We start from the raw sequence: 144,179 nt of genomic DNA on the forward strand, positions 1-144,179 counted from the left end.
GTGTGTAAGATACTGCTCCTTTCAGTTATGAACAGTTCAATTGCTAAAAGGCAGAAAAATATTTGTGTTAATAAAAAGGATAAGATCAGCTTGAAGGAACACAGACTCTCATATGAAATGTTGAGGATAAAAACAGACTGTTTCAAGAACCAGATGGAGAACTATGTCTCAGATGAATGTACTAAGAAAATATTTTTGATGGCAGAGAAATAAATAAAATACTTATATCTACAAGGCACAATAGTCCATCGTTTCATTTATATGTGATTGTTTTTAGAGTTGTGAAAGTCATAAATGAAAAAATATAAATCAAATAATTGTTTGGAAATTATGGAAAGATTATTTATGTATTTCTGGGGTCATACTCAATAGAAAAGTGTAAATGTTGATCAATTAGAAATCTGCTTCTGAGGGAGTCCTGATTTGAAGCATTAGAAGTCAGAAAAGAAACTATCAGAAGAGACAGAAGCAGAAAATGGTGTTGAAAACAAGAGAGTTTGAGTAGTAATAAGGTGGCATACACCACCATGAGAACCCCAGAAGTGCCACAAATGGGGTCACTAAGAGTTGGAAATGACTAAACAACAATGGTTGTCCCTGAATATTCAATATTATTTTGGAATTTGTATTAATTACAAACTTTAGTAGTTTAACTCTAGCTACCAGATCATGTCTTCCAAGGTTTTGGCATCTAGATAGATACTAAATACCTGTCTCGTAGAGTGATATGTTGCAATTTCTATCACTTTATTCCATAATCTGAATTGATCAGTAAATCCAGGGTCTTTAAGGATAACCTGTCTATAATTTCTGGTGGCTATAACTTGATCCTAAATAATTATCAAAAACTCCTCAATTTCCATTTAGAACTCTGCATGATTCAAACATGTGTTTAATGTTATGTTGAGTTCATATCAATGTCACTTACCCAAAGTGGGCCTTTTGATTCCTCTCTTGTATCTTAGCCATTTCACAGGCTTTATTTAGAGATCTATGAAGTTTGGTTACATTTAACAAACCTAGTTGTGTATGCCTATTGTCAGACCTTGTTATTGCTTTGTGGGGTGACATATGTTTGTTCCAAAAGCATTTCTGTACATTTTTTATCTAATATGTGTTCTGAGGATATCCACCAATTCTCTTGCTCTTTTTTCAAGAGGAAGTATTGTTTATTCCTATAGCTACCTTGCAGTAATGAGCCTTGAGCTTTGTTAACATTGTAGACATTTTTTAACCAACTGTTATCATTCAATTTATGGCACCCAAAGTATGCATAGACTTGAATTACATAGCTCTTAATTGCTCTAATTCTTCCACTTGAGCTTTGACTTTAAGGAAACTGAGTCAGTCTCTAAAAGCACACACAAACACCTTTAGCATTATTCTTGCCTAGAGCAGACCAGTGTATCACTTTCATCCATTGGTTCAATTTTGCCTCTGGACTTAAATTCAAATATTTTTAGTTTCTTTTCTTCCTTGGTTCATGAACAGTAAGGTTTCTCTTATTGAGTCTAAATAACATTTTGATAATTCTGAGAATTCTATGTGATGAAGTAGCTATTGGATGTGTTTTTTTAGTGGAGCTTTGTAATGATGTCATAATGTACATCAATAATTAACATGATGCTTTGGTATGACTTCTTTGACTGGAAAATCATACTCAGATCCTTTCAGGTGATGATAATAGACTCAAAGCTAAGCAAAAACATAACGGGCTTACCTGTCATCTTATAAAGTACCCAAGTTTTATATAAATTGTATTTAACATCATTCTGTAGAACACATTTTAAATAGAAAATAGTTTTCCACATGGACATAAAATTTTCTAGCATAATTATCTCCAAACTTTTTTTGATCAAGCACCTTTGATGAAGGTAAAAATAATTTTAAATACACACCCATAATAGATGCATATTCACTTATATATTATATACATGGGGTTCTGTATTATTAAATTATGTAAATTATAAAACATAAAATAAACATTTTAAAGGATTATATTAATGTGAAAAAGTACTCTAAAAATTTTATTTATTAACAGTACAAAAACTTTGTCCCCTCACTAAACTATGGATTGTAGAGTGCAGAAAGGGTAATAACAGCAAATAAAGATAAAAAGATAGGTTAGGGTCAAATTGTAAAAGACTTTAACAAACAAATGAAGGAATTTAATTGCTCCTAGAGTCAGTAGGGAACCTTTACAGAGGCATACCTTTCACATCTCAATTTTCCCCATCATGGTTTCCATATTTCATGGGTCAGCATAAGAAATTAAGTAGGGATTTGGGGGAAGTTTTGCAGAAGCCATAGATGACACCTGAAGGCCCAGAGATGACACAGAAAAAATTTTAAAACTCAGAAATACACAAAACATATATGTGATATTAGATAATATTAACATATTCTATCTTTTAATGCTACAAATTTACACAATTCCTTTTTCAAACATTAAAATAAGTAAAAAGTTAATTTTATGAAAAGAACATGAACAAAAGATGAAACACAAAGACTAGAAATGTAGAAAACTCTAAGTTTAGTAACTCATAAATTTATAAAATGTATATGCTGTTATGTATAACATTACCTTACAGTATTTATTTTATCATTTAATAACATAAACAAAAAATAATGAGTTGTTCTTTATACTTCCTAGAACTGTTTAGCAAACCTTTTTGCTCCTTATTGAATATGAGGGGAGAGAGGGTGCATTTGATAGTGTTTATAGATATTTCTCACTATTCAAGTTGTGAACTTTTATACAAAATAAACATTGAAATATATTTGGAACAGAGAAAGAAAATTATAGACCAATCTCCCTAATGAATATAGATGTGAAAATCTTAAATAGGATACTAGCAAAAAGACTCCAGCAAGTGATCAGAAGGGTCATCCACCATGATCAAGTAGGATTTATACCAGGGATGCAGGGCTGGTTCAATATTAGGAAAACTATCCACATAATTGACCACATCAACAAGCAAACCAACAAGAACCACATGATTATCTCAATAGATGCAGAAAAAGCCTTTGACAAAATACAACACCCGTTCCTACTAAAAACACTAGAAAGCATAGGAATAGAAGGATCGTTCCTAAAAATAATAAACAGTATATATCTAAAACCATCAACTAATATCATCTGCAATGGGGATAAACTAAATCCATTCCCATTAAGATCAGGAGTGAAACAAGGATGCCCATTATCACCTCTATTATTTGACATTGTATTAGAAACACTAGCAGTAGCAATTAGAGAAGAAAAAGAAATTGAAAGCATTAAAATAGGCAAGGAGGAGACCAAATTATCGCTCTTTGCAGATGACATGATGGTCTACTTAAAGAATCCTAGAGATTCAACCAAAAAGCTAATCGAAATAATCAACAACTTTAGCAAAGTAGCAGGATACAAAATAAACCCACATAAGTCATCAGCATTTCTATATAATTCCAACACAGCTCAGCAGCAAGAACTAGAAAGAGAAATCCCATTCAAAATTACCTTAGACAAAATAAAATACTTAGGAATCTATCTCCCGAGACAAACACAGGATCTATATGAACACAACTACAAAACACTTTCCACACAACTAAAACTAGACTTGAACAATTGGAAGAACATTAACTGTTCATGGGTAGGACGAGCCAATATAATAAAAATGACCATCCTACCCAAACTCATCTATCTATTTAGTGCCATACCCATGGAACTTCCAAAAAAATTTTCTTACTGATTTAGAAAAAAACCATAACAAAGTTCATTTGGAAGAACAAAAGATCGAGGATATCCAGGGAAATAATGAAAAAAAATACAAAGGGGATCTTGCAGTCCCAGATCTCAGACTATATTATAAAGCAGCAGTCATCAAAACAATTTGGTACTGGCTAAGAGACAGAAAGGAGGATCAGTGGAATAGACTGGGGACAAGCAACCTCAGCAAGACAGTATATGACAAACCCAAAGATCCCAGCTTTTGGGACAAAAATCCACTATTTCATAAAAACTGCTGGGAAAATTGGAGGAAAGTGTGGGAAAGATTAGGTTTAGATCAACACCTCACACCCTACACCAAGATAAATTCAAAATGGGTGAATGACTTGAACATAAAGAAGGAAACTATAAGAAAATTAGGCAAACACAGAATAATATACATGTCAGACCTTTGGGAAGGGAAAGACTTCAAAACCAAGCAAGAATTAGAAAGAGTTACAAAATGCAAAATAAATAATCTGGAATACATCAAATTAAAAAGTTTTTGTACAAACAAAACCAATGTAACCAAAATCAGAAGGGTAGCAACAAATTGGGAAACAATCTTCATAAAAACCTCTGACAAAGGTTTAATTACTCAAATTTACAAAGAACTAAATCAATTGTACAAAAAATCAAGCCATTCTCCAATTGACAAATGGGCAAGGGACATGAACAGACAGTTCTCAGCCAAAGAAATCAAAACTATTAATAAGCACATGAAAAAGTGCTCTACATCTCTTATAATCAGAGAGATGCAAATCAAAACAACTCTGAGGTATCACCTCACACCTAGCAGATTGGCTAACATGACAGCTATGGAAAGTAGTGAATGCTGGAGGGGATGTGGCAAAGTAGGGACATTAATTCATTGCTGGTGGAGTTGTGAATTGATCCAGCCATTCTGGAGGGCAATTTGGAACTATGCCCAAAGGGCGACAACAGAATGTCTGCCCTTTGATCCAGCTATAGCACTGCTGGGTTTGTACCCCAAAGAGATAATAAGGAAAAAGACTTGTACAAGAATATTCATAGCTGCACTCTTTGTGGTGGCCAAAAATTGGAAAATGAGGGGATGCCCATCAATTGGGGAATGGCTGAACAAATTGTGGTATATGTTGGTGATGGAATACTATTGTGCTAAAAGGAACAACAAAATAGAGGAATTCCATGGAGACTGGAACAACCTCCAGGAAGTGATGCAGAGCAAAAGGAGCAGAACCAGGAAAACATTGTATACAGAGACTGATACATTGTGGTACAATTGAAGGTGATGGACTTCTCCATTAGTGGCAATGCAATGTCCCTGAACAATCTGCAGGGATCTAAAAAATACTATACACAAGCAGAGGATAAACTGTGGGAGTAAAAACACCAATGAAAAGCAACTGCTTGACTACAGGGATTGTGGGGATATGACTGAGGAGAGACTCTAAATGAACACTGTAATGCAAATACCAACAGGGAAATGGTTTCGAGTCAAGAACACATGTGATAACCAGTGGAATCGTGTGTCGGCTGTGGGAGAGGGAAAGGTGGTGGGGGGTGGGGGAGGGCGGGGAGGAAAAGAAAACGATCTTTGTTTCCAGTGAATAATGTTTGGAAATGACCAAATAAAATAATGTTTAAAATAAAAAAAAATATTGACTAAAAAAAAAAAGAAATATACTTGGAGACATCTCAGATGTTCAGGTTATTCTTATTACCCAGTTAATATGCATATATAATATGTAATATAATGTATTTTTTCTATATAGCTGAGATATATGCTGTTATACACTTCATATAACCTATATGTTTGCTATGTAATATGCTTTCTTGCTGTATTATGCTTCTCTGCATATATATATTAATATACTCATTCTATACATGTACTATTTTTTAAAACCCTTATCTTTTGTCTTAAAATCACTATTTAAAAGATACTTAGAAAAGTGGTAAGGGCTAGGCAATGGATGTTAAGTGACTTGCCCAGGGTTACACAGCTAGGAAGTTTCTCAGGCCAGATTTGAACTCAGGACCTCCTGACTCCACCCCTGACTATGTATCCACTGAGTCACCTAACTACCACTTGTATGTACTTATATATACATGTATTATATCTCTGCATGTAACCATATTAGCTATTAAATATAAAAACAAAATGTAAATAAACATAAATCAACGTGATGCTATGTCTTGGCCTACAGCATGCAATGTAATCATCTATTGAATTTATGCTATATAATGTTTCTTTCTTTTTTTTTTAGTCTTTACCTTCCACCTTAGAAGCAATACTGTGCATTGGTTCCAAGGCAGAAGAGTGGTAAGGGCTAGGCAATGGGGGTCAAGTGACTTGCACAGGGTCACACAACTGGGATGTGTCTGAGGTCATATTTGAACCCAGGACCTCCTGACTCTAGGCCTGGCTCTCAATCCACTGAGCCACCAGGCTACCCCCATACTATGTTTCTACATATGCTCATGTTTGCTGAATGCAATTCTTATCAGTATGCCATGAATTAGATACTTAAATATGTGCTATACTATATAGTGGGAGGATTACCAAAACTATATGCTAAATTTTGATGCCTATGATGGATGTCCAAGTGTATTTCCATGTAATTTGCAAGGACTACTTTTTCTTTCCTGGGGCAAAATGCAGTAAAACAATTGTGTTGGCTACAAATGTTCTTTGCAAGTGTGACCTCCATTCACTGGTTGTGGGGTAAATTGTAGGAGCATGTACCCTGTGGATGAATAAGAGGATCTCTTCTTGTCACATTATTTATTCTTCTGTTTAATTAAATGACTTCTGTTTTTGACTAATATATGGCTGAGTGGAGTGGTAAGAGAAACATCCTAAGGCCTTGACAGTTTTTCCTCAAAAGGTATGGAAAGCATCCTTGAAATGTACATGGCTCAGGAATTAAGGCTAGGTTTTCCTGTGACCTCAGTACAAAAAGAGCCCGAGCATGAGGAGTTACCACCTCTTCCCAGCATGATTAATACAGGCAAAGGGAAACTATGATTAACTGAATCAATGTAGTATCTTCCTTGAATATCTTTTCCTTTCTATGGTTAAGTAAATCTTTTAGTTATCAAATATTCTTCGGATGCCATTTCTTTCTAGTCTCATAACATAAACTGCCATATAGGTCCAAGTCAGATCTGGCCTACAACAATTGGCAATAATAAAAACATTGGTAGAGTCTCATTATTATGAGAAGGTGTTTTGTAAGGGAATAGACTAAATCATTCAGCATTATGTTTATTGATTGGATATATTAGGAAAAACATTTACTAATTATATCAAATAACTATTCAAAGGACAGATCCATAGATCTTTTTCTCTCAATCAAGTATTCTGATTTGGAATAGGAAACCTGGAATTTAATGAACATTCCAAGAGGAATGTTGTTCTAGGCAATTCTTAGCAATTATTTCAGACTACAAAGCTTGCATTAAAGTTACAAACCAAGAACAGGGTGTTTCTCTAAAATATGGGAAAAGAAAGCCAAAGGCCATTTTGTAATGGATACAAGCCCACAACAAGCTTCAAGGATTCCAAGATGAGATAAAGGTATTACAAATTACAAAGAGTCACACAATGGAAATTTATGAGAACATGTCCTATTGTATCTGGTTGTAAATGAAAAATTGTTGGCATTTTTTTGTATGCTAGCTTTTAAACATTATTTAACCTTGATCCACAACTAGTAGCTTTTAACTAAAAGCCCTTATATAAGTTCAATGAAGTATTAGACCTTTCCTAAATTTTCATTTGCCTATAAATCTTGGCCCCCTATTTCTATAGCATTTCTCAATAGACTTAGCTTTAATAGCTTAAAAATGATCTAAAACTTTGGGAATATTCTGTATTTCAGTATTTCTGACCATATAGTGCCTTATACCTGGAAGAACTTTTCTTGAGTCCTTTATGTAGGCAGTCTGACCCAGCCTTACAAAATGACTTAGAAGGATAAGATAATCAGAGAATCTTTTCTTTCAGGCCTTGGTTTTCCAGTCAGTGAAATGAGAGGGTAACTGCTGCTAAGGTCTTGAAAAAAGAATATGACCACCTTTTCCTTTTTTTTTTTTGAGTCAGTAAACACATTTAAGACAAAATGCTAAATAGATAAGAGTGTCTAAGAAGATTGGCATTCCCAAGATTAATGCTACCTGGAAAGTTAGAAGCCGTTCAGCAGTCTGAAGTAAGATGCATGAAATCACAGAATATGTCAGAGTTAAAAGGGAACTCAAAGTGAAAAGAGAACTGGATTTGTAGTCAAAGGATCTGAGTTTAAATGTTAGCTCATGTAGGTACTAGCTATCTGATGCGAGGCAAGCCATTTCATGGTTCTAAGCTTCCATTTCCTCATTATGAAATGACAACTCTAAGGCAATTCCCAACACAAAAATGTTAGTGAGGACCAAAAAACAAAAAAACCCACAACTGTCTAAAGAGACCAATGTAGAAGCACAAGTCACTCACTAATCAATTTAGATCTTTAAAGAAATGAACAGAAAGTGGAAGCAAAGCTAGAAAATAAAAAATGATTGTGGCATGGCACAGTGCTATGAAAATAGTGTGAAGAATGCTAAAAGAATAAGCTGAGGCTCATGACAGAAGCTAAGGGAAACAGAAAAGGGTGGGGGTGCTGGTGAGTAAGGGAGGATTAAAGAAGGAGACACCCTTTGCTTGTTGGGAAGGGGTCAGGATGGATGGGATATTGATAATTGATAATAGAGAGAATATAGGACTATTCAATTCTTGTTTCTATTTTCTCTACAAAGAAGAATGACCTTTACACTAAAAACAACAGGAGAGAGAGAGAGAGAGAGAGAGAGAGAGAGAGAGAGAGAGAGAGAGAGAGAGAGAGAGAGAGAGAGAGAGAGAGAGAGAGAGAGAGAGAGAGAGAGAGAGAAAGAGAGAGAGAGAGAGAGAGAGAGAGAGAGAGAGAGACAGAGAGAGAGAGAGAGAGAGAGAGAGAGAGAGAGAGAGAGAGAGAGAGAGAGAGAGAGAAATTACTAGGAGGGTTATATCTAAGATGAGTTAGGAAAGATAGTAAGAGCACTTAGCTGTCCCTAATAAATTCATGGTACCTGGTATATATGAGCTCCATCCTTCACTCTTTTTTTTTTTAAACCCTTACCTTCCATCATAACATGTATTGGTTCCAAGGCAGAAGAGTGGTAAGGGCCAGGCAATGGGGGTTAAACAACTTGCACAGGGTCACATAGCTAGGAAGTGTCTGAGGCCAGATTGGAATCTGGGACCTCCAGTCTCCAGGCCTGGCTCTCAATCCACTGAGCCACCTAACTGTCCCCTACATCCTTCATTCTTGAAAGAACTAGCAGGTTGGTTGCTAAGGCATTGTTAGTGATATTTGAAAAGTTATGAAAAGATACCACAAGGCTGGAGATTAAGAATCTACAAACTTTGGCTTTTGGTCTCTAGAGCATAACTACTGCTCCCTTCACAGTTTTAGGGACAACTCTGAGAGGTTTAGGAGTATGATACCCTCAAACTACCATTTTAAGTTCTCCCATCAGAGAGTATGCCCTTTAATATTGTCACCAGTTTATATTTCCTAAAAATTGTCTAACCAGTAATTAGAGCCCTAGTAGACTCTTGAGCAATTAATATTCATTAACCTTTTCAAAGGGATATTTGCTGAGAAGATATAGCAAGAATGAAAGTGCAAATATATCACCCCAAACCAGGGCAAACCCTCTTCTAAACCCACTCACTCAGACTCAGGAAAAGTGGACTCAAACATAATGTGGTTACTGCAAAGCATTCCCTCCCAGCAAGTTCGCTTCTGAGTATTTCATAATCAGTGATCAGATCACTTCCTTGTTTTTGAGACATAATGGCTTCACTACCAAATTGATTCGCTGCTAGTTGACAGGTCAAGTTGGTCATGAATTCTATTGCTAGGCCTTTGCTTACTCTTCTGAACTTTTGAAATTCAAAAGGTTGTGATATAGTCTGTTCTATCTCTGATACTTATAACATCAAGAAAGAATGAACAAAAAAGGGACAGAAGAAATAGAGGTGGCCATGGATCTACCTGATTGGGGAGATGAGGCAGTCAATATTACTTGCTCCTCTCCCCACACAGAGGTATATGGCAATTCTTGCCTTGCTTACTACCAAGAGAGTTTTCTATTTTATTTGTTTAAAATATTTGCATGCTTACTTAGTTCCAGCACAGAAGTAAAATAAAAGCATTTCTATTAACATATAGTAAGCCTACAAGAAAATCAGAGAACATCTGAATTGTGCTCTAAAGAGGGGAGGAAAGATTCCCTGTGTTATTCCTTCATCACTTATTTCTGGGTGCCAACCTACCAAACTTCCACATAGATTTGGAGCAGGCAAATATTTCCTATCCTTTGAGGTCTGGGACCCTATTAACCAGTTGTCCACCCCCACACCTATTACATCTAGAAAGGGAAGTGGTGATTAGAAAGAGTCAGGACGGTTTCATCAAGAACAGGTCATGCCAGACTAACCTGGTTTCCTTTTTTCGACAGGATGACTAAATTATCACTTGAATAAGAAAAAAGACAGCCCTCATAAAGAATATGTATAGTTTATCAAAGCTAATTCCCACAGTAGTTATGCCTGAAAAATGCTTCATTCTACATTTTAAATTCTCCACCTCTCAAGCAAGAGATGGATATAGTGTGTTACTCAATCCTCTCTATTCATGTTTTATTATCGTATTAAGCAGAATTGTAAATTTTCTCAAATTTTTTTCTATAACATTGTCACATAAATTGTTCCCCTAATATCCCATTTCATTCATATATCAGAAATTTGTTTAGTCATCCCCAGTAGATAGAGATCTCCCTCGGTTTATGGTTTGGGGCTCCTATAAAGAGTTGATATAAATATTTTTGTTTATATGAAGTCTTTTTCTTTTTTTTTTTTAATCTTTTTGGACTATAACATAGAAGAAGAATCCCTTGGTCAAAATAGGGGTGATTTTCTAATGCTATACACAAACCTCCATTAGTGTACTCCCTCACCCCACTGATTATCAGTTGATATCAGTTAGCCAGACAATTGACTTTTAGAAATAAGTATTATCTAAGAACAGTTGGTACAAAACATCCTTCCTCAAACCAGAAGCATACTCTCCCACAAGAATATATGGAATCCAGAACAGAGTGAATTCAAGTTTAGAGAGCACATGTAGCCAAAGAGATAAACTCCTGGAAGCCCTTTTGCTTATAATCCTTCTCCCTGCCCCCTCCTTCCCCCATTGAGCCCTCATGAGTTTCCCATTGGTATGGCAGAGCTTTTGACAGGACTCCTTGTAGCCATCTTAAACTGCCTTTCTTTAATGTATCTAGTTTGTCTTCAGTTCCCAAAGCAGATGAATGGCTGTTCTCCCTGAAAAGATTGCTAGGATGTGAAATCCAAATCCTCAAACTCTGAAGTTCACAAGGTCCTCCTCTGTTCAAAAATTTGGAGAGATAGGATAGAGGCTCTATTTCCTTTTGTGGATGTGGTTAGAACTGCTATTTCTTTTGATGCTCCAAAACTGACTTACTGTTTTATAGAATACTCACAGGGTGTGACAGAGCATACATTAGTTTGATTCCTTTGATGTATGAATTCAATACAGATATCTAGGCTGAGTTCAATTCTAGTTCCTATCTCTGATTGATTGACTCACTATAGAACTTTCACAAACTTGTTAATTTATGTGGAATGGGATGATTGACTAATTGCCTTAATTGACCCTCACCTAAACACTATTATTATATGATTCTCTGATTCCCAGAGAGGTGAAATGATTTGCCAAACATTATAACTAGACATTAGCAGAGCCAAGAAGAGCCAGCAACAGAGGAGCAACTGAAATTGTTGTGTCCCTTTACTTCTCCACACAGATGTCTTATTCTGTTGTCTGTCCTTGAAGCAGGAAAGTATGAAGACCTATTAAGAACAGGACTATAAGGGTACAGAGAAAGGAAATTAGGAGTCTAAGTAAGCAGGAATAGAAAAGATGACTAATCTATAAATTATATTTTCAACCCAGTGATTAATAAACTAGAAAACATAAATTACTTGAGAAAGAACTCCCTATCTGAGTAAAAAAAAATACTGCTTGGAAAGCTGAAAAGCACTCTGGCAGAAATTAGACTGATGACATTTTATATGATATTCTATAATATATTCTAAATGAATATGTAAACTTAATATTACTAAAACTAAGGAAATCTTAGGCTGCATTAAAAAAACCATAGAGTCCAGGAGAAAGGAGACAACAATTCTGCTTTACTCTTCCCTTACATAAGAGTACTATATTCAGTTCTAGGTGCCACATTTTCTTCATCTTTTTAGTCACTCCCACTTCACACACAATCTTTTCAATGAAGCTATCTCCAGAGAAAAGAGAAAAGAGAAAAGAGGAGAAAAGAGGAACATACATATTTATTGTGTTTTTTGTGTGCCAAGCAAGTACTGAAGATACGAAAGCAAGCAATCAAGATAGTCTCAACCCTTAAAGACCTAACATTCTATGAATGAATGCAACACATAAAAAGGAGTTGGAAAAGAGGATGAGGAATCCAGGTGAAGACATCTGACAAAGATGTAGAAGTCTGGATAATGAGTCATGGTAGGAAAAGATTGATTATAGTGGAGGGACCTCCTGAAATAGTGATCTGAGTAAGGGGCTCACCAATCAAAACAGTGGGGTATCAAAGCAAAGGTTTTCCCTAGATAGGCAGGTGGCTGGTGAGAGGAGAAATACAGAGAATGAACTGATCCAGGAATAAAGTACTTTGTGGGTTCACATCTGCTCAAAATCCATAGCTTACCAGTAACCCATCAATATCTTATTTTTACCAGTCAATCAAGCACATAATTAATTCAAAACAAAAACATTTAATAAAATAATACAGTATAAAATAGAAATAGGATATTTATCCCATAAACCTGAAGCATTCTCTCTCACAAATACACATTCATTAGAGTGAACATTGCTGGGAGATATATGTAGAAGAACAAACATGTAAGAATTTCTATGGTCATGGTGCTTCTATAGAAGGGCAACCCAAGTCTATGACGCTGAAGGACAGCTGATATCATTGTATTATTCCTGTTGAATCTGTTCCCTACTAGCCTCACAAAGCATACAGTTACTGTCAAGCATATACCACAGAACCTAGTTAAGGGTAAAAAAGCATGACAGTATGCCCCTCAGCTAAGATTATCTGATTTCTGAATTTATTTTCCTCTGCTAATGTATACACACATGCACTTGTTCTGAACTTCCATGTGACTAGAGTTAGAAAGTCCTTGTAACTCTCATCTAATTCTCTTATAGTGATCTTGTGTCCCAAAATTCATTTCAAGACTCTCTGCCAAAGAAACTTCACAGAATAGTATGTCTGAATAACCTCAGTTTTTTGGAAGGGCTGTCAAAATCCTTTGGGTTTTATCATACAAATATACCTAAGCAAGAATAAAAGCCAAGCTAAGGGCATATTATTATTATTATAACAGGGAGTATTCATAGGGAGCTTACTACATGCCATTGTGCTCAGCACTTTACAATTATTGTTTCATTTTATCCTCACAATATGCCTGGAAGGTGAATGTTGCTATTATCTGGCTTTTATAGATGAGGAAACTGAGACAAACAGAAATTAAGTAACTTGTCCAGGGAGACAAAGCTAGTAAGTATCTGGGACCAAATTTAAATTCAGGTTTTCTTGATGCTAGGTCCAGTGTTCTATCAATTGTGCCATATAGCTGTCCCTAGAGCTTTATCTTTTTTCTGCTGGGCCACATTCCAACTTTTGTTTTATATATATATATATATATATATATATATATATATATATATATATATATATATATGTAACTAAGCCATACTAGCCACATATGTATATATGTGGCTAGTATGGCTTAGTTACAGACATCCTAGGTTTTGAATTGAGAGACCTCCTAAAATGGTGATCCTGGTAAGAGGCTCACCAATAAAAACAATAGGGCGGTAAAGCTAAGATTTCTCCTAAATAGATTAATGACTGGTGGGAAGGTGGAGAAATATAAGGAATGAACTGATCCAGGAGTAAAGTGATACTTTGTGGGTTCACATATACTACATCATCTCCTCCTCTCAAAAAAAAAAATGTAATCCCTGAAAAGTATATGTGGTACACCACATTATATGTGTGAACATGCAACACAATACTGAAATTTATGTATAGCGTAGTTACAATCAAGAAGTAGGTTGATATTAAGACCAAGCAAGAAATAGAGAACATTGCAAAATGTAAGATGAATGATTTTGATTATACTAAATTAAAAAAGGTCTTGTACAAACAAAACCAATGTAGCCAAAATTAGAAGGAAAGAAACTGGGGGGAAAAGGTGTATAGTAAAACTCTCTGTCAATGGTTTAATTTCCCAAATATATAAAGAACTAAGTCAATGTGTCAAATTTACAAAAAATAATCAAACCATTCCCCAATTGACAAGTGTTATGAATAGGCAGTTTTCAGATGAAGATATCAAAACTATCAATAATTACACGAAAAAGTGTTCTAAACCTCTTCTGATTAGAAAAATGCAAATCAAAACAACTCTGAGGTACCATCTCACACCTAGCAGATTAGCCAATGTGACAGCAAAGGAAAGTAACAAATGTTGGAGGGGATGTGGCAAAATTGGGACACTAATTCATTGCTTGTGGAGTTGTGAATTGATCTAACCATTCTAGAAGGCAATCTTTTTTGGAAGGGCTGCCAAAACCCTTTGGTTTTTATCATGCAAATATACCTGAGCAAGAATAAAAGCCAAGCTAGGGGCAAAAGATAATATTATTATTGTTGTTATTTTAACAGAGAACATTTATAGGGTGCTTACTATAGGCTTTAAATGAACTTTAAATACCCTTTGATCCAGCTATACCATTGGGGTTTGTACCCCAAAGAGGTAATAAAGAAAAATACTTGTATAAAAATATTTATAGCCATGCTTTTTATAGTAGAAAAAAGCTAGAAAATGAGAGGGGTCCATTGATTGGGGAATGGCTGAACAAATTGTGGAATCTGATGGGATACTATTGTGTTGAAAGGAATGATGAACTGGAGGAATTCTATGTGAACTGAAGTGACCTCCAGAAATTGATGCAGATCAAAATGAGCAGAACCAGGAGAACATTTTTACACAGAAACTGAAACATTGTTGCACAATCAAATTTAACAGACTTTTCTACTAGTAGCAATGCAATGATCCAGGACAATCAAGAGGAACTTACCAGAAAGAATGCTATTCACATCAGGGGAAAGAACTGTAGGAGCAGAAACATAGAAGAAAAACATAGGATTTATCTCATGGTTCAATGGGGATATGATTGGGGTATTGGCGTTAAATGATCACTCTATTGCAAATATTAGTAATATGTAAATAGGTTTTGAATACTGATACATGTAAAACCCAGTGGAATTGCTCATCAGCTCCAGGAGTGGGGAGGATAGAAGGGAGGGAAAGTGCATGAATCATGTAACCATGGAAAAATATTCTAAATAAATAAGTCAATTTAATTAAATAAATCAATAAATAAAAATAAAAGAGTGGTTTAAAAAAGTAGGATGATAGAAGTGTTTAAAAACCTTGGAAGTCTGGAAAACCTAGATTCAAGTCTTTTCTCTGTAACATTATGTATAAATCTGGAATTCATTTGCATATATGTGATAGTTAAATCCATAAGAGCTAATGAGGTCACCAAGAAGAAGAATATAAAAAGAGGAGAGAGGTAGTATAAGAGAAAACTTGGGGAACACCAACAGTTGGAGGGTATGATATTGGTGATGATCCATGAGAGGAGAATAAGAAGGGACAGCCAGATGGGAAAGAGGAGAGCAATATTATGAAAACCCAGACAGGAAAGAGTATCTAGGAAGCAATGGTCAACAGTATCAAATGTAGCCCCGTAGGCTGAGAAGATGGAGGCCTGAGAAAACATTATCAGATTTGGCAATTAAGACCTGAGTAACTTTGGAGAGGATTCAATTAAGTGACGGACCAGAAGCTTGCAAAAGGTTCAGGAATAAGAGGAGGTTAAATGCTAAGTGAATGAAGCCAATGTTTTTCTAGTAAAATTCTAAGTCATTTGTCCCTCAAACATTCCTCTCTTCCTGCTTTCAGCCTCTGACCAAGACCTCAGAGAGACCAGGTATGCTATAAGCCTGTTATTGAAATGAAAATCCTGCCAATGGCCACCAGGAGGCAGCATCTAACCACCAATAATCACAAGGTTATAGCTTGCAGGTTAGAGGAAGGTGAATAGGAGGTGGCATACAGGGACACAGGAAGGAGAAAAAGTCTTTGGACCATAACACCTCACCCAAACAACCTAGACTCTAGATTAATAACTTCCGTCCCCAGATCAAAGGTTCTCACAGCTCTAAGAGCACCAGAGAATCTAAGCTCTTCTTAGCCCTGCTCCTCCTAAAACCCCATTTAATACTTTGAAGAAAGTGAATTTCTAGGTCTTTATTTTGTTTTCCTTCTTTCAGATGGCTTTGACCTCCCTCTCAGTCATTCAGATTCTCAGTCAATTTTTTCTCTTCCCTCTGTCTCCATTCCCCATAGCCCAAATCCAACCCTACTTCACTATCTCTCACAGGCTTTGCCTTAACCCAGAAGTCCTTTGGCCTGGCCAAGGGTATCAAAACCAAGTTCAACCTAGGAAAAGGGACAATGTGAGAGAGACAGAAAAGTCAAATTAAGAGAAAGGACAAGTAAAAGGCCAACAAAGAAATTCAAGAGGAAAAAGAAAGAATGAAGGAGAGATTGGAATAGGGGGTGGGGGAACAAGGAGAGATGGGTGGAATGAGGGAGGAGAGCCCCATGTGCCCAGTCTGAAGAAGGGGGAGAGCAGGCAGGGCCTCCATTGTACAGGCACAAAGGAGCCATATGCTGGGCAGCATAAGACAATGTGTGTGTGGTGGGGGAAGGGGGAGGCTAAGTGGCTGAGAGTAGACCCCCTTCCACACACTCTACCCTGAAACCCCTAGGGCCCTGCCGTCTGCTTTGCCACTGGAAAAAGGAGGGGGCAAGGGAGAGGAGGGGACACGCAAGACCAGTACCTAATGGAAGGCATTTCAAAACCAGAAGCCCATTAGTGACTTTGGAAAAGAGACAGACTTGAGATACAGCAAAGAAGGAGCAAGGCTAAAAGTTTCTCCTCTTTTACTGCTTCCCTTACCTCTTACCTACCAGCCTAAGAGCCTAAATTAGGAGGTGAAGTAAAAACAAGGAAGCTTTATCCTGCTCCTTCCATTTACAGGCCCTCTTCTTACCCCAAGCCTTTTCTCTGTACCAACAACTTTTCCTGCCTCCACATCTCTCAGCCCCTCTTTCCTACCTCCTGTATCTCCCCCATTTCCCCACTTTCCCCTTCTTCACAACCTCTAGACCCTGGCTTCCTCTTACTCTAACCTTGGGATTTCCCATTTCCATAGTCCCAAATCTCCTCCCCACCACACTTTGTCCCTTGCTTCTTCCTCCAGTTCCAATTCCTGCTCCTGCTCCTGCTCCTGCTCCTGCTCCTGCTCCTGTTCCTGCTTCTGCTTCTGCTCCTGTTCCTGCTATTACTCCTGCTCCTGCTCCTGCTTCTGCTTCTTTTTCTGCTTCTGCTGCTGCTGCTGCTGCTGCTCTTCCTCCTCCTCCTCCTTCTCTCATCCTGCTGAGCAGAGCGGCAGCCGAAGCCAATTGATTATCCAAAGAAATTTGGAGCGAAAGGGAGAACAGCTGCAGCTGAGCCTCGCTTCCCCCTGTCCCTGGTCCTGGGGGAGCCCCAGTGGGAGGAGCCCAGTAACCCCTTCAGCACCCCAGCCTGGAGTGGAAAGAGGTAAGGAAGAGAAGAAGCAGCACTAAATAAAGAGCTGTATAATTTGTGGAAAGACCATTGGTCTTACTGTTAGGAAGACTGGCTTGAGTCAAAGCTTGACTTTTTACTAGCAGTGTGACCTTGAGCAAATTGTTTAACATCTCCAAACCTCTTTCCTCATCTATGAAATGGGAATAGCAATGTCTATTCTGTGAGGGAAAATGCTGCTGCTCTTGTAAATGTGGACTGTTTACTCTTCAACTGCCAGAGTATAGAGTAGTGAAAAGAACATTTTACTCAGAATCAGAAAATTTGGGTTCTAGTTCTTGTACGATCTTGAGTATGTCTCTTCATTTCTCTGAGCCCATTTCTTTATCTAATCAATGAAAGATCAGGGTTGGGTTCAGATTTGAGAATCCTGGTAAATGTTTAGCCATCAACTTTTGGGGGAGGAAATGTACAGATGACATACTTTTAAGTTTAAGCTACATTATTAACACTTTTTTAGACATAGACAAGCGACAAAACAATAAATCAGACCCTGATTTGTATGGTTTGCTGACTTCTGAAGTATAAATATTCACTCTGATCATTAAATAATTAGATAAACTCCAGTTTGGAGCTGGCTCCAGCCCATCTCTTGTTAAGATGATCAATAAAGTTGCTTCCAACACTAATATTCAAGAATCCTCTGTCATTTCAGGTCATCTCTTGTTTCTGGGAAAAACATGTGATACCCAGTCCAAACAGGTCAAGTTTTCTCTTTTTAAGAAGTTATTTTTCATTTATTTCACTTTCTTCTGTCCCATTATTTTAAATTCTTCCTCCATCTTGAAATTTTATACATACATATATATATATATATAATCTGAGGCTTTCACTCTGACTTTTTGAGAGACAGAGAAGGGAACCTTCCTGGGGCTAAATTTTTTCATGTCCATATCCAACCAAATCACTACTACCAACCATCCACCTCTCTCCATCTTGATTTCCACTCAGACCAAAAAAAAAAAAGATCTTTGAATTCAACCAACCACAGAATGCAGGAACTTGTCTATGAATGTTCATTCAAGCCTCTTCTTACCTTTTTCAAGTGACAAAGAGTTGGTTAACTATCTCCTAAGGGCAACCTACTCCATTATTAGGCAATTCTGGTGATTGGAAAATTATTTCTTCTGTTGAACTCATAGGCTCAAAGATTTAGAGCTAGAAGGAAACTTATCAGTCATTTAATTCAACCCTTCATTTAACAGATGAGGAAACTTGGGCACAGAAGGGTGAATTGGCTTGCTCAAAGTCAGTGCCTTATTGTAATTTCTATCTTTTGGTCCTAGTTCTGCCTATGGAGAAATACAGAATAAAGGTAATCTCTGTACTGTATGACAGTCCTTAAAAAAAAAATTGAAGACTGATTCCCTGGCTCCTAAGCCTTCTCTTCTCCAAACTAAAAATTCATAGTTCCTTCAACTGTTCTTCATATCATTTGGTTTCCAAGTTCCTAACCATTGCCTGGTCTTCCATATCCCCTCTCAAAAAGTGGTACCCAGAAATGAAAAATACGAATGCTACTAGAGAAATCCTCCCAAATCTTTCAGATTTTTTTTCAATGAGCCCCATCCCTATCTTATCTTCAGTCTTTCACCATGATCCTTTCATTTGTACCTAAGGAATCTAAGAATGAGCCTGGGACTCTGAGGGTCTAATCCAAGTTGGGAACACTGTAGGGGACCCTATTGACCCATTCTCAGAGAAATAACTTCACAATAGTGACTAACCACTGAGACATATTCAGCTAGAGGACCTTTTCTCTTACAGTGTAGAAAAGGGAACAGAATCCCAGAAGTAAAAACGTTTTAAAAAACAACTCTATTCAGCGAGTCCCTTAGCCTTTTTTAGGGTCTAGAAGTTTGTGAAGAGATTTAACTTTTGTTAAAGCAGCAGGATATATCAAGTTTCCTGGACTACTCCAACTTTTGACTACCCTTTCTTCATTTCTCCCAGTCTCCCTTAATCCTCGTTTCCTCATATCACTATAATATGAGATCCCACCCCACAGAATCTACCCACTCCCTTCACCTACTCCAGGAACAGAGACTGATATCCTAACTTTTCAGACCCAGGTAGGAATGAAGCACAGACATTATAGAAACTGGAAAGAGGTCACTTTAATTCTCCTTTTTGTGTGAAAATCATAACTGCCATTAAGGGAATCGCATAGGATACAGGAAAATGAGACAGGGATTGTTTGGGGTTAAGGGAGTTTCAGAGCAGAAGATCAAAGCTCATAGGCTGATGCTGGATGGGGTTTGGGAGAGAGTGGTGCAAATAGTAGTCCAAAATCCTTGGGAGGAATGCTGGGAGAATTTTGTGAAGTTCTTTTTGGAGAGAGGGGCAAAGGAGGGGGAATGATACAAAGAAGATAGTGGAGGGGTGGTGTGGTAAGAGAGGAAGGAAGCTAGTCCCAAGGCTGGAGAAAGGGGTGGGAGAGAGAGAACTGTACAGCTAGAGCTGCTTCAGACCCTCACTCTAAACCAAAGTGCACAACACAGCAATAAATAGCAATGTTTATAAATAAATTAAATAAATAACAAATAAATAAATATCCTTGTGGTAGTGAAAGTTTGGGCAAGGGGAGAAAGAAGAGGCAGTGTTAGGGGAAGGAAAGAAAGGGGGCAGCATTGTCACTCCTATACCAGCCATTGGTCCCTTCAGCATATGCCCATATGCCCCTCTACACATACTCTCTCTCTCTCTCTCTCTCTCTCTCTCTCTCTCTCTCTCTCTCTCTCTCTCTCTCTCTCTCTCTCTCTCTCTCTCTCTCCCCTTGCCCTAGAGGCCTTGCCAGTTTCTTTTTGGTGGGGAATGATGGGAGAAGGAAAAAATGCTACATCAGAAGTCCTAGAACCTTCACAAAACAAGAAGAATGAAATTCACACACACACACATACGCACACACAAACACCCCATGGGGGTGATGGGACACTTGCAGATAGCTATCTAAACACTGATGGTTCTCCTATGGATATATTAGATCTGCTTTGGATAGGCCCTTCATTACTCTGACCTTTGGGAGAGCCCCAGATAATACTTTCCCTGGGCCACAAAAAAAAATGGAGAGGAAACGGCTAACAGGGTAGAAATAGCCAAGTAACCCAGAAAAATGAAGTATACAACTAGGGAGAGATAAGCATCAAGGGTCAGCTAGATAACAAAAATACTACAGTTTCTTATATGAGGAGATCTCCAGGGAATGTGCCCCATTTACCCTGATTCCAGCCTCCTTTACTTTCCTCTTCATTTTATTCCCTCTATCTGTTGGCAGGAATTGCTGGAAAAGGAGGGTGGGTGTGAAGTGTGTTTTTGTAGGTAAGACAGTGTCAGAATTGAAATCAGAAGTCTTTAACATTCCAAATGAGGGTAGGAACTATAGCAGCTTGACCAAAAGCTAGGTAGAAACAAAGAATAGGCTGGAAAAGCCCAAAATATATGCTAAAGGCCACACATGGGCTGACCCAGAAAACATGTCTGACCAGCTCAACCCTGATGTCTGTCTGTCTGTCTCCCTCCCTCTCTCTGTCTCTCTCTCTCTCTCTCTCTCTCTCTCTCTCTCTCACACACACACACACACACACACACACACACACACAAACACAAACAACTGCCACTATAGTTAACCTCTAAAAATAGCCTCTCTGCCCTTGGTCTGAGCTAAGTCATCACTTTCCCTGGACAATTGGCCATTTATGAGTATGAGGGTAGGACAGGGCAGGGGCAATTCAAGGACTCAGGAGCCCAGAACATGGTTCAGGGCAGACATAACAGAGAGAGAGAGAGAGAGAGAGAGAGAGAGAGAGAGAGAGAGAGAGAGAGAGAGAGGACTGAGCTGGGCAGCAAGATATTCTCTGCTGGGAGAGGAAGGAACCCCGAGGGTAGGATTCCCCCAAACAAGGGACCAAAGAGTTCAGACATCCAGGACATGGTTCAGGTAGGAAATATAGCAGATGGCCAGGCGTAAGATTTCAATCTTGGAGAGCTTCTTGTCGGGGGGTAAGGTGGGCAGCAGCTTGCGAAGCTCAGCAAAGGCTAGGTTGAAGGCCTCCACTCTAATCCGTTCCCTAGTGGCATGGGCAGTGCGATACTTGGCTGTGGCCCTCCTCCTCCGCCGCCGTTCCTCCCGGCTCAGATGCTGCAGGTCCTTCCGACCAGACTCCCCCATCTCAGGACCTCTGGCCTGGCCTCCCCCAGGACCTCCAGGCCCTGTCCTGTCCGAACCCACACCTCCCCCACAGTCACTGAAACCTGACTCTGTCTCTGAATGGGTGGGAGGCAGGTCCAGCTCCATAGGGTCTGAATTAAGCATCATGATGCAGGGTGCCCCAACCCCAGAGGAGCTTTCCAGCTGGATGGTGGTTGGAGAGGGTGGATCTGGAGGAGGGTCCTGGAAGGTTAGGTCCTTGGAGCTAGCTCTGTTGAGCACAGGCCCCTCAGAATTCCATGGCCCAAAACAGGGAAGATCCTGGAAGGGAAAAAAAGGAAAGATTAAAAAAAGGTAGAATAAGAGAAGATTGGTCCTGAAAGGGTTCAGAAAGTAAGTAATAATGAATATTTACATAGTGATTTTAGGTTTGCAAAATGTTATTTCATACTATCTCCTTTGATTCCCTACAACAACCCTAGAAGGTAGGTAATACTAGTAATAGATTATATATCACTAAGGACTTTATAACCATATTATATATTTATTATTAATTTTATAATAATTAATTTTATAATATAATATTAATATCCCCATTTTATAGATGAGGAAACTGAGGCTAAGAGGTTAAATAATTTTATTAGGGTCATAGAGATGGTAAGTGTCTCAGACAGGATTTGAACTCTCAGTCCAGCTGACCTTCCTTGGCTACCTCAATGGGATGGGGAAGAGAAGTGGGGGGGAGGGGGGAAAGGAAGGTGAACAACAGAGAGACCTAGGGAAAAGAAATCAGAAATTTAAAAAAAATTGATCTATCATCAAGGAGTCTAAAAATAAGGCAGCAAAACAACTCCAGAGACAAAGTAAAGAGAAGGGAACACAGAGAAGAGGTGAGAACAGCAAGGAAAAAGTTTGCTACAGTGGATATAGATGCCCAGCCTCATACTTTATCTTCTTGGTCTGGAGATGTGATGATAAGCGAGAGTGGGAAAAGGTGAGTGAGCAAAATTTTTAAATTGTGGAATGAATTAAAACTATTGGGAGACTGCAGGCCTTTTAAAGCTGAGCACCCCTACAAGGAAAGAGCCCACAAAAGTCTCTCCCAGACTTTTGGAACCCACCCCAATTCCTGTCTAATCTTATTGCTGCACAGCTCTACTTCCCCAGAAGTCCCTACTTCTCTCTAGGAAAGTCATCCAGACCCTTCTCCAGAACCAGTCTTTTCCCATACTACTCCCCCTCCCTGTTTTCCAATTTACTTGCACTGAGGGCAACTCCCCAAGGTCAAGTGACTAAGGGGCTGATAGAAAGCTCCATATTTAGCCCTAGGTTCACACTTGGGTTAGGGAAGAAGGGACTAGAGAGGCTTGATAAACTTTGAGCTTTCCCTAAATTACTCCATTTGTTAGAGTCTCTCCAAGGGCTAAAAGAGCCCTTTTTCTCTCTTCTCCCAGTCTCCCTAACAGAATTACTTCTACTCATCCTTGGGGAGTAGTGCTAAGTGTGAAGAAGTGCTAAAGGCAAGAAATCCAGCATGATTGGGGGCAGGGAGAAGGGGGGAGGTAAGAGCAAGAGAGAATTCAAACTCTAGAGCCAAAACACTTTACAGTCCCCAGAGAAGGAACACAGCTAAGGGGGAAATGCATATACAGACTCCCCCATAATCAGTACTACCCCCTTGCCAGGCATCCACTGTCCACTTCTATCCCTGACACTCGAGTTTAAAAATATGTTCACATGGGTGAGGATCCCCTAGTCCTGTTTCGTCTCTGTGACCTCTCCCTGAGGCCAAGATGGGCTGGAGCAGGAGCACCTAGGGTTACCAACATCTTTTCTCCTCCCTCTCAGATTCAGTGGAAATAATCCTGTCAGTACTCCTTCACACCCCCCTCTCAGACTGAAGGGATGAAGAGATGTGGGTGTGCTGCCTCCAGGCAGAAGGAATCAGCTGTTGATCTCTGGATATTGGACTGACCTGTTAACACAGCTATCTTCTCCATCCTACTCCATTCCAACCCATTTCCCCTCTCCATCACGTCTCTCTCCTACCCTGTGCCCCCTTTATCTGAATTCCTGCTGTTCCCAGATGCTTCCTTCTCCTCTAATACCATTCCCTTGTGTTCCATTCTTGTCCTAATCTTATTACTGCTCTGTCCCAGCAGCCCTTCTTCAGCACCAGTCCTTAGCCCTGTCCTGGCAGCAGCAGTTCTCAAGCAAGTGTTCATATAACTCAGCTTCTGCTTTTTTAGCTCCAAGCTCTGAGCATCATGGAAGAGCAATGATGAATGGGAGAACTACAGCCCCTTACTCCACTGATCTCAACTCCCAAGCTATCCCAGGGACAAGGACAAAGACGGAGCAAAGGAAAAAAACACATAAAGATGAAAAAACAAGAGTTATGTCTTCTTAAAGAAGAGATGCAGAGACATACCAAGAGAACTGAGTCAGAGTGGGAGTAAGATTCCCTCCACCCCCAACATGAACACGCTGCCCCCTTTACCTACAAGGGACCCGCTGGAAGGGGTAGTGCTCGTCAGCCCGGCAGGGGGCCCCTGAGGGGCAGCACTGACCTGGCCCCTGGCTCCTCTGGCAGATCTGTGCTCATCCGTCTGTGCTCAGTAAAGTTTGCATCCAGCTCCTAGGGAGCTTGGGGATGGTGTGGGAGTGCCCTCTGGGCACCAAGGCAGGCAAGAGTGGAATACATAGTGGGAGGGGGTGGGGGGACAAAGGTAAGGAGAGAGGAGAGAGCTCAGCCCAATCTAGCACCCACACTCCAGCTCACACACCCACCCCTAGACACACACACTCATACACACACACATACATACACACCTGGGCTGCCCGCCCTATGTATATATATGGAGATGCACAGAACACCCCTGGCCTTCCATTGGCTAGCCCAGGACCCGGATTATCAATATTAACTAGCTAGATTAGGCTGCCATTGGTGGAGAGTCCACTGAGCCCCCCCACCTCCCGGGAACCAAAGGAGGGGGCTGGCCCTGAGGGGGGTGGGGCGGGAGTGGAGAGCGGGGGACATCTGTTCTCCATGCATATTTCATAAGGAAGAAATGGAGAGATAGGAAAAGGGTGAGATGGGGGGGGGGGGGAGTCAGTGAGGGCTTGGGGGGGGGGGCGGGAGCCAGGAGCAGGATCGCAGATGAACCCTTTCAGTTTCTGACACCAGAGGTGAGAGAGGACCGAAATACCCCAGGAGCTAGAGCGCCAGGACGCAATCAGGGTCCCACCGTGAATTCTATTGCCTTGGCAACCTTTTCTACCGGCTTTCTTCCGACTTGGGGCATCACTCCCACTTTCTCTCCCACAGAAGGGCAGAGGTGCCTCAGTGGTACAGTTGGAGAAAGAGAGCCTTGAGCATGGTGGACTTGATCTAGAATAAACCCGGAAGGGGACCCAAGAGTTCTGCCTCTCTACTCTCCTCTTCACCTCCCTTTCCCAGGGCTTTGACCCCTTGCCAAGCCTCGACCAGCCAATCAGCCCTCTCTTCTGTGTCTGATTATTGCTTCTAGTATATTGCAACTCTGTCTGGCTATCCCTTGCCTCACTATCCCTTATTTGCAAGGAGAGGGCAGGAGCGGAGAAGCCCACTCACCTGGTCCAGAGCTTTGTCAGTTTATTGAAGCTGGGAATTCCTACCTATCCCATGGGGGGGAGGAGTGACAATTGAAGGGACAAAGGTTGGGGGATACACTCTGGAAGAGGGATAGGTTCTTGGGAGACTTCCAGCTAGAGGGAGAGGGGCAACCCTGGGGGAAAGGGGCAGAGCTGGTGGGGGGAACAGCTAATGTTTTGGGACATTCAAGTAATGTGAAAACAAGATGCAAAATAAATGCAAATACATATCCTTCATTATGTTCAAGTGAGTGAGAAGCTTGAGCCCATGCGTGGTTCTGGGATAGTCATGGGGTATCGCAGCAAAGCCTAAGAGAGAGGAAACTCCAGGACCAGAACAGAGTCTCAGCTCTCAAATGGCTTCTTCACCGAACATTTCCTGAACATTCATAGGAAACCAGGAGGAGGGAAGACCGAAAAGACCCTCCACCCACCCTCCCTACTTTTTCTCACTCCTTATCCACTAATCAACCATAAGTAACCTGCATATATGGTGGCTGGTCCTTAGACAGTGATCCCATAATAACATTCAACAGGCTGTTGGAGATTGGGGAGACAGGGCTGGGTTGTGGGGCAGGCAGGGGTTTATGTGGTGCAGTGCAGCCCAGACCAGGCTAGGAGCAAAGGGTCCTTAGGAAGACTAGTGTATTAAGATAGGAAATTGGATGCCGTTTAGTTGGGGGACAAAGACAGGATCTGAAAAAGCTAGGCCTCCATTTCCCCCACTGGTTTACTAAGGGAGAGGGAAGAAGAAAGGCATGATGAAGGGGGCCAAAATCTACCACACACACCCCCATACCTTTTTCCCTTAACTAAACTCCAAGACTGGTTTCCCACTACCTAATCAGCCTTTTTGGATTTTCTCCAAGTTGGGGGTAGAGATAGACTATATGAGTGAGATTTACTAAAGGTGTTCTCTGGTCTTTCTTCCACAGACTTCCTCCCTCTCCACCCCCAGTTGGGCAGTGCCAGCTCCCACCTGGGCAGGCCCAGACAGGTGCCCAGGCCCCAGCAGATGGGCTGAGCTGGAGGGGAGAAGAGGCTCAGGGAGGGGGGAGAAGAGGGAGGGGGCAGGGGATCAGGTGGCAACTCAGTTCTTGCATCATCATTGCCATGGTGCTGATTAAAAACCAATCTCCACCTAATGAGCCCCCAGCAATAACAGCACTCCCCCCACCCCAACATGCTCCCAAGATACAAGGAGACACAGAGACTTGAGAGACATACAGAGAACGTCTCAGGGAGACAGAGCCCTGAAGGGAGACACAGAAAAGTAGAAAGATAGGGAGATAGATCTAGGAGAAACAGGAAAGTGAGGAGACAGCAACCATGGGGGAGACACCAAGAAATGTGACACAGAGTATAAGGGAGTATAAGCTCACATATCTGAGTGAGGCACAGAAGGGGTGGGGAGATACTGAGGTACACAGAGATAGGGAGATTAAAAATTATGACTAGATATGGTTCCAGGGGAGAGGAGACATTTTGGGGAGACAATCACAAAAACATCTAAGCACACTTATAATGACTATTGATGAAATGGAGAAATGAAGAACTAAAAGAGACACCAAGGGAAATACAGACATAGGGGAGATCTTTATGCCATAAGAAATATAAAGAGTTGATAGGATTAGAGAATGTTATAACTGTAAAAGGACCTTAGAGGTCAGTTAGTCCATTTTCTTCCTCCTTTTACAAATGGAGAGCCCTCATTCAGAAAGGTCGGGTGACTTGGCCAACATCCTACAGGTAATAAGCATAAGAATTAAAATTCAAACCCAAGACCCTCTGATTCCAAATCTGGTGCTCTGTAGTCAGGAGGACCAATTAGTAGGTTCTAGTCTCTTCATGACCTTGGGAATACTACTTCTCCTCGGGGCCTCAGTTTCTCCATCAAGAAAGTCTGATGATCTTATGAAAGCACTGAGGTATAGTTGAAGGAGCACTGGGTAGTTAGATGACCTGATTTTAAATACTAGCTCCATTACTTACTCTCTTATGGATGGACCCTTGGCTAAGCCCCTTCTCCTGGCCTTAGTTTACTCATTCTAAAATTAAAAAAACTTGGATTAAATGACCTCCAGAGTTTCCTTTCAGCTGTAGCATTCTATGAGCGCAGATCAAATTATGCCTCTATCAGGCCTGAAAGAAGAAGGCAGCTGAGGGCATACATGTGAGACCTGGGGTCTCTTTTGCCTTCTAGCTGCTCCTTGACTCTGGACAAGGACCCTGAAGTCCCATCCAACACTGGGTGATTCAATGCCCATCACTCCTAACCGCCTCCCCCTTCCCACCCCAACTCCACTGATATCTCAGAGACCAGGCAGGAAGCATATTCACCCTGGCCAGCTCACACTGGTGTCGGAACTGAGGCACAGTTCTGGCTTCCTAACCCTATCTGGCAGGCTTGGGGAGGGGTGAGAGAGGGAGGGAGGGTTAGGGATATCTGGCTAAAGCTGAGGTCAACAGTCAGTCTCTATCACCCTCCACCCCCATTCCTCATGTGAGAGGAATCTTAGAGGTACTTGTTCAGGGGCTGGAAGGTGCTGTCGGAGTAGGGGCCAGGATCCAGGTGGAGAAATTATTACTGATATTGTAGTTATAGATTATTATCATTATTTCCCCTTACATTTGGATAGGCCTCTCCCTTTCCATTGCACTTTTACACTCATTAACTCACTTTAACCTCACAACCCTGAAAGGAGGGATAAAGAGGGAGAGAAGTTACTGGGTGCAGAGGTGGGGAGGGGTCTGGTGGAGCAGAAGCCCAGGCCTCTGGGCTGGGTGGGGGAGGAGTGGCCCGAAGGAGCTGGGAAGCATTGGGTTTGGCAGGAGAGGGTGTGACATATGTGGGGAGCCCTGGGGACCCAGCCAGGCCTGCGGCTGGCAGGAAGAGCAGACGGAGTTAACCCTCGATATTCCACACTGCCTGACCCTGCCCAGGAGCTGGCTGGCCAGACTGTTATTAATTTACAAGAGTGGAAAGGAGGGAGGCAAAGGGGCCTGGCTCTGAGGGTAGAAGGCAAGAGAAGTCTAGGGCAGTTGTGTCTCTGGAATGTGGCAGCAGGTCTTGGCTCTCTTTCCATCTGTTTCTCTTCAACTCTGTTTTGGCCCATCTTTCTGTCTCCCTGCTTCTCTTCCTCTCTCTCTGTTTCTCTCAGTCTCTGTCTCCGAGTGTGTCTCTCTCTCTGTCTCCCTCCCTCCCCCCCACTCTCTCTTCCTCCATCTCTCTCTCTCTCTCTCTCCCTTCATCCTTCTCTCTCTCTCTGAGAGGTGACAGCGGGTCTCCACTTTCACTAACCACACAATCTGTCACTCCCTCTGCCGCCAGCCGGGCCTGGAATTCTCCCCCTATCCTAGCCCTTTTCATTGCTCAGCCCTCAAGCCCTCCCTAACCCATGGCCCTGCCTCCCTACCACCACCACCTTGCTGCCTTTGTCTCTCCAGGCAACCCCCCATTCACCTCCCTCCCCCCAACTCAGAGCCCAGCTCCAATCTCATTATGGACTCCAACCCCCCCTCCCTACCCCATCTTCTTCCCTCCCCCATCCATCTGTCTTCCCCACAGTCCCCGTCTTTGTGTCCATCCATCTGTCACCAGCAGCTCTGTGCCTTCTCCCCTCATGGCCACGCCTGGCCCCTCTCCCCTCCAGGCCCTTCTCTCCTCACACTTATGGACTGTCTCTTCTCCTGTCTTCATCCCACTCTTCAATTTCTCACTTTCATTTCCTTCTCTTCCATTTGACCCTTCACAGTTCCTTCATTTCCCTCTTCTATTTCTCCTCTCTTCCTCAGTTTCTCCCTCCCTCATCACTCCCCCTCTTAGGAGTTTCCTCTTGCCCTACAACCCTCATAAATGCAACCACTTGCTGCATCTTGAACCCAAGATATGTTCTGAGGACAACTGGTTTCAGGGGAGAAAGCAGAGAAAAGTGGGTGAGGAGGTATGAGTTAGCAGAGCTGGTCAAGTTAATAAGCAAGAACAGGACAGGGTAAGGTTAGGAAACAGACCAAAGAACCCTTGAGTCCACAGCCCCTACCTAGTCCCAGAGCTCCTGTTTACCTTCCAGCCTGAGCTAGAGACTGGGTAACATTCACTGACAATTACATCATCTCAATGAAACTGCTTCTCTGGAAGCCTCTTGGGGGTCCCCCTCAAACCACTGTCTTCTAGCTCCTGTTTCTCACTAGGTTAGGGTCTAGAGAATGAGTATGAAAATTCTGTCACTTCTCAGCTTGGCAGTTAAGGAAGTGATTTTATTTAATTATTTTCCATTTTGTTCATTTTTGTGAGTAATCTTATAAAACCAAAACCCTAAAACATAAACCCAAATAAATAATTGAGGAATTGTAAGCTTTCATCTGTATTCTGACCCCAATAGTTCTTTCTCTGGGGGTAGATACCATTCTTTGTCCTAAATCCCTCAGAATTGTACTGGATCATTGTATTGCCGATAATAGCAAAGTCTATTGCTGATGATCATTCCACAATTATTACTGTTACTGTATACTGTACAATGTTTTCCTGGTTCTGCTTATTTCGCACTTCATCAGTCCATGAAGGTCTTTCCAGTTTTTTCTAAAATCATCCTATCATTCCTTACAGCACAATAGTATTCCATCACCACCATATACCACCACTAGTTCAGCCTTCCCAATTGATGGACATCCCTTCTATTTCCAATTCTTTGCCACTACCAAAAAAGCAACTATAAAATATTTTTGTACAAGTAGGTCCCCCCCCCCCTTTTAAAAATCTCTTTGGGATACATAGTAGTGGTATTACTGGATCAAAGGGAATCCATTGTTTTATAGCCTTTTGGGCATAATTCTAAATTACACTCCAGAATGGCTGGACCAGTTCACAACTACACCAACAATGCATTAATATCCCAATTTTGCCACATCCTCTCCAACATTTATCATTTTCCTTTACTGTCATATTAGTCAATCTGATAGGTATGAGGTGGTACCTCAGAGTTGTTTAATTTTTATTTCTCTAATCAAGAGATTTAGAACATCTTTTCAAATGATTATTTGTAGCTTTGATTTCTTTAGGAAGTGATTTCTGATTCTGGAGCTAACTCAATTGCTTTGGTTGTGTCAACTCTTGGTGATCTTATATAAGGTTTTCTTGACAAAGATAGTGATTTGCCATTTCTTTCTCCAGTAGATGAAAATAAATAGTAGTCAAGTGACCTGCCCAGGGTCACACAGCTAGTGTTGCAGATTGGATTTGAACTCATATCATCCTGACTTCAGGCTAAGCACTATTCTGAGACATCTACCTGCTGTCCCTTAGAGGTAAGCAAGGTTTCATTTAGGGACTTCAGGGGGCAAAAAGGAGGAGGGAATCAAGTAGGAGGCAAGGATGTGGGATCTAAGCACATGAAAATATATGATTCGTGGTTATGTTTGGCCCCACTTCTGACTTTGGCTGTAAAGCAGGGGAAATGGGTGGCTTCTCAACATCTCCCCACCTCCCAGAACCAATCACAATAAATTCCTTACCTGAGATTCTTATCTCTTCTACTTTCCTCCTCCCTGTTTGTTGATGGGTCAAAGAACAATGGTCCCCCCAGCAAGAATCTAAGCCCCCAGTGAAGCTGATTACTTAAAACACCCTCTTCCCTGACCAGAAAAGTCTGAGGTACAAGGATAGTGTGAGGTATGCACACAGAAGAGGTATGTTTACTGAATCTTGTTCAGTGAACTTTCCATATTGCCTCCTCTGAAGCAGCCACAAAGTGCTGTGACTGGGTTCCTGCAGAAGATATTTAGTCAACTGTGCTACAATGAGGGAGTCACAGCTTCTCAGTCTTGGTTTCCTTATGTGTATACAATGGGAACAGTAATGCTGACAATTACCTGTCTCACTAGCCTGTTGTAAGGAAAGTGCTTTGTAAAACTTAAAAGTACCATATAAATGTGAGTTATGTTTGGGAAGCATTCCTGCCTTCCCATGTTAGTAGTGTCAGAGCAAAGCAATTCATCTAGCATGTAGCACATGCTAAATATGAGATGACATTGGAAAGAATATTGAATTTGGATCCCCAAAGTCTTGGGTTTTAAACTCTGTTACCAAAATGCAATGACTTTGACTTTTACATATCACTTCATCACTCTAGGCCTCAAGGTTTCCTCATTTGTAAAATGAAAGGTTGGATTAAATTTATCTCTAAGGTTTCTCCCAGTTCCAATTAATCTAAAACACCAGCTCAATGGGGCATGCAATAGGGTTGAGTTTTGGGAGTTACCAAAACAATGCTTTTCCAACTGAAACTATCACCCCTTAAGTGTTTGGGCACAAGGTCACCGGACTTTTTAGGCTCAAAAATTTGGATGACTCAGATGTGGGAAAGATGTAGAGTTAAAAGCTATATGGGTTCCCCCAGGTAAAGTGGAATGGGAGAAAGGTGATTACCAGAGGAGTGGATGGGTCCAAATCTGTCTGGGTTTTCAAGTTGGTAATGGAATTACCCAGCCCACTCCTGTGGGTGGAGAAAAAAGCTGCCCTGCATAGGCCAGGAAAAGTAACAGCCCAGGCAAAGAATGGCAACAGGAGGAAGACTAGATATTAAGACACTGATTAGCAAGCCCAGGAATAGAAGATTGAGGAAACTGAGTTATCTCCCTTCCTGGGAAATCTTTCTGCACCCCTTTCCTAATCTGTCCATATTTTGTCCATCCAAGTTGCTGGACAAGATCATAGACATGGTTCCTCCCAATCACAGCTTTTTGGAGGGGGAGAGGATGGTATTTAGACTGAGGGTGAAAAGATCCACTTTTCTAATTTGATCTGAGGTAGGACTGGGAGAAAGGTGGCTAAAAGTGGAGGTGAGATTTTAGAGGATCATTTTATTGTCCATGCCCCCTCCCACCAAAGTGTGAAAACTTATTCTCTCCATTGAGAGCCCAACCCCCTTTGCTGGCACCCAACTGCTTCCCTGCTCCCTGAGGCTGCCAGCAGGATGAGGGAGCTTATTGCTTCATCCACTGGGAGACCTGTTGGCCAAGGGAGGCGCAGAACTGGCCCAGATGATGGAGGCAGCTGTGTGCATCTCCCGCCAGCACACAGTTTTCTCAGCACAAAGCTGAGGAGGGGGTGGGGAAGAAGCAGCAGGATACCCATTATTTTCCAGCCCCCCAAATATGCTTCCCTCCCCAGCCTCTCCCACCCAAGGGATGTGAGGTGGTGGGGATGAGTCTTATCAGAAAAAATAAAACAGCCAAAGAATAGTTCATACATTTGTGATGAGCATATACTATCCCTCTCTCTTTTATTCCATCACCTTTACCTTCATATTAGAGATGCCCCGTTGACCAGTGACAAAGGGAGGGGGATAAGAAAAGTTTTCTGATCTCTCCTTCATCCCTGTTGTTCTTCTTATTCAGGAGTGTCCAACTCTTCGTGACTCTATGGACCAATGAATGCCAATGCTGTCCATGAGATTTTCTTAGCAAAGACACTGGAGTGGTTTGCTATTTCCTTCTCCAGTGGATTAAGGGAAACAGAAGTTAAGTGACTTGACCAGGATTCCACAGCTAGTAAGTGTCTGATGCTGGATTTGAACTCAGTTCTTTCTGACTCCAGGACTAGCAGTGAGATATCTAGCTTCCCCCCCAAACCAACCTTAGTCCAAAGCCAACCCCTAGCCCTACTCTCTTATAGAATCTTGCCCTTTCATTAGTTCAAAAAGCCACATGCCTGGGCAAAATGGAGGGGTCACTAAGAAAAAATGATGTTTCGTGAGTTTCTAAGGCAATAGGTCTCAGGTTACTCCCTCTTCCCAAATTTCCATCCTTTTCATCAAAAGTCTATTCTTAGGGACTCTTCAGAAACCCAGAGAACAGTGGGGTAACCAACAGTCAGGAAGGTCTCTCAGTTCCTTAACTCATTACCTCAACTTCACTGAAGGAGAGATCCTGAAAGAATAAGGTACAGGCTACATGGGATAATCTGTTTTAATGAAATTGACTATTTATATATGTACAAAACCAACAACAAAAGATATTACAATTTAAGAAAAAAATACAATTGACCATCACTGGTCAAAGAGGGAACCCGACCCTGTGGCACTCCAACCCCAGATGTGTTATCTAAGGGCTTAGAAGAAGCTCGCTGGGAAATAGGAATCAAGCTCAGCCCACAAAGGTTTCCTTCCATCCTAGCTAAGAACCACATAATTCAATGCAAAAATTCCCTCTCCTCACCCCCACTTATTCCTGGTACAGGGGTGGTAGCTAAGAGGTAAGGGTGAGGATAAGGGGAAGGGAAGGCAGGCAGCAAGAAAAGAAAGTTACTGGAGATGGCACCCTCATTTTGTAATTCCAGAATGGAGGAAGGGAGGAAAAGAGGAAGGTAGGAAAAAGAAAAGGGAGGTAATATTTGTCTGCTTGTCTGTCTCTTGTGTAGGACAGTCCCGCTCCTGCCCATTAGACTCAGTCTGGCCAGAGGAGTTTCCAGTGTCGACCTAGTAGTTTGTGCCCTGGAGGGAGACTGGCCATCCAGGAAAGGATTTGGAGAGCTGGAAGGGAGGAACTTGGTCTCCCATCAGTAAGACACAGCTCCTGGTTCTCGAGGGGTGGTGAACAGGATATCAGCTTTGGCATTGATGAAGTAGGTAATGATGAGAGAGACAAAGAGGATGCTGAGGCCCACAATCAGGGTGACAAACTATATGGAGGGAGGTCAAGGAGACAAAAGAGACAATCAGAATTAAGAGCAGCATGAAAAAGTATGCTTTGGGATAGATTCATTCTTGTACTTAAATCTTAACTATACTATTAACTACTAAAGCAGAGACACAGTTTGTATTTCTCAGAAAATATTAAAAAATCAACTGATCTAGAACCAGAGATGAGACATCATAGGATCACTGATTTTAGAGCTAGAAGGAAGCTTAATTTAGAATAAAGGTTCTTTACTTACGATCCATTAATTTTTTTAAAGATATTTTAATAACTATTTCAATATAATTGGGTTCCTTTGTAATACTATGTATTTTATACATTTTGAAATATTATTCCAAAAAAGGACCTGGAATGCATTACCAGACTGCTAAAAAGGGTCCATAACACAAGAAAGATTAAGAACTCCTGGCTTATGGCAGCTAAATTGCTCCATGGGTGGATAGCCAGGCCTCGAAGCTCAGAGATATAAAGTGATTTGTCTAAGGTCACATTAATAAGCGACCAATCAAGGACTTAAGCCCAAGGCCTCTGGCCCCAAGTTCAGTGCTCTTTCAACATGACAATTCAGTCTGTCACTCTTTTGGGACAAAGGTATCTCAAACTCCAAAGATCACCAACATAATCTCTAAAGACTCTCACTATGGAGGCAAAATGATGTAGAGAATGAAATTTCATCTTGGACTAGGACTGAAAATTCTTTCCCAGTTGGGTAAGGTAGCCATGGATAGAGATACAAAGGTTGCTGTTAGGAAAAGGAAACAGTGACCAGACTACTGTTGGAGGTGGATGATACAGTCTCTTCCAAAACGACACTCTGCCTCCCAAAAAGAAATAGAGTACTCATCTCTTCCTCCAGCCTGCTCTTATTCTCTTGTATTTCTCCACCCTTGTCCCAAGTCCTCAGGTCCTCACCTCAAGCTCCTTGCTAGCTACAAGAAAAATGCGGGCACGGATGTCTTTCCAGCGGCTTTCTGTCCAAGTAGAATATTCAGAGGATTCCCACTGCTGCAGCTCAAAAGCAGGAGACACAGCCTTGACAAGTCTTGCTGTGGAGCGCACACACTGAGAGAGTCTACTTGTCCCACTGGGGTCCACAGGGCCTTGTACCCATGCATACTCGTACAACTACACACAGAACAAGATTTCATATCTGAATCCATCATGCCCTTTGACCTTTACACCAGACTTTCCCCTCTGAACAGCCAATAGTGTAGATAGCCTCACTCTCCACCCTCCTTACCACTTAGGCCAGTTTAAGAGTTGATCATGGTCTATATCATTCCCTCTAACAACCTAATTCAACTCCCTTGGTCCTATATTGGAAAGAGGTCCAGCTCTAATAAGAGAAACACCTTCACAGCAACCCTCTATCCCCAGACTCACATCCTTGTTTGCATCTTGAGTCTTCTTTGGATCTTGGCACTCCTCCCGGGTAAGGTTGACCACAGTGCCAGTCAAGTTTGCCAGTACATACTGCACCACATAGGTGGTATTGATGGGGCTGGAAACGGCAATGTAATGCTGGAGGGGCCCATCTCCTGATTAGGGGAGGGGGGGAGTAGTAAGAACCAGGAAAAAGAAGGTTTGGATGGTATATAAGGAAAAGACAACAGACACAGGCCAGAAAAAGTTCAAATGAATAGACAGAAAAAAGAAAGGGTTAAGGAAAAGGGATAAAGTAAAGAAGGGAAACAACAGTATTGAAGAGGGAGAAAAATGGAATCAAGGCTAAAGCAACTGAAATGACTCCACCTCCCTGTTCCTACTCTCTTTGCTCAGAAGTTTCATCCTTGCCTCTGCCACTTACCCAGGAAGACCTTCAGATCCTGCTTGATAACTGACTGGAACCACGAGTTGTTGGCTTTAACCAGGAACCCATAGAGCAAGCGAGAAACCTGGGATCAATGAAGAGAGGGGGTCCCACCAGCTAAATTCCAGGTATGGGTATGGGCAAGGGATGGGGAAATCAGAAAATTTATCATTGGGTCCAAAGAAAAGAGGACAGGGAGAAGCCTGGTCAGATGAATTCTAGAACTAAGAAAGTGGTTGGCACGTAAGAAATGAGAATGAGGTCTTTATGGATGCTCCCTAAGGAAATGTGTCATGAGTCCTTACTGGCAGAAGCCAGACCATCTGAATCCTGAGACTCTGGGGGAACATGCAGGGGGTGGTGAGGGACAGGGGGCAGCCTGCTGTGTAAACACACAGAGACAGAAGGGAGGGGTAGGAGAGCCCTGGTATCTTGCCAGGACTAGAGCCCCATCTGCTCTTACCGTTTTTGGATCAGCCTCAACAGCGGTGTAGTTGGTTCCCCCTGCTAGCTGGTATAGTGCACGGCCCAGCACTGTGGCCACAGCTGCCAAGGACTGGGGAAGGTTGAAAGGAGAAATGGGGCTGACAATCTCAGGCAAAACTTACCTTTCCTGCCTATATCCCACCCAAGCACTTAAATCTTAGCTCATCTTCAACCCAAATCCTGTGCTTTCTCTCCACTACACCCAAATGTCTTATTTCAGCAGTGGTTCTTTCCATTCCCTTACCTACAGACATACCAGGTTCTTAATGTTCACCAGAATGTCACCTGGCTCCTTCAAAGCCCTCCCACAGTTGGGTTACCTTGGCTGTATCAGTCACAAAATCCATGGCCTCATCAGGCTTCAGGCTTGCAGGATACTTCAGACCAATGTTCTCTGGGGTATCATAGATGCTCTGGTAATACCTGCCAGGAGGGGCCAAAGTGAGTGTGGATGGCCTTTGGACAAGGTCAAGCCCTTGTCCCTCAACTCTCCCATGTCTCAATATTTCACTTTTCATCCCCCTTGGGGTAGATGTGTTGACATATAAGAACAGTGCTGAAGAGAGGGAGAAGATATAATAAGGGAACAGTACAGCAATAGGAGTTTTAGGAAAACACAAAGGATTTCCTGATAGTTAAGGCTGGAAGACTTAGGAATGGGCAAAAAAGGGCAATTTGGAAGATGGACAAGAACCTGCCAACCTGAGAATCTAGAATATAATGCTGTAGAAAAATTTGTTTATAATCATGTGACCTTCAAGTTTATAAAGGACCTCTAGTCTTCACTATTAGTAAAAGCCCTAGGCTGCCTAGTGAACTACATCAGTCTGATAAACACACTGAAAATATATATACCAATGCACAGATAAACTCTCAATCCATAGAGTGAATAGGGGTAATGAAAGTGATTCATTGATTTGAATTCAATGAAAAGAAATTCACTTTGCACCAATCCTGACCCTGAGTAAGTGGACACAGGTACTCCTGGCTATGATGCACTCCCTATCTGGGAGGGCTCTGGGCCTAACTCATTTCCCTTTGCCCAATTTGACCTGTTGTAGGAAGTTGGTTGGAGAGAGACTCAAAGTCAGAGAAAAAAGCCAATCTCCATAAGCTTTATTCTTAGCAAACTGTAGCCTCATTTGCAACCAGGTATTGTGGTGGATAGTGAGTTATTATTATTATTATTATTGATGGGGACAGGGAAGGAAGCCAAATAAGGCTTATTGGTCATGGCCATATTAATTATCTCTGCTTTCCTCCCAGTTGTGAAGGACTCTTTCTCAATCTACAGTACCACTCAGAGAGACCCCCTAATTACTGTCCCTCCCCCAAATCATTCCACAGTACTCCTGCTTGGGCTACTGCCCTCTGCTGGTCATAGACCTTTTACAGAGTCTGGCTGAAATACTGCCTTAAGGAATGGAAATGTACAGCTAAGATGACAGGGAGGATTAGCATGATTATTAGAGAAAGGTGCCAGAAAGAACTTTACAACTCAAACGGAAGGGCTGGGTGGGAAAGCCCTGGAACCATACCAGGGTTGGAGCCTACTAAACTCAAGGTGGGGGGATTTGAGTCAACCTGAGCATTGAGTTTAGAGGACCACATGAAAGGAAAAAAACATTTCATCTCTCTCAAGTAAAGAAGGCCAAAGTCTCTTCCTCCTTTCTTGGGTCCCTGAATTCAGAGCTACTTCTCAAAGTGGAAAACAGGGCAAGGGGTATTGGATACCTGTTGGAAAAGGAGTGAGAATAATCAGTAAGCACAACCCCAGAGATGTTTTGGCCACGGAGAAACCTCTGTAGTGAGGATGGTGGAAGAGAACGTGGTGGGTTCACATCTTGCATTGTAACATTAGGGACACCAATGCTGCTGTTCCTCAATATAGTCAGGAGATTCTGGACCTAGAGAGGTGATGTGAGAGGCAGAAGAGAAGGGGAAAGATGCACAGGTTAGTAAGACTCATGGAATCTGAGCAATGGAAAAGACCTCTGAAGCCATCAAGTCTAACCATGCTTGAGCAGGAAGAGAAAAAGGAAAAGCAGGACCTTCTGAAAGTTTCTTAAAACTACCCATATGAAATCTCTTATAATAAGAGAGATACAAATCAAAACAACTCTGAGGTGTCACCTCACACCTAGCAGATTGGCTAACATGACAGCAACATTTGGCAAAGTTGGGACATTAATGCATCGCTGGTGGGGTTGTGAATTGATCCAATCATTTGGGAGGGCAATTTGGAACTATGCCCCTAGGGTGCTAAAAGACTATCTGCCCTTTGATCTAGCCATAGCACTGCTGGGTTTGTACCCCAAAGAGATAATAAGGAAAAATACATGAACAAGAATATTCATAGCTGCACTCTTTGTGGTGGCAAAAAATTGGAAAATAAGGAGATGCCTTCAATTGGGGAATGGCTGAACAAATTGTGGTATATGTTGGTGATGAAATACTGTTGTGCTCAAAGGAATAATAAAGTGGATGAATTCCATGGAAACTGGAACAACCTCCAGGAAGTGATGCAGAGCAAAAGGAGCAGAACCAGGAGAACATTGTACACAGAGACTGATACACTGTGGTACATTTGAATGTAATGGACTTCTCCATTAGTGGCAATGCAGTGATCCTGAACAACCCAGGGGGATCTATGAGAAGAGAACACTATCCACATTCAGAGGAAAAGTTGGGGGAGTAGAAATACCCAAGAAAACAACTGCTTGATTACATGGGTCAAGGGGGATATGATTGGACCCTAATTGAACATCCTAGTGCAAACATCAACAACATGGAAATAGGTTCTGATCAAGGTAACATGTAATACCCAGTGGAATTGCGCATCGGCTATGGGAAGGGCAGGGGGAGAGGAGGGAGGAATAGAATATGATTTTTGTAACCAAGGAATGTTTGAAATTGACCAAATAAAAAAAATTAATTAAAAAAAAAAACCTACCCATATGGCATAAGCTTGGACAGTTCTTACTTTGCTGCAATTCAATGTCCAGACCTGATGATAGGCATGATCAAGGCCATTCTAGGTCTGAATTCTTCTAGCCTCCTGGGCCAAGGCATTCTGAATATCTTTCCACTTTACATAGAAAGAAACTGAGATGCAGGAAGAAGGAAAGAACTGTTTATGAGCCAGAGGCAGAGGGCCAAGAATGAAACCCAAGCACATTAGGTTGTAGGCTGAGGGTTTCAATTATCACCATCATCAAACCCTTATTGAACACCTATTATGTGTTAAATTCTATACTAATTCATGAGGACTCAGACTCAGCCCTCAACCTGGAGTGACTTATTATCAGTCTGGAAAACAGGATTCAAAAATAAAAGTATAAAGACTAGGAAGAATATGCTAAATGCCAAGTGAGAGGCAAAGACTATAGGTAGGAATTCATAGGAAAGTGACCAATAATTGGGCCAGTCATGAAAAAGCCCCAAGGCAATGGGATTTGAGCCATTCTTAAAAAGAAAGGTAGCATTTACACAAACTGAGGAGAATAGGGAGGCAGTTCCAAGCAGGATAAATAGCTCATACCTAACCTTGCTCCAACTTTGAGATAAGGGAGTTTTCGGGTTGGATATTTACAACAATAATAAGAGAAGGAAATGAAAAGCTCTTCAAAGAGGAAATAGGAGAGATCCATCCCCCTCTAATAGGTAGTCTCATACTACTGAAACATGTTAAATGTTCTCCCCAGGGTTTGAAATTAGCAGGTAATTAATCAACAAGTATTTATTAAGGCCCTACTGTGTGCCAGGCACTGTGCTAGGATAGAAATACCATGAAATGGAACAAGCTCTAATCACACGGAGCTTATATATTAATGGAAGGAGATAAGAAGTACAAATATTAATATATGCAGTATAAATATATACAAAGTAATTAAAGACAAGGGCCTCTGGAAGAGAGGAAGCCAGCAGTTATGGGAGATCAAGAAAGGCTTCACAAAGAAGCACAGTATTCTGTCTTTATCCTCCTCTCAACCTAAGGCTCTCAGGGTAGGTGGGGCAATGTCTTAAGTTGTGTGAACAAGGAATGGAAGACGAGGTTACCTCCATACGAATGGATTCATCTCTCTGTGACATAGGGTCTGTATGCATCCACAAATCTGAAGAATTCCGTAAGGCTACCTATGGATAAAGAACAGGAATCAGCAGCAAAACTGAGCCCTCTTAGTTCAGGACCCCACCCTGAGGGGAGAAGAGAAAGATGCCGGAGTAGGGGAACTGAAGAAAAATTCAAGAGACAAAGGATCAGAGGGAAGAGACAAAACTTGAAGGAGACAGGAAATGGGGAGAATACATCAAGGAAACAAAAGGATGGGAGTGGGTAAGAAAAGCAAGCCACATACCTGTCCAAGTTCCACAAATGAATGTATATTCTCCAGCAGGACAGGAAATTTGCCCTTTTCCATGTCATACACCATTCGTGAGCTACCAATGTAGTCAAAAGTCTCCTATGAAACAAAATGGGAGAGAATGAGAATAATATCATTGAGATGGGGCAGCCACAGAGAGTACAAATGATCATAGCACCAGTTTGTTCCTCAAGCTAAAGGCTCGCAACATCCCAACCCAGGGTCAACTTGCCACAGCAATGAGACTCTGAAGTTGCCCTCATATCACCTCTGTTGGAAGAAGCATGACCCTCTCTTAGATGGGTCCCAGCACAAGAGCCAGAGGAAGCCCAGTAAAGGAGAGGCAGCCATAGGGGAGCCCTTAGGGGAACATCAGCTGTGAAGCACCTATTTTTTTCTCCCCCTCTCCTCAATACCTCTGCCCTCACTGTTGCTACCACATTCTATAGCCAAGATCCAGCACTAGCATCAAGAACAATCTCCCGGCCACTAAAGAGGAGGAGCCAGCAAAGACACTGAGTTTGGAGAGTTGAGGAGAAATACTGTGATATCAGGCTTGCCAATATTCAGTGAGAATCCCCAATGAAAAGATCAAAACCACCTGACTCTAGGGTTTGAAGAAGAAGGGTAGCAAAGAAGGGCAGAGGCAAAGGAGGAAAGAGATGAAGATATTCAAATCTAAGATGAGATGGAAAAGTGTGCCAAGTTACCAAGAGGCTCCCAAGCTGATCTGCCCTTTGAGCGAGCATATACCAACTCTATGAAGGACTGATACCCCTCAGCAACTATCTGGTGAATGACATTGGAACACAGGAGCAGGGCTTTCACTCCCTCTCTAGTCTAAACTCAAATGCTTTAGAACACAAGCCATTTTACCAGTCAGGGAGGGCCCTCACCCCTTGGAAGAAAACAAACATAACATTCCGGGGCAGAGTTGCCACATCTGGTGCCTTCTGCAGTGCTTCAGCTGCAGCCAGCTGGGTGACGAAAGAACCAACAGCACTCTCAGCCCCAGGAGCCACATTCCAGAAGAATGATCGACTGTCCAACTGGATATAGCAAAAAGAAGGGAGAGAGAAGGGAAGCTTTTAGTAGCATGCCTTCCTCAAGCTATGAAAACTTCCCAATTTAGGTGCTATGAGCCCTTGTCTTCTACTCAAGGGGACACATCTCTTTGTGCTAAGAATAAAACCAATAGTTCTATTGAATGGCTCCAACCTTTAAGCAAGACACTGCCTCTTTTGAATGTCCTGATTCACCTAGGTCCCTACTATAATTGTCCTGTGGTATTAAGGCCTGACATTCTTGAGAGAAGTCTGTACCATGCCAACCAACTCCATCTTACCCACTAATAGATATTGCTTCCTCTTCCCACACTTAATAGTGTCTAGACCGGCACTGACCTTGGTGGCAGCGATGATGACCTTGTCCCCAGGCTCTAACGTCCCAGATATATTCAAAGGATTCAATGTATTCCACACGTTGAAGTCAGCCAGGGGGTCACAGACAACTTCTGGAGAGGACAGAGATTATCTGGGATGGGGAGGTGGGGCACAAAGGAAACAGGGAAGGCTCCTTTGACCAGATCCTCCATCTCTTCCAGGTCTTATTCTCTGCCACACACCACCCTCTACTGTCTTGTAAGAAAAGTATAAAGCATGCAAACTGGTTGTGGAATTACTGATATATTGGTTAGAGCTGCTGGGCTCTGTACCATATCATTGTTTGAGGAAGTCTTCCAGGAATGTACAACCTTACCAGTCTAGGGTTGTTTTCCTTTTGGCCACTCCTGTGCCCTAATGCCATCTGCTAATGCCACGAATACCCCTGCCCCTAGGCCCCAGACCCACCTGGGTTGATGCTGAATGTGCTTTGGATGGCACTGCGCCGCATGCAAGTGACTGTGCTGGTGACAGCATGCATGTGTGAGAAAAGCTGCATTGCACACAGTGGGTAGGTAGGGGCAGATCCATTCACTCCCCGGTTGTGATCCCAATAACACTAGAGGAAAGAGAACCATTGAAATAAAGGGTTAGAACTAGTGAACTATTCCAAAGACCTCCTCCTCTGTTTCACATGAAAAGAACTCTTGCCTGCACCATTTAAGAAAAGGTCTCCAAAATGCTAGCCTGGGCCAGGAAGCTTTGTCATTATTTTATGAGAGTAAATTGTAAATTTATATTTAAGCTTTAATGCTTTCTTAATTTAGGCCTTCAATGGAAGACTAAGTTTGTCATTATCCTCAAATTCAGTTTGTCTACTAGGTCAAAAGAATTGTCCTTCATTTGACTAACTTTTAAGTCTAAGGTATGGTTAAGTAGTATTAGTGTTTTATATTAAACTTAAGGTTGAATTGAAATTCGTGTTTTGGATAACTAGCTATCATTAAGTTCGATAGGTTTTTTACTTCTACTATAAAATCTCACTATTTTGCTACATAGCCGAGTTGGTTCAAATTAACTGTTTTATAGTAGCTCACTTAATTTTGGGGAGTCAGGCATAATTCTTTTTGTCTGTATTAACTAGCTAAATCATTATGCAAAAGGTACAAGGACTAATCTTTGCTTTGTGAAGATTAAATTTAACTCTTCCCTGATTGTGAAAATGAAATTAATTAACTCTCCCCTGATTGTGAAGATTAAATTGTAACCCCTACCTATTTTTAGATTTAATCACCAAAAGTGTAAATATCCTACTTAATCAGTAAGTGGGAGGTCTGTGACCCACATGTGCAATAGTGGGTGACAATCAGAATTGACTGACTGCCTCCTGGGCAGTCCTAAGTTAGCTTTAGACCATGATTTGTCCACGTAAAAATTAGGGAGAGGCACAGGAAATGACGCAAGAGAAAGTGTCTTTAAAAGGGAGTGACAACTTCTTGAGTGGAGTTCTACTGACAGTTCTTTCTTTGGAGTGGAGGCTGGACCTGAGTCGTGGTGAGTGAAAGGCTGACTCCTTTCATATTAGATTTTCTGAAGAGACTAGCCTCTTGAGAGAGACTTCCCTAGGTCCTTGGCTTTGCCAAGGCCTAAGGACTAATTCTCCCTGCCTGGGTTGAGCCAGAGGCCGGGAGTAAATTACTTAGTGCTTAGGCTAGATATCTTAGCCTATCCTCTCTCTCATTTTCTTACTTCATTCTATATTTTGTAAATAATTCTCTTTTGGAATAAATTAATTTCCTGGCAACCCTATTTTAAGTATAATCTAGTCCAACCTTTTTATAAAATTAACCCTTTTCCCCCCATACAGCTTTTATGTGCTATTAATAAGTCTTTCATTTTTCCCTTTTGGTACTATTATTATTGCACCTATTGTATCTATTCTATCACCTTTACTAGGAAGGTTTTACTGGTTTGGGTTAATTTAGAATTAGTTGATTTGATATATATTAGAACTATAGTTAGCTTAAAATGGTCAGAATTAACGGAAATCTTTTAGGTATAAGCTAAATGCTTTAAAGTTAAGTTACATTTTGATATTCCAAGTACACTTACCGTGTTACGACTTTTCTCCTCTTTTATTTAATGAAATTATTAGTAATATTAGTGAATTATATTGAGGATGGTGATGGGTGATTTGTGCAGACTCTATTGCCTATTTCAATTAAGTTCTCTATTCTTAATTTACTTCTAAATCCTCCTTCAAGCATTTTAGTTTCATAATGTGATTTGTTGTTCTCTAGGACAGAGAATGTAAGCCCATTTCTTTTCCTTTCACATGCTGTACACCTTAACCTAACATTTTTAATGGAAAAATAATTTTGTTTACTATTTGGCTTTTTTCAGGTGGGCTGATGATGGCAGTATATAGGCCTGGGCCAGGTAGCTGGGTGCCAAAGATTACTGGTTTAATGTGGCTAGACTCACATAATAGAAACCCTTCCACTTTAGTTTTCCCAGGTTAACTCAGAGACCTCTGCTTTACTAGATTCCAATGGGCTTCTTCTCCTAAGAATCTGCCTTCAACTCCTATCCAACAATAAAAAGTAATACAGTAGGGATCATCTAGAGTGCAAATGGTCAGGAAGGACAAGAACACACTCATAGGCCTTTCTCAGGGTATTCTATATCATAAAAAAAATTCAACAAACATTTATTAAGCATCCACAGTATGCTAGACACTAAGGAAAATACCAAGTTTATATAAAATACAGTCCTCTGCAGATGGGAAAATGCTTATGTTCTCTGTATGCTCTATTCTGTAAGGATAATTTAGGGTCGTGATCTAGTCTAAATTTAATTTTTGGTCGCCAGGGAATATCCCAAATAAAACACCCAAGTCAGCTGGAAATTTATGGTGATTTTAATTAATATAGAGAAAAGAAATTAAGGAGAAGGGAGAGGGAAAAGGTGTAGGATTTCTCCTGCCTGGCCTGAACCAGGGAGAAGATTAGGGGCTTTCTCTAAGAAGATAGTTTTTTGAAGGTAAAGGAGAAAGTATCAGCCTAAACTCCAAGAGAGCTCAGCTAAGATGCCTGAACATGAACTAGCTACTCAGCTTCTCCCAGTATAATATCAAGAAAAACTCACCGCCAAACTGGACAATAGCTGCAGCCACACCAAGATGCCAAGATGCCCAGCATGCTGCCGCCAGCCACCTCTCCACCGTCCAAGAGGCCGGAGAGAGGAAGTGAAGCGAAATATATAGACTTCATCACTTTCCTGCGTCTCACCTGTACCAATGGTAGCTTAAGCTTGACTTAGGACAGCACAGGGATCTGTCAGCTGTTTCTGATTTGTCATTTGCTAGCACATGTCTGTCATAGACCATCCTCCTAAATACTTAATCCTTAAATATGGGTGTAGACATTCCTGATTTTGTTAGACTAAGTAGGGTGGAGTAATCTAAAGTTCACAATTCTCAAGCAATTAGAAATGCAAGAGGAAAAAGGGAGAGGAAAAGAAACAGACTGCATTGTTACCTGCTTGATAACCTGTGTTTCATTCTCATCTTCTAGCAGAAAGATGGGGAAGTCAAAATCTTCATAGGCTAACCCATTGCCAAGTTGGTTCCAATTTCCTTCTTTGCAGTGGGCATACTCTGACCCATAAGAGTTAGAGTAGATACCTGAGAGGAAGAGGAATCCAGTACTAAAGAGTGTGACATGTAATACAAAATGAATATATCTTGAGAGCCTAGTGTTTAAAGGAGCTGGCACAGTTCCCAGAGATGAACCATGGTACCAATAGGAACCAAGTTATCCATCTTGAAATCTGAGTGTCTTTGGAATGGAGTGGATGGAAAGGATGAGGCAATATTATTGTCTATGATGTAGATCAGGGGTCCCCAAACTTTTTACACAGGGGGCCAGTTCACTATCCCTCAGACCGTAGGAGGGTCGAACTATGTTGGCTGTGATGGGCCTGTCACACCTTGCACAGGCCCATCACCACCACCACTATACTGGGCAACAGTATACACAGTACAGAATCCCCTCCCCCAGATTGCCACTCACCATGCTAACGTCTTCCATTGTGCAGCCACATAATCCTTTGCGAGGTGCCTCATTCTCGTTCAGTTACTCTTAGAACAAGGCGCCACACAAAGGATTATGTCATCAGTAGTACTGTACGTGAGCGACACTGCACTCTGCAGCACCACCACATACAGTGCTCCTCTCAATGACCACCAATGAAAGAGGTGCCCCTTCTGGAAGTGTGGTGGGGGCCAGATAAATGGCCTCAGGGGGTCACATGTGGCCTGCGGGCAGTAGTTTGGGGACCCCTGGTGTAGATGGTCATTTAAGTGAACACATACGCATATCTAGCACACCACATTTCTCACAATCATATATACACAGATATTCATATGCATTCCCTTTAAAGATCCTCTTGGGGCAACAAATGACCAAATCAATGGCATTCAAATAACAAGCCATGGATAGTAGTGCCTGGCTTTTCAGGGCTCTTACCAAAGCCATCATTAGGGCATTCAAGGCTGGGAGAGAAACCATCTTCAGGACTGGGTTTGGCAAGAGCCACAGCAAGACCAGAGATTCGTATGGTTCCCTTCAGCTTCTCCATCACTTTCCTAGAACAAGAAGAAATATTGGGATAGAGGAAGAGAGAAAAAAAAGTGTCAAACAGTCCAACATCCCTGACTCTCTTCCTTTGAAGAGTTAAAAATATCTGACTGGAGAGTTAAGCTATCTTTCCTCATTTAGCCCTATTGTGGGATCTCTGATCCTAAACCTAATCCCAGCTTCTCGTGACTCTGGATAATGCTGGCTGCTATCCCTCTACCCAAACACTCCCAAGCTAGATGACAGATCTACTTTCAGGATCATTGAAAAGGTTCTTTTAAAATCTTTAACATTTTTCAAAAGGACCTAACACCAGGAAAGTCAAGGGTAGTACCCATCTTTCAAAGCTGGGAGGGGACTCATATTTTCCTCTGCTTGTTCACCTTTTCCAGGAATGCACACCCAGACCTCACCTTGTAAAAAGGTTGCCTTCCAGCAGTACCATGTAGGGTGGATTAGGGCCTTCAGTTAAAACCCACTCCAGGTCTTCCTCCTCTTCGACTACGTGGATTACTCCTGTGTCCCCACTAATGGAAGCTGCAGGGACCAGACAGAACAAAGTAAAGAACCCAGAATTTATTCTATTGAATATTTCACTGGGCCAGCATGCACTGAAACTTATACAAGTGTGGGGAAATGGAACTATCTTTAAGCTAATATTTAATAGCTAGATCATTCTCAATTCACCTGAAAATTTGCAGTAATAAGGAAGAGAAAGGATTGTCTGCTAGACATGTGGATGAAGTGGTCATGGGAATCAGTGAAAAGAGGATCATGGAAGCAAAAGATAGCTATAGCCTTCACTACCTCACTCATCTTTGTTTTATCTACACTTAACTATCTTACTTAAAACACCCAAAATTCACAAGCCCATATCTATTAAATGAAATTATATCAACAGATCAACAAATATTTACCAAATGCATACTATGTACCAGGTAGATGCTAGAGGCTGGAGATATAAGTAAAAAAGAAAAAAAAATCCTTATAAGTGAGGCCCTTACATTATAATGGGAGAAATGTGTACACATATAAAGCTTAATATATACAAAGTAGATTTAAAAAAAAAAACACTAAGGTACTTTGGGAGGGATAGCATTAACAGTTGGGGGATGGAGGGAAAATCTGAAAAGATTTATGAATAAGATGGTGTCTGGGAGCAGCTAGGTAGCTCAGTGGACAGAGTCAGGCCTGGAGAAGGAAGGTCTTGGGCTCAAATCTGATCTTAGACACTTTTAAACTGTGTGACCTTGGCAAATCACCTAACCCCCAACTGTCTCACCCAATCACTCTTCTGTCTTGGAACCAACAGTATCAATTCTAAGACAGAAAGTAAGGTTATTGTTTTTTTTAAATGCTATCCGAGCTGAGTCTTAGAGGATGAGAGAGATGTTCTAAACTGAAGTGAAGAGAACGTTCCAAGAATGCAGACTAGCCACTTCAACAGCAGGGAGATGGGAGATGGAGAGTCATATGTGTTTGGAGAAGACAGAGAGAATAAAGTCTAGTCTGTCTGGTTCAAAGTTTTACTTTGGCAACAGTGTAGAGAATGGACTTAAATTGAAAGACTTGAATGAAGGAGACAGACAATCAGAAGGCTGTTGAAATAAACTAAGAGAGAAGTGACAAGAGCCTGAACTAAGGTAGTAGCTGTGTGAGTGGAAAGAAGGGATCAGATACATGAAATGTGAAAATAGAAATAGTAATAAGATTTAGCAACTGATTGGATATATGGGTAAGGGAGAGCAAGGAATTGAGGATAATGCCAAAGTTACAAGCTTGCAATAGAATGATGGTTGTGCTTTCTATAGAAATAAGGAAGTACATTTTTTAGAAATAAGGAAGTACGGAAGAGAGGAGGTTTGGGGCAAAATGTGTTGGGTTTTGGATATGTCAAATCATCCAGTTTGAAATGTACAGCAGGAAACTGACAATATAGAGCCTAAGCTTAGGGGATTGACTGGAACTAAAGAGTCATATTGATCTCTCTCTCCTCTTTCTATAATCTAGATATGTATCTATTTTATTATATACACATGTATGTATCTATATGTATTACATGTGTGTAACTAAACATACATGTTTAATACATTAAATAATATCGTATGTCTATATATATTTGTACTGAGATATAGCTATACATCATATACATATATACACATATGCATTGAGATCACAGTTAAACCTATGGGGCTGATTAAATTATCAAAAGGGAATATAGGACTTCTTAAGCTAGGGTTTGTGAACTTTTAAAACTTCTTTGGTAACTATTTCGATATAACTGGTTTTCCCTATAATCTTATTTATTTAAAACTATTATTCTGAGGAGTCTGTTGGTTTCACTAGACTGCCAAAGGGCCCATGACTGAAAAAAGGTTAATAACTCATGGTATTTAAAGAAGTGAGAAGAGGCCTAGGACAAAACCATGGAGAATATGTACAATAAGGGGCATTAAAAAGGATGATGAGCCAATAAAGATGAACAAGAAGAAGCAGTCAGACAAGAGACCCAGAAGAGAAAAAAGTTATGAAAACCAAGAGAGTAGTTATATAGGAGGAGAAGGGAGTGAAATGTAGCAGAAGATTTAAGAAGAATGAAGACTGAGAAAAGGCCACCAGATCTGACCACATATATTCAGTTCTTGCCCTTCTAGCGCCTAGATTCTTGCTCTAATTTTTCCTTTGTAACTAAATTACTTAGGCCCTTATACCTCAGGTGTCTCAATGGGAACAACTGTACTTGTTCCTGGTGTGCCTCAAATGAGGATTAATTGAGAACGTTGGGATTTCTGGGCAAATGGTTTAGTAATCCTAGAGTAGAGGCCACTCCAAATTTCTCAGTGACCCACACAGACACCTCAATTTCCCCCAATGTTTCTTTCCTATCTAACGGATACTGGATACTTCATTCAAACACTATTGCTCTAGAAAATGGAATATCAGTGATTGGCATAAACAGAATAAAATCATGAGTTCTCATGCAGCTTCATATACTGCTGCTAGCTTATCTCTCTCCTAGAATATAGTTTGGGGACCCTGAAAGAATAGTTGAACATGGAAGAAAAGAACTGCTTGGTAGATAATGAACACTTGGGAAAAGTTCCAAGTTTGAAACAACTTTTACCAACATCTGAAAACACGGCAAACAAAAGGAGCCAAATTGAGGCCCCTTGTGGTCTGCAAAACCATAAGGCTGCAGAACCAAGTTGAAATGTAACTAGAACATGGTAAACATATTACAATACAGATAATATTAATTTGTGGTTTTCCAAGTAAATATATAAACTATGGTCCATTTTCTAATTGAGATTGATACCTCTACTGTAGACCACTGTAATTGCACTATATGTACCAACTTGGAGAGTAAAAAAAAAAAGGACTATGAAAGATTAATATCTTCTGCATTAATGAAGCCTGGGGAAAAGAAGTGATGAAAAACCTAGATTCTAGTCTGTGGAGCATTCCTGGTCTATTATATGACCTTAAACAATTTGCTTAACTTCTCTGGGAAATAAATGACAATCAGTTGATCTGCTCTCTAACCTCATCTCATCTAAGCTCATCTCACTATAGGAACAGAACAGAATGTATGAAAAAGAAACCCATACAACAACCCTTTGAGCTCCCTAGGGAAAGGAGTCCAATAAACAGAGGGCATTGTTATCAGTAAAACAACACCATGTCTTACTATTTCCCCAAAGGATTATCATGTTAGCAACTCCAATTAAAAAGGGTGTAGCCTGGTTCAGAGGTGGATAAACTTGGAGAGAGACTTGGACCTAGCTAGTCTGAAAAGAAAAAAAATTTTCTAATGAGAAAAGAGCCTAAATCTTGCTCCTCCTCCTTTCAGTTCAGCTTTGGTGTTCAGCTTTGCTTATAAGACCATGCTTTCTTGAACTGCTAAACTTATCTTTGTGAATTGAAAATGCTTCCATGGATACTCTCACTGAAATTCAAATCCTCCACTGAAGAAAAGAAAGGAGTCATTTTTTATAATTTTTGCAGAAAGAATAGAAACCAAGACTCGGAGAAGTGAAATAATTTGTTCAAAGGCACATATTATATGAGTTTCTTACCAGACTCTCTCCTAGAACTCATCATTTAAAAAAAATCTAACTTCCTATTTCTTTTTTAACTCTTACCTTCTGTCTTAGAATGAATACTTTGTATAGGTTCCAAGGCAGAAGACTAGTAAGGGGTAGGCAATGGAGCTAAGTGACTTGTCGAGAGTCACACAGCAGTGTCTGAGGCCAAATTTGAACCCATACTCTCCTTTCTCTAGGCTTGGCTCTCAATCCACTGAACCACCTGGCTATACCTTAACTTCCTATTTCAGAAGGAAATGGGATGTGTAGAATAAGTACTATTGGTAGAATAAGAATCAAGTAATGCGACTATAGGAGTCAATCAACCCATTCTCTCCTGAGATGTTCGTTTATATAGGAGTTATTAATACTACATTCATTTTTCCTGATAACAAAAAGATCAATGATTTCACTGATTCCCAAAAATGACTACTAATTAGCATTCTCAGAGTTTCTTCCTCATCAAACAACTCATTGCTTCTCAAAAGAATATCTCAGACTGTACACTGTGAAATTTAGATTACTCCACCCTACTTAGATCTTACTTTATGGAGAAGATGGAATTGTAATCTCCTGATTGAACAATGAAGGTACTTAGTTCTTACTTTATAGTGAAGCTAGAACTTTAAGCTAAGTCTACTTTAAGATCTTAATGCAAAAAGGTATTAAGTAATTATATAAAGGGTAAATTAATCACAAAAAGGTTAAGTAACTAACAAAAAGTGAACTTAACAAAGAAGTATTAAGTAACTCAAAAGATATCATCTAATCAAAGAAGATGAGAACTAAAGAATGGGCAGTCCTAGAGAAAAGCCTCTGATATGATTAGTAGACATGAAAATTTAGAGGAGGGGACGAGTAAAAGGTCTATATATTTCACATCACTTCCTCTCTCTGGTACCTTTGGCGGCGGAGAGGTGGCTGGTGGCAGCATGCTGGGCCTTTCAGCATCTTGGCATGGCTACAGCTATTATCTGGTTCAGTGGTGAGTTTCTGGCTGAGTTTTTCCTCCCTTACTTTCCAAACTTTATCCTCTTAGAAGCCTCTAATCTCCTTCAAGAGACCTAGTGGCGGAGATCTGAACTCCCCCTGGCACAGGCCAGGTTGGAGAAATCCTATACCTTCTTCCCTCTTTCTCCTTAAATCTTTCCCTCTATATTAATTAAATTTACCATAAATTTCCAGACTGATTTGGGTATTTTATTTGGGATTTTTTCCCCCTGGCAGGCAATTAATTTAGATTTTAAGTCACAACCCTTAAATTATCTTTACAACACTATACAAGCAATCAAAAGATCATAGATCTAGACCTAGAAGGAAATTCAGAAGCCATTCAGATTATTCATTGCCAAGTGCTAGGTACTGTCCTAAGCACTTTTGAAATAAAAATTTAAGCAAGAAAGAAAGTTATTGTCTTTAAGAAGCTTACATTCTATTCTGAAACATATGAAGAATTAAATCAAATTTATAAGAATATAAGTCATTCCCCAATTAACAAATGGTCAAGGATATGAACAGACAGTTTTCAAATAAAGAAGTCAAAATTATGAATAATCATATGAAATAATGTTCTAAATCCCTCTTGATTGGAGAAATGCAAATTAAAACAACTCCCAAGTACCATCTCACACCTATCAGATTGGCTAATATAACAGTAAAGGAAAATGATAAATATTGGAGAGGATGTGGCAAAATTGGGGAAAGGGTAGGGAGGAAGAGAAGTTTGATCATATAACTTAGGAAAACTTATGTAGAAATTTGTTAGAACATGTAATTGGTAATACATTAATTAGTTAAAAAAAAAAAAGAAGATGAAGCTTATATTCTAGTCCAAATTCCTAATTTTACAGATGAGGAAACTGAAACCTAAGCAGATTACATGACTTATTTAAAGCAAGCAACAGGGGTGGGATTTGAACCCAGGTCTTCTATTTCTGAGCCAGTATTCTTCCTATTGAATCATACTTATATGCAACAGACGTAAACTATTTTCAAAAGAAGAAATAAAAGCTATTTATAACCACTTAGAAATGTACACAGTCATTAATAACAAGGGGGAAAAAGGCAAGTTAAGAGAATCCTTAAGTACTATTTCACAACCACCAAAAAGCAAAGATTATAGGAAGACGGGCATGATAATTCATTGATACTAGATTGTTCACTCCCTTTGACCCAGATATTTAGATGGGCCTATATCCCAAAAAGCTTAATGACAGTAAGAAAAGACCTATCTTAAAAAAAAAAGTTTACAACAGGATTTCTGACAACAGAGAACTAAAAACAAAATGTGTTCCCAACAACTGAATAGGTGAATAAATTATGACATGAATTTAATGTTAGCAAGCATTAAGGAGTGACAAATGTGAAGAATTCAGAGAAATGGAAGAAATCATATGCAGTAAATCAGAGGCAAAAGATAGATATCAATACACAGATATAAAAAAGATAAAAAATCTTTATTGATATAGATTATCTATTTACAGTGACAATAATGACATCATTAATATTATTAGTATGGTATGGTAAAGGTCTGATCAAAAATGGTCATTAGTACTATAAAAAGTTAAGACACTTTTCTTTCTTTTTAAAAAAATCAATAATCTTGTTAGCTCTAGGAGGGAGGAGGGAAGAAGGAAGGGAGATAATATGGATCACATAACTTTGGAAAACTATGGAAATTTGTTATCAAAATACAATATTTTAAAAAATAAATAATCTTTTTTTGGGGGGATATATTTTGTAAAAGGATTTGTTTAGTTGTTTATTGGGAAGCATTTGTTGTGTCAAAACACAATATATCCGTAAATTTATTTTTTAAAAAGATCAATATAGGGGGCAGCTACATGGCTCAATAGATTGATAGCCAGACCTGGAGATGGGAGGTCCTGGGTTCATTTCTGGCCTCAGATTATTTCCCAGCTGTGTGACCCTGGGCAAGTCACTTAACCCCCACTGCCTAGCCCTTACCACTCTTCAGCTTTGGAACCAATACATAATATTGATTCTAAGACAGAAGGTAAGGTTAAAAAAGGGACCAACAGGTGTGACAACAGTGATTTCCCTTCTTTCCTATTCTTACCAGCTTTCCTGCTACCAGCAATTAACATGCAGTATATAGAGGCTGGAATACTAAGAATATTAACGCATGAATCTTCAACTTACACTGGCAACCAATCTGGTGAGTGGCATTGAGCAGGCGGACACAGGGAGCTGTTCTGTTCAAAGGGATGTAGATCTTCCTCTCCACAGAATTTGCTTGGCACAAACCTGAAAAGAAAGCAACAGGTGTAAGAAAGAAGCTTAAAAAAGGACGCACAGTTCCCTCACTCATCTCAGCAAGGTGACAAGAGGCCAGCTTATGTCAGCTGGAAAAATCTTGGGATGGGAGACTTAAGTTCTAGCTTTATCAGTGTCCCTAACCTATCTTGTCACATTAAGCAAATAGCTCACCTTCTCTGGGCTCAGTTTTATCATTTATAAAATGAATTATATCCACTTCATATTTCCATTTAGTTCCAAGATGGTACCTATTCTATTCACTCCTTCCAAAACCACTATTAGAAACTCAAAAGGATTATTACAAACCATGGTAGGGCAGTCATAATGGTCCCCAGGTAAGAGAAAATATGGTCAAAGGAAGCCCTGTATGTGGAATACTGATTAATTGTAAAAAGAGCTCAAATTCCATTTTTCTCTGTATTCTCAAGAGAAGAGGTGGAAATGAAGGAAAGCCAGTTATACACACAACTGTCAGATTCAGCTCTTACAACTACACCTAATACAATAGTCAATCAATAGTCAATAGTGAGGGAGTGTGGGGTTCTTCCTTCTTCGATGATTCTGAAGGACAAGAGCTCCCAACATTTGGGTTGATGAAGGACCAGAGGGTGCTTGAGAAAGTGAGGAAGCAGGACGACCTTTTAGGACCCCACAAGATGAACAATCCTACATGAAAAGCAAATCTTTGTAAGCAAACACCTGCTGCAGCACCTCCCTTGCCCAAGAAAAACAAGCCCCCCCAAACTTCAGGCTCCTGGTAATAGTGCCTCGAAGTTATGAATTGCTAAGGAATGCATGAGTCTGTCCCAATTTACTTTACAGGAGAAACTGAGGCACAATGACGGGAACAAGCCTCACCCAGTATCAACAAAAGGACTAGCCCCAGAAAGCCAAACTAACCAGGATATTAGATGGTGGCCTCAGATAACGCAACCCCTCAGACCAAAGGGCCGGATACTGGGAGGGCTGCTTCGGGGCGGGGAGGAGGCTTTAAATACTCCAGAAAGGCGGAACTTGTTTCCGGGGAACTCGGAGTAGGGGGGTTTAGGAATCGGCGGGACAGAAGACCCGAGAGCAGACAAGGGCGCCTGGGCGGTTTCAGAGTAAGGGAAGTTCTCTCAAAGAAGACCTTGGGGCTCTGGGGAGTGGGGAGGGCTCACCTGCTAGCAAAGGAACGAAGCAAAGGAGAAGGCAGGCTCGTCGGCCCCTGGAGGCAACTCCTCCGCCACCCCCAGCAGTGGCCATCTTGCCTCTCCGGGTCGCTTCCGCCTCCTGCCCCCTCCAGCCTGACATAGGCCTCTCTAGCTCGCTCGACTGTCTATCTCTGTGGCCTTCATGCGGAAGTGCGTTAGGCGTAGGGCGCTTCCGGCTGCGGCTGTGGGGCGGTGCTGACGTGGAGGAGACCCGGTGGAGTCGGCGGCCGCCACAGTCGAAGTCGGGGCCGGGTTTAGGGCAGGTGACAATGCTGACCAAATTCGAGACCAAGAGCGCGCGAGTCAAAGGTGGGGAGGAAGGGAAAGACAAGGGTCCCGGGGTCGGGACGGAGGTGTGGCGGCTGATAGGGCGACTTCACCAGAGGTGGGGGGAAGGGATCGGAGAGGCCTGAGGGGTATCGGTCTGGGTCGGCCTGGTAGGAGAGGGAACTCGCGTGATTCCTGGTGTTTTCCCCACCCCCTTTATAAGCTCTGACCCCCTTTTATTACGTCCTCGTCCTTCGCCCATCCCCCAGACCCCTAGGTACTTTCGCTATCCAGAACGCTCTCCTCCATCAGTAACGTATTGTGAGTGGATTGCTTATCTGTGACTGTTTGATTCTCTATTAGAATTTAAGCTCTTTGAGGGCAAAGATTGCCTCATATTTGTTCTTTTTTATGCCTTAGCGCTTAGCAGTGGCACAGAGTAGGCACTTAGTGCAACCTAAGTAGGTTGGTAGAACTTTCCACCATCCTCAGTCCCCTAGGATTTCCCTTCCCATTTTTCATTCTCCCTAGACATCCCAGGGCTATTAATGAGGGTTGTTAGATTACTAACCTCCATGTAATTTTGTTTTCCTTTTGATTTCTCTAAAGTAAAATGAGGGACAGGGTCACTTGCCAGCTCCTACCCAATGTCTTGCAGAGATTTGGTCTTTCTGTATCTTCAAGCCTCTTTTTAATGTGTCTAAAATAAGTAGTTCTTGGGTTCTGAACTCTCATTTTGTTTTTGTTTTTCTACTCGAATCAGGGACTTTTTAGGAATGAGGACTTTAGCAATTGTGCTATTCCTACACCATTTTGTGCATCATGATCTCTTCAGTCCCCAGACTATTTTATCTCTCCACCTTTAGAGGCAGTTGGTGTGTAAAAGGACAGAATGCTGGGACTGAAAATAGGAAAGATCTGAGTCCAAATCTGACTGTATAACTCTTAAGCAAGTCATTTAACCTCTGATTGTCTCAGTTTCTTCATCTGCATAATGGGAATGACAATAGCACCTACCTCAAAGAGTTGTTGTGAGGATCAAATGAGATAATTTGTAAAAAACATTTAGCACACAGTGCCTGACACAGATGGCACTGTAGAAATGCTTTTTTCCTTCCCTCACCTCTCTTTATGCCTGAACCCTGAAACCTGAAGACTTTTTATAAAAAGTGGCAGAATACAGGAATGAGAAGACAAAGGGTATGCTTCAGAGGAAGAAAAAACTAAAGGAGTAATCTCTGCAAGGATTTGATTGAAAATCAAATCACATTTTTTAGGTTTGGTAAGAGGTGAGATTATAAAGAATCTTTCTTAGTTTCTTAGGTTCTTAACAAAGATCTCAGTCATCTTAAAATAAATATATTTGAAGTTTTTCTGTGACCTTGGGTGGTAAGGAGTTAGTGATAGGAAAATAGAGAATATTCTGAACAAAATTAACTGTTGCAAGAATATTTGCAGGATTAGAAAGTATAGGAATGGGAGGGGGCAGTTGGGTAACTCAGTGGATTGAGATCCAGGCCTAGAGATGGGAGGTCCTAGGTTCAAATCTGGCCTCAGACACTGACCAGCTGTGTGACCCTGGGCAAGTCACTTGATCCCCATTGCCTAGCCCTTACCACTCTTCTGCCTTGGAATCAATACACAGTATTGTAAGTAAGGGCCTATAAAAAATAAATTAATGAATGAATAAATTAATTAATTAAAAAGAAAAGAAAGTATAGGAATGGGTTGGCACAGTGGATAGAGCTCCAGGCCTAAAGCCAGGAAGACACAAATTCAAATTAGGCCTCAGACACTTCCTAGCTGCCAGGCCTGGAGCCAGGAGGTTCAAAATGTGGCCTCAAACACTTCATAGCTTTGTGACCCTGGGCAAGTTACATAACCCTAATTGCCTAGCCCTTACTGCTCTTCCATCTAAGGTATGGGCTTTAAAAAAAGCACAGAACCATTGATGTATAATCAGGAGCTCTGTAGAAGAAATTTTAAGTAGAAATTCCCTGACCAAAATGGTCAATTCTTATATTGGTTATTTGGCAATGGGCAAACCATCTGTCCCACAAAGGCCTTAGTTTCTGGATAATGAGAGTTAAAATGTAACTATTTGACTTCTCTGTAAAAGGTAGAATGGAGAGATAATAGATTGTTAATATCTGCTCCTCTCCACCTATTACAGCACATTTTGTGTTCTATCTAAATTGGTTTACTTGCTATTCTTAATACATAGTATTATATCTCTTACCTTTGTGCCTTTATACTGGCTGCTTTATTTGAATGTTTAACTCTCCTTTGATTAATGGAACCCCTCACTCCATTCAAAGCCTGCTCACATAGCATTGCTTTCAATAGATTGTTTTTGATTCTCCTGTATTAGTATCTGCTCCCTCCCTTCCCTCACTTTGTATTTATTTTGTCATATGCTGTGGTTACTCTTCTGTCAATATATTGCTTTCCACAGTAAAATGAAAGTTTCTTGAGGACAAGTATTATCTTCTTTTATATTTTTTATCCCCAGCACCTAGAACAGTACAAGCACTTGATAAATGCTTATTTGTGGATTGATTACACATATATGTATGTATCACATAAGAAACATGATCTATCTGGAACTTTCAAACCTATTTGTAATAATCTACATTATAAAAGATATCCTTACATACATACCTATTATACAGTCATAAATTCACCACAAGATTATCAAACAAGTTCAAATAGACATCTTTATCCAAAAAGATATTAATAGAATGTACTGTTGGACAAAATCTAATATAACTAATTTTTATAAGAAAATATAAAGCTTATTACTTAAGTTCAAAAACATCACCCTCACACATTCAAGATGGAAGAAAGACTGGCTAAGTCAATAGTTCTCTTAATTTAGATCTTGGGTGTTTAATGGATTGCAGGCTCAATATGATGAGTCAGTGGTATGATATAGTGGCTTAAAAACTTGGGAATTGAGGCAGCATTGAGAGGTATAATGTCCATCATGAAAGTGGTAATCCTGCTATTCCTAATGCTCAGATTTCATAGAATATTGTGGTCCTATCTAGATGCCACATTGTAAGAATGACATTTATAAGCCAGAGAGCATCCAGAGGAAATGAAGGAGTATATGATGACCAAGTGAAGGAATTGGGGATATTTAATATGGAGAAGAGACGATTTAGGGAGGATATAATAGCTACTTCAACTCTTTGATTCTTCGCCTCTTTTCCTCAGAAAGCAAAACTTGAAGCAGCAGGTTGATGAGACAAAATTGAGGCAAATTGGCTTGACATAATGAAACATTTCAAAACTGTTAGAGCTGACAAAAAGTGAAATGAAACAATCTGCAGGGATCTAAAAAATACTATCCACAAGCAGAGAATAAACTGTGGGAGTAAAAACACCAATGAAAAGCAACTGCTTGACTACAGGGTTGGAGGGGATATGACTGAGGAGAGACTCTAAATGAACACTATAATGCAAATTCCAACAACAGGGAAATGGGTTCGAGTCAAGAACACATGTGATAACCAGTGGAATCGTGTGTCGGCTATGGGAGAGGGAAAGGTGGTGGGAGGGGGGGAGGGGAGGAAAAGAAAATGATCTTTGTTTCCAGTGAATAATGTATGGAAATTACCAAATAAAATAATGTTTAAAATTAAAAAAAAAGTGAAATGAATTCCTTAGAATTGGAATTCCCCTCTGTAGAGGTCTTAAAGACAGAATGATCACTTAGGTTATTGTAGGAGCCATTCCAGATCAAGGATGTGGTAGACCAGATGACCTCTGATGTCCATTCCAAGCTAAAACTCTAGGATTCTGAGATGCATTGATTTCTACCGGGAGAGCTTCAAATTCTATAGGGAATTAAGATTTATTTTTCTGAGTGAGAAGGAGTGTTCTTTATCTGATTGGCAAGCATAAGTTGCAGTGAAATTTGAGGACCAAGCAACACAAATCATTGGGAGCTTGACCTATGGGGCCTATCTTATTATATGTCATTCTTCCCAGGACTCAGCTTTCACCCCAAACGACCCTGGATCTTGACTAGTCTTCACAATGGAGTTATCCAGCTGTGGGATTACCGAATGTGTACCCTAATTGACAAATTTGATGAGCATGATGGTAAGAGAATAAATTCCAAAAGAGTCTATGTACCTTCTTAAGAAAATATTTTTCTAACTGTATTTCAGTATAATTGATTTCCTTTGTAATTCAATGCATTTTATTTCATTCCTTACTCAGAGAAGTGACTAGTAGACATTAGAGTGCAAAAGTTGTCCAAGGCACAAAAAAAAAAGAATTAAGAACCTAGCCTATTTTAAAGAGAGGTTTATAAAAACCAACCTATTTAAGAAATATTTTCTAGGGATGATTGTACTTCAAATTTCAGGGGATCTGTGACTTTTATTTAACCTGAGAGGTCCCTACAGAGTATAATGGAAAGTTGGAGTTGGGTGGGACCTGGCTGCAGATATTGCTTATTACCCTACTTATCTTTGTGTTGGTAAGCAAGTCATTTAGCCTCTCTTAACCTTAATTTTCCCATTTATAAAGTGGGAATAATATTCATACAAGTACCTACCTTGAAGATTTGTTGTGATCCGATGAGATAATGTAGGTAAAATGCTTTAACATCTTACAGTATTTTTAAAAAATTATTTGCTGTTATTTAAATGTTAGCTCTTATTAGTTTTACTCTTTCTACCAACATAGATCTGAGCTCATCTTAACCCTCTTAACCTTTACAATTCTTAACCATGTTTTTCTGCAAAGTCTGAGACATTAGAGAACTTCTCTGGCTCATTTAGTATTTTGTAGATTCCAGTGTAGCACTTGTGACTGACCATCTATTGTCACTTACTCATATTCAGAAAATCACTTGAACTTAATTCCTTTGGGATTAAAAAGGCTTGGAAAAGGTAATGGTTTAGACAGGACTCTGTTCTATTGAATAGGGATTTTTCTGGAAGGGAGACATTTATAACTCCTTTAACATATTTTCTGCTCTCTCTCTGTTCTACTACCACCTCATTAGGTCCTGTACGAGGCATTGACTTCCACAAACAGCAACCACTGTTTGTCTCTGGAGGAGATGATTATAAGATCAAGGTAGAGTGAACATGATCTGGGGAAAATCAGCAGAATTTGGGAAGGTTGGGAACAGTAGGAGGAATAAGGACAACTCACTTAACTGAATATCCAACTTCTGGCAACCTGAAGTAGCAGGGAGGCAGCTGTAAGCCATGAAATAAATGAAGAAGACATGAACCATAAATAGTTTACCCACAGTTATTCACACAATAAAGTACTTTTCTTTGTAGGTTAGGCAGGGCCACCATCAGTTCATTAAATTATAGCAATAAGACACAGCAACAATGATTAATTCAGTAATTAACTCAATTTAATCTGTATTGCATATTGCATATACATATTAATAATTTTAGAGAATACAAATTCATAAAGAAGACACAATGTAATGCTCAGACACCAAGGAGGAAAAAATATTATAACTAATGATGGATGTGACAGCATGAGATAAAAGAAATAGAGTTCTTAATGCAGTGCCTGGCAGATATTAAGCACTTAATAAATGCTTGTTGATTGATTAGAAAACACTTATTTTCTGCCCCCCCCTTTTTTTGTATAACAGACCTAGTCCATTTCACATAGGATCAATAGCCCTATGCATTTTAGTAGCTTACATTTTAATAATTTATGTTCATAATAGTGATCTTGGGGTGGGTAGGTAACAAAATGTGTTGAGCACCAGGCCTGAAGTCAGGAGGGGCCTGGGTTCAAATATGGCCTCAGAAACTTCCTAACTCTGGGACCCTGGGCAAGTCACTTAACCTTAATTGCCTAGCCCTTACCACTCTGCTGCCTTGGAACCAATATTTAGTATCAATTCTGTTATAATTAAAATTAGGTTTCTAGTAATAAAGTACTATATTTTTATGAGGTTTATTAAGATTAAAAATATAAAGAAAATACAAAATAAGAAAGCACGTGCCTAGGAGGGTCGAATGGCCCATTCACTTACACTACAGAGATGTGTGTCCCTGGAAGAGCAAGCAGGAAGAGAGAGCCCCAGAAGACTTTACAGCCAGTTTAAATAGAAGTTTTGATCTTGCCCAGATAGGGATCTCAGTAAGATTAGAGGGCATCTCGGGAACTAGAGCAAGGACTTCTGGGGGTTGAAGTCCATAGTTCAAATCTCCTTTTTTACATTTCCTCGTATGATTGTTTGGAAAAAAGAATTTCCCCAAAGGATCATGAAAACATAATTAACTTAAAGATTACAATAATGTGAGGATAAGAGGAAAAAAGAACAAAACCAATAATTGCTGGACGCATTAACAAAAAGCCAGTTAAGGGGCAGTCACCTTTGGCATGAAAGTATAGATACAAATAAATGTTCAATCAACCACACCCAAAGTTCATTCTTGATCTTCTTGTGCAGCTTATGGTCCAGAGGCATCTTCGTGGTGTCTTCTCAAAGCAGTTCAGTTTCTGGATTCGGAGAGGTAGCATCTTTCTTTACCTAAAATTCTTCTTAAGAGGAATTTAAACTTTGCAATTTAAAATAATATTTTTTACATTTCCCCTTTAAAAGGGTGATTGAAAAACACAGGATCACTTAGGGATGCATGGCTGAGTTATGAGGTATATGAACCAATTGGTAAGAGAAATTAAAAAGACATCAGAAAAATCCAAATAAAAAAGAAAATTACTGGATGAAAATATAGACTATCAAAGTCTTATGTGTAAAAATTCCAAGTAAAGGAAAAGTAAATCTATAACAGGTCCTTGAATCAGGGCCCAATTAAAATGATCTAAGCAATGATTCATTTACCCAGTCAGTAGCCAGGACTACAGAAAGTTACCACACTATGAAAGACAGAAAAGGGACCAGATTATAGGAGCCAAGTTTGAGGATACTCATCTGTATTTTCAGAGTGAGTGTGGACACAAGGAATGTTAAACATAGCAACCTCGAGTCTTCACACTAGGTTCAAGTCCTTTGTATTGGCTTGGAAGTGCATTAGTCCATCCTGGATTGGTTTATCTTTGACCCTATGCAGTGGCTCTTTTGTGTATATCTTGTCCTGGAATCAGAATCATTAAGTAAAGTCCCATAAATTTTTTTTAAACAATTAGTGGCATCATTTTTATAGTCTCAAGCTTTTGGGGCATGCATTGACATTATAGCAAATGTATTTTAAACTTATATTACTGCTAAATCAAAAAGTTAAAGAAAACCTTAATACTGGTGGCATATGCTTCAAATATAAAAAGGAGAGAAAAATAAAAAACTTAAATAGTATATTGTACATGTAAGAAAAATACAATAAAAGAGTTTTAAAAATTCAAAAATGTAGCTTATAATCATTGACACACTGTGTCAGCTAAGAAAATATAGAACACAAGGCTTTCTCACCAAAAATGTGATCCATTTCCTCTTCATATCTGGCCATGATCCACTGTGAATCTCACAAGGTAACAGTTTTTTGTTGTTGTTTTTTTAAAAGAACAGTATTACAAATATGTAGATATCAATATCCCCCAAATTCTCAATAGCCCAGTTAATTACAATAGCAAACAAACACTCTATCATTTTTCACTTAAGTTGCTGTATGGCATTTTTTAAAAAGCCTATGAATTGATGGATATTTGTCACAATTTTTTTACAATCATAGCAAATCTTTCAACCTTGGTAAACATTTTTAAACAAAGTAAAACTCCTTTTGGGTTTAGAAGAACATCATCAAGAATCTAGATATCATTCTAGTGGAAGTTAAGTAGTAAGCTGAAGTTATAAATGAGGGGTGCTCCTATTTTGGAGGCTTCTAGGGGTACATACCCTGGGATTAACTGCCCAACTTCCATTCACATTTTTAGAAATGCAGGAAGGTTGAGGGTTATAATTGTATTTCACTTCAGCTACTAGAATGGGCCTTAACACCTCGTGTTAGGGGCAGGCAAAAATGACCAGAGATTGTTAAGAAAATTTCTAAAAGTTATGTCTAAAGAACCCTTAAAATCAATTGAGATAGACACTTCCCAGCTGTGTGACCCTGGGCAAGTCACTTGACCCCCATTGCCTAGCCCTTACCACTCTTCTGCCTTGGAGCCAATACACAGTATTGACTCCAAGATGGAAGGTAAGGGTTTAAAAAAAAAAATCAATTGAGATATTTAGCACATTAAATTTTCCAAAGGTGGTTGTAGCACTTTTCTGATGGCAGTCTATCTATCCTCTCTGTGACAATTTACAAAATCAAAAATAGAAAAGCTATTTTTTTTTAATATGGGCTTATTCAATGTTTGTTCAGTATGGTCATAGGGGAAAAGCAACAGAATTTAACAGTAGTTAAAACTCAATACATTAAAATGATTCAGTGTAACAGAATGGTACGGAATGCAGTAATATATGAATTTAAAATCACAAAGTTAAACCTTAAACAAAACAATCAGCAAAATGCAATAGAAATATAGGGATTTTTATAAAATATGGAGTCTGAAATGCCTTAAAAATATAACCTTCAGTCTCTTTAAAGTTCCTTGGCTTTTTTTTTATCCATTTAGATGCCCATTGTCAGAAGGCAGATTGGTAATGGTTAGGCAATGGGGTTTAAGGGAACTGTCCAAGCCTACACCACCAGGAAGTGTCTCAGGCCAGATTTCAACCTAAGACCTCCTGTCTCTAGGCCTTGCTCTCAATTCTTGAGCTGCAGAGTTTCCTCCCCATAGTAAGAGTGGATTTTAGGATTTTCAAATTTGGCTAAAAAGTTGCAGGAAGCTGAAATTTTCCCCTGGATCACATGTGGTTAAAGAAAAGGATCAATTCAGTGAAAAGATATCCTCTTAAAGTAGCCATGCTTTAAGTTCCTGTTTGGAAAAGTTTCTTCCTTCTTTCCCTTTCTTCCCTCCTGTGATCCCTTGCCCCCCAGTCCATGTGGAGGGGAATCGTAGCCTAAGGGAAAATTATCCCCGGTTTTTTTTTTTTTTACCAGCTGATAGAAATGAGTCCTGGGCCTAGGATGATGAGCGATCTACTCTGAGGCTAGAGTTTGCTGGACAGGCGGGCAGAGGGTCACCAGGTGATCGAGATCTGGGTCAAACAGGTCTGGTCGCTGGGAACAGGAGCTTAGCCTGGGCAGGAAGGGCTGGACTGAGACCAGGTGAGCGCAGGGTAGGCAGGGCCAGGACAGGAACACAGGGAAGCCCGAGATAAGTTAAGAGGCTTGCTAAAAAGGCTTGGAGAAATGCGGCTTAGAAATCATTATCTAGGCTATTTTTTTTTTTTGAGAAGTTCTTTTGTCCCATTAGGTTGCCAACTGTTACAATTAAAATTGGGTTTCTAGTATTATATTTTTATGAGGTTTATTAAGATTAAAAATATAAAGAAAATACAAAATAAGAAAGCACATGCCTAGGAGGGCCAAATGGCCCAATCACTTACACTTCATCATGAGAGATGTGTGTCCCTGGAAGCACAAGCAGGAAGAGAGAGTCCCAGTAGGCTTTACAGCCAGTTTAAATAGAAATTTTGATCTCGCCCAGGTAGGGATCTCAGTGAGATTAGAGGGCATCTCGGGAACTAGAGCAAGGACTCCTGGGGATTGAAGTCCGGGGTTCAAATCTCCATTTTTACATTTCTAAGTCCAAAGATAAAAATTTTAAAAATAAATAAAAATTAAAAAGTAAGATTTAGTGATTTAGGGGGAGAAAATTGCCAACATGGAATTCTTTATTCCCTGTTAGTTTTATCCAAAAAGGTGAGTCAGAAGAGGAAATTAAGCAAATGGTTAAATCACTGCCAACCCAATGGACCTATAGGACTTGATAGTTTGAGGAATTTAAAGGAATGCTTCAGTCAGGAAATACTAAAATCCTTCACTTTCTTCAAGGCAATTGTTAGCATTTTTTCACTCTTCAGACTACCTCATATTAATATGGTATAAAACTTAAGAATCAGGGGGACCCAAGTTTGAATCCCACCTTTGGCATTTATTAGCTGTATGAGCATGGACAGGTCTTGGGCCTTTTGACCTTCAGTTTTCTGATCTGTGAAAATGGGATGTTAACATTTGAAGTATCCATCTCATAGACATGAGACTGGGAAGATAATGTCTATTAAGTGCTTTGCAAATCTTAAAGTGCTATTTAAATGGCAGCTTTTAGAGTGAGTGTGTGTGTGCGCGTGCGTGTGCGTGCGTGCATTTCTAAGACCTATAACATTACCTTACACATAGTAGATGCTCTATCAGTCATTACACATCAAGTGCTTACAGTGTAATTGAATTATACATGCCAAGCAAAGAATGAAAATACTTATGTCTTCTGAAATTTAAATTTTGAATTTCATATAAACATTGAACTGCCCCCTTGTGGGACCAAAAAACATAAAATGTGAAGGTCCTGATTGTGCTATCTTTTTCAGGTTTTACCCCAACTCATAATTTAAAATTTCCAGTCAGTATTGAACATGGGTAACAGTCATTAAAAATGGTTTATAAAGTGAGTGTGTGAAAGTATAAATATCTGTACATCTTTCATCAAATTAAAGGTTTTAAAAAGTGTCAGTATAAGGCATTCTGATTTCCTTTGAATTATATGCTATATTCTTTGTTGAGTTATATTTATAAATGGCCTTATTGCCCGAGATAGATTGAGTTTTGAGGGCTCTGGTGGTTTGGGAGAAAAGGGCCCGATAATATACTGATGAGAGAGAACATTAGGAAGGAGTATGCTATTGAGTCTTGGGTAGATACTTCATCCTAAAGTTTTAGTGTTTTTAAAGTGTTTGTTTGTTTTTTTATTCTGTGTTATACTCATTTTTTTCATCTCTTTTATTTCCCAAAGACTCCTTACTTCCTCTATCCTCCCTCTTGGAACAACCCTCTCCTCACCTCTATCATCCTCACCTTAATTCCTAACCCCTACCCCCTCCATAAACAAATAAGTACTGTCAGGCAGAACCAATCAACATATTGTTTGAAATGTCTGAAATTATATGCCTTGTGCTATATCATTCAGTTTTCTGAAGTCACTGCATTGATCTAAAATTCTAAAGTTTTTCAGTGATATTTTCCTTTACATCATTATGGTTATTGTATAAGTTGCCTTCTAGGCTCTGGTAATTTTGCTTTGGATCAATTCAAGCAAGTTTTTACAGATTTTTCCAAATACTTCATATCTGCCATTTCTTACAGCATTATAATCCTTTAAATGAATTGATAGACTGTGAAGTAAGCAGAATCATCAGGAAAGCAGTAAACATCATATAAATGGGGGGGGGGGGGGTGGACTCTGAATGTGTAATTGGCCTCAAAGAAAAGATGAGCATATGATCCTCCTTTCATGTAGGCATGAGTAATTATAGGTACAGATATTGCATAAACTGTTAGACTCAGTTGATGTGTTAGTTTCATTAAGCTGTTCTGTTTTTCCTTTTTTATTCTTTGTTACAAGGAATAGCTCTTGGGGAGGGAAGGGGAAAGAATAGTGATATTACTGAAGAACACAGAAGAATAAATTATTGGCAACTTTTTAAAAAAGAGAACAATTCGTTCATAAATCACAATTTGTTCAATTACTTCTATCCATGGATACCTACTTTTCTAGTTCTTTACTACTTCGAAAAGTACTGCTTCAAATATTTTCTTTCTACATTAATCAAAGAATTAATTCTCCAGATAAAGGAAATACTTCTTCATCTCTGAGGTCCTCAGATTTTATTGTTGTTCCTCCTCTCTAGTTTCCCTGAGATGACCTAATATGCCCTTTGAGGGCTTCTGTCGACTTCCTCCATTTCTTCTTCAATTATAGTTACTAGACTGACTCAAAAATGTAAGAAAATAAGGTCAAAGATCTTGGGAAACTTGAACTCCAGTATTGGATATCTAGCAAGAGAGTTTTGTCTTGGTTGACTTTTTTTTTTTTAGGTCTGGAATTACAAACTTCGGCGCTGTCTGTTCACGTTGCTTGGACACCTAGATTATATCCGTACCACATTTTTTCATCATGTGAGTATCTACAACACCCCTGTTTTTGAAACATTTGTCTATTGCTTCCCACACAGGAGTCTACCACCCAAACACTTTAAAGAGATTATGCTTTGTTAGCAAAATGAGCAGTGTTTGAGCAAAATCTCTTACTCTTCAGCTTTGCTCAAATTACTATAATGTATTTGATTCTCTTGCCACCCACTTTTCTTCTGCAGAAGGAATAATCAAGGTTGTATTTATTTCTTATTATTCATACCGAAACAGTTCTCATTCAAGGAAGCAGTGGGAATTTGATTTGGACCTGCCAACTTTGAAAGAAAAAAAAAATCTGTAGGGTAATCTCATGTCATTTTATTTATTTATTTTAGATTTTAGATGATTTCCTCAATGTTCTTTTTAGCCCTGTGATTTCATTAAAAAACATTTTGGAAATGTGAATAGGATAAAGGAAAAGGCAACTGAGACATGCAAGTAATAACAATTCTTGTTAAAATAGTCTAGGAATTCATGCAAAAAGAATAATTTGTCATTTTCGTACTTTGAGGGGGAAAATGCATAGTCCCTCAGTTAGAGCAGGTTATTGTGTTTGGTACCCACTTACCTTTCTAAAATTATTTCATATTTTTCTCCTTCATGCATGCTCAAGTTTCTAGCCTAACTAATCTTCTAGCTGCTCCCCTAACTCATCTTTCTTTTCCTGTCTCAGTCCCTTTTATGCCCAACAAACCTATTCATTCTTTACCACCATATCTTAGATTCTGTAACTTAATTCAAAACAATTGTTAATGCATTTCCACTCTTTAGATTACCTTGTATTTCCATGGTGTGGTAGAGAGAGCTCTAGACTTCCAGAAATGAAGACCTAAGTTTAAATCACACCTTTGACATTTACTAGCTGCATATGAGCATGGACGAGTTTCTTAACCTCTTTGACCGTCAGTTTCCTGATCTGGGAAGCAGAGATAACATTATTTGTAGTATTTACCTCACAGATTTGTTGTGAGACCCCAGTAAGTGTAATTTCTTATAAAGTGTTCTGCAAATCTTAAAGTGCTATTTAAATATAAATTTCTGTTATTATAAGTATACATATTATATCCCTCAGTAGTATCTATGCTTCTTTAGGGCAAGTATTATTATTATTATTTTTTTTTGCTTAATTTCTTAATAGTAACTAGTATAATACCTTATGCATAGTAGGTGCTTAATCAGTGAACATTTATTAAGTGCCTACTATGTAATTGAATTAATAAATGCTGGCAAGGAATGATAACACTTGTACCTTCTAATAGGAAGGCAGACACTAGAAATATTTATGGGCTGATCAATTTTTACTCATAATTCATAAAATTGCATTCTTATTAGTAGTGATAATTTCTGCCTCTTGGAATTCATCCTAAACCAGTCTCTTAAGTCCCTTTTCCATCTGTATTCCAATGTCTTATACTCTAAAAATGCTAAATCTTAAGACAAGTCTCAAGTATATAGGAAAGAAATCCCCATAGGGGTTTCAGTCCCTTGAAGTACCAGTACTCTGACTCATAGACTCAGTGCCTCCTAGTAAATATAGTAAGAATGTAGTCATTGGGGTAAACCTAGAATAATAATTAGAAAAATAATAGGTATCATATGATAAATCCCTTTTTCTGGAATATCTTTCAGGAATATCCTTGGATTCTGAGTGCCTCAGATGATCAGACTATCCGTGTGTGGAACTGGCAGTCCAGGACCTGTGTCTGGTAATATAGGAGGCAGTGATTCATTGGAGCCTTCAGCCTCTTCAGTACTTTAATCTGCTACATAATAGAGTACATCACTATCATTGTGACCCTCTTCCCAAGAGGAATATTAATTACTGATTGCAAGATGCTTAAAAATACGGAATTTTAGATATGGACATTGTTACGAATGTTTGAGATCCTGTTTTTTTTTTCAGAATGGTGACAAAAGGCTTAGAATTACAGCTTAGAAATTTTTTAAATGGGCCAAATTAGGAGGTTCAAAGCCCAAGGCTTTGTGAAAATTCAGTTATTATCTTTGGAGATAGTTGGAGCATCACTTGGAAGTTTTTAGAATAATGAGTTTAAACCGTTTTTCCATTTTTCAACTCTCATGGCTTTGTGTTAGAGTGAAGGCTTATTATGATCTGCCTATATTTTTGGCTAGGATCCTATATGGAATTTTTCATGAGACGTTGAGAGTATTACAATAGACCACTTTTACGTGATTGTCTTTGGGAGAGATGTCCCACTAAAATTTAGCGATTATTTCCCAAGGAGAATTATTACTATTGTATTTGGGGTGCCTCCATAATATACCTAAGTTATTACTATGTTTTCAAGTTTCTTAATTTGGCTCTGGTGCTTGAAAAAATGCATTTAATTTGAAGGCAACACAATCACAATTCTCAGGAATCAGTAATTTTTATAAAGAGTAGAATGCATAAAGATAGTCAGAGAATGTTAAAAGCCCAAAACATAATAACATAAATCTGTGATATCTACCTGTGGGGAATGATGTTTAGTTTGAATCTCTGGATTTCTTTTTGATTTGATATTTTCTTATATATTCTTACAGTGTGCTAACAGGACACAACCACTATGTGATGTGTGCTCAGTTTCACCCTTCAGAAGACCTTGTGGTATCAGCTAGCCTGGACCAGACTGTTCGTGTTTGGGATATTTCTGGTGAGCTACCCAAGTTCAGGGGACAGTATGATCAAACCTGATGGAAAACTGCAATTGCTAAAAGCAGAGAGAATGGTTTACTTGGAAAAGGGCCATGGCGACTTATTTGAGAGATGTCATCACTTTTGTAGGGACCCCATTACCTAGAATCAGCTTTGTGAAGTTATATGTGAGTAGATAACATTGAGAGAAGTAGTTGTTTGGAAATATTCATAGTCCCGGCTGTGAAGAAAATGTCAGTTTCAGATAAGTCAGCTTTCAGAAAACATATGAATTCCATTAAGAATAGTTGACCAGGAATAATGACTTATATATACTATGGAAAACATCAGCAAAATGTAGCTCATTTGAGAAAATAGTTTCATGTATTGGTTAATATGGGGAAGCAAGATTCCTCAATCTTGTTGTTTTGTTCCAAGAAGGGAAAATTCTAACATGAGAATTTTTTCCTCTTATAGAGATGAATTTTGGTCATCTGAATACCCTTTTTTCAAAGGTCCTCCAAGATGAGGAATTTTCTGAGTAGTTGTACATTATCACATTTTATAATGTATACATCTTTGCTTTGAGGTACTAATTTAATTTAGGTGTTCCAATTTGGATATAATCTCTTCCCATAGAATTTGCTTTCCAAATTAAGCAGAAAACACATATGGTGAAAAGGATACCACCTAGAAGAGAAACAAAATTTTAGATAGTTGAAAACATTTATTTTGTGGCTCGAATGAGAAGCAAGAGATCCAAATGCCAAGGCTATCTGCCCAGATACTTCTGTCAACTCACTGAGTTATCTCTTTGTATTCTTTTATGTCTATAGCTCTAGGGCTCCTGGAGATCCTTGGAGATTCCATACCATAAAGGGGCAGTAGTAGAAAGAGTCAGGGACTATCAAACACTATCCCCTATCCTGCAATTAAAGGGAAAGGCTTCCTAAGGGTCCTTGTCCAAGTCCTTCAGGCTAAGTAAGCAGCCTCAGTATTATATAGACATGAGGACTAGCTTACCCTCTCCCAGCTGCTCTGTAGACCGGCTGCAGAGTGTGCTGAGGCAAGGGAGTACTTATTGCTGCTCCAGCTGTTAGTAAACAGCAGCAATCAGAGCAAGTTGAGAAGAAGCTGGCAACCCCAGTGTATCATTTGGAATTTTGCCCATCTCAGCTCCTTAAAGACTAGATGTAGCATGGAACACAAGTCTGGGAAGCAGTATTCTAAGAGTACTTCCTGGAGATTCTGCAGGCTCTGCTGAAGTTTCTGCAAGAAGTAGGGTTGGTACTGATAGAAAGTCTCCTACAAAAGACTTGATACTGGATGGAGGTGGGATGGGGATGGAGCAACATTTGCCATTGCAGTTTTCCATTAGACTGATTGTGCCATTTGAAGTACATTACCCAGACTCGACCAGCCATGCCAACAGGAGGAGCTAGGCATAGGCACTACAAAGCTCTCAGAGCCTGTGCCCTCTCCTAACTGCCAACATGGGGGAATTTAATATCCATTCTCCCAGTAACCTAGCTGCAGCTTTCTACCACACACATTCCCTGCCCCCTGCTTCTCTTTCTCTCTGAGGATACAGGAGCCAAATAGGATTGGAACCAAGCCCACCCTGTTCTAGTGGTTTCTGGGATGGTCATTTAGAGCTCAGCTCTGCTCACCCCACAGGTTCATTGCACATACTGCCTTGATGCCAGCACAGTCTGTTCCCTGGGGCCAAACTAAACCAAGTTGTAGCAGTTAGAATGCAAAGTAATCACTTGGCTTTTGGGCATAGAAGCCTAGATGACTGGTACTCATTTTTTCTTTACCTTTAGTGGGGAGGGACCATTTCTCCAACAAAATTAGGGGCCTTGTGTCTGAAAAAAGAGAGAAAGAAGTGGCATAACCCTGGTGGTAATGTGTGTTGGATACTATTCAACATAACAGTGCATGGACAACTGGGTCATAACAAGGGTTATCTTTGGCAGTAAGAAATCTCTTGCTAGCTTTGATACTAATGTTAATGTTCTCCCTTACCATCCTCCATTTTGTGCCTAAAGTTTGCAAAGTAGTTTCTGTTTTCCTCTTCATTCCTAATAATCTCTTAATCCAAGAGGAAGGGAGCTTTATGGTTGGGCTCTTGCCCAAGTTCCTCCCCTTTTCCAGAGACTTTTGGACTCTCTTCAGTTCTTTTTGCTTTTATTCAAGGGAGAACCAAGCATAGATGAAAAGTTAGCTTCTCACTACTATGAACGGGGACTTTTCTAGAGCCAATAATATTAATATTAAGGAGACAGCTTGTGACTTCTGATTCTGGGAACATTTACTTGATTGGAAATAAAATGACAAAGCAATTGAAGTATTGTGTGAATTCCTCTTTTTTTTGTTGTTTCTTGTCTTGAAAAAAAGGGGACAGCCCCTTGAGTGAAAATATATGGAACAGCTTTGACAGGGAGACTTTACTTTGTTTAACCTTCTTGTGAAGAGGAACTTCCCCCACTACTGCCACTACCATCTAAAAGACACAGTCTAACTTCTTTCTAAGAATTTGAATCTTTCACAGCCTCAACTTAGCAAAAGCTTCTGGTTAATACAAGTAATTTTCAATACTGTACCAGGGAAAATTGGCTATTTCTGCAGCTTGAGCTCTGAGTGAACTAATATTTTAATGTCTTTAATATGCTTAACCCTTTTCTTGCCAAGCTCATATAACTAATCTCAGACTTTGGAATGCCTCTGTACTAAATGTCTCTTAATCAGATGCCAGATTATCCTTATCCCTTCTTCTACCCCTCATTTGGAGAGTGCACCAAACTGGTCCGTTCTGAGTGTGTCTACTCCTCCCTCTGGATTTGTGTAGCTGCTGCAGAAATTTTCCATCTGTCGTTCAGTCAGTGAGTGGCTTGTCGAAGGCTCAAGTATTTCTTTTCCGAGTTTCTTTTCATTGCCTGTCACTATTCATCTGTCCATTTCCTCCCTCCCCCTTTCCTGGGTCATTACACGCAAAAGCAACAAAGGCTTCCACTCTCTCATACAGCTTTCCCTTTTAATGTATTTGTTGATGCTTATTGGAGGTGAAGTTCCTCCCAGCTGTCTATCTTTGTACTTTCCTTTGATTCTGTTTCATGCATCAAGATCATTAAAGAAAACTGACAGATCTTGTTAAAGGGACTGGATGAATAAGCTAAAGGAAGGTTCCCTGAGATAATCTATTTATTAAGCCCAGAAAGATTTTTTTGAAAGCATTAGCTTTGTTTCTTTCAACCTGTTGGCTCTTGAGTTTTTTCACACTGCTCAGCTAGGTACAAGGAGAAGGAGCAAGATAAACCTGTCTCATCTTTTCACCTCCTGGCTATCTGCTGCTCCCATCTGGTCTTCTGTATGGCAGGAAAAGTATTAGTAGTTCTTTTAAAATGTATAGAAGCATAAGCATTCAAATGATTTGAGTTTTTTCTGCAACTACTAAATTTTAGGTTTTCAGCAATTTAGGTGTTTTATCTTAAGGACAGTATATCAAGAATTTCAAATATACTTTGTTTTCATGAATACTGAGTGCTTTGCCAAGTTAATTCAAAAATAAAGAGCATTAGACTTGAAGAACTGTGTTATAGTCCCATGATCTCTTCCCTTTTTTTAGAAATGTGACCTTGGGCAAGTCATTTAACTAATGATCCTCTTTCCTTGTGTAAAGTGGCAGTGATAACATCTATTCTTCCTAATTCAGTGTTATCATGAGGCTCAAATGCAATAATTAATATGAAATTTCTTTGAAAATCATAAAAACCATGTCAAAATAGTATATCATCATGAGCTTGTCTGTGACTACAAGGAATCCTCATCACCAAATGGTTTCTAAAGTTGCATCTTGTACCCTGTAAGCTGTATATGTGGACCATGTAGAAATATGGCTTTTGGTTTGGAATAGTGTTACTTTACATTTCTTTTCAAGATTATAAATCAGCATGATAACCTCTTTTAGGCAGACTGTCTTTTTGTTTTGTTTTTTAAAATTTTAAATCCTTCCTCCTTAGAATCAATACTATATATTGGTAAAAGCTAAGTAATGTATTTAATAATAAATGGTTGGGGCTACTAGGTGGCTCAGTGGATAGAGAGCCAGGCCTGGTTCAAATCTGGCCTCAGGCACTTCCTAGCTCTTTGACCCTGGGCAAATCACTTAATCACAGTTACCTACCTCTTACCACTCTTCTGCCTTGAACTAATACTTAGTATCAATTATAAGGCAAGAGATAAGGTTTTAACAAATAACTTTTTTAAAAATTGATCAAGGGGGCAGCTGGGTAGCTCAGTAGATTGAGAGCCAGGCCTAGAGACTGGAGGTCCTAGGTTCAAATCTGACCTCAGACACTTCCCAGTTGTGTGACCCTGGGCAAGTCACTTGACCCCATTGCCTAGCCCTTACCACTCTTCTGCCTTGGAGCCAATACACAGTATTGACTCTAAGACGGAAGGTAAGGGTTTTTAATTTTTAAAAAAATTGATCAATTCGATAAGCCTTGTAAGCCATAGAAGGAGGTCTGCTTTTACTCTATTTACCCAGCCCACAAGAACTTTAAGTTCTGAGCTATGGCCTTAGTTTTTCTTTGGAACTTCTGAAATGACATAGGAAAACCATTCTATAGATAAAGTAAAATTGACTTACCATTTGGGATCAAATTTCCAAATTGTTTAATACTTGGAAACAGACCATTGTGTGTGAAAGGAAGATTGTTTGAGGAAGTTAATGGATCATTTTAAAGTGCTGCTCAGCTTAGCATAGAGTGAAACCTCTTTCAGAAATTGTATTTTTGAAGTTAAAGAAAAAAATTTTGGTGATTCTAGGCTTGACAGTGAAAGAAATCTGTTAAAGAAAGGGAATATGATATACCATAGGTGAAGAGAACACTAGATTTTGAGTAAGAGGACTTGGTTTTAAGTCCCAGGTCTGCCACTTAGTATTATAACTATGAGTAAGTCATATCACCCAAATGATGCTCAGTTTCCTCATTTGTAGAAAGATAGTGTTGATTTAGATGATCTCTAAGGCCCATGCCAGCTCTGATTGTCCAAGTATGACACAGCTGAAGTGTCAAGCAAAGCTCTGGCATGATTTTTTTAATATACTTTTAAGGAAAGAATTGGATCTATATTCTGATTTTTCTCCTAATTTTTTCCCTCTTTTTCTTAAATGTTTGTCTATCACTGTGCCAGCCTCACCTTTGATACTTTACATTTTGGTAACAATATGTTTGCTTCTCCCATGCCTACTCTTCATGCCTCAAAGGTCTGAGGAAGAAGAACCTTTCCCCTGGAGCTGTGGAGTCAGATGTGAGGGGAATAACAGGGGTTGATCTCTTTGGGACAACGGATGCAGTCGTAAAACATGTTTTGGAGGTACTGTTTCTAGAACCTATGGTTAGGCATAGATTCCCAAGAAAGGGATTAAGTGACCATATTGGTCTCAAGCATGCTTATTTCATTGTGTGAATCTAAAGAGAAGAAGGAAGAGACTAGATCATAGTTTTCACCTGCCTTCACAGAACTAAGCCTTGTTTTCAAGCCTCTTGTAAGAGATCTAGTCAATCTTTGAATAAATATTAAGTACCACTTAACCTCTACAAACTGGTACAGTCCATAGTTGAATTAGGGAAATACAAATAAGGAATAGACTTGGTCCCTGTCCCAGAGAAGCTTACAATTTAGTTATGGAAGCAACATTTTACATGTAAAAGTTAAAATCTGAAAAATCCAGCTAAAAAATGTGAAGATTAAAACAAACAAACAAAAACAAAGTGACCTCTATCTTTAAGGATCTGAAAGATAGGAGATAACTGAGAAGTAAGAGTGTATCAGGAAAAGCTTCACAGAGCAGCTATCTCTTAAGTCTTGAAAGGGAGATGAGAATTGTGGGGAATAAAGATAAGGAAGGAGTACATTCCAAACATAGAAAAGGAGATGGCATGCATGTAATTGGTAATATTGAGAAATGGTGATATTCAGCTCATAATTTTAGAGAACTATGATTCTAAGATATTATTCACAGGAGTAAAATTAGTGACACTAGAATCCTTTTCTATCATCTAACATGAGTCATTGATGTTCTGTGGGCAAGGTGTCATTTGCAAAGCTATATTAAAAGATTCATTACTGTATGATTTCTACACAGGGCCATGATCGTGGAGTTAACTGGGCTGCCTTCCACCCTACTATGCCTCTCATTGTATCTGGGGCAGATGACCGTCAAGTAAAGATTTGGCGTATGAATGGTGAGTAGGTCACTCCACTCCTGGGTACTAGAAAACCCAGACTTGTGACATGCACTCCTATCATCTGCAGGTAATAAGGATATAAGCTTCTTGTGTTATCATGTTCTTTGTGTTAATCCTGAGGCACAGAAGCTGGCCTTTTCCCTTTCTTTTAAAAATATTGGTCTGGCATCATGGAGTTTGAATAAGAAGAGCAATTTTTCAAAGAGAAGTTTAAAGAAATTTGACACTAGTGAGGGGAAGAAGTACTTTGATCTTTAAAACCTACTCTTAGAGAGTTGTTTTTTTTTTTCTGCTGGTGCTGAGCATTTGGTTCAGAGCAGTTCATTACCATATAGTCAAATTTAGTGAGAGTAGAAAATGAGAGGGTACTTCTGATGAACTCATTCTTCCTTTCTTCCTACCAGAATCTAAGGCTTGGGAAGTAGATACTTGCCGAGGTCACTACAACAATGTCTCCTGTGCTGTCTTCCACCCTCGACAAGAACTCATCCTTAGTAATTCTGAAGATAAAAGTATCCGGGTGTGGGATATGTCAAAACGGTAAGGTGGTTTGTGGTGAGCTTAATACTAGGGATAAAATAGTTATAAGCTCAGGAAAGGGTGGAGGAAAGTAGTAAGGTCCATTCTTTTCTCTTTAAACTTAACTAGTTTTTCATTTGTCCATTCATTATCTTTAGTATTTAGAAAATCAAACCAAGAACTGTACAAGTTTGAAGAAACATTGATAGGCCATTCATTCCACTCTACCAATCAAATGGGGATCTCCCAGCCTTTATTTCTCTAAATTCAAACAAATTTTTTTTTCCCCTTGCCAATATGGTAAGTTCAAGAAGTGAGGAAATCAGAAATGGAAACATGCTTGAGAGGAGGAAACTGAAGAACATTAGTCTCTTGATGGGGTAGGTATTGATCAGTCATCATAGCCATTATAGCCTTAGAGCTGAAAGGAATCTTAGAGGTCACTGAGTCCAACTCTCATGTTGCAGGTAAGAAAATGGGTTCATAAAGGTTAAGTTACTTGCCCAATGTCACACAGCTAATGTTCAAGGCAGGATTTGAACCAGGTCTTACTGATTCCAAGTCCAGCATTCTTGGTCATCTTTTCTTAGCATGGTTTGATTCCCTCCTTTAGTTTGTTATCTTTCAGATTGAAGATTCCTGGGGAACTAATGATTATTTTTCCATTTTTTCCCCCTCTTTTCCAATTCATAATAGGACTGGAGTTCAGACCTTCCGTAGAGACCATGACCGTTTCTGGGTCCTAGCTGCCCATCCCAACCTCAACCTCTTTGCTGCAGGTAAGAGTCCTTTTTCCTCCTTCCTAATTGTGCCTCAGATTTTAGAATAGAGGAGAGTTATTTTCTATCACCTTTCAAGGAGATGTACATGAGATTGGCTTAGGAGAGAACAAGATTCTCAGTCAGTTGATTTCTAATTTCTTTTTTTCTCCAATATTCTTGGAGAAAAGATGCTCTCTTTTCTCAAAGACCTATCTACTCTAAATTTAACTGACAAATCACATGCTTTCTCTTTCGAGAGCCTATCCAGTGCTGATCCCTGGCCTTGAGAATATTAAACTACATATGTGTAGTTTTCTTCTCAGGCCACTAGGGGAAAGTAGTAAGAGGCTATGTCTCCTTATGAGAATGGAAAACTAGTAAAAATTATCAAGTTTTTTCATATTTTCCTTAGCCAACTAGGCCTTAGAGATCATGTCATAGCAAGATCAGTTGAAAGAAATTTGAGCTTTTTAAACTGAATATAAGTCTTGCTGGGAAGAGAGATGAAGTGAAGGGGATATGATAGTTTTCAAGTATTTGAAGGACTGTCTTATGGATGAGATATCACACTTATTCTATCTAACTTCCAAGAGTAGAAGTATGATTGGAAATTGCAAAAAGGCAAGTTAAGACTTTTTGAAAAAAAATTCCTAACAAAAGAATCTTAACATGGAAAGGACTGCCTTAAGGCATGGTCAGTTCTTCCTAACTAAAGGTCTTCAAGCAAAGACTGAATGACCATCTATTTGTCAGATATGTTACACACAAAAACTTGGAGGGAAAAAGAAGAGTAATTTTAAGTGAGTCTGAAATGAAAACCTACCTGACTAGAAGATCAGAGGTTGCCTGCCACAAAAATAGAAAAGTTAGAAAGAGGACTGAGTTTAGGGAAAAGTTTATGAGTCCTCTCTTAGATGTGTTGAGTTTGTAATGCTTATAGGAGAAAATCCACATGGAGATGTCCAGTAGGCAACTGTGATGTGAGACTGAAGCTCAGACAGGAAATGAGTGTTATATTTGTACATCTGAAAGTCATCTGCATAAAAATGATCATTGAACTTATAGGAGTGATGACATCACCAGGAGAATACAAGTAAAGGGGAAAGGACCCTGAGGTCCTATACATAGAGGCATATGAGGGTGCTGAGCTGCCAGCAAAAGAGATTAAAAAGAAACAGTCAGGTAGGATGAGAAGCAGGAGAGAGCAGTATTAACTGGGGGCAGGAAGTATACATCAATATTTTTTACATAGATTTTAGCAAAAAAAGAAATTTTTTTTTTAAATTTTGATAAAGCATCTCATGATGTTCTTGTGGAGAAGAGTTACATTGTTGATCAGGAGTTCTTAATTTTGGGAGAGATGTGGAAATCTGGTGAAACCTGTGGACCTTTCTAAGAATGTTCTTAAATGTGTAAAATTTAAAATTTACATATATATAGAATTGCAGTTATATGGAAATATATTTATCAAAATATTAAAAACAAGTTATTGGACTACAAGTTAAAACTCCCTAATTTAAATAATAATACAGTTCAATGGATGAAGAACTTGTTTGTTGGCCAGACTTAAAAGGTAGTTGTATGTTAATGGTTTGATATCAGTGTGGAAGTAACCTAGGGAGTTGTGCTTAAATTCTTGTGCTCATTAAATTTACAGATGACACAAAGCTGAAAGGGATAACTATTATTGGATGACAAAAAATTCAAACAAATTTTGACAGACTAGAGCGTTGGATTCAGTCAGGATAAATTTAAGGCACTTAAGTCCATGAAGAAGACATAGATAACAGGTTTTTTTTGTTGTTCTTTTTTTTTTTCTGAAAAAAGATCTTGAGTTTTTAGTGTATTGTAAGCTCAATATGAATCAACAGTATGTTGTGACAGCAGCCCAAAAAAATCTAGTATAATTTTGTGCTATTTTAAGAGGGGCATAGCATCCAAAAATTAGGGAGATGATAGTCTAATTGTACCCTGCTCTCATTTGGAGTATTATGTACAATTTTGGGCACCATGGCTTAAGAAGGACATTGATGAGCTAGAGTGTCAACAGGAAGGCAACTGGCATGTTAAAGGACTTTGAGTCCCTGTCATATGATGAAAGGTTGAAGGTAGTGGGCACATTTAACCAAGAAAAGAAAAGACTAGAGAGATATGATAACTGTGTTCAAGTATTTGAAGTTCTGTCATGGAGACAGGTTAAACCTATTCCGTTTGGTTCCAAAGGGGCAGTGAGTAGAAGCTGCAAAAAAAGCAAATTTAGGCTTAATGTGAAGGGGAAACTTTCTAACAATGAAAGCTGTCTAAAAGTGGCAAGGAACACCTAGAAAGATGATGAGTTATCCATCCTTGCTGGTCTTCAATATGGCTGATTGACCATATATTTGTCATATTATTGTGGAGAATTTCTTTCACTTGTGAATTAAACTAGATGACTGTTAAGATTCTTCTAACTATAAAATTCTGTGGTTCTCAGATAGTAAATAATGTCAAAAGTGAAGTGAAGTCAAGAAGAATAAAAGTCTATGGAAAGGCTGTTGGATTTAGCAATTAAGAGATTATTGTTAACCTTAGAATGGTTTCAGTCAGGTGGTAGGGTTTAAAGCCAAATTGTAGGAGTTAGTGTGTAGGAAGTAAGGAAGTAGAAACAAAGTATAGATGACTTTCTCTAGGAGTTTAGACAGTAACTTAATAGCATAAGCATATAAAATTGATGTTTTTTAAGGATAAGGACAAACTACCTCTTCATCAGAGACTAGAGAAAAAGGAGCTATAACAGTAGACCTAGACAACAAAGTTATATGGCTTCCTCCAGTGATAATCAGCACACAAATAGGAATAAAGAAGTTTAAGGGATCTTCCTAGCCTTAAATAAACACTGGATCTTTATATGTGGTGAATGTTGTATAGTTATATAGGTGAATGTTGCATATTTTTACCCAAAAAAATACTGATATCATTTGGGTTTTTTTTATCACGTTCATTTCAAAATATATCATTCAACTCCCCCATGCAGAACCATTCTTTTTATTTAACTCCATGAATGCATAGAACCAGCAACATAGGAGGCAGCAACTGTGACTTGTATACCATTACCAAGTTTTCTACATCCTTAGTCCTCCATGTCTATAAAGAACAGAGGAAGTTGAATTCTTTTGTCTCTACAGTAGTTTAGATTGTCCTCCAAGCTCTCTAATAACTCTTTAAAAAGTCTGTGATTCTGAATCTTTTCCTGTTCTACAAACATTCAACAGGCTTGATTGACTTTCTGATTCTAGTTTGAACCTCCTCTCAATCCCAGATCCTACCAAGTCTTAAGCCTTTCTCTAACCTTGTCTGTTCCTTAGCTTCCATCTCTGAACACAGCTAACCATTCTTTCTCCTTCCACCTAGGTCATGATGGTGGCATGATTGTCTTTAAACTGGAGCGGGAGCGACCAGCTTATGCTGTTCATGGAAACATGCTACACTATGTCAAAGATCGATTCTTGCGCCAGTTAGATTTTAATAGCTCTAAAGACGTCGCTGTCATGCAGTTGAGGAGGTAAGTCTGACTTAAATTCTTCTGTATTCTTTTTTTTTTTTAAACTCTTACCTTCTGTCTTGGAGTCAATACTGTGTATTGGCTCCAAGGCAGAAGAGTGGTAAGGGCTAGGCAATGGGGATCAAGTGACTTGCCCAGGGTCACACAACTGGGAAGTGTCTGAGATCAGATTTGAACCTAGGACCTCCCATCTCTAGGCCTGGCTCTCAATTCACTGACTCACCCAGCTGCCCCCTCTTCTGTATTCTTAAAGCTGTAACAGTACAGATCCCCTGTGGTCTTTCATCTGGGGCTTCTTTAAATAGCATTTGGGTTTTTTTCACTATCACAGTTTGGATCTTCTTATTGCTACAAGTATGGTATGGAACAAGGAGGATAGGTTTAGGTAGCCTTGGGAGTAGGTCTTCTCTATGAGTTAATGAATCCTGGGATAAAGAACTCTTTTTGTCAGCGTTTTGACTCATCTATCTGTTCTTATACACAACAAGGGAAATTCTCTTTTAATAGAGTACCCTAATTTAGTGGTACTTCATTCACCTTAGATTGGATCATCCCAGGTCAGACTAGGAGATAAATTAGAGTTGAATGTCTTCTGAGGGGGAAGGTGCATTTTGTATTTGTTTGGTACACATTCCTCTCCCTCATTCTTCTGCTTCCCAGTAGGAATATATATAGAACCCCAAACTAGAGTGCACAGATGATGTGATAACCTCTGAGACTCCGAGCAGAAGGCACTGTCCTCTTGGAAAGCCAGCTGCACCAGGATGCTGAAACATTCATGGTGACAAACCTTGGCATGGAAGGTTTATTGTCCTCTGCCAGTATTGCTGTAATAAAAGTTGGGTTGATATAAATGTTCCAAGGAACTAGAGAAAATTGCCAGAGACAAATCAAGTCATGTTGCTCTGTGGTGTCAATTGTAATTGTGTGTAGGAATTTGGATAATTTGAATAAGGCTGATCCCACTCCCTTATAGCCTGTCCTTTCCCAGTTGTTGCCATCACTTTCTGTTCACTGACTCAAGGTGTACTGGGTTTGTTTCAAAAAGCTTTTTGCATACAATAAAAGGACTCAAGTTAGATAAGGTAAGGAAAAAGTGAATGTAACTTTGAAAGAAAGGTAAAAATCCAAAGGCTGGATTCTCTTGAGTTCTATTCTGATGCTTCTTCACAATTTCTTCTTTGTATCCTCCTAGTGGTTCCAAGTTTCCAGTATTCAATATGTCATATAACCCAGCAGAGAATGCAGTCCTACTATGTACAGTGAGTAATCACCATTGAGGTGGGTTCTTAAACCTTCGAGCATCCAGGATTTAAATACTTTCTTTCCCATGGTAACAAGAGTTTTGAGTAACCTGTTAAGGGCAAATTTTAGGGTTGAGACTGAATATATTCTTTTGTGGTTGCCAGGGATTTAAATTCTAAATCCCAATGAAATACTCAAGTCAGAATAGAATTTTATTCTATAGAATAGAATACAATAGAAGGAAGAAATTCAGAAGAAGGAGAAAGAGGGAAAGGGGTAAAGATCTACTGAGCCAGGGGGAGTTCAGAGGCCTCAGCCAAGGGGCCTTCCCAGAAGATTAAATTGAGCTCTGCTTCCAGCCATGACACTTCCTCCAAGATGAGGGCCCTCCTTGGAGGCTGGTGCCTTCAGAAAGCCAGGGAAAGAGGATTCAGCCTTAACACTCACCACATGTTCACCTAAGGGAAGCAGTCTCAGGTCCCCATGCTCCATCCCTCCAAATCAAGAAACCTTAGGTATTAGCTTAGATATTTAAAGTTAATGTTCTCTTGAGGATTAGCTTAGCAAATATCAGTAGACCCAAAGCAGGTATAGTTCCATTATCATGGGTAAAATATTGTTAAATGATATACTTCAAGAATGGCGAAATCATTCTTATTGTCCTTTGAAGTATAGACTGTCCTAGATTTTCAAAAGCATACTTTTCTTTTGAATTGATGATGTTTAACATTATATTGCTCTTAGTCCAGGAAGCAGTTAATTTGATCCTCACTCTTTGGTCATGTGACTAATAGGTCTTTTAAGTGAAGTTACTTTTAAAGGTCTCCATGTAACCATCTCTGCTTCTTGCAATCCAAATTGCAGCAAAATTTTAAAAAAATTCCCACTATTCACCTGCTGCCAAATTAAGAAAATGAGACCAGTGTTCCTATTCTACTTTTGATTCATGGTCTCTATTGCTAATTTTTCTTCTTCCCCCAACCCCATTTTTAAAGATGACAGTTTCTTCAATGACAGTTTCTCTTCTAAGTAAACATCTGTTGGGGTTTTTTGTTTTGTTTTTTTTTTCAGTTCACTGAAACAGGAGTAATAGCACTAAGGGAGCAGAACAAATTACCTGCAGTCAGCCGTTTTTTTCTGAAATATGGGACAGATTCTTTTCCCCTATCTATCTTTCAACTTGATAATCTGTAAAATTGAAAAAAGAGTAATGCTTATCCTAAGTAATGGTTATCCTAAGTTTTATGGCTTTGAGGAAGATGAGTGGCATTGTGTATGTGTGAAATTTTTTTTGGAAAAGGCTCCTATAAACCCTGCTTATATATATATTCTTTATATATCTCAGAGAGAGAAGGGACTGGCTATGTTAAAATCAGATATTCAGAGTATTTCATGGTTGTAAAAGAAATATTTGGGGGCCAGGGGAAAGGTTAGATTGACGAGCTTTGCTACTCGCTTCCTTAATGATCTCACTACCCTCTTTTGCAGAGAGCTAGCAACCTAGAAAATAGCACCTATGACTTATATACCATTCCTAAGGATGCTGACTCTCAGAATCCTGATGGTAAGTGTTCAGCTGCTCTACTCATTCCAGCTCCACCCCTAACTCACATCATCATCTCTTAAGTCCTCCACCTTCCCTTCCCAGATCATATCCACATTGCTCATGTCTTTTGGCAGGTGCTGTTGACAACTGCATCATAGGCGACTACATTGTGAAAAATTCATGTTCCTCCCACATTTTATTACCCTAGCTAGATATATATATTTTATAATTTGGTTATTAGAAACTCTCCATTTTCCTTTTCAGCACAGTGTGCTCTCCTGGTTTATTGTCAGCTGAGATGACTTTCACCCTGGTAGTTTCATTTATTTAAAAATGTGGTTCCAATCTGGGAATGTGTCACCCTGGGGCTGGGGATTTATGCTCTTCCATCCACTTCCAGCTCCAATTTGCCTCTCCTCACATGTCAGAAAGATGTGGCTGTTAACAGCCCCAAGCCCCACCTGGGATCTCAGGATCCAGCTGAGACCCTGCTGCCTCCTCCATCATTCCTACCCCACTGCAAATGGCCTTCCTTCAGAATTTGCTGACGTTGCTGATTATTGGAATGGCTCTCATTCCTATCCACAATTCTTTTCCTGTGGTCCTTCCTATACAGCTTATAGAAGCCAGCAAGACCTCATGTCTTCCCCCCCCCCCTTTTTTTTTAAACCCTTACCTTCCATCTTGGAATCAATACTGCTTATTGGTTCTGAAGCAGAAGAGTGGTAAGGGCTAGGCAATGGAAGTCATGTGATTTTCCCAGGATCACACAGCTGGGAAGTGTCTGAGACTAGATTTGAACCCAGGACCTCCCATCTCTAGGCCTGGCTCTTAATCCACTGAGCCACCCAGCTTCCCCCCAGGTCTTCCTTTCTTGACCCCTACTAGGAGGTTCCAGAGGGGCCTTTTTTTGTTGTTCATTAGATTGTTGGAGTATGTCCCCATTGTTGGGATTACTGCTCTGTTCTATGGGATTGCTGCTGCTACTGCTCTTTCTGTTAAAGCCAGCCCTGTGATAGATGGTCACAGAGACCATAAGGACCTATTAGGTTACAACAGGGAATGTTAACTTGAATGAGAAAAAAAATTACATCTTTATGTTTACTAACTTCTAACTGAAATTTTGCACTTCCTTCCATTAGGAATTTTCTTTTTTTTTAACTGTTCTGAGAAGAGGTCCATAAGCTTCACAAGACTACCAAAGTATATATGATACAAAAATAGATAGAATCAGAGACCTCAGTGATGGATATTTAGGGATCCTTTTGGAACTTCTTTTAATCAAAGAGGTTTAGCCTCCTCTCTAACTTATTTTTACCCTCAGGATTGTTCAACTGCTTATGAAAAATTGGGGAGTTTTAGTTTTTTCTTTGTACCTCTTCCTTTTCCTTGCTTATCTTGGAGGAGAAGGTATTATTAATTAGCAAAGAAACAGCCCAAAGATGGGCAGCAGAAAGAAAGAGGAGGAGAAGTAAAAGACTTGGATAATCCACACATTGGATCACAAGCTCTCCTGGTAATGGAGTGTTGGCTACAATAATAATTAGCCTTGTAAATAGCCAAACACCCCAGGTGTCTGAGAAATTTAGGCCAGGCCAGTCAGTATGGTCAGTACGTTCTGCCATATTATCTCCTGTTACTGTTAGATAAAGGAGCATTACAATGCATCCTTCTGTTTGTCCTCATACTGAGTGCCCAGACAGTAGGGGCTATGCATTAAGGCTTGTCTCAAATTCATAATTAGCTTCAATATTGAACTGGTAAAAGTATAGTGATATGGTGAGGTTTTTGTAAGTCTTCTAAGTGCAAATAGCAGTTGTTGGACTTGTACTAACTGTATACCTTCCTTATTAAGAGTTCCCCTAAGAATGCTCTCAGAATTCTGCACCCTGTCCCACAGGGCTCCACTAGGAGGCCTGCATTTACATGTTAAAAGCAGTAGAACAGCTGCGAGCTAGGGAGAGGGTTCTGCCTCTCCTCCAGCTTATTTAGCGGCCTATCAGTAGGGGGCCCTAGGCCACCGACAGACCCCTCACTGTGCCACAGCTTGGCCAGGAAGGCGCTGCTCGTTAGCTTGACAGAGTGTTCTGTCTCCCAGGACAGGCAGCCCTTTTGCCAGCACATGGCATTGGCTGACAGGCAGCCACTTGGCCTAGGGAAAGAGGATTGGGGGACTGGTACTGGCATTTGGAGAAGAATGGTGGGGAAAAGTCACTCATCAATAGCCTCAGGTTACGACTGAATTAGTTAGGAAGCAGCTGAGCTGGCATAGCCAAGATGGCAGCCAGCAGGATTGGCAATTCCATAGCACCTGACTCTGTCACCTGCCAGTGGCTCACCACATGTCCCTCTTTCCTGACCCATTCCCCACACACACACACCCAATCTTGTTCTTTCTAGCCCCTGAAGGGAAACGTTCTTCTGGTCTGACAGCTGTATGGGTTGCCCGAAATCGGTTTGCTGTTCTAGATCGTATGCATTCGGTGAGTTATGTGTAACAAGGGAATCACTTTAAAAGACTGATATATATTAATTTAAGGTCGCCAAGGAATCAGCTATGTAATTCCTAAATGAAAAACTCAAGTCAGCCGTCAGCCTTTTTTGGAGTTTAATTACAATAGGAGTAAGAAAGGAATAGAGATAGAGAGAGAGAAAAAGGGAGAGAAGGGAATAGGGCTTAAATACCCCTTCTGTTTAGGCTGGGCCAAAAGGCCCAAGCCCTTAGATAGCTGGGGCAAAGAAAAGAGATCAGTCCCTATTACTCACGTGTCCAAAATGGAGAAACAGTCTCAGAGGCCCCCACCTTCAGCTTCCTTCAGAGCAAGCCTTCACAGAGTCCACCGCAATCACCCCGACCAAAACTCCTCAACCACCTCCTTCAAGTCTTCAGACCCCCTATCTTTAAGGAAACCATCCAAGTTGCCTCCCCTCAGTTCTCACATCTACCAATCACTGTTCATCAATTTCCCTGTGCCAATGGAGGCTCTAGCTTAACCCAGGACCGCCCAGAGGTTTCTGGCTTTTGCACATGTCTGTTGAAGGTCATATTTTCAAATGATTAAATCTTTACTCCTTTGCTACAGCCCTTTCTAAATCCTGTTAACTTGAGTATGGTAGAGATTGGAATAATTAAATTTTGATCTAGGCTGCAGCCCTTACTCAATCCTATTAGGACTGAATAGGGTGGAGATTTATTCCAAGTATCTCCATTGTATCAATTCTAAAATCAATCAAGACTCAAAGAAATTCCTGTTCTATGCTTAAGCATAGGTCAAAGTCCTTTCCATTGTTCAGCAAAGGGTTTCTGTCCTAAAGTAATCTTAAGAAGGGAAGAGAAGGAACCTCCCATGCCAATGGGGTTCCCATTCCAATAGACTATCAGTAAGAAATTTTCCAAGTATGAAATATCCCAATGGTGAAATTTCCAACATTTATAAGTCTAAGGAAATTTGAGGTTTACATATGACAGATCATTTTGTTACAGTTCGGTTGCTTATTTTGAGTGGTATGGAGTAATAAGCATAATTGGTTTATTAATACCTTTCCTTTCCTATTGAGATTGACAATTGAGATCATAGTCACTTTACTTCAGGACTAAGTTCTAAAATAAGGTGCTCTTTACAGTAACAAAAAGCCACAGAGGTTTGAAAAATTGGGGTCTGTAATAAAATGTGCCTCTCCTTTAATATTGAGTAAGAAGGATATTTTACCCTGATGTTTTTAATAGACTCTGGCTTACTGTACTTTAACTATCTCTGTTAGGAAACTGAAGTAATCAGCAAGCAGTATTGTCTTTCTCCCCTTAGGTTTTTTTTAAACCCATAACTTTGTGGCTTAGTAACAATTGCAAGACAGAAGGGCAAGGGTTAGGCAAATGGGATTAAATCCCTTGCCCATGTCATACAACTATAAAGTATCTTAGATCAGATTTGAACCCAGGTCCCACCTAGCTGCCCCTCTGCCATTAGATATTAAGATCAGTTGCATGTTTATGATGCCAGCACTGCAGATTTCAAGTTTCCTTGATAAAATCTTTTGTCAAGCCTCCCTGAATGCCCCACTGAGGAAAGAACTAAAAGAGGTTAGTGTTGGGGTGATCTAAAAATAGCCTTAACTAGTAACAGATTTTTTAAAACCCTTATCTTCTGTCTTAAAATCAATACTGTCTACTGCTTCTAAGGCAGAAGAGCAGTAAGGGGAGACAATGGGAATTAAATGACTTGCCCAGGGTCACACAGCTAGGAAGTGTCTGAGGCCAGATTTCAACCTAGGACCTCCCACCTAGTAACAGATTTTTGAGCTCTTGCTCAGCATAAGATTTATGGAATGAAAAGACTAATTGAAGCTAAGGAACTAGCTACTCAGAAAGGAACCTTGCCACATCCTTTTTGTACACTGAATGCCTTGTCCTTTCATTTTCAATTCAGCTTCTGATCAAGAACTTGAAGAATGAAATCACCAAGAAAGTGCAGGTCCCCAATTGTGATGAGATCTTTTATGCAGGCACAGGGAACCTGCTACTTCGAGATGCTGATTCCATTACACTTTTTGATGTGCAACAGAAGCGGTAATTATCCCAATTCCTTTGGTTCCCTCAAGTCTTAAAGGGTCTAAGTTGTGACCTGGGATAAAGGGACTTATTCTATTATCTCCCCTTCCTCCTAGAACTCTGGCATCAGTGAAAATTTCCAAAGTGAAGTATGTCATTTGGTCAGCAGATATGTCCCATGTAGCCCTGCTAGCCAAACATGGTAAGGATTAACTCAGAGCAAGATACTTCATCTACCTGTACCTGCTTTCCTGTTCCAGCTGGGTACTCATTATATCTCTTGCTCTCTGATTCTCATAGCCATCATGATCTGCAATCGTAAACTAGAATCACTTTGTAACATCCATGAGAATATTCGAGTCAAGAGTGGAGCCTGGGATGAGAGTGGTGTGTTTATATATACCACCAGCAACCACATCAAATATGCTGTCACTACTGGGTAAGTTCTCCTTTTAGGAGAAAGTGTTTTTCTGAAAAGACTAAACTATCTTAGATATAATTAAGGCCATTGACTCATTCCTCAAGAGACTTGTAGATATCTTTTTATCAAATCTAATGGTCGGCTTCATTCTCTGAAGAAGCAATCCATTTTGCTCACCAGTGACTTCCTCTACTCCTATAATTATATAATATTCCTCTATCCCCAATATCTTTTTTTATATCATCTTCATTTTTCAAATACTTTTTCCCTTCCCTCCCCAGAGAATCATCCCTTTGACAAAATTATAAAAAAGAAAGCAGTTTAGTAAAACTAACCTATATTTTAAGTCTAAATGCATATAATTTCCTTTACCTATTTCCCACTTCTAGCAATAATTTTTTTCTGAAGGAAAACCCAAAGTTTCCCTATTCTACCTTCATTTTACATGAAAAAGTAAAATTAAAAATATCATCAGGTATCATCTTCCTGTTAAGAATTTTTTCTTCATCAACTCAAGTAGCAATTATCAGATTAAGAATAGATGGATAGGATTTAGCAGTGTAATAAGGAGTTGGAGCCCCTTGTTTGTCCTGTCTCCACAGGTACTCATAGCTGTTTTTTTTAATTATTCCTCTCTTCCTCCCTTCAGGGACCATGGGATAATCCGTACCCTTGACTTGCCAATCTATGTCACCCGGGTGAAAGGCAACAATGTGTACTGCCTTGACCGGGAGTGTCGTCCACGAGTGCTTACCATTGATCCCACTGAGTTTAAATTTAAACTAGCCTTAATCAACAGGAAATATGATGAGGTACAATGGAAAAATGGCCGGGGGGAGGGGGTGGTCTTTAAGTAACAGAAAATGGAAGAGTTGCTACTCCTCTTCTGAGTAGACTTCACTACCATCTCTGTCCACACACACACACACCTACCTCTAGGTACTGCACATGGTGAGGAATGCCAAGTTGGTGGGCCAGTCCATCATTGCCTATCTTCAGAAGAAGGGGTATCCTGAAGTGGCGTTGCACTTTGTTAAGGATGAGAAGACTCGATTCAGTCTGGCCCTGGAATGTGGAAATATTGAGGTAAAACCACCAGTCTCTTGGAATAACAGGGCATGGGTTGGTAATTGAAGAATTAGGTAATTGGTTCCGAGTTTGTAAATGAAGGTCCTTAAATGTTGTTTAGGATTTATAAATGATAAGCTATCTCATCTATATATTTTCTTCCTCTTTACCTCCTACCTCTCCTTATCTTTAACTCTGAGTATCTTATAACCTGTCATATTTTTGTTTTCACTTTATTACTCCCAAGACAGGAACAGATAGTCAAAATAGAGAACAAATCTCAGCATTCATTGCTGTGATTGCTCAGAGAGAGAGGAGTTAATAAAATGCCGCTTTGAAAATAGTCCAATAAAATGTCATAATGATATGAAAAATTAATTATATCCATTCAACTCTGAATAGTTTCCTTTTTGTTCTTGTTCACTGAATAGAGTGCTGGCCCTGGAATCAGGAAGATCTGAGTTCAAATCTAGCCTCAGACACTAGTTGTATGATCCTGAGCAAGTCACTTAACCCAATTTGCCTTAGTTTCATCATCTGTAAAATGAGTTGGAGAAGGAAATGACAAACCACTGCAATATCTTTGCCAAGAAAACCCTAAATGGGGTCACAGAGACTCAGATTCAACTAAAACAAATGATACCCCATCTGACTCACCTTTGAGGACCTAATAATATGACATTCAGATAACAGGGTAGCCAAGCTAGAACTGATTCTATGGAGTCCCACAGCTTTCTCTGATAACATTTTGTTGAATAATTTGTTTAAAAACTACGCAAGAGGGAGCAGCTGGGTGGCTCAGTGGATTGAGAGTCAGGCCTAGAGATGGGAGTCCTAGGTTCAAATCTGGCCTCAGACACTTCCCAGTTGTGTAGCCCTGGGCGAGTCACTTAACCCTCATTGCCTAGCCCTTACCACTCTTCTGCCTTGGGGCCAATACCCAATATTGACTCTAAGATGGAAGGTAAGGGTTTTAAAAAAAAAACAAACCTATGCAAGGAACTGTTGGGAGTCTGATTGCAAATCAAAGCATGCCAGTGTCCCAGCAAATTTACTTGAAATCTTTCTCTTTAGAGTACCTTGGTCAGCAATTCTTGGCACTTAATTATGTCTCTTCTGATATCCTCAGATTGCCCTAGAAGCAGCCAAAGCCCTAGATGATAAGAATTGCTGGGAAAAGCTAGGAGAAGTGGCCCTACTCCAAGGAAACCATCAGATTGTGGAGATGTGCTACCAACGTACCAAGAACTTTGATAAGCTTTCCTTCCTATATCTCATCACTGGCAACCTTGAGAAACTTCGCAAGATGATGAAGATTGGTGAGGCCCCTAAAGCCAGGGATGGAAAGAGAGGGTTTATGGAGGAGGGTGGAGAAAAAACAAAAAGGGCCATGATCTGATGTTTCTTCTGTTGTACAGCTGAGATCAGAAAAGACATGAGCGGCCATTACCAGAATGCTCTGTACTTGGGTGATGTTTCAGAACGTGTGCGCATCCTAAAGAATTGTGGGCAGAGTAAGTTTAAAATACCTTTCAGTCTTTTCGAATTTTAACAAACCATATGCTTTCCATTCCATTATACTTATCTGTTATGGTCAGGGATTTGGATTTGTGTGCTTCTCTTAAGTCTCTCAGATCAATAATAATTTATACTTTATCTATTCCGTTTTCTATATCCATATTCCATTTATCTTTTACCACCTGACACACCAAAGGGGACATCATTCTCACATTACTAGGTCTGTTAGGTTGTGATGTCCTGGCAAGCTAGAAGGAAAGGGATGAGGTTGATAGACTAGAACCAGTCACAGGTTAAAATAATAATTTAGGAATCAGCTGGTAGAGAAGGTAATAATGAGTCTGCTTCTCCCCTAGACCTATGCTTTTCCTCCCCTCAGAATCTTTTCATTCTTTCAAAAGGAGCCCTCACTTCTTAAGAAACCAGAAATTGAAAGGGTTCTCACCAAATAGAACACTGATACTCAGGTTAAAATAGGGTAGATGTCTGGAATTGAGATCTGTTTCTTCCACAGAATCTCTGGCCTACCTTACAGCTGCTACTCATGGTCTGGATGAGGAAGCAGAGAGCCTCAAGGAAACATTTGACCCAGAGAAGGAGACAGTAAGTCCCAGATTGGGTTCCTTCAGTCTAAATCAGGGGAAATGTCTGAGCTTCTCATAGAGACACTGGTCTATAATCTCTGGCTTTCCCACATGGTTTCCAGAAGGTTGAGGATAACATCAGTGATCAGAGAGGACCCCAGACATTTTCCCTTTGTTCTTTATAACTTTATGACTATTCTTGATCATGCTTTAGATTCCAGACATTGACCCTAATGCCAGGCTACTCCAGCCACCTGCACCCATCATGCCATTGGACACAAACTGGCCCTTGTTAACTGTTTCCAAAGGCTTCTTTGAGGGTTCTATTGCCAGCAAGGGTAAGTATACACCTACATAGCAATAATTGTTTATTGATTGATTTTAGAGGGTAGAACTCAGTGGGTACTGTCAGCACTCTATCCTTTGCTTTGGCTCCATCTGCCCTTTTTTTAGTGGACTCTTACGAGATACACAGCCTCTGGAGCTCTTCAAAGCTGCCTATACTATGACACTGCCTTAAAATGCAGCTTCATCTGCTTCACACTATTGTATGGTTTTTTTTTTAATGGCAGTTACCATTTTCCCACCTTCTTTAAGCATTTGAGCTATTATTCTTTCTATTCTTGAGAACTAAAACCCTTGTATGCTGTAAGAACCGTAACTTGAACCTCACTTATCTTCACCTTGATAAGACAAACCTGAAGGTAGATGTAGGCAAAGGACATCTTTCCCCTAGTTCTTTCTTCTAGCTAGGAACAGATAAGGATGTTGATTATAAAATACTTAGAGCCTCCAGTAAAGAATCCTGAGAAAGCGTTCTTTTCTGATCCTTCAGACCAAGTATATACAAAAAAAAATGATACTCAAGCTTTTTTTGCTCCAGCGCCTTTTTCCACTCAGAATTCTATTTAATGTGGGTAATAATAAAGTAGGGAAGAGTAGGGGGGCCTGAGAAGAATGCTAGTTTTTACTCACAAAAAGACATGGGAAACTTAGAAAAGAGAGTTGAAGTAATGGAAGAGCTACATATGATGTGTAGAGATAAAAGTTAAGAAATTAAGATTGAATCACCTTCTGGGAAAACTGAAGGAACACAGAATAAAAATAAAAATTTGTGAAGAGTGGCTAACATTTTTAATAGATCTGAATTGTAGTAAGACAGATTTAGGCTAGATTTCAGAGAGAACTGAAAGACCATAAGGAAGTTGGTATATCTGGCACAAAGACTAATTTTCAGATGCATATAGGCTGGTTCTATCACAGCTCCTTATTTATTATGACCCTGACTACAATGTTCAGCACAATAATAGCTCCCAACTTTCAAGAATTAATATACTATCTCCTTCTTCCCCAAACACTAAAAGAGAAAACAACAGAATCCTGGGTATCCCTTCTGAAGAGTTGCTGAACCCCTCCTATATATATGTTACACTGGATTGTAAGGAATAAACAAGATTAAGAGAGTCAGAACCTTCTTTTTCCCTTTAACTGTGTGACCTCTCTTCCCTATCCTTGCAGGAAAAGGAGGCGCACTAGCTGCTGATATTGACATTGATACTGTTGGCACCGAAGGCTGGGGAGAAGATGCAGAGCTGCAACTGGATGAAGGTTTGAACAAGGGAAAGCCAGTGAAACAGATGAAGGGATTGAGGGGGCCGTTGGATAGAAACATAGAGGGACAATCTAAAGATTTCCAGACTGAGGGCTAACTTGACCTGTAGTGTTCTACTTTCCCAAGACTATGACTTCACCTTCTGAAGGCCAAAAGAAACTTGGATTTTCCTTACAGATGGCTTTGTGGAAGCATCAGAGGGTTTCGGCGATGAAGTGCTTGCTAAAGGACAGGAAGAAGGAGGTGGCTGGGATGTGGAAGAAGACTTGGATCTCCCACCTGAACTAGTATGGAGAGTTCCATTCCTGTTTTTGTGCATTGCTCAGAAGGGGATGTGGCACAAGATTGAGGTCTCCCAAAGGATGGCAATCTGGGCTTTCTATCCTTTGGTAGCTTCTATTCAGATTTCATCTGATTTTTTTTTTGGAGGGAAAAGATGGTATAGGCAAGGACCCACATTAAGAAAATGTTAAATAGTTTTCTTCTGTGAGTTAGTTTTTATATTCTCATTGTGGTTAAATGACTATAGACAAATCTTATTCATTATACTGCGTGTGAGGGCTTGAGGCAACAGTTCCTGTGCTTTGGATTCCTCAGAGGTAAAGGATAAGAAAGCCAAGACAGGGAATTCTTTTTCTTTGCAGGATGTTTCCCCTGGGGCAGCCGGAGGCGCTGAAGATGGGTTCTTTGTCCCCCCCACCAAGGGAACAAGTCCTACCCAGGTAAGTAGGAGAAGGGAACAAGCATTTATTAAGTATCTTGTGTATCAGGCACTGTTCTAAGAGGTAGGTGCTATTATTATTCCCATTTTACAGTTGAGGAAACTGAGACAGATTAAGAGATTTACTCAAGATCACATAGCTAAGAAAATGTCTGAGGCCAAATTTGAACTCATTCCTGAACTCCAGGCTCAGTGCTATATGCACTACTTTACCTAGTTGTCTATAGGGAAATGTAGTCTACACAGTGCCTGGCGCATAGTAGGGACTTAATACATGTTTATTGAATTAAAATGGATATATAGCTGCTAGGGTGTTGATACCTAAAATAAATAAGAAGATTATAATATAGTAATGGGACCCTAGCCACCTTTGGTGGGTTCAAGTTATCTCAGGTCCTCAAAGAACTGGCAGGTGTCACGGTCAGTGCTATTTGGAAGGTTGTCACCTGGAGAGGGTGCTGTAGGGACAGAAAAAAGAAAACATACCAGTTTTCAAAAAAGAGAAGAAAATGGTGCTTAACTTTTATTTCTTTTATTCTGAGATAAAATAGTTAATGAATGTCTACTAGAGGCAGAGGTGATCACAACGAGCCAATATGATTTTATCAAAAATGTGTCATGGCAGAATAACTTATTTCCTTTTTTAACAAGGTTACTAAGCTGGCCAATTAGGGGAATGCTGTAGCAAAGAACTGCCTAGGTTTTAGCAAAATGTTTGATAAAACAATTCATGCTATTGTTGAACATGTGGAGAGATGTGAGGTAAGCAATAGTCAAATTAGGTGGCTTTGGATGTGGTTGAATAATAACTGGACTCAGATTCTGGAGCGGACACTTCCAGGGAGCTAGACTTTGCACTTTGTGTTTGATATTTTACCATTGATTTAGCTAAAGACATAGATGAGAACATGTTAGTTGACATGACAGTATTCTAAAGGGTCTTGACAGATAGGATTTGGGTTTTAACTATTTAAATCAAGTTTCATAGGGATAAGTTTCAAAAAATGAGTTTCAGAAGGCATTATTAAATAGTTGGTTAAAGAAAGATTTGGGAGTTTTAGTGCACTGCAAGCTTAACAAGAATTAGCAGTGTGATTCCATATGTCAATCTAATACAATCTTAGGTCATAATGAGGACATAGCCAAGAATTAAGTGTTGATAATCATATTGTATTCATCCTCCCTAGTTAGGCCACAGCTGGAATATTGTCTTCAGTTCTGGGCATCACATTTTAGGATAATCATTGAAAAACTGATTGTCTCATTAAGAGGACAACCAAAAAGGCTTTTGAGTGCATGACATATGAAAATTGGTTGAAGGAACTGGGAATGTTTCAACTGGAGGAGAGAAGTTTTAGGGGATGGGGCATGGGAAGGAGCATGTTAATATTCTTCAAATATTGGAAGAGGAATTAGACTTGTTTCTTCTTGGCTCCAGAAAACAGAATTGGGAACAATGTATTGAAATTGCAAAGAAGTAAATTGAGACTTATTTTGATGGAACTTTTTTACTCAAAAATAAAAGGTGTTTTCTTATGTAGTAGTAGGTGCTCCTTTACCAGGGATTTGTAAATAGAGATTGGATGACTACTTGTAGAAGGATGTAAAATAAATTTTTCCAGGCATAGATTAGATTAGCTGGCCACTGATGTTCTTTCTATCTCTACCCACAATTCTGACTTTTTCCCCTTGATTGCTGCTCTCTTCCTGACCTAGCTAATATGTCATTGGTGAGAAATGAGTCTGGTAAAACTTGAAAGGGAAGATGGTATGTAATGAGCTTTTCACTCCCATAAGGTCATAGAATCCATATTTAGAACTTTTAGGGACCTTAGATGCTTTTTGAGTTTAGCATTGTTATTTTATAGATGAGGAAACTAAAGTAGAAAGAGGTTATGACACAGCTATTAAATGTCTTTGGAAAGATTTGAATTCAAATCTTCCTGACTTGAAAGTCCAGCACTCTACTCACTATGTCATCTAGTTGCTAAGGCATTTATTTTTCCCTATCAGATCTGGTGCAATAATTCCCAGCTGCCAGTTGACCATATCCTGGCAGGCTCCTTTGAGACAGCTATGCGGGTAAGTCTTCTCAGGACAACTTCCAGCTTAACTCATCTAGGACCCCTAGGAAACTCAAGGCATTTATCTCAATCCTATAAAAACTGTCCTCTCTTTTCCCTTAAATATTGTAAGCCTCTTTCCATCCATCTGATTCCCTCCTCCTCTCCCCATTATCTTTAGCTGACTCACTGGTTAATAGGAGTTCCTCTCAATTCCCCTTCCTTCTTTTCTTCCTTCTTTCTAGTTCATTATCAGTGGAATAATGACCCTTTCAAAAACACATTTGTGTGCTGTAAACTGTGTAAAAGTAGCCTGGTTTACTTTACAGGATTTTCACATATTTTTTTCTTCTCCCTACAGCTCCTTCACGACCAGGTTGGGGTAACCCAATTTGGTCCCTATAAACAGTTATTTCTCCAAACATATGCCCGGGGCCGGACCACATACCAGGCTCTGCCATGCCTACCTACAATGTATAGTTACCCAAACCGAAATTGGTAAGGACCTATTCTCCCCATGCTCCCAGTAGAGTAAATGTTGAGAATAATAAGAGTTCAGCTTCAAAGCCCACAAGTTGTCTAATGGCAAAGCCAGATTTGTCCTTGAATCAATGCCTGCAAAAAGTTGCTATTTAAAATATTCACTTCTTTTGACAATGTTCTCGCTAGCTAACTATCGGCACCTACAAAGTAGGTGACATCCTTTATCTGGTCCCTACTCTCATCTTCCTTTCCTCAACCTCCTCTTTCCAGGAAGGATGCAGGGCTGAAGAATGGTGTGCCAGCTGTGGGGCTGAAGCTTAATGACCTGATCCAACGCCTGCAACTATGCTACCAGCTCACTACAGCGGGCAAGTTTGAGGAGGCAGTGGAGAAATTCCGTTTTATCCTGCTTAGTGTTCCACTCCTTGTAGTGGACAATAAGCAAGAAATAACTGAGGTAAGAAGTCTTATGACCTCTTGGCCCTCTTCATACCTTCTCTTCTGGGCCCTGACTATGCCATTTCTGGCCTCTTTTCTTAGGCCCAGCAGCTCATTGCCATCTGTCGTGAGTACATTGTGGGTTTGTCCATGGAAATTGAGAGGAAGAAGTTGCCTAAGGAAAGCCTAGAACAGCAGAAGCGCATCTGCGAGGTAAGAATTATAGGCCCTCTCACCAGGCCTGGGATCTTTATGTGATCTCCTTTCACCATAGCCTGGTAATGGGGCTCCCTCTTCACAGATTCTTTCATCCAGGATCACTAGTAAATAGGGTTGGTTGAGCTGGAACAGCTCTGCTTTTATTCAAATCACAAGGTTTCTCTTTCTGAAGTACCTTTTACTTAGTCCTTCTGTTGACAAACTTAGGTCATAACCTCACACTAAACTTTTAATTTTTATAGCACCAACCTGAGGTGGAAACCTTCAGGCTGCCAGAACTTGAGCACTAATTATGTTCTTCTTTCCCCCATCAGATGGCAGCTTACTTCACCCACTCCAATTTGCAGCCCGTGCATATGATCCTGGTACTTCGAACAGCTCTTAATCTCTTCTTTAAACTCAAGAACTTCAAGACAGCTGCTACCTTTGCACGGCGACTGTTAGAGCTGGGTCCCAAGCCTGAGGTGTCCCAGCAGGTAATCAGCACTTTCTTAGACAATTAAAGGGGAAATCAGAATTAGTTAAATATATTCAGAAAGAGAAACCCTCATCCAGATAACATGTTCCCATCAGTTTAGTAGAAAAGTCATGGCTTCCGCTGGCTGAGATGAAACATACAGTTTATAAGGGACTATGGATCAAAAGTTTCTAGTATCTGAGCACAAAACAGGAACAAGTGTTCCCTTCACCCTGCGAAATGTGGGGATATGTTTTGTTTATAGTACAAAGAGAGTCAGCCTCAGACTCAGAATGACCTGGGTTCAGGTCTCTTCTTTGATGCATACTAGCTATGTGACCCTGAGAAGGTGACTTAAACTTCTTAGTACCTACCATACCAGTCACAATTCTGGACCATCTATAAAAGGAAACTTTAAATGGGTAGAGGTTCTTCTCACTGTAACAAGGGCCAAAAAACTGCTAAAGCAAACTAGGGAATAGTGGTAGGATCTTCTGTGAACCATCACCTTTCCTCTCTCAAACATCTCCTTAGACTCGAAAAATCTTGTCTGCCTGTGAGAAGAATCCAACAGATGCCTACCAGCTCAATTATGACATGCACAACCCTTTTGACATCTGTGCTGCATCCTATCGACCTATTTACCGTGGCAAGCCAGTGGAGAAGTGTCCACTCAGTGGAGCTTGTTATTGTCCTGAATTTCAGGGCCAGATCTGCCGTGTCACCACAGTAAGTACTAAGGGGACTCCTCAAGGACAGAGATTTCTGTTTTCTGTATCTGTCCTACTATTCCATGCCAGTGAATAAAGGATTCTGAGTCCATCTTTGATGAGTTAAATGGAACATATATGTTTTGGGGCTTCTTTGACCCACATAAATATCTTTTTGACCCCCTCATCCTTGGATGCTCCAAATTTCTCTCTGGCTCACTAACTTTTTTTTTTCTTTGTTCTCTTTCATAGGTGACAGAAATTGGCAAAGATGTGATTGGTCTAAGAATTAGTCCTCTGCAGTTCCGCTGAGGCTCTATACTGAATAGAGATGAGGTATAGAACCATTTTGCTACTGATGGTTCTTCCCAGAGAATGTCCTCCCTGTTCTTATTCGTTTTGTATCTTCATTTCTAACCTTTCCACACCCAAGTTTCCTTACTCCCATTTCCTGGCTTGCTATCCTTCCTGGCTGTGGCCATTTGAGATATGGCTTAATTTTTTTTCTTTTTCTTTTTCTTTTTTTTGCAACTCTTAGTTTTTTCATGGTTGTTGTTATTTGGGCCATAGTTGTCCTATTCCAATAAATTCTCACTTCATCCTCTACCCCTATCCCCCTCTTGTACCCAATTCCCTCCTTGGCTAAGATCTGCCAAGAGGAGAATGAAGATTCTGCAAAATAAAGAATCACCATTCATTCACCCAATAGTCTTGTCCCCATACTCTTCTCTTCCTGTCCCCCCCTCATAGAGGAAAATATTATGGTATGTATTCTTTTCTGCCCTTAATCCCACTTTCAATCACAACATAGAGCTTTACTTGGACCTTTGAACTGAATTCCATTTCCTTGTTCCATAGAAAGGTAGATGCCCTCTTTTTGCCTGGAAACCGAGTTCTGTTCTGAAAGATCAAGCCGATTCTCAACAACAACAAAAAAAAATTCATATTGATTTACCCTTTGACACTATTCCTGGTCCTAAGTTTTGTTTCTTACATTTAATAAAGTAAATTTACTATTTGAGTAGCTTGGTTCATCACATACTTTTCTAGATCCATCTTCATTTTCCCTAGTTCTCACCCCAGCTCCTATTAAGTTAGAGATTTATTCAACAAATATTGTTGATCTCTACTTTGTTAAGTGTACTGTATGCAGTGCTGAAGGGATAGGTACTAGAATTGTGATTTGTTGGCATAAAGAACTCCTAATAAGGAGATTCTCTCTCAGTGCTGATTGGTACCTCTCTTAGAAAGTTGCCTGGAACAAATTTTCAAAATGGAACACTTCCCCCAACCATACCCAGTGAATTGTGTCCTCTTTTAACAAAGAATAAATAAGGAGAAAAAGCAGTTCAATAAAACTAAGCAACCCATCAAATGAGTCCCACATAAGTTATTCCATACTTTTTGAAATTATTCTTATTTATTGTTCCTTATCATAGCTCAGTAATGTTCTGTTCCAGGCAGGTTCCACAATGTATTTAGCCTTCTCCAATTGATAAGTGCCTACTTTCCAATACTTGGTTACCACAAAAAAAGTGCTACTTTGAATACTTCATGGTGTGTGTGTGTGTGTGTGTGTGTGTGTGTGTATGGGACCTTTTTTTTTTTTTAACCTATACCTTCTGTGTTAGAACCAATACGGTTCTAAGGCATGTTCTAAGGCAGAAGAGTGGTAAGGGGTAGGCAATGGGGGTTAAGTGACTTGCCCAGGGTCACATAGCTAGGGGAAGTATCTGAGGTCAGATTTTAATCCAGACCTCCTGTCTCCAGGCCTAGCTCTCAATCAACTGAGCTGCTCCCTCTTCCTATTTTAGATCTCCTTAGGGTATGTGTTTAGCAATAAAATGTCTGAGTATAAAAAGTATGTGAACATTTTCATGACATTTTTAGCAAAATTCCAAATTGTTTTCCAAAATAGTTGAACCAGTTCACAGCTTTATCAAAGTACTAATGTTCTTATCTTTTCTCATCTTTTGTCATGTTTGCCAGTTTGCTGGATATAAAATCAAACTTCAGAGTTATCTTGATTTATCTTAGAAATAGTAATCTGGAGTGATTTTTCATTTTTCTTGCTAATAGTCTAATTTGTTTGGCCACTTGGCCATTAGGGAATGGCTCATGATTTTTTATTAATACTTGTGTTAATGCCCTATAAATCATGAATATCAATAATAATAATAATGCAATATTTAATACAAAGGGTTTTAGTTTGTATTTTAATCAGAGAATCATAGATTTAGTAGCAAAAGGAACTTCATAGGTTATTCTATACAAACCCTTCATTTTATAGATGAGAAAGCCAAGACCTGGAGAAGTTAACTTGCTCACAGTCACCTAAGTAGTAAGATCACTACGGTGTTTGTTCCCACATTTTCTTGATTTCAAAATAACATTTTTGTCCATTTCACTAGACTGCCTCATAGTCATCAGCTTCCATTTTTAATTACATGATTTTGTATCTACAGAGTTTTTTAGTTTTACATAATCAAAATTATTATCTTATTTAATTAAAAATTCACTCTCTAGCCATTGCTGTGAAAGGCAACTCATCTGGTTCTCTTCTAACTTTCTTATGGTGTGACCTTTCATAGTCAGATTGTGCATCTATTTTGGTCTAAACAAGTGATTCTTAAACCCTTTTTGTGTCTTGCAACCCAACCCTTTGATAGTCTAGTGAAGTCTATGGACTCCTGAGAATTTTTTCATTCATAAATTTTTATGATTTTTAAAAATAATTCATAAAATAATTTCATAAATTTTAATTCATAAAAATAAAATTAGATTAAAATTATGTGGTTTTATCCAACTAAGTCAGTAAAGAAAATTACGTAGGATTACATAGGAAACCAAATATATTGAAATATAAGTGAAAAGTTCATGCACCAAATGAAGGGGTGTACCTCAATTGGGGAATGGTCAAACAAATTGTGGTATATGAAGGTGATGGAATATTATTGTGCTATAACTGCTTGATTTCTAAAAGAACTGGTAAGACCTACATTAAATGATGCAGGGTAAAATAAGCAGAACTAGGAGAACATTATATGTAGTATAATGTATTGTGGGATGATCAAATGTGATTGACTCTGCTACTAAAAGCAATACAGTAATCCAGGACAATACTAGAATGCTGTCCAAAGCTGGAGAAAGAACTGTGGGAGTAGAAATGCAGAAGAAAACATGATTTATCACCTGTTTATATGGGTGTATGATCTGGGGTTTTGATTTTAAAAGATAGAATTTGAGTGGTAATGTATGTATAACCCAGTGAAATTTCTTGTCAACTCTGGGAGTGGGGAGGAATGTGGGGAGGGAGACAACCAGAATCATGTAACCATGGGAAAAAATTGAAAAAGAAAAAATTCATGCACCTACCTTTTGATCTAATAATACCACTACCAAAACTATATCCCAAAGAGTTTTTTTAAAAATGGGAAAGGACCTGTTTGTACAAAAATATTTATAGTTGCTTTTTTTGTGGCAGCAAAGAATTGGAAGCTGTAAGGATGTCTTTTAATCAGGGATTGGCTAAACAAATTGTGGTGTATGATGGTAATGGAATACTATTGTGCTGAAAGGAATGAACAAAATGATTTCAGAAACCTAAATGAACAGATACAGAGTGAAATAAGCAAACCAGGAAAACATTATACACAGTAATAGCAATATTGTGGAATGATCAAATGTGATAGACTGCTACTGTAAAAGGGAATTCTTAATCCCTTGCTCTAACTTAACTGGGGAAAGAGCTGGCTGGCTCCCTGGACAGAGAACCAGGCCCAAAGATAAGATGTTCTGTTACCATGGAGACCAGCCACAGTTAAAGGAAATAGAAACTCCTCTCAGAGAGGAAGTGAGGTAAGAATGACAGACAGTGAGATTATAAAGGCAAACATGAAGTGTGAGAAGGAACTTTTTTGCTCTTAAGTTTTCCTGAGGGCAGGGTGCTGCTAGCAGTTGCTGGTAACAGTTGGCTGTTGTTGAATCTGATTGAAGGAGAGTGTGTGGGTTGATAGCTGTCCATTGTTTAGTGAGATAGTTAGAATATATAATATATATGTGTGTGTATGTATATGTATGTGTGTGTATATATATATATATATATATATATATATAATGTAGGTTCAGCCTGGTTAGCTAGGCTGAAGAGTTATTAGTGAGACTCTCAAATGATAGTTTTTAGGTAGTTTATAGGTTGATATAAGAAGATTTAGATAGATAGTTAAATCTCTCTCCTATCTTTCCTTCTTTACTATTTTTTTCAATTAAAACAAAAATGTGTTAAACTGCTCTCCTATCTGTCAAGCTCCAAATTTTAACCCCTACACTTCTTGGCGAGCCGGGTAGGAGTTTGATTAATCTTTTAATCTTCTGTTCTGATTATTTTCCTCACTTATTATTAAACTATCCCTATTGGAGTTAGTTAGAATTTTTAAGAATATATAGGTAACCAGTAAGGTGCCAGTTGTGAAGGAGCAGTTTCCAGCCTATCTCAAACAACTGCTCCCAGAGAGCTTTACCAAGCTGTCAGCTCACAATTTTATTACTGTTTCTGGGATTATTCTTTTAGAGTCCTTACAAGTTTACCAAATAGTTTCTCTCCCAACAAGAAAAAACAATATAGAAAGATAGCTTAAATTACACCTCTCAACGAGCCTAAATGTATACCTACCGAAACTCTCTCACTCTTCCCAATCTGTCTCTGTTCCTACTATTTTCACCTACTCCATGGCAACTCAAATAGGAAACCAAGAGGAAAAACACACACACACACACAATCTAGCTAATTTCTATTCCCCTTAAGAGAAGTATCCACCTTTAATCATAAAGAATTAGTTTCTGTAAGAAATCAAACACCATTCACCCCTCAAGATGAGACATTTAAGCAGCATACCCCTTTTGATCACTATAGCAGTGATCAAAAAGCTAGAGAATATTTGTTAAATATAGGACCCCACTTGGATTGACTTTGAAAATTTATTACAGTCATTTTTAATGGAAAGGGAGGAAAATAAGATCATCTCTCTTGCCAATCAGGCTCAGGGAAGGGGAGAAGTTTATTGGCCCTGGCAAGACCCATGATGGAAGGTGAATAATAAAAATGATTACACAAGTCTGTGTCGGACTAGGGAGGCATTACTAAGAGCCATGAGAGCATGTTCTGACAGATCTAGTTCCTGGACAAAATTTGAAGATCTCGGACAAAAGATCAGTGAAAATCCTTCCCAGTTAATGGACAGACTTATTGAGCTGGAAGGTAGATATATAGAACTGTATCTGACCTGAGAAAAGGGATGTCAGACAGATAAGAAGGCAGTTTGTGAAAAACTTAAAGGGTGGTCAAAGACTATTTTAAAACTAGCTATCTGTAGAAAGAGTCACAATGCAAAATAAATAATTTGGACTACATCAAATTAAAAAGCTTTTGTTCAAACAAAACCAATGTAACCAAAATCAGAAGGAAAGCAACAAATTGGGAAACAATCCTCATAAAAACCTCAGACAAAGGTTTAATTACTCAAATTTACAAAGAGCTAAATTGATTGTACAAAAAATCAAGCCATTCTCCAATTGATAAATGGGCAAGGGACATGAATAGGCAGTTTTCAGATAAAGAAATCAAAACTATTAATAAGCACATGAGAAAGTGTTCTCAATCTCTTATAATCAGAGAGATGCAAATCAAAACAACTCTGAGATATCACCTCACACCTAGCAGATTGGCTAACATGACAGCTATGGAAAGTAATGAATGCTGGAGGGGATGTGGCAAAGTAGGGACACTAATTCACTACTGGTGGGGTTGTGAACTGATGCAACCATTCTGGAGGGCAATTTGGAACTATTCCCAAAGGGCGATAAAAGACTGCCCTATGATCCAGCCATAGCACTGCTGGGCTTGTACCCCAAAGAGATAATAAGGAAAAAGACTTGTACAAGAATATTCATAGCAGCGCTCTTTGTGGTAGCCAAAAATTGGAAAATGAAGGGATGCCCTTCAATAGGGGAATGGCTGAACAAATTGTGATATATGTTGGTGATGGAATACTATTGGGCTCAAAGGAATAATAAAGTGGAGGAATTCCATGGAGACTGGAACAACCTCCAGGAAGTGATGCAGAGTGAAAGGAGCAGAACCCAGGAAAACATTGTACACAGAGACTGACACAATCGAACGTAATGAACTTCTCCATTAGTGTCAATGCAATGTCCCTGAACAATCTGCAGGGATCTAGGAGAAAAAACACTATCCACAAGCAGAGGACAAACGAAGTAAAAACACAGAGGAAAACCAACTGCTAGACTACAGGGGTTGAGGGGATATGACTGAGGAGAGACTCTAAATGAACACTCTGGTGCAAACACCAACAACATGGAAATGGGTTCGAATCAAGAACACTTGTGATACCCAGTGGAATCTCGTGTCGGCTATGGGATAGGTCGGGGTGGGGTGGGGTGTGGAGAAAATGATCTTTGTCTCCAATGAATAATGCTCAGAAATGACCAAATAAAATAATGTTAAAAAAAAAACTAGCTATCTGAATTGGAATAGTATGGACCTTGAAGAATTAGGGAAAGTGGCAGTATATGTATATAATGGCCACCATGAAAAGGAAGATAAAGATGACAGTGACTTGGTGGCGGCATTAAGGAAACAAAAGTATAATGTGAAATTGAAAAAGGAAATGCAAATTATGGGGTGGCCATGACTCCTTTGCAAGAATCTACAAATCACATATCAATGTGTTATTTATGTGGGAAAAGGGGCCACTTCATGTTAAAGTGTAGAAGCTGGAATTAGATGTTCAGAAATAATGGAAACTTTAGAAACAATAACTATTCTAGAAATAATAACTATAGAAACAATAACAATAATAGAAACACATTTAGAAATAATAATCCAAGTGAGGAAAATGAAATGTTACAACAATATATCTGAAATGGGGCTTGTCCACACAACATTCAGAATAGAAACCCCTCTTGATAAGAGGATCCTCAGAAGGCCAAGGACCTTTATGAAGGTCTGGGAAGGGAGAAAGGACTCTGGAATCAGAGAATGAAACCTTTGATTTCCCAGACACTGATATTTTAACACCAGTTATCCCAGTTCATTTTCCTCCAGATAGTAAGGAACCACATGTAACTTTGAAAGTCAGAAATACTTATTACGACTGTCTTTTAGATGCTGGCACCTCTAGATCAGTGTTTCTGGGTATACCTGATTCTGATTGTGATTCCTTTGGCTCTATAAATGTAATAAGAGTGTCAGGAGCACCTCTGAAGGTCCCAAAGCTTTCACCTCAAATGGTGTCTATGGGACCTCTATCAGTGGAACATTATTTCCTTCTAATGCTTAACTCCCTTATAAATTTGTTAGGGAGAGACTATTTGTGTAAACTAAGAGCCACAGTAATCTGCTCTCAAGATGGCACTATAATGCTAGAATTGCCTGAGGAATCTTTAAATTTGTTCCCTGTACTTCTCTTGGATAATCAGGAGATGGACAAAACTTTGAAATACCAAATGATATAGCTGAATCTCTCTGGGCCTCGTCTTCCGATGTAAGCCTACTTAATCAGGTGTTCCTGTTCAATTTAAGACAAAAGGTGACCCACCTCCTTCCATTCCTCAGTATTCCCTATCAAAAGAAGCAATCAAGGAAATTGCCCCAATGACAAATTGTTTAACAGAAAATAATTCCATGCAAATCAGAATATAATACACCTATCTTGCCTGTTAAAAAACCAAAATTAGATGAAATTGGAAAATCTGTCTATTGATTTATACAAGATTTAAGGGCTGTAAATAACCATGTCATCAAAAGACATCCTGTGGTTCCAAGTCCATCCACAGTTATTTCCTCTATTCCTAGCACCACCAAATATTTTACAGTAGATTTGTGTTCTGCATTTTTCTCAATACCCATTCATGAAGATTGCAGAAATGTATTTGCTTTCACCTGGAAAGGTTCCTAATGGGTGTGATGTCGTTTGCTTTGGGAATATGTGGAAAGTCCCATGTTATTCTCACAGATTTTAACACAAGATTTAGCAAATATTAAGTTAAAGGAGAGCCATTTGATACATTTTGTAGATTTACTCTTGGCCTGACCAAATGTTGCAGCATGCCAAGAAGGTGGCAAACATCCCCTTTTACAAGTAATAGTAATACAATGAGCCAGGACAATTCTGAGGGACTTATGACAAAGAATACTCTCCACCTCCAGAGAGTAGAAATGGGGTAGAAATGCAGATGAAAACACATGATTTATCACTTATTTGGGTATATATTTTGGAGTTTGGGTTTTATAAGATTATTTACTTACAAAAATGAATAATATGTAAATATGTTTTGCATGATAATACTTGTATACCTCAGATAAAATTTCTTGTCAGCTCCAGGAGGGGGAAGGGAAGAAGGGAGACAGCATGGATCATATAACTTTGGAAATTTTACAGGAAAAATTATTAAAATAAAAATATTTTTTAAAAAGTATATGCACCACAGGTTAAGAACCTATCTTCTAAACCTAATTTCTGCCAAATTGCTTTTGTATTCCTAGCAATTCTTGCCAGAAAAAGAATATTTTTGCAACTAAATTATGTTTAAAATGCTTTTATTGTGTTCATTTGTTTTGAAGTCTTACCTAATCTTAGTCCCACTGATGTTATTTCCAGTTTTTGACCAGAATAAGATAGTTTGATGAGTATTATTTTATAGTGTAATTGAGATCTTTTCCCCTTTGCCTATATTTTATAATTATTTACTTAGATATTCTGAACATTTTACTTCTCCAAATGAATTTTATTATTTGTTCTACCTCTATATTTGCTCATTTGATATCTGTAAGAATACATCTTTAAATTAATCAAAGGGTTTTTTTTTTCTTTTTTGTGTGTCATAGACCCTTTTGGTTGCCTGGAAAAGCCAATATGCCCCTCCTCGTAATATTTATATTATTCAGTGTAAGAAACCTGGTTTAGGTAATATTTTTATTACAGTAGCATAGACCAGCCATGGGAAATGAATATTCTTCCATTTAGCCATTATTTCATTAAGGAGCCTTAACATAATGTCTGTAAGACTGACTCCCAGATATTTTATGCACTTTACTATTATATTTCCTCCTGAATTTTGTTATTGCCATTGTTGAAGGGAGTTTTCTTAATCTCCCTCTGTATCTTTGGGAGACAGTAATAGACAGGTTGAGAGTTGTATGAACTCCCCCTCTATTTCATTAAGAGGCCAACTATAAAAGAAAGAGTCAGTGAAGCCAAAAGGTTCTTTCTCTCTGACTTCTCTAGAGAGCGGGAGTTCAGAGGAGTTCCATATCAGTGTGTCAAGTGGATCTGGCAGTTGACTTCTGACAGTTTGGTTTCAGATACTAGTTAAGGAGATTGGAGAAGATAAAGATCTAGTAACTAGCATAAGTAGACAGATATAGAATATAATCTTAGATAGTCAAAGTAGTTTTAGTTAGGCCTGCTTTGTCAGGCAAGAAGATCCTGCCCAAGAAGGCAGTTAGAGTTAGGATTTCTTAGAGATTTAGTAAAGGGTTTGAATTTAGGCATAGTTACAAGAAAATCCCTAATTTCCTACCTCCTATTTCCTATTCTAACCTCTCCTGTGAATAAATAAGTAGAGGTAGTTTACCAAACTGATCTCTGTAATTTTCATCAAACTCCCACCAATAATTTTAACCCCTAACACCATATAGAAATGCTGTTGATACTTATTGGTGTCAAATGAAGTCACTAGATTCTATTTGAACAGTTCTAATTTTTAAAGACTGATTTTTCTTCCATAACCTTTATATCCTCTTCTATTGGTCCATTCTACTTTTCATGGAACACTTTTCTTCATTGGACTTTTTTTTACCTCTTTTTCCAGTTGGCTAATTCTACTTTTCATGAAAATCTTTTCTTTGAAATTTTTTACCTCTTTTTCCCAGTAGGTCAATTCTGTTTTTTAAGAAACTTTTTTCTTGGATTTTTTTTTTTGCCACTTTCTCCACTTATCCAATGTTGCTTTTTAAGCTGTTATTTCTTTTTGAATTTTACTTTCATTTCTTTTTTCCATTTTTCTTACCTCTCATTTCATTTTTTAATTTCTTTTTGAGTTCTTCCAGCACCTGAGACAAATTCCATTTTTCTTCAAAGTTTTGCATGTACTTGCTTTACTTTTACTGTTCCCTTCAGTGCCTTGCATTAGTTGTCTCCATAAAACATCTCTATGGTTAGGTGTTTGTTTAGCTGTTTGCTCATTTTCCTAGCCTTTTTTTTTTTTGCCTGTGGACTGGGAGCTCTGAAAACTTGTGATTCTTACTCCTCTGCTGATGGTTTACAGGACTCAGAACACTGTGAGGTATTTTGCCCTGGTGCAAAGGGTTTCACTCAAGGCTTGAAAAGGCCAACTGCTAAGGACTTCCAGACCTCACTACAAGCTGGTGCCAGCACTTGGGGGTGAGTGTCAGATCCTCTGCTGTTGGCTCATGCAGGATCCCAGGATCCTGAAGTTGTCTATGCTCAGGCTCAGAACCTGGCATAGTAAGTGGAGGGTGATCAGCTGGTTCACCTCTGTGTGTAATTTTACTTCTGGTTCCCCCTTTTTCCTGTGAAAATTCACTTGTCTGCCTTTCAAGTTATTTTCTATCGGAGAGCCCCCTCAATCTGTCTCCTCATTGGCTTTGTGACTCCTGTTGTTTTGAGGTGCTATTTTAAGGTTGGTTTGGGAGGATTTTCAGAGATGTCCCAGCTTTCACTGGCAGGAAGACACCATCTTGGCTCCCAAAAAATTCCTGTTGATGTTTGTGGATTTATTTTGTATCCTCCTATTCTACTGAATATATTATCTCATTGGATTTCTTGGCTCATTTTCTGGGATTTTTTAAGTGAAGCTCTATGTCATCAGAAAATAATGATAATTTTGTCCCCCTTGCTTTTGCTTCCTTATTAAGTATAGTGGTAGTCTCTCGGCGATCGAGAATGACTATTGTCTTTGTGCAGTTTCATCTAAGGTGTACCCTCATGTGGCTGTGAAGTCCAAAGGCTGATGCACAGAGTTTGTGGCACATGGGGCATGGGACTCCAGTTGTTACGGGAGGTGCGGTTGTGGCCTGGTGTCGGCGTTCACGCGCAGCGGCAAGACGTCAACGTCGTTCATCTTCAAAGGTGGTGGGGGCATGGTTAATGTGGGTTCGCCAGCTGCTTCTGTCAGAGGCAGCGAGTTCTAGTTGCTTTGGTGTAATGCCAGCCCACTTCAGGTTTGACTTTAGCTGATCCTTGAATCTTTTCTTTGGTCGACCTTGTTTCCTGAGTCCAGTTGACAGTTCACCATAGAATACTTGTCTTGGTATTCGCTGTGGGTCCATGCGGATGATGCGTCCAGACCATCGTAACTGGCTTTTGAGGACCATGACTTCGATGCTGGTGGAGTTGGCTCTGTCGAGGACTTCCTGATTGGTGATTCGGTCCTGCCATCGGATCCTCATGATTGACCAGAGAGAGCTTTGGTGGAATTGCTCCAGCTGTTTCATGTGCCTCTAGTACAGTGTCCATGTCTCACAACCGTACAGGAGTGAGCTGAGGACCACTGCGTTATACACTTTGAGCTTCGTTGCAGTGCTTACACCTCTGTGTTGGAGGACTTTGCAGTGCAGCCGCCCAAGTGCCTGGCTGGCCTTTTGGATCCTGGCATTAATCTCGTGGTCTAGGGACCCGTCGTTGGCGATGGTGCTGCCCAGGTATTTGAAAGTGTTGACGTTAGAAAGCTGCGTGCCATCGATTGTAATGTAAGGCTGGTTAGTTGGCCTCCCTGGTGCAGGTTGGAATAGCACCTCTGTTTTGCTGAGGCTGATAGTCAGGCCAAACAGTTTTGTTGCAGTGGAGAACCTGTCCACAATGGTTTGGAGATGATTTTCTTGGTGGGCCATGAGAGCACAGTCATCTGCGAAGAGAGCTTCCAGGATGAGTCTCTCTGTTGTCTTTGTTTTTGCAGTCAGGCGGCGAAGGTCGAATAGTGAGCCATCCAGTCGGTATTTGATGTAGACGCCCAGGTCTAGATCCATCACAGCATGTCGTAATATTTCGGTGAAAAATAGGTTGAATAGCACCAGAGCGAGGACACAGCCTTGTTTCATGCCATTGGAGATGTTGAAGCGAGCGGAAGTCTCTCCACCAGATAGGACTTCCCCTGTCATGTTGACATGAAAGAGCTGGATCAGTTTGATGAATTTTGTTGGGCAACCAAGCTTGCTAAGGATCACCCACAATGCGTCCCTGTTCACTGTGTCGAACACCTTTGTCAGGTCTATGAAGACAATGTAGAGACTCAGGTTCTGCTCAAGGCATTTTTCCTGCATTTGCCTCACTGTGAAGACCATGTCGATGGTGCTGCGATCTGGTAGCCACATTGTGATTCAGGCAGGTTCTTCTCTGAAACAGATGACAGGAGTCTGTTGAGTATAACATTGGCGAGGATCTTTCCAGCAGTGGAGAGTAGTGAGATGCCTCTGTAGTTGTCACAGGCTGCTCGTGAGCCGTTGTTCTTGTATAGGGCTACGATGGAGGCATCTCTGAGTTCTGGGGGCATGTCTTCCTCTTCCCATATGCTGGTCAGCACTATGTGGAATGCCTGGAGCACCTTTCCATTTAAGACCTTCTACACCTCGGTTGGGATCCCATCTTTACCGGGTGCCCTGCCTGCACTCAATTGTTTAATGGCTTTTTGGACTTCCTCTATTGAAGGAGGAACGTCAAGTTGTTCAATGGTGTGGTTTGGGGGGATCTGGTCAATGGCGCTTTGGTCAACTGAAGAGGGTCGGTTGAGAAGCTGACTGAAGTGTTCTTTCCACCTGTTGCTGATGCCTTTTTTATCTTTTATGAGAATGTCACCGTCAGAGGATAGCAAGGGAGTGGTGGTGGGTTTTAATGGCCCATAGACAGTCTTGAGGGCACTGAAAAATTGTTTGTAGTTTTTTGTATCAGCAAAGCGCTGGATTTCTTCTGCCTTTTTTTCCCACCATCGGTCTTGCATCTTCCTGATCTCACGCTGCGCCGTGGCTTGGAGAGACTTGAATCTGTCCTTTTTAGGAGCAGAGTTTGGGTTATTTTGCTACTCCATAAAGGCTTTGTTCTTTTTGCTCAATAGGTCTTCAATAGCAGTGTTGTTCTCATGGAACCAGTCCTGGTGGTTGCGTTGTTTGGGGCCTAGGACTGCCTTTGATGTTTCCTTCACTGCATCTCTGAACTGGTTCCATTTCTCGGTTGAGCTTCCAGTGAGTGGTCCCTTGACAGACAGCTTGTCGTCCAGGCAGGACTGGAATGTTTGCAAATAAGATGGATCTCTAAGACGACTCACATTGTAAAATGCGTGAACTGTCTGGGCGCTTTTTGGATGGCGAGGCGCAATGTGCATTTGAAGAGTCGCTCTAACCAGTCGGTGGTCTGTCCAGCATTCAGCTCCTCTCATGGCTCTGGTGATCTTTATATCCTGGATGTCTTGCTGGCATACAATGATGTAGTCAATGAGATGCCACTGTTTTGATCGTGGGTGCATCCACGTTGTTTTATATTTGTTCACCATTCTGAACACGGTGTTTGTGATGGTGAGTTCGAACTCTGAGCATTTGCTGAGTAGCAGGAGGCCATTGTTGTTCATTTTGCCCATGCCGTGTTTGCCGAGCACTCCTTTCCATCTTTCATGGTCCCGGACAACTCGGGAGTTGAAGTCTCCCAGTAGTATCAGCTTGTCATTTGTGGGCACTGAGTGCAGGACGGCACTCAGGTCAGAGTAGAACTGCTCGATGGTCTCCTCTGTGCTGGTCAGTGTTGGGGCATATGAGCTGATAATTGTGGCATACCGGTCTTTGCTGAGAGGTAAACAGATCTTCATGAGCCTCTGGCTGATGCCCACAGGCAAGTCTGGCAGCTGTTTGAGCAAACTGGTCTTGATGGCCAGGCCAACACCGTGGATTCTATCTTCATTTGAGGCTCTACCTTTCCAGAAGAAGGTGTATCCAGTGGTGGGTTCGCTAAGTGATCCCTCTTCTGGTAAGCGTGTTTCACTTAGGGCTGCGATGTCAATGTTATATCGCGCCAGTTCTTTACCGATTAGAGCTGTTCTTCTCTCAAGTCTTGGGGTATTCTCTCTGTCAAGTAGTGTCCTGATGTTCCATGCTCCTAGTAGGAGTTTCTTTGTATTTTTTCTTTGATTTCGACCTCTTAAGGGGATGACCCGCCAGCCGCGGTATGCTGACCGGGTGTTTGTAGGGCAGGCAATGTTTGGGACACCTTTTCTAGTCCCCTCCCTTGATTAGGGTGAGCAGTGCTGTCCTAGAGAGGGCTGCTCAGTCACCCAGGATGCTGCCGAATGTCCCTGCTGCCCACAGGGCCGAGCGACCACTGGTCCGTGGGCCACCTACGTGCAGGATCATGACTACAACTGCCAGTGGTCACCTCCACCTGTTACATCACCACTCCCCCATTGCCGCAGGTCTTGAAGAGGGTGGACAGGGTTAGGATAGATGAGCATGCACAAAGATACTTGTGCGTGAAGGAGATTTAAGTGGAAAAGCCAATGCACAGAGACAGTCTCACTCTCTTCGTGTTGGAAGCCTGGGTCCAGTGGCATGAAAAATTGTTATGTCTGGAGACTTCCTCAGCTGCATTGGATGGCTGTGTTGTCCTTTGTGCTCCAACACGCCCTAAGCATTCCACAGTGCTTTGCTGCATCGCCCTCTCAGCCGTTGAACCTTCTTATTGGTTTCTTCCGTCTGTTCAGCCGAAGCAGTCTTCACATGCTAGGTGAGCAAAGCCCTGGTTCACCAGGGGTTGATGACCTGATGGCTACCCTCACAAGGTTTGGCCGGCCTATCGAAGCTGTTGCCCGGGGTGTGGCCGCTGCTGCATGCTAGCAGCTACTGGGAGCCACAGTGAGGGCTGGGTGCCAGGTGGGGGTCAGAGACTGGAGAGCTGCCTTAGGAGGGCACGACAAGCCCTCCATACCAGAGATACTACCCCTCCCTGAGCACCCCATACACCCCAATAAGAAGCTTCCTTATTAATGTTAGGAAAAAGTGACAAATTCAGCAGCTACCTAGACATATGCAGATTATACATGTACCATGTCTGCAATGTATGAGAGTTGTGTAAACCTCAAAATTTCTCAGACTTATGAATGTTAGGAGTTTCCCCCATTGGGGAATCTTCTACTTAAAAAAATTCCCTAGCAGATGGTGAGAACTCTACTTGAGTGTGGGGGCTCTTAGCTATGGGAGTGTCCCTGCTCCACCCTACTTAAGACAGCTTTAGGACAGAAAACAGCTTGCTAAACAATGAAAGTACTTTGATCCATGCTTATGGAAGGGACAGGAAGTTCTTTGAGTCATGACTGCTTTAGAATTGATACAATGGGATACTAAGTACCTATAAAGGTGGGGCAACTTGTAAACTACTTAAACCTAAAAGGGTGATAACTTATTCAGAGGTTTTTTCTTAATGAAATTTGTCAACACAGCAGCATTTTTTCCTGACTTACTAAAGAGATTAAAACTACTCAGATGTGAATTCAAAATGGGCGGTCCTTTAGAAACATCTACAGTGATTGGTAGATGTAAGGACTTAGGGGAGGTGAGAGAGGAAATTTTGCCCTTAAAAATAAGAGCTTGGGAGACTTCCGGGTAATCATGGCTGCAATCTAGACGCCACACGCTTCCTCTCTCCGGCACCAAACGAAACAGACTACATCAAAGGAGCATAAAAATCACCTTTGGAGGAACAGAAGGACACCCCAGTACTCCCCAGTACTCCACAGAGGCAAAGGTACGTGGGGTTTGAACATTTCCACACTATAATAAGAAGGAGGAAAAGCTTGCACAGAAACGTGAACTGAGCCGCCCTTCCTCCCCCACCTCCCCCACCAAACCAGAGTGAGCTACCTGAGTGCTCACTGGGACAGCGAGTGAGTGGGGAACATCTCTGTCTGGGGGGGCACTCCAGGGTCCTTGGGATCTGGGGACTGCCAGGAAAAAACGTCTCAGGGCGGTTTCACGGGAGAACCCGGCGCTGAGCATGGGGGTCAGCGGAGTTGTACTTGGGGCGGTTGCGCTGAGTATCTGGGCAGAGCTAAACACCAGGGGCGGACCACACACTGATTATCTGGGTGGAGCTGAACACCTGGGCAGTGTGGCTGTGATCAGTGGCCCAGCACTCTAAGAAACCTTGGAGACTGGGAAGAATTAGTCTGAGGCAACCTAAATTCACAGAAAACCCGCCCATACCACCCAGACCCCAGACCAAAAAGGAAAGGGGAATAAAACCACCAAAGGGATGGCTCACATGGCCCAAAATCAAGCCTCCAGGAAGAAAGGGAAAAAGGTGACTATTGAAAACTTTTATGGTGGAAGTACCCAAGGAAAAGAAGAGAATGAGGATGAAATAAAAAAAAAAAATCAGAACATGCCTCCCAAAATGGAAACGATCAACAAGCTCTGGATGATCTCAAACTGGAGCTTACCCAAAAGATGGAAACCTGGAAAGAAAAATGGGAGAAAGAGATCAGCAGTCTGACAGATAAGACTGGTCAATTGGAAAAAGAGCTCGAAGCATCCAATAGAAGGGCAGACAAAGCTGAAAAGCAAAACCAGTCCCTAACGACCAGAATCAAGCAACTCGAAGAAAGTGAGATCATAAACAGCAAGAATCAATAAAGCAAACCCCAAAAATTAATGAATTAGAAGAAAACATAAAATATCTCATTGAGAAGGTCATCGATCTGGAAAACAGAGGGAGAAGAGACAACTTCCAAATTATCGGTCTCCCAGAAAAACCAGAGATAAACAATAAACTCGATATTATTCTACAGGAGATTATAAAAGAAAATTGCCCACACGTTCTGGAGCAAGGGGGCAAAATAGAAATAGAAAGGGTTCATAGAACACCTTCTATACTAAATCCACAAAAGACAACCCCTAGGAGTGTAATTGCCAAATTCAAGAGTTTCCAAGAAAAGGAGAAAATCCTACAAGAAGCCAAGAAGAGGAGCTTCAGATATAAGGGGGCTCCCATAAGGATCACACACGACTTAGCGGCTAACACACTAAGAGACCTCAAAGCACAGAACACGATATTTAGAAAGGCAAGAGAGCTGGGTCTCCAACCAAGAATCAACTACCCAGCAAAACTGACTATATACTTCCAGGGGAAAGTATGGGCATTCAACAAAATAGAAGATTTCCAAGCATTTGCTAAGAAAAGACCAGAGCTCTGTGGAAAGTTCGATATCCAAGCACAGAAAGCAAGAGAAACATGAAAAGGTAAATATGAAAGAAAGGGAAAAGGAGATAAATCTTATCTTTTTCTTTAAGTCAAACTCTCTTCTATAAGGACTACATTTACATCAAATTATATATATTAATATGTGGGGAAAATGTTCTGTGTAACTCTCAAAAATTGTAGCATCATAAGAGTAGTTAGAAGAAACATGCATAGGGAAAGATTGGGGCATTAAGAAGATTTGGGGAAAGTGGGGGCAAAGAAAGGAAAAGGGAGGGGGGAACCGTTGATAATACTAAGACATACTTCAAGAAATAGGAGGGGGGACTTAATAGAATAATCTTTCCCATATAAAGATACACATGGGAAGGGGAGGGGAAGAACTCTCATATGAGAAGGAGAGGAAGAGAGTGTGAAGTGGAATTACTTAAACCTTACTCTCAGTGAAATTAAATCTGAGAGGGAAGAACATCTAGATCCAGTGGGATCCTGAATTCTATCTTATCCATTAGGGCAAGAAAGAAAGGAAAATTAAGGGGGGGAGGGAGCATAAAAAGGGAGGGAAGAGGAGGGGGGAGGGAACATAAAAAGGGAGGGAAGAGGAGGGGGGAGGGGAAGGGAGCACAAAAAGGGAGGGGCTAGAAAGGGAAGCATCTCAAGGGAGGGGACTAGGGGGACTGACCTAAAGCAAATCACTGGTTTAAAAGGAGATAGCTAAAGAAGAAAGGTCAGAACTAGGGGAAGGTATCAAAATGCCAGCAAATCCACAAATGACAATCATAACTTTGAACGTGAATGGGATGAACTCACCCATAAAACGTAGACAAATAGCAGATTGGATTAGAACCCAAAACCCTACCATTTGTTGTCTTCAAGAAACACATATGAGGCAGGTTGACACTCACAAGGTTAGAATTAGAGATTGGAGTAAGACCTTTTGGGCCTCAACTGATAGAAAGAAGGCAGGAGTTGCAATCATGATATCTGACAAAGCCAAAACAAAAATAGACCTGATCAAAAGGGATAGGGAAGGTAAATATATTCTGTTAAAAGGGAGTATAGACAATGAGGAAATATCACTGATCAACATGTATGCACCAAATGGTATAGCATCCAAATTTTTAATAGAGAAACTAGGAGAATTGAAGGAGGATATAGACAGTAAAACCATATTAGTGGGAGACTTGAACCAACCACTATCAAATTTAGAAAAATCAAACCAAAAAATAAACAAGAAAGAGGTAAAAGAGGTGAATAAAATTTTAGAAAAATTAGAGTTAACAGACATATGGAGAAAAATAAATAGGAACAAAAAGGAATACACCTTCTTTTCAGCACCACATGGCACATTCACAAAAATAGATGATACACTAGGTCACAGAAACATGGCACTCAAATGCAGAAAAACAGAAATAACAAATGCAGCCTTTTCAGATCACAAGGCAATAAAAATATTGATAGGTAAGGGTACATGGAGAGCCAAATCAAAAATTAATTGGAAATTAAATAATATGATACTTCAAAATCAGATAGTTAGAGAAGAAATCATAGAAACAATTAATAATTTCATTTAAGAAAATGACAACGGTGAGACATCCTTTCAAACCTTATGGGATGCAGCCAAGGCAGTACTTAGAGGAAAATTCATATCCCTGAGTGTATATATTAACAAATTAGGGAGGACAGAGATCAAGGAATTGGAAATGCAAATTAAAAAACTTGAGAACGAACAAATTAAAAACCCCCAGAAGAAAACCAAACTAGAGATCCTAAAAATTAAGGGAGAAATTAATAAAATCGAAAGTGATAGAACTATTGACCTAATAAATAAGACTAGAAGGTGGTACTTTGAAAAAACAGACAAAATAGACAAAGTACTGGTTAATCTAATTTAAAAAAGGAAAGAAGAAAGGCAAATTAACAGCATCAAGGATGAAAAGGGGGATCTCACCTCCAATGAAGAGGAAATTAAGGCAATCATTAAAAACTACTTTGCCCAACTATATGGCAATAAATATACCAACCTAGGTGATATGGATGAATATTTACAAAAATACAAATTGCCTAGACTAACAGAAGAAGAAATAAATTTCTTAAATAATCCCATATCAGAAAAAGAAATCCAACAGGCCATCAAAGAACTCCCTAAGAAAAAATCCCCAGGGCCTGACGGATTCACCAGTGAATTCTATCAAACATTCAAAGAACAGCTAACTCCAATACTACACAAACTATTTGACATAATAAGCAAAGAGGGAGTTCTATCAAACTCCTTTTATAACACAAACATGGTACTAATTCCAAAACCAGGCAGGCCAAAAACAGAGAAAGAAAATTATAGACCAATCTCCCTAATGAATATAGATGCAAAAATCTTAAATAGGATACTAGCAAAAAGACTCCAGCAAGTGATCAGAAGGGTCATCCACCATGATCAAGTAGGATTTATACCAGGGATGCAGGGCTGGTTCAATATTAGGAAAACTATCCACATAATTGACCACATCAACAAGCAAACCAACAAGAACCACATGATTATCTCAATAGATGCAGAAAAAGCCTTTGATAAAATACAACACCCATTCCTACTAAAAACACTAGAAAGCATAGGAATAGAAGGGTCGTTCCTAAAAATAATAAACAGTATATATCTAAAACCATCAGCTAATATCATCTGCAATGGGGATAAACTAAATCCAATCCCATTAAGATCAGGAGTGAAACAAGGATGCCCATTATCACCTCTACTATTTGACATTGTACTAGAAACACTAGCAGTAGCAATTAGAGAAGAAAAAGAAAATGAAGGCATTAAAATAGGCAAGGAGGAGACCAAATTATCACTCTTTGCAGATGACATGATGGTCTACTTAAAGAATCCTAGAGATTCAACCAAAAAGCTAATCGAAATAATCAACTTTATCAAAGTTGCAGGATACAAAATAAACCCACATAAGTCATCAGCATTTCTATATAATTCTAACACAGCTCAGCAGCAAGAACTAGAAAGAGAAATCCCATTCAATATTACCTTCGACAAAATAAAATACTTAGGAATCTATCTCCTGAGACAAACACAGGATCTATATGAACACAACTACAAAACACTTTCCACACAACTAAAACTAGACTTGAGCAATTGGAAAAACATTAACTGCTCATGGATAGGACGAGCCAATATAATAAAAATGACCATCCTATCCAAACTCATCTATCTATTTAGTGCCATACCCATGGAACTTCCAAAAAATTTTTTTACTGATTTAGAAAAAACTATAACAAAGTTCATTTGAAAGAACAAAAGATCAAGGATATCCAGGGAAATAATGAAAAAAAAAATACAGAGGAAGGGGGCCTTGCAGTCCCAGATCTCAGACTATATTATAAAGCAGCGCTCATCAAAACAATTTGGTACTGGCTAAGAGAAAGAAAGGAGGATCAGTGGAATAGACTGGGGGCAAGCAACCTCAGCAAGACAGTTTATGACAAAACCAAGGATCCCAGATTTTGGGACAAAAATCCACTATTTCATAAAAACTGCTGGGAAAATTGGAGGACAGTGTGGGAAAGATTAGGTTTAGATCAACACCACACACCCTACACCAAGATAAATTCAAAATGGGTGAATGACTTGAACATAAAGAAGGAAACTATAAGAAAATTAGGCGAACACAGAATAGTATACATGTCAGATCTTTGGGAAGGGAAAGACTTCAAAACCAAGCAAGAATTAGAAAGAGTTACAAAATGCAAAATAAATAATCTGGAATACATCAAATTAAAAAGTTTTTGTACAAACAAAACCAATGTAACCAAAATCAGAAGGGTAGCAACAAATTGGGAAACAATCTTCATAAAAACCTCAGACAAAGGTTTAATTACTCAAATTTACAAAGAACTAAATCAATTGTACAAAAAATCAAGCCATTCTCCAATTGACAAATGGGCAAAGGACAGGAACAGGCAGTTCTCAGCCAAAGAAATCAAAACTATTAATAAGCACATGAAAAAGTGCTCTACATCTCTTATAATCAGAGAGATGCAAATCAAAACAGCTCTAAGGTATCACCTCACACCTAGCAGATTGGCTAACATGACAGCTATGGAAAGTAATGAATGCTGGAGGGGATGTGACAAAGTGGGGACACTAATTCATTGCTGGTGGAGTTGTGAATTGATCCAGCCATTCTGGAGGGCAATTTGGAACTATGCCCAAAGGGTGATAAAAGACTGTCTGCCCTTTGATCCAGCTATAGCACTGCTGGGTTTGTACCCCAAAGAGATAATAAGGAAAAAGACATGTACAAGAATATTCATAGCTGCGCTCTTTGTGGTGGCCAAAAATTGGAAAACAAGGGGATGCCCATCAATTGGGGAATGGCTGAACACACTGTGGTATATGTTGGTGATGGAATAGTATTGTACTAAAAGGAATAATAAAGTAGAGGAATTCCATGGAGACTGGAACAACCTCCAGGAAGTGATGCAGAGCAAAAGGAGCAGAACCAGGAAAACATTGTACACAGAGACTGATACACTGTGGTATAATCGAAGGTGATGAACTTCTCCATTAGTGTCAATGCAATGTCCCTGAACAATCTGCAGGGATCTAAAAAATACTATCCACAAGCAGAGGATAAACTGTGGGAGTAAAAACACCAATGAAAAGCAACTGCTTGACTACAGGGGTTGAGGGAATATGACTGAGGAGAGACTCTAAATGAACACTCTAATGCAAATACCAACAACAGGGAAATGGGTTTGAGTCAAGAACACATGTGATAACCAGTGGAATCATGTGTCGGCTATGGGAGAGGGAAAGGTGGTGGGAGGGGGGGAGGGGAAGAAAAGAAAATGATCTTTTTTTCCAGTGAATAATGTTTGGAAATGACCAAATAAAATAATATTTAAAATTAAAAAAAAATAAAAAAAAATTTTTGAGCAAAAAAAAAAATAAGAGCTTGGATGTCATTTGGGGAAGAAAGGATCTCGATTTCTGACTCTCATTCTTAAGGAGAGCTCCTTCAGGAGCTCCTCTGAGGGGCTCTGTCTTTCTGGGGTAGGAGCTCTGGAGGCTCTTGAGATAGGCCCTTTGAAACAATCTCTCGCTGGAAGACTCTTTGAGGAAGGATGCTGGTCTGGTGTTACTAGAATCCTTGTTTAGTAAGACCTTGTGGTGAGTGTTAAAAAACTGACTGATTTCTCTTTTAAGACTCAGATCTAGGCCATATTGGCTTGAGGCCCTTCATACTTATTCCTCTCTTATTCTCTCTTTTTTCTTTGATTACTCATTGTATTTTTAATTAAAATCTCTATAAAACCCAATTGACTTGGGTATATGAATAATTGGGAATATTTCCCTGGCGACCACCTTATATTTGGTTTTAAAACCCAAGACACTGTAGTGAAACATATTTCTGCGGTCAAATTTACTCACCCTCTCTTATATCTATCACAATTTATATCTTCCACTATTTTAATCACTACAGTTTAAGACCTCAACCATTTTAAAATCTCACAGTTGTCAATACAAGAATTGAGGAAGTCCTTAATTAAAGTATCAGTAGGGAACAAATAGACTTTTACAAGTGACATTCAACAATTAGCTACATCTTTACTATTTTTCAATTGACTAAAATGTGTAGGAAATCCAAGGTTTTATAGATTTGATTCAGTTGAGCAAAATTTCACCTAGTCTTTCTAACAAGGTGTCTTACAAGCATCAGAATCATTCAAGATTCCTTTAGGGTTATAACAACAAAAAGAATACTATTCAGTGACAATAAAAACACCAGGTGATGAATAAAATAAATATGTGTGCTCACCAAAGGTATTCAACACTGTGAACCTTACAGAGACTCAAGTTGAGGAGAGCTTCTTTGTGGATAGTTTAACAGTTAAATTAGTTTCTCTACTAAAAGTATTATATTTTTAGAGGTTTATTAAAGTTTATTAGAAATCAAGAATACAAAATAATAAACCACATGCCCATGGCTGAAAGCCAAATTCAGAACCCCCGCGCTTAGTCTACTCACTATATCCTTGCAATCTCTGAGTACAGGAAGAGCAGGAGTATGCATTACATCTTGGCCCAGGTGGGGATTCAGGTGAGATTATAGGGAATTCTGGGAACTGCCAAGGACTTCTGGAGATTAAAGTCTGGGGTTCAAATCTCCATTTTTATAAACCCCCATTTGATCATTATTGGGAAAAGTTTCCCCAAAAAGGATCATGAAAACATAATCAAGATAATAAAGATTACAATAATTTGAGGATAAGAGGGAAAAAAAGAAACCAATAATTGCTAGACACATTGACAAAAAACCAGTTAGGGGCCAGTCACCTTTAACATGAGAGTATACATCCAAATAAATGTTCAATCAACCACACCCAAAATTCATTCTTGATCTTCTCAGGCTGCTTGTGGTCTGGAGGCATCTTCATGGTGTCTTCTCCAAACAGTTCAATTTCTGGATTTGGAGAGGTATCATGTTTCTTAACCTAAAATTCTTCTCAAAAGGAATTTAAACTTTGCAATTTAAAATAATATTTTTACATTTCCCCCCTTGAAGAGGGTGATTGAAAAACACAGGGATCATTTAGGGATACATGGCTAAGTTGTGAGGTATATGAATCGATTGGCAAGAGAAATTAAAAAGACAGAAAAAATCCCAATAAAAGAAGATAATTTCTGGATGAAAATATAAACTATCAAAGTCTTATGTGTAAAAAATTCCAAGTAAAGGAAAAATAAATCTATAACAGGTCCTTGAATCAGGGCCCAATGCAAATGATATAAGCAAATAAACATTTACCCAGTCAGTAGCCAGGACTACAGAAAGTTTGCCACACTATGAAAGACAGAAAAGGGACTAGATTATAGGAGCTAGGTTAGGAGCCAAGTTTGGGATACTTGTCTGTATTTTCACAAAGAGTGTGGATACAAGGAAGGCCTACGTCTTAAGGTATGTTAAGCGTTGCAACCTTGAGTCTTCACACTAGGTTCAAGTCCTTTGTATTGGCTTAGAAGTACATCAATCCTTCCTGGATTGGTTTCTTTGGCCCTGTGCAATGGCTCTTTTGTATATCTTGTCCTGGAATCAGACAGAATCATTAAGCATAGTCCCATAATTTTTTTAAAAACAATTAGTGGCATACATTTTATAGTCTCAAGCTTTTGGGGGCATGCATTGACATTATAGGAAATGTATTTTAAACTTATATTCCTGAAAAATCAAAAAGGTAAAGAAAATCGTAATACTGATGACATGTGTTTCAAATATAAAAAAGGAGAGAAAAAAACTGAAATAGTATAATAAGAGTTTTAAAATTCAAAAATGTAGCTTATAGTCATTGACACACTGTGTCAGCTAAGAAAATATAGAATACAAGGCTTTCTCACCAAAAATGAGATACATTTCCTCTTCATATATGGCCATGATCCACTGTGAGTACAAGCAAATGAATTTTACAAGGTAACATTTTTTTCATAAAGAACAGTAGTACAAATATGTAGGTATCAATATCCCCAAAATTCTCAATAGCCCAGTTAATTACAATAGCAAACAAACCCACTAACATATTTCACATAAGTTGCTGTATGGCATTTTTAAAATCCATAAACTGGTGGATATTTGTGACAATTTTTACAAACATAGCAAATATTTCAACCTTGGTAAACATTTTTAAACAAAATAAAACTCATTTTGGGTCTAGAACATCATCAAGAAATATAGATATCATTACAAAAAATGTGGCAGAGGAGTCTAGGAAAAAACCAAATCTCTATACTGTTGATGTTAGGTAAAGTGAGCTGAAGTTATAATGAGAGATGATTCTCTTTTTGGGAGTCTTCCAGGAGTACTATATGCCCTGGGATTAACTTCCCAGCTTCTGTTCACATTTTTAAAAATGCGGAAGTTGGGGATTAAATTTGTACTTCACTTCAGCTACTAAAATGGGCATTACCTCTTGTTAAGGGCAGGCAAAATAACCAGAGATTATTAAGAAAAATTCTAAATCTTCTAAAATTTCTTCTAAAAAAATCTTCCAAAAATTCTAAAATAAAAATCATGTCTAAAAAAAACCCTTAAAATCAATTTGAGATATTTAGCTCGTTAAAATTTATAAAGGTTGTTATACAATTGTAGCAATGTTCTGATGGAGTCCATCTATCCTCTATGTGACAATTTACAATGTCAAAAAAAAAAGCTGTTTTTATATGGGCTTACTCAATAATGTTTGTTCAGCATAGTTATAGGGGGAAAGCAACAGAATTTAACAGTAGTTAAAACCCAGTACATTAAAATGATTCAGTGTAACAGAATAGTATTGAATACATTAATATATGAACTTAAAATCAACAAGATTAAAACTTAAACAAAACAATCAGTAAAATGCAATAGAATAAAGAGATTTTTACAAAACATTGGAGTCTGAAATGCCTTAAAATATAACCTCCAATATCTTTGAAGTTCCTTGGTTTTTTTTTTTTAATTATCCATTTAGATGCCTATAGTCCAAAGGCAGAAGATTGGTAAGGGGTAGTAAGGGGCAATGGGGGTTAAATGACCTCCCAGGGCCACACCACCAGGAAGTGTCTGATCCCAGATTTCAACCCAGGACCTCCCATCTCTAGGCCTGGCTCTCAATCCACTGAGCCACTGAGCTGTCCCTCCCCCCACCCCCATAGTAAGGGTGGATTTTAGTAATCTCAAATTTGGCTAAATACTTGCAGGGAGCTGAATTTCTCCCCTGAAGTAACAGAATCAGTGCACTCAAAAGATATCCTCTCAAAGCAGTCATGCTTGTAACTTCCTGTTTGGAAAAATCTCTTCCTTCTCCTCTTTCTCCCTCCCTGTGCCCCTTGCCCCTTGCCATGTGGAGGCTAATCATAGCCTAAGGAAAAATCAACCCTGTTTTTACCATCTGGTTTTTGATCCTGAAGAAATTGGGTCTGCTACCAGCAGCCTGGGTCCTGGGGCTGGGCCTGGGGCAATGAGCCATCTGGGTCAGAGGCCAGAGGTTCTGGGGCCGGGAATCAGCTGGGCCAGGTGAACAAGAGAGAGGCCACTGGGGTGGGCAGGGCTGGGACCAGGTGAGCACAATCTGGGTCCGGATTACAGGCAGGAATGAGATGAGTCAAGAGGATTGCTAAAAAGCCTTGAAGAAATGTGGCTTAGAAATCATTATCTAGGCTATCTTTTTTTTTTTAATTGAGAGTTTTTCCCATTTGGTCACCATTAATTGTAACAGTTAAATTAGTTTCTCTACTAAAAGTATTATATTTTTAGAGGTTTAGTAAAGATTATTAGAAATCAAGAATACAAAATAACAAACCATGTGCCTATGGCTGAAAGCCAAATTCAGAACCCCCACACCTAGTCTACTCACTACATCCTTGCAATCTCCGAGTACAGGAAGAGCAGGAGTACGCATTACAGTCAGTTTAAATACAAATTGTGATCTCGGCCCAGGTGGGGATTCAGGTGAGATTATAGGGAATTCTGGGAACTGCCAAGGACTTCTGGGGATTGAAGTCTGGGGTTCAATTCTCCATTTTTACAATAGTGAAGTCCTCCAAATGCTCCTGTTTGCAGGTAATATTGTAGTAGTCACACCAAGCCCTAGAAGTCTGCAGAAACTCCTGGAAAATATCTATAACCACTCAAAAAAGCCCATCTTCATCATGCACAAAAGAATGACTAATAGGGATAGACAATACCAATGGACAAGAAGAGGGAAGTGAGTTGGTTTACCTTCAGGAAATTTTAAAACTTAATAACCCAGGTTTTTCCAAGATACAAAATCCCAGAACTTTTAAATACCAATCAAACATTTATTTTGTCTATCTTAGGAGAAAACAGGTAGCTAAGTGGATACAGAGCCAGGCCTGGAGTCAGGAGGACCTGGACTCAAACATGACCTCAGATGCTGGCTATATGTCCCTCAGCAAGTCACTTAACTCCATCTGCCTGCCCCTTACTGCTCTTTTGCCTTACAGCCTATCGAGTCTAAAAGAAAGAAAACAAGGACTTAAAAAAATGTCTACATTGTGTCAGGAACTGTTGAGATAAATCTTTGATCTTTAAATGTTTGATAGAATTCACTTGTGAATTCATTTGAACATGGTGATTTTTTCTTAGGGAATTCCTTGATGGCTTGTTCAATTAATTTCTTTTTTCTGATATGAAATTATTTAAGGATTCTATTTCCTCTTCTGTCAATCTAGATAATTTATATTTTTGTAAATATTAATCTATTTCACCTACATTGCCATATTTATTGTCTTATAATTGGCCAAAAAAAAACTAAATAATTGCCCTAATTTTCTTAGAGGTGAGATCACCCTTTTCATTCACGATACTATTAATTTGGTTCTCTTCCTTCTTTTTCTTAATTAGATTAATCAATATTTTATATATTTTATTTGCTTTTTCAAAATACCAGCTCCTAGTCTTATTTATTAGTTATTTTACTTTCAATTTTATTAATTTCTCCTTTGATTTTTATGATTTCCAATTTGGTCCTTATGAGGGTTTTTAATTTGTTCTTTTTCTAGTTTTTTTAGTTGCATGCCCAATTAATTAATTTCCTCATTTTGTTGTTGTTGTTAATATGGGCACTCAGGGATATAAATTTTCCCTTGAGTACTGCTTTTGCTGTATCCCATAAATTTTGATATGTAGTTTCCTCATTATTATTCTCTTCAATGAAATCAGTAATTGTTTCTATGATGTGTTCTTTCACCAACCCATTTTGAAGAATAAAATTATTTAATTTCCAATTGATTTTTAATTTGCCTTACTATTGTTCCCTTACTAATTTTCATTGCATTATGATCTGGTAAAGTTGTGTTTATTTTTTTGCAGTGTTTTTTATGCCCTAGTACATAGTCATTCTTTGTAAATGTACCATGTGCTGCTGAAAAGAAGGAATATTCCTTTTATTCCTATTTACTTTTTTCCATATATCTATTATCTCTAATTTTTCTAAGATTTCATTCACATCTCTTCTTTCTTATTTATTTATTTTTATTTGATTTATCTAGATCTGACAGAAGGAAGGTTGAGGACTTCAACTAATATAGTTTTACTATTGTGCATTTTTTAAGTGGACCTAAGCCCTGGGAGACTTCATATCCCAGCACTCTCTACTTCAATTTCCTTTGACACATCCCACTTCCTTTGTGGGAGGTGTCAGAGGGAGAATACAAGATGTTAGAAGCATGGGTTTTGTTGACTTCCCCCCTCCCCAACCTAGGTGGGAAGCTTTGATCCCTGCCTAGCTGTTCTTGATCTAACTTTCCGTGGCTTTCCTAACCCTAAATAAACCTACCTAACTTTCTCTGGAGTCTAACCTGATTTAATCTGCTTCCTAACCTACCTACAAAGAACCCTGGCCAATTTCCCTACCACATGGGGGGACCCCTCCCCCTGCTACCTTCCTCTCCTTTCCCTACACTTCCCTCCTTTTTCCTTACCTCACTCTCTATTTCCTCCTTAAGCTCCAGTAGTTTCTCTTTTAAATATCTGGATGCTATACCATTTGGTGCATACCTGTTGAGTACTGATATTTCTTCATTGTCTGTACTGTCTTTTATCAGGATGTAATTACCTTCTTTATCTCTTTCAAACAGATCTATTTTTACTTTGACTTTGTCAGATATCATGATTGTGACTCCTGCCTTCTTTTTCTCAGTTGATGCTCAATAAATTCTTCTCCAGCCTCTTATCTATACCCTTTGTGTGTCTACATGCCTCATGTGTGTTTCTTGCAGACAACTTATGGTAGGATTTGGGTTTTTAATCCACTCTGCTATCTGCTTCCATTTTGTGGGTTAGTTCATCCCATTCACATTCAGAATTATGATACCACCTGTGTATTTCCCATCATTTTGACTTCTTCTTTTACTATTTCCTTCTATACCAGTGTTTTGCTTTTAATAAGTCCCTCTTTTTCCCACCCTTATTTTACTTTCCTTCCCACCTAATACTTTCTTATTCACCTCCTATTTTCTCTTTAGGATCTTTTGGTCACTCCACCACCAACTTTTCCCTCCCTTTTAATATTCTCCCTCTTTATACACCCCCTTCCTTATTCCCATTCTACTTTTCTATAGAGTAAAACAGAATTCTATACCTCAATGAACTTAAATGTTCTTCCCAATCAGAACCAATTCCACTGACACTAAAGTTTAATTATTACCTGTCATCACTCTCTTCCATTCCTTCTTATAATAGTATTTCCTCCCCACCCAATGCACCTCTTTATGTGGTATAATTTACCCTATTTTACCTCCGACTTTCTCTTAGTACAATCTTTTTTCTCCTTATTTTTTTTTACATATCATCCTAAATACCTTACTACCATAACCTCTGCATATGTATATTTCTTCTATGTATTATGATAATAAAAACAATTTTAAGAGTTACAGATATTATTTTTCCATATAGCAATATAATCAATTTGACCTTATTAAAACCTGTAAAAAATTCCTTTTTCTCCTTCTTGTTTAACTTTTTATAGTTCCCTTAAATTTTGTATTTGGACACCAAAATTTTCACTTAGTTCTGGTCTTTTCTTTAGGAATGTTTGGAACTCTTCTATTTTATTAAACATTGATACTTTCCCTGAAAGTATATAGTCAATTATGATGGGTAGGTGATTGTTGGTTGTAGATCCAGTTCTCTTGCCTTTCTGAATATCATATTCCAAGCCTTGTGGTCCTTTAGTGTAGAAATTTCCAGATCCTGTTGTAAGAATGGGTGCATGGGAGGATTTTTGGAATCTTAACATCAGGGCTGAGGGAGAGAAAGTGTTATTTGGAGAGCAAAGGATTCTGGGAAGGGAAGAGACTTGAAGAAGATCTGGATGGAATTACGGGGCTTTGGAACTAAATCTTTGACCTGACAAGACCTGTTCTGAGGCTGAGGATTTCACTGAAAACCATCTGAGAGTATCCTGTTTATACATTCAAGCTTCCTAGAGATCTTTATTTGATCAGATTTCTCCAACCACCTCTTAATTGAGAAGAAGATATCTCAAACCCCATTATGGGACTATGGATTCTCAGGGGAGAGAGCCAAGATTCCTTGCCCTTCCAATCTCCTAGCATCTGTCTCCTTGTAGTTTCTTTAGGCTAGACAGATACATAAATTAATAGTGGGATTGTTTAGTTGGGGATATGGGTTGGAGAAACCTGGATGTGCGATATCATGCTGTTCAGGCCAGGGACTAAGTAGGAAACATTAGGGTAACCAATCCCCACTTTCCATCACCTAGTTCACCTGAAGATCCTTAAAACCTTACTAAAGCAGTCAGATTTGCTAAGACTCTTGATATAGGTTTTGAAAAAGTATATGATTTAAGAACAATAGAGTCATCTGAGTCAACTGCCTCTGAGGCAAAGCCCCTGCTGGAATTTGCCTCAAGATCCTCTCTGTGGGAAAAGAACTGAGGACATCCTTAGGTTTCGTTTGGTAGGGGAGACCTGTCTTCAATTCCCCATCAGTCATTTCCACAGGGAACGCAGTGCTGCAACTGACAATTGCCTCCCTCAGGGAGGAGAGAAAAAGACAGAATCTAGCTTCAGTCCAGCTTTGGCTAAACTCTCTCTAATATACTGATTTTACTTCAGAAACTCTCTCTAAACTCTACTGATACACCATCACAATCAGTGGAGAGAACCTTTATTTTTACCTAAGGAACCATCATTTTTACACCGTGCAATCCTGACTGGTGCTTCTTGATATCTGAATTGTTTCTTTATGACCACTTGCACTGTTTTTTCTTTGACATGGAAGCTCTTGAATTTGGCTATAAAATTCCTGGGAGTTGTATTTTGGGGATTTAATGTAGGGGCTGATCTATGGATTCTTTCAATATCTATTTTGCCTTCTTGTTTAAGAATATCAGGGCAGTTTACTTGCATAATTTCTTATAATATGATGGCTAGGCTTTTTTTGTTGTTGTTCCAGGCTTTCAGGTAGTCCAATAATTCTCAAATTGTCTCTCCTGGATCTGTTTTCCAGGTCAGTTGTCTTTTCAATGAGATATTTCATGTTTTCTTCTATCTTTTAATTCTTTTGATTTTGCTTTATTATTTCTTAGTGTCTCAAGAGATCATTAGCTTTTTCTTGCCCAATTCTAGTCTTTAAAGACTGATTTTTCAGCTCTGACCTTTTGATTTTCCTTTTTGGTTTGGTCCATTCTGCATTTCATGGCTTCCAGGATGTCAATTATAGTTTCCAGCTTGCTTATTATTCCATTTGATTTTTGTGCCTCTTTTCCCATTTGGGCAATTTTGTATTTTAAACTGTTATTTTCTTTTTGTATTACTTTCATTTCTTTTTCACATTTTTTCTATGTTTCTTATTTGGTTCTTGAACTCCTTTTTGAGTTCCTCTACAGCTTGTGACCAATTTCCATTTTTTTTGAAAGTTTGGTTGTGTTTGCTTGTTTCTCATTTTCTGCTTTGCTTCTGTGTTTTGCTCTTTTTCTCCATAGAAGTCTTCCAGGGTCAAGAGCTTTTTTTGCTGTTGTTTACTCTTTTTCCTGCTTGAGAATTGGGATTCCTGCATGTTGGTGGTCATTGCTATCTTGGTTTCTGTCTCATAGGGATTTGCCTCAGAACTATCTTCCCTTCCCTGTCAGAGGCCTGAGTCAGGGCAGATAGATCTTTGGTGTTCTTTGCATAGTGTGCTTCAGAGTGTTTTACCCTGAGGCTATCTTCCTCTGCTATTGCTATTGATGCTACTGCTGCCTCAGCTGCTACTGCTATAGCTCTGAACCCCACATCCTATGGCTGTATTTTCAAGGGTGAGTCTGTAGTGCAGCAGGGTGTATCTCATTTTGCCCTGAGTATATCTTCCTTAGCTGCTGCTACATGGGAGAAAGCTCCCTACTATTCCTGGAGTCTCACTACTCAGGTCTAGCATAGCCCTCAGAAGTGAGTTTGTGGTGCTTTCAGTCAGCCCCCAAGAATTTGGAGATTTCCCTAGCCCTGATTCTCACTGGTGTGGTGAGTGGGGGAGGCATAGTTGCTTGTGCAGTTTTTCCCTCCTAATGCATGGGAATGCCCTCTTATTGCCTACATTTCACTCTGTGTCCAGTGGAAGAGCCCCCTTACTCATCCTGTTTTGACCTCTGTCCTTTTGAGACACTTTGTAATGATGATTTGGGAAGAGATTTCTAAGTAGCTCCAAGTTTTTCCTGCTACTAAGCTGCCATCTTCTCTCTGCCTCCAAGATAAATCTACAAAAAAAAAAAGAAAGAAAGAAAGAAACCAATGCCCAAGAAGTCCACAATTAATCTATTTATTGGAAGGCTAGCAGTTACCAATTAAATGAATAAATGGTCCCTCAATAGCCAAAGACCCTCAACACATTTAGAATAACTTTTTATACAGTTTAGTAGTTACATATGTCCGGAAACCACCCCCTGCCCCCAACTAAGATTATGATTGGTCCTTTATTATATTATCATGCCACCTGGCCAAAGTCTTAAACCATCATGGCAATGGCAAAACCCAAATTAGGCCAACATATTCTTATAAGAACCAACCCTCCCAGTGCCCTCTCTGACCAGAGATGTTCCAAAGTCCATGGTATGAAGGGCATGAGGGTAGGGAGCACAGACTTAGTCATCCTCCTATAACATTCTCTCGAAGGTTCCTTATCTACCATTCCCTGTGCCAATGGAGGCAGTACTAGGAAAACATCCTGTGATCAGGTTCAATCATTCTTCAGCTTTCTTATCTCCCTCAACTGCCATGCTCATTAATTGAGATAAAGGATGAAAAGGTTTGCAAGATGGAATACAAATAATAACAATAATCAAACTAGGTATATGAATCAATGTCAAAATGCTTGTTGCCCGGGATAACAAGCACCTGATTTAAATACTATGCAATCTTGGGTAAATGCTGGAGCAAGGCCTAAATATAGCCATATTGTAAAGGGTGACCAGAGTAAGAATACTGTCTTATGAAGGTTTGCTCAGGGAACACATAAGAATGAATCAAGAAATGAGTGTGATATAATTGCAAATGAGTTGAGGATAAATGAAAATGGGAGTAATGAAAATAAAATACATGGTGATACAGATGAATTAATTGAATCAAAGGAGGATATAGTTGGTGTAAATAATTGTACAGAGAAGGAACATTGTAATATAAATTTAATAGAAAATCCTAATGAATATATGATAAGAAAAAGTAATGAAGAATAAAACTACATAATAATAATGAAATTGTAAATGGGAACAATGATACTAAGATGGGGAATTTAAGGATCAATGAGAGTAATATAAAAGCTGATGATGCAAAATCCTGAGAAAGTCATGTAATTCATGCAGATGTTGACTTGGACGGACAGGAAATGACTGAGCTTTGTACTGATGTTACTGTCTATGCACCAATTCTTTTTTTTTTAAAAACAGTATTTTATTTGGTCATTTTCAAACATTATTCATTGGAAACAAATATCATTTTCTTTTCTACCCCCCCCCCCCATCCCATAGCCAACGCGCGATTCCACTGGGTATCACAAGTGTTCTTGATTCAAACCCATTTCCATGTTGTTGGTATTTGCATTAGAGTGTTCATTTAGAGTCTCTCCTCAGTCATATCCCCTCAACCCCTGCAGTCAAGCAGTTGCTTTTCCTCGGTGTTTTTACTCCCACAGTTTATCCTCTGCTTGTGGATAGTGTTTTTTCTCCTAGATCCCTGCAGATTGATCAGGGACATTGCATTGACACTAATGGAGAAGTCCATTACGTTCGATTGTACCATATATGTATCAGTCTCTGTGTACAGTGTTTTCCTGGTTTTGCTCCTTTCGCTCTGCATCACTTCCTGGAGGTTGTTCCACCTCCATGGAATTCCTCCACTTGATTATTCCTTTTAGCACAATAGTATTCCATCACCAACATATACCACAATTTGTTTAGCCATTCTCCAATTGAAGGGCATCCCCTCATTTTCCAATTTTTTGCCACCACAAAGAGCACAGCTATGAATATTCTTGTACAAGTCTTTTTCCTTATTATCTCTTTGGGGTACAAACCCAGCAGTGCTATGGCTGGATCGAAGGGCAGACAGTCTTTTATCACCCTTTGGGCATAGTTCCAAATTGCCCTCCAGAATGGCTGGATCAATTCACAATGTCCCTCTTTTGCCAATCCCCTCCAGCATTCATTACTTTCCTTTGCTTTCATGTTAGCCAATCTGCTAGGTGTGAGGTGATACCTCAGAGTTGTTTTGATTTGCACCTCTCTGATTATAAGAGATTTAGAATACTTTTTCATGTGCTTATTAATAGTTTTGATTTCTTTATCTGAAAATTGCCTATTCATGTCCCTTGCCCATTTATCAATTGGAGAATGGCTTGATTTTTTGTACAATTGATTTAGCTCTTTGTAAACTTGAGTAATTAAATCTTTGTCAGAGGTTTTATGAAGATTGTTTACCAATTTGTTGCTTCCCTTCTGATTTTAGTTACATTGGATTTGTTTGTACAAAAACTTTTTAATTTGATGTAGTCAAAATTATTTATTTTATATTTTGTGACTCTTTCTAAGTCTTGCTTGGTTTTAAAATCTTTTCCTTTCCAAAGGTCTAACATGTATACTATTCTGTGTTCGCCTAATTTTCTTATAGTTTCCTTCTTTATGTTCAAGTCATTCACCCATTCTGAATTTATCTTGGTGTAGGGTATGAGGTGTTGATCCAAACCTAATCTCTCCCACACTGTCTTCCAATTTTCCCAGCAATTTTTAATCAAATAGTGGATTTTTGTCCCAAAAGCTGGGGGCTTTGGGTTTGTCATAGACTGTCTTGCTGAGGTCATTTATGCCAAGTCTATTCCACTGATCCTCCTTTCTGTCTTTTAGCCAATACCAAATTGTTTTGATGACCACTGCTTTATAGCATAGTTTTGAGATCTGGGACTGCAAGTCCTCCTTCCTTTGCATGTTTTTTCATGAATTCCCTGGATATCCTTGATCTTTTGTTATTCCAAATGAACCTAGTTATGTTTTTTTCTAATTCAGTAAAGAAGTTTTTTGGTAGTTCAATGGGTATGGCACTAAATAAGTAAATTAATTTGGGTAGGATTGTCATTTTTATTATGTTTGCTTGTCCCACTCATGAGCAATCAATGTTTTTCCAATTGTTTAGATCTAGTTTTAACTGTGTGGAGAATGTTTTGTAGTTGTGTTCATATAGTTCCTGTGTTTGTCTTGGCAGATAGATTCCTAAGTATTTTATATTGTCTAGGGTGATTTTAAGTGGTATTTCCCTTTCTAATTCTTGATGCTGAAATGGGTTAGAGATATATAGAAATGCTGATGACTTATGCGGGTTTATTTTGTATCCTGCAACTTTGCTAAAGTTGTTGATTATTTCGAGTAACTTTTTGGTTGATTCTCTAGGATTCCTTAAGTGAACCATCATATCATCTGCAAAGAGTGATAGCTTGATCTCCTCATTGCCAATTTTAATATCTTCAATTTCTTTTTCTTCTCTAATCGCTACTGCTAGTGTTTCGAGTACAATGTCTAATAGTAGAGGTGATAATGGGCATCCTTGTTTCACTCCTGATCTTATTGGGAATGCATCTAGTTTATCCCCATTGCAGATGATGTTTGCTGATGGTTTTAGATATATACTATTTATTATTTTTAGGAAAGGCCCTTCTATTCCTATACTTTCTGGTGTTTTCAATAGGAATGGCTGTTGTATTTTATCAAAGGCTTTTTCTGCATCTATTGAGATAATCATGTGATTTTTGTCAGTTTGCTTGTTAATATGGTCAATTATGTGGATGGTTTTCCTAATATTGAACCATCCTTGCATTCCTGGTATGAATCCTGCCTGGTCATAGTAGATGACCCTTGTGATGACTTGCTGGAGTCCTATTTAAGTATCCTGCTAGTATCCTATTTAAGATTTTTGCATCTATATTCATTAGGGAGATTGGTCTATAGTTTTCTTTATCTGTTTTTGACCTGCCTGGTTTTGGGATCAGTACCATGTTTGTGTCGTAAAATGAATTTCGTAGAACTCCTTCTTGGCTTATTCTGTCAAATAGTTTGTTTAATATTGTGATTAGTTGTTCTTTGAATGTTTGATAGAATTCATTTGTGAATCCATCTGGACCTGGGGATTTTTTCTTAGGGAGTTCTTTGATGGCTTGTTCAATTTCTTTTTCTGATATGGGGTTGTTTGGGTAATTTATTTCTTCCTCTTTTAGTCTAGACAATTTATATTTTTGTAAGTATTCATCCATATCACCTCAATTGCCATATTTATTGTCATATAATTGGGCATAGTAGTTTTTAATGATTGCCTTAATTTCCTCTTTATTAGAGGTGAGGTCTCATTTTTCATCTTGGATATTGTCAATTTGGTGTATTTCTTTCCTTTTTTAATTAGACTGACTAGTACTTTGTCTATTTTATTTGTTTTTTTCAAAGTACCAGCTTCTAGTCTTATTTATCAAATCAATAGTTCTTTGACTTTAAATTTTATTAATTTCTCCTTTGATTTTTAGGATGTCTAATTTAGTCCTCATCTGAGGAATTTTAATTCACTTTCTAATTTTTTAATTTGCATGCCCAGTTTATTGACCTCTGCCCTTCTTAATTTGTTAATATGTGTTACAAGGAAATCACTTTAAAAGACTGATATATATTAATTTAAGGTCGCCAAGGAATTAGCTATGTAATTCCTAAATGAAAAATTAAGTCAGCAGTCAATCTTTTATGGAGTTTAATTACAATAGGAGGAAGTAATTAGAGAGAGAGAGAGAGAAAAGGGAGAGAAGGAAATAGGGCTTAAATACCCCTTCTGTTTAGGCTGGGCCAAAAGGCCCAAGCCCTTAGATAGCTGGGGCAAAGAAAAGAGATCAGTCCCTATTACTCACGTGACCAAAATGGAGAAACAGTCTCAGAGGCCCCCACTTTCAGCTTCCTTCAGAGCAAGCTTCTCAGAGCACACACCAACCATACTGACCAACTTCTCCACCACCCCCCGAGTCTTCAGACTCCCCTATCTTTAAGGAAACCATCCAAGTTGCCTCCCCTCAGTCCTCACATCTACCAATCACCTGTCCATCAATTTCCCTGTGCCAATGGAGGCTCTAGCTTAAACCCAGGACCGCCCAGAGGTCTCTGGCTTTTGCACATGTCTGTTGAAGGTCATATTTTCAAATAATTAAATCTTTGATCCTTTGCTACAGCCCTTTCTAAATCCTGTTAACCTCAGTAGGGTAGAGATTGGAATAATTAAATTTTGATCTAGGCTGCAGCCCTTACTCAATCCTGTTAGGACTGAATAGGGTGGAGATTGATTCCAAGTATCTCCATTGTATCAATTCTAAAATCAATCATGACTCAAAGAAATTCCTGTTCTATGCTTAAGCATAGGTCAAAGTCCTTTCCATTGTTCAGCAAAAGGTTTCTGTCCTAAAGTAATCTTAAGAAGGTAGGAGAAGGAACTTCCCATGCCAATGGGGTTCACATTCCAATAGTCAAGACCCACTATCAATAGGAAATTTTTCAAGTATGAAATTTCCCAATGGTGAAATTTCCAACATTTATAAGTCTAAGAAATTTTGAGGTTTACAATCCCCCCCTGATGATCATTGGGAGACTAGTCTCCCCATTGATGATTTAACATAATCATTTTGTAGTTCTAAATTCACTTCTAACTAAAGATATACACAATATTCAATTTTCTAAGAGAAATTAGAATAGTGAGAGAGGAAATAGAAAAGAAAAGAAAGCAAAACCAATGTTTGCTAGGCACATTGACAGAAAGCCAAATTAGGGGCAGTCCCTTTTGGCATAAATGTGTACAGTTACAATAAATGTTCAATCAAAAGTTCAGTCCAATCAATCACATCCAAGGTTCATTCTTGATCTTCTTGATGAAGTGTAGGTTTTCGGCATCTTTCTGCAACAGTTCATTCTCTGGATATAAAAGTTTCAAGCTTCTTTTTTGAAGATCTTTTCTCAAACAGAATCAAAATCTTTGAATTTTTTTTTATAAAAGTAAAATCTTAAATAAAATTCTTGGATTTTTATAAATATACAATCTCAAACAAAAAAAATTCAAAAATAAAAAAAATTCTTAGATTTTAAATTAAAATACAATCCCCCCTGAAGTAAGTATTTAAAAAAAATATCAAGTTTAGCTCAGAATGCAATGTTCAGTTATGGGGGTGTATGTGTCAATTATCAAAAGAATAGAAAAATAATCAAAAACATAAGAAAAATTCAAAATAGACCTTGTATAGGTCCAGTTTAAAGTAATTTCTATCCCACAAGTATGTAGGACAGAATGCAGTAATATTTCACTTAGACATTTGTAGCCAAGACTACAGGAAGTTGCCATAATATAAGAAGAAAAGAATTAGAATTCTATTTTGATGGGGAAATGTCATTCCCTTGTCTGATTTTTTCCTCAGGGATATAGGGAGCCAGCATAATAGTCAAGCTTTGTACTTGTTTGAGTACTTCGAAAAGAGTGTAGATACAAGGAAGTCCTACGACTTAAACATAAGTTAAGCGTCGCAACCTCGAGTCTCACTTTAATATTTCATGTGTGCTCTATTGGCACTATTCAGGTTTTGTCTGTGCTCCTTGTTTTTATCCCTTTTCCTGGAATCAGACACAAACATTAATCACAGTCCTATAATATTTTATCAATAAATGGCAGGTTCCCATAGTTTAAAGCTTTTAGGCATATGTTGATATTATAGCAAGAGTATATATATTAACTTGTATTACTGCAGGGAAAAATAATATTAGTATTAATTATGTGTACCTTCAGTACAAAAAATGAGAAAAAAAATCAAATATTCTGATCAAAAAAAATAAAAGAAAAGAAATAAGAAAAATAAGAAAAAATCAGTAATTCAATATATTCTTGAAAAAAAAACAGCATCCATTTGTCTATGGACTTTATCTCCAATTCTTATGATAAGATAGAGTCACAATTCATATGATAGGATAGAGTCAATCAGTCTCAGCAGAAGATGCTTTCTTCACACGTGAGCAGTGAATCCAAGAGTCTCTTTCTCCAATCTTTATAGATGTTGGAGTAGTTAATAATATTTGGAATGGTCCTTCCCATGAAGGTTGAGTTGCTCCAGTTGGCTTGAAATTCTTGATATAAACTTTATCTCCTGGGTTCAGGTCATGCAGAGAAAAGTCTAATGGTCCAGCTTGTACTGCAGCTCTGGATTCATGAAGTTCACGTAGTTTGTGCTGTAACTCCTGTATATAGGAAGCAATAGTAATATCTCCCCCTAATAGCGATATATAAGCCGGGGAGAAAGGTTTAGCCTGTATAGGCGGATGTCCAAAAAGCATCTCAAATGGTGAGATATGTAAGTCTCCTCTAGGCCTGCTTCTAAGATAAAATAGGGCCAGAGGGAGAATTTCAGGCCATTTTAAATGGGTCTCAGTGCATAATTTGCCAATCATAGTCTTAAGTTCTTTATTCATCCTCTCCACTTGGCCTGAGCTCTGGGGGTGATATGGAAGATGGAATTTTGGAGTTATCCCCAAGCAAGAATATATTTGATTTAAGACAGAATCGGTAAAATGACTCCCTCTATCGGAGTCAATACGTGCTGGTAGGCCAAAACGAGGAATAATTTCTTTTAAAAGTATCTTTGCAACAAAATCTTCTGTAGCTCGGGTCGTAGGAAATGCTTCCGGCCATCTGGTTAGTTGATCTACAATGACTAGACAAAATTTATAACGTCCAGCCTTTGGCATTGTTATGAAATCTATCTGTAGATGTTCAAAAGGTGTGTAAGCCAGAGGACATCCCCCAAAGGCTTTTCCACGATATGCATGTTGGTTATATGCCTGGCAGATAGGGCAGGCTGCACATACTTTAGAGGCTATAGTAGTTATACCAGGGGCTATCCATACTCTATTGACAGAGACCACGATGCCCTGGTTGCCAAAATGACCATTTTTATGAATAGATTGGCAAATTTGGTTATAGAAACTTCTAGGGAGCAGGGGTTTTCCTTCAGATGACACCCATACTCCATTAATTTGTTTTGCTTTAAATTTTTGTTTCCATTTTTCCACTTCCTTTTCATTATAGGAAAGTGATAAATTTAAATTATCAGTGGTTGTTAATGTTAAAATTAATCCAGGTCCTTCTATGGCTGCTAGTTTTGCAGTGGCATCTGCTTGGTCATTTCCTCTAGAGACAGGGTCAGAGCCACCTGTGTGGGCAGAGCAATTCTACAGCTAGGGCTTCAGGAAGCTGGAGAGCAGAAAGAACTTCATTAATAATTTCTGCATTAGCTATGGATTTTCCAGCTGAGGTTAAAAATCCTCTTTGGAGCCATAACATCCCGACTGAGTGACAAATGCCGAAAGCATAGCTAGAATCCGTATAAATTGTTACCTTTTTATCCTTGGCAATTATACAAGCTTGTTTTAGAGCTATGAGTTTTGCTCCTTGAGCGCTAATGTTAGAAGGTAGTGAAGCTGACCATTCAGTGGCAAATTCTGAGACTATGGCAGCTCCAGTGTAACATATGACATCCCTCATAAAAGAGGAACCATCGGTAAATAAAATCAGATCTGCATTGTCTAAGGGAGTGTCCAAGAGATTATCTCGAGGCTTTTCTGCCATGGACACTAATGTTTCACAGTTATGTAATGGTTCTCCTGAAGTAGGTAAATCTGGAAGCAAGGTGGCAGGGTTAAGAGTTGAACAGCATTTCAAGGTAATATTTTCACTATTTAATAAGGTTATTTCATACCTTGTAATTCTCTGATCCGAGAATGCCTGTGTTCTATGTTTTATCAATAATGCTTCAATCTCATGTGGGCACATTATTGTTAATGGACATCCCAATACTAAATCAATGGTTTTTGTTATTAGTAAAGCTGTAGCAGCTACTCCTCTAAGACATGGTGGTGCTCCTGCTGCTACTGAGTCTAGTTGGGCAGAATAATAAGCAATTGGGCGCTGAGAAGGTCCCAAAGTCTGAGTTAACACACCAGAGGCTACTCCTCTTCGCTCATGCACATATAAAGTAAATGGCTTGTTGTAATCTGGGATGCCTAGAGCAGGGGCAGACATGATAGCCTTTTTTAAATCTGATAGAGCTGACAAGTGTTCAGGCTCTAATTTGAGGGGTTCAGGAACCGAATCCTTTGTTAATGCTATAAGGGGTTTAGTGATTTCCACATAGCAAGGAATCCATTGTCTACAAAACCCTGTTGCTCCTAAAATTGCTCTCAGCTGTTTCTTAGTGGTAGGAGCACTCAATTTTTGAATGTTCTCAATTCGTTTTGGAGAAATATAACGAGCACCCACAGTCAAGATGAATCCCAAATATTCTACTTTTTGGAGACACCATTGAACTTTATCCTTAGAGATTTTATGTCCTCTTTTGTGCAATTCCAAAAGAAGGTGTTTGCTATCTTCTTGACATGTTTTTGCATCTGTTGAAGCCAAGAGTAGATCATCTACATATTTGATTAATTTGCTATTTTTAAATGTTATATTGTCTGTGTCTTGGCTCAAAATTTGCTCAAATAAGCTCGGACTTTCGACATAACCCTGTGGCAGCCGACACCAGGTATATTGTGATCCCTTCCAGGTGAAAGCAAAAATATGCCTGGAGTTTTCATGTATTGGTATGGAAAAGAAAGCTGAACACAAGTCTACTACTGTAAAGTATGTAGCTGTGCTAGGAATAGATGAAATAATAGTATGTATGTTAGAAACTACAGAGTGTCTCTTTATAACGTGATTATTCACTGCCCTTAGATCCTGTACGAATCTATAGATGTGCTTGCCATCGGGCCCTTTTTTTGGTTTTTTAATTGGCAGGATGGGCGTGTTGTATTCAGATTTGCAAGGGATTATTATTCCCTGTTCTATTAATGAGTTAATAACTGGTGTAATACCCTCAATTGCCTCCTTTGAGAGGGGATACTGAGGGATAGAAGGAGGTGGGCTAGATTTAGTTTTTATCTGCACAGGAACAGCAGATTTAAGTAAGCCTACATCAGAAGAAGATGTGGCCCAAAGAGACTCCGGTATATCTTTAGGTATTTCAAAAATGGAAGGCTCTTTTGCCTCCTGGTTTTCCGAGAGAAGTACAGGGAGTAAATTTAAAGATTCCTCTGGTACTTCTAATGATAATGAGCCATCTGGGGAGCAGGTTATTGTGGCTCTGAGTTTTCATAGAAGGTCCATCCCCAGCAAATTTAAAGGGGAGTCAGGCATCAAAAGGAAGGAGTGTTGTACCACTTGGGGTCCTACAGACACCATTCTAGGAGGAAGTCTTTTAACTCTTTGGATTATTCCTGATACTCCCATTACATTCTCTGAGCCAATAGAATAACATTGTAAATCAGGTGTTCTCTTTAATACATACCAGGAAGCTCCAGTGTCTAATAGACAATCATAATAGGTGTTACCCACCTTTAAGGTAACATGGGGTTCATTAGTATGGGGAGGGCAGTGGATAGGGACAACGGGTAGTAGGACATCAGGGTCTGGGAAATCAAAGGTTGTATCCTCTGATTCCTGTGCCCCAGCCCCCCCCCCCCGGGCACCATCATTGTGTTTGGGATATTCCTTGGGCACCCCCCTGAAGGGCACCTCTCTGAGGGTCATTAGTACCTCGAGTAATTTTTGGACGAGCGCCATTTCTCATATATTGTTGAGTATTATCATTATAATTTTCTTCAATTTGAGCATTGTCATTAATTTCCCAATTCCTATTTCTATAATTCTGGTTTCTAAAGTTCTTATTTCTATATGCATTATAGTTATTTCCATAGTCATTATTATAATTTCTAGAATTCTGGTTTCTATAACCATTATCATCATTTCTATAGTTATTATTTCTAAAACTATTATTAAACTGTGTATTACTTCCAAACATCTTAAGAAAGGTTCTACATTCCATCATATTGTGGCCCTTCTTCCCACAGAAGTGGCAAGTAATGGATTGATAATTGGATTTCTGGAGAGGGGCAATTGTCGTTGGTTCATTATCATGCCCACTTTCTAATTTAGTCATCCTATCTATTAAATATCTCATTTTTTTCTTTATTTCCTCTATGTCATCATTATTTTCTTCCTCCTTTTCCTTGTTTCCCTTTAAAACATATATAGCTGTTTTTCGCAATTCTTAGGTCCATATCTGACCATCTTGGGCATTGTGTTCTAAAATAATTCTTAATTGCTTTGCAAGAGTTGTTTACAAAGATTCTTCTAACTTGTCTTAAACTACTCTCTTTAGTTAATTCCCAATCTAAGTATCTGTCCCCAAACTCGATAATTCTATCCATAAATCTGGAGGGTGTTTCGTCTTCCTTTTGCTTAATTTTTTCCAGTTCCATCCACTTATCTGTACTGTCTGCACATTCCTTCATGGCCGTGAGGATGGCCTCTCTACAACGGTATAGTTGTAGATAATCCTCAGGATTGTTATAGTCCCATTCGGGATCCTGAGATGGCCAATGTGCTGCATTACGCCCCCGGGTTTTGTTGACATGGGCAATTATTTTATTTTTTTCACGTTCACTTAAAAAAGCCTGTAGTAAGTTCTCAAAGTTCTTGTAAGATGGATTATACTGAAAAAATATGTCTCCCATCTTTTTTGTTACTAGAAAAGGATCTTGTTCATATGTGGGGATATTTCGTGTAAATTCATTTATTTCTTGGTGAGTAAATGGTATCCTATGTCTTAAAGTCACCACATCCCCATTCCGTCCTATTTCAGGTACTTCTCTTAGAGGAAACAGGCCTCTAGTTGAATTTTGTACCTGTGGGTCAGTTTGACAAGGACAGGTTTCTCTAGGAGGACAAGATCTCCCTTGCATTGGAATTTGGTTTTCTGTAGGAGAGGGAACATGAGAAACTGGGATTGCAGGGGAAGGGTTTTGGTGATTAAATTCAGTCAAGATTTGCACTGCACGAGAGAAGCAGTCTGTTAACTGGGCTATAGGGAAGGTGTTTTCCATCTCTATTTCAGGGAAGGAAATTTCCTCATTCAAGGTTCAGAAACAGGTCTGTTTCTGGTAGAGTGGTTGTTTGCCAATTGATCCTGTAAGAAACTTTTTAGATCTTCTAATTGGGCTTGCATTTTATCCTCAATTTTTCCTATTTTATCCTCCATATTTTCTATTTTATCCTCAATATTTTCTATTTTATCCTCATTTTTTTCTATTTTATCCTCAACATTTTCTATTTTATCCTCATTTTGTTTTATTTTATCCTCATTTTTTAATTTTATCCTCATTTTTTTTTATTTTTTCATCTCTAAATATAGTATTGAGGAGTACAAAAATGACAGTACCTATTCATATAAAAATTTGGAGGTATCCTGCATTCCTCAATGCCCCTACTTCTTCAGCTGCCATATAATTGTCAAAGAATGTAGTACTCATTTTTTTTATATATATTTTGTAATTCCACAAAACACGTGGGGAGCAGGGCAAAGCCACAAACTTTCCACAAGGTTGTTTTTTTTTTTAATCCAGGAAGTTGTTCCTTAAGGGAAAGGATATTTAGAAACAGCTCTTCCAGCCAGGAGTTTAGAGTCCTGTTGCTGAGATTTAAAAGAGCTGTTTTCTGTCTATCAGAGTCACACAGCTGGGAAGTATCTGAGGTCCGATTTGAACCCAGGACCTTCTGTCTCTAGGGCTGGCTCTCAATCCGCTGAGCTACCCAGCTGTCCCTTAAGATTAAAGGGAAGAAAAAGAAAAAAACTGCTGATTCCAATTTAACTTAAGGAGAAAAGAGAAAAGAGAAAAAGTTTTTTATACTCACGTGTTCTAGCAGCTGTGTCTTTACGCCAAGTTTTTTGTTAAAAGAAAGGGACTAAGTGTGAGACGG

At 39.3% G+C, this 144,179-nt stretch overlaps 3 protein-coding genes across 9 annotated transcripts; 1 reads left to right on the plus strand and 2 right to left on the minus strand.

The window, feature by feature from the left end:
* Window positions 1-19,738: 19,738 nt before the first annotated feature.
* NHLH1 (nescient helix-loop-helix 1) lies at window positions 19,739-24,857 on the minus strand. Of its 2 annotated transcripts, none has more exons than XM_007481641.3 (2): window positions 24,364-24,857; window positions 19,739-22,114 (listed from the first exon to the last, which is right to left on the minus strand). In XM_007481641.3, the coding sequence occupies exon 2, from the start codon at window positions 21,959-21,961 to the stop codon at window positions 21,560-21,562; it is 402 nt and encodes a 133-aa protein (XP_007481703.1). In that variant the 5' UTR covers window positions 21,962-22,114; window positions 24,364-24,857; the 3' UTR covers window positions 19,739-21,559. The 2 variants fall into 2 exon arrangements, with proteins under 2 accessions (XP_007481703.1, XP_007481704.1); XM_007481642.3 differs by having other exon boundaries at window positions 24,298-24,857.
* Window positions 24,858-33,373: 8,516 nt separating this feature from the next.
* Window positions 33,374-55,459, minus strand: NCSTN (nicastrin). 3 transcript variants are annotated; one of them, XM_007481646.3, is made up of 17 exons: window positions 55,327-55,459; window positions 54,050-54,154; window positions 47,216-47,339; window positions 46,692-46,810; window positions 45,702-45,847; window positions 42,631-42,781; window positions 42,184-42,290; window positions 41,677-41,829; window positions 40,775-40,879; window positions 40,476-40,553; window positions 38,151-38,323; window positions 36,737-36,839; window positions 36,394-36,486; window positions 35,928-36,015; window positions 35,504-35,658; window positions 35,033-35,245; window positions 33,374-34,103 (listed from the first exon to the last, which is right to left on the minus strand). In XM_007481646.3, exons 1-17 carry the CDS (start codon window positions 55,457-55,459, stop codon window positions 33,981-33,983), a joined length of 2,169 nt encoding a protein of 722 aa, XP_007481708.1. In that variant the 3' UTR covers window positions 33,374-33,980. The 3 variants fall into 3 exon arrangements, with proteins under 3 accessions (XP_007481708.1, XP_001379384.2, XP_056672137.1); XM_001379347.5 differs by having other exon boundaries at window positions 42,184-42,293; XM_056816159.1 differs by lacking the exon at window positions 55,327-55,459 and adding an exon at window positions 55,067-55,144 and having other exon boundaries at window positions 42,184-42,293.
* A 77-nt stretch (window positions 55,460-55,536) lies between these two features.
* On the plus strand, window positions 55,537-100,029 carry COPA (COPI coat complex subunit alpha). Of its 4 annotated transcripts, XM_001369587.5 has the most exons (34): window positions 55,537-55,668; window positions 59,623-59,736; window positions 60,650-60,723; window positions 67,563-67,643; window positions 69,288-69,364; window positions 70,203-70,312; window positions 75,569-75,678; window positions 76,451-76,550; window positions 76,958-77,093; window positions 77,769-77,851; window positions 81,224-81,374; window positions 82,570-82,636; window positions 84,108-84,183; window positions 86,566-86,648; window positions 88,593-88,732; window positions 88,831-88,916; window positions 89,015-89,153; window positions 89,785-89,947; window positions 90,075-90,221; window positions 91,333-91,522; window positions 91,622-91,717; window positions 92,236-92,324; window positions 92,520-92,643; window positions 93,824-93,913; window positions 94,095-94,204; window positions 94,562-94,639; window positions 96,652-96,720; window positions 97,063-97,199; window positions 97,455-97,641; window positions 97,725-97,835; window positions 98,156-98,317; window positions 98,833-99,027; window positions 99,261-99,344; window positions 99,867-100,029. In XM_001369587.5, exons 1-33 carry the CDS (start codon window positions 55,629-55,631, stop codon window positions 99,318-99,320), a joined length of 3,675 nt encoding a protein of 1,224 aa, XP_001369624.1. In that variant the 5' UTR covers window positions 55,537-55,628; the 3' UTR covers window positions 99,321-99,344; window positions 99,867-100,029. The 4 variants fall into 4 exon arrangements, with proteins under 4 accessions (XP_001369624.1, XP_016285761.1, XP_007481706.1 ...); XM_016430275.2 differs by lacking the exon at window positions 55,537-55,668 and adding an exon at window positions 55,925-55,947 and having other exon boundaries at window positions 99,261-100,029; XM_007481644.3 differs by lacking the exon at window positions 55,537-55,668 and adding an exon at window positions 56,705-56,915 and having other exon boundaries at window positions 99,261-100,029.
* The last annotated feature ends 44,150 nt before the right edge of the window (window positions 100,030-144,179 follow it).

Source organism: Monodelphis domestica, chromosome 2 (genome assembly GCF_027887165.1).
Source record: "Monodelphis domestica isolate mMonDom1 chromosome 2, mMonDom1.pri, whole genome shotgun sequence".
Lineage (NCBI taxonomy): Eukaryota > Metazoa > Chordata > Mammalia > Didelphimorphia > Didelphidae > Monodelphis > Monodelphis domestica.

Bases quoted from the DNA above. Each gene is read 5' to 3' on its own strand.
- NHLH1 (XM_007481641.3), bottom strand. From the start codon at position 21,961: ATGATGCTTAATTCAGACCCTATGGAGCTGGACCTGCCTCCCACCCAT.
- NCSTN (XM_001379347.5), bottom strand. From the start codon at position 55,459: ATGTCAGGCTGGAGGGGGCAGGAGGCGGAAGCGACCCGGAGAGGCAAG. The intron at 46,811-47,215 runs GTGAGGTCTGGG...TTCTTGTTCTAG, and splicing joins GAAGGCAACCTTTTTACAAG to GAAAGTGATGGAGAAGCTGA. The intron at 35,246-35,503 runs GTGAGTCTGGGG...TTCTGTGTGTAG, and splicing joins CTCAAGATGCAAACAAGGAT to TTGTACGAGTATGCATGGGT.
- COPA (XM_001369587.5), top strand. From the start codon at position 55,629: ATGCTGACCAAATTCGAGACCAAGAGCGCGCGAGTCAAAG. The intron at 60,724-67,562 runs GTAGAGTGAACA...TTTTTTTTTTAG, and splicing joins GAGATGATTATAAGATCAAG to GTCTGGAATTACAAACTTCG. The intron at 89,154-89,784 runs GTAAGTTCTCCT...TCCTCCCTTCAG, and splicing joins AAATATGCTGTCACTACTGG to GGACCATGGGATAATCCGTA.